This window comes from Mya arenaria, chromosome 4 (assembly GCF_026914265.1).
Source record: "Mya arenaria isolate MELC-2E11 chromosome 4, ASM2691426v1".
Taxonomy (NCBI): domain Eukaryota; kingdom Metazoa; phylum Mollusca; class Bivalvia; order Myida; family Myidae; genus Mya; species Mya arenaria.
In genome coordinates, this window is record NC_069125.1 from 68,038,880 (window position 1) to 68,168,158 (window position 129,279).

General features: G+C 35.9%; 4 protein-coding genes across 5 annotated transcripts; 2 read left to right on the forward strand and 2 right to left on the reverse strand.

Moving 5' to 3' along the window:
- Positions 1–24,586: 24,586 nt before the first annotated feature.
- Positions 24,587–36,915, reverse strand: LOC128231873 (protein unc-93 homolog A-like). Of its 2 annotated transcripts, none has more exons than XM_052945121.1 (5): positions 36,783–36,915; positions 28,474–29,787; positions 25,758–25,848; positions 25,409–25,585; positions 24,587–25,089 (listed from the first exon to the last, which is right to left on the reverse strand). In XM_052945121.1, the coding sequence occupies exons 2-5, from the start codon at positions 29,710–29,712 to the stop codon at positions 24,860–24,862; spliced, it is 1,737 nt and encodes a 578-aa protein (XP_052801081.1). In that variant the 5' UTR covers positions 29,713–29,787; positions 36,783–36,915; the 3' UTR covers positions 24,587–24,859. The 2 variants fall into 2 exon arrangements, with proteins under 2 accessions (XP_052801081.1, XP_052801080.1); XM_052945120.1 differs by having other exon boundaries at positions 36,733–36,842.
- Positions 36,916–44,140: 7,225 nt separating this feature from the next.
- On the forward strand, positions 44,141–67,238 carry LOC128232564 (HEAT repeat-containing protein 6-like). Its single transcript, XM_052946206.1, has 24 exons — positions 44,141–44,311; positions 45,581–45,688; positions 45,982–46,122; positions 46,372–46,487; positions 46,844–46,958; positions 47,699–47,794; positions 48,206–48,338; positions 48,504–48,814; positions 49,812–49,934; positions 50,232–50,441; positions 51,099–51,198; positions 51,409–51,901; positions 52,151–52,232; positions 52,543–52,635; positions 54,831–54,965; positions 55,179–55,301; positions 59,776–59,900; positions 60,174–60,334; positions 61,001–61,077; positions 61,380–61,457; positions 61,708–61,929; positions 62,850–62,994; positions 65,350–65,466; positions 66,326–67,238. The coding sequence occupies exons 1-24, from the start codon at positions 44,141–44,143 to the stop codon at positions 66,382–66,384; spliced, it is 3,534 nt and encodes a 1,177-aa protein (XP_052802166.1). The 3' UTR covers positions 66,385–67,238.
- A 1,099-nt stretch (positions 67,239–68,337) lies between these two features.
- On the forward strand, positions 68,338–73,007 carry LOC128232583 (uncharacterized). The gene is made up of 2 exons (XM_052946231.1): positions 68,338–68,989; positions 69,738–73,007. The coding sequence occupies exons 1-2, from the start codon at positions 68,640–68,642 to the stop codon at positions 70,864–70,866; spliced, it is 1,479 nt and encodes a 492-aa protein (XP_052802191.1). The 5' UTR covers positions 68,338–68,639; the 3' UTR covers positions 70,867–73,007.
- Positions 73,008–95,522: 22,515 nt separating this feature from the next.
- LOC128231150 (WD repeat and SOCS box-containing protein 1-like) lies at positions 95,523–119,718 on the reverse strand. Its single transcript, XM_052943606.1, has 9 exons — positions 119,527–119,718; positions 115,304–115,517; positions 112,726–112,882; positions 111,371–111,696; positions 110,823–111,058; positions 110,348–110,523; positions 100,753–100,866; positions 100,139–100,252; positions 95,523–98,040 (listed from the first exon to the last, which is right to left on the reverse strand). Exons 2-9 carry the CDS (start codon positions 115,359–115,361, stop codon positions 97,872–97,874), a joined length of 1,350 nt encoding a protein of 449 aa, XP_052799566.1. The 5' UTR covers positions 115,362–115,517; positions 119,527–119,718; the 3' UTR covers positions 95,523–97,871.
- Between the last annotated feature and the right edge of the window lie 9,561 nt (positions 119,719–129,279).

Genomic DNA, 129,279 nt, shown 5'->3' on the forward strand with positions numbered 1-129,279 from the left:
CGCCCAGGCCGGGAATCGAACCCGGGTCGCCTTCATGAGAAGCGATTGCGGACACTGCCATGGTCTTACCTGAAATCAGAAGGCATACTATATAAATCGTTTAAATGAAGCATAAGCGTCAGTCTGGTATGTTTTTTGTTTGTTCTTGAATATATTTGGAATGAAGCCTCAATTTTCAAGTGTATATTATGTCTGTCGTGCAAATTTTAGCACGTGTTGATGTATAATTTAGTCATCGGCATGCCCAAGAAACAAAATATTTAGTTTGGATATTACTTACTTCTGTATTATAAACATGTTTGTCACTGTCTGCAGGAAAATATCATACATGTATGTGAACTGTTTCTTCATGTGAGTAAAGAGATGGAATACTAGCATATTGTGACGAATATCCTTGGCAAAATATATACACTGCGTTTAGGATCGTATGTAAAATAAGTCACATTAGAATACAACCTATTTTTTTCAGCAAATGAAATTGCAAATAGGCTATCATGTAGTACCAGGCTTAATCATTAAGATTTCAACTTTCGCGGGTGTTTAAAGGTCCGCCACAGCCCCTCACACTCCCTGTGTCAGATTTGTCGTTGAGGTTGTACTTTAAGTCAGTAAGATGACTGTAAGTAAAATCTTAGTTATTGAGAACGTCTCGTTCGCTACGTTAATTCCGCCCAGTTTTAATCATAAAAGTGTTACTTAATGTCATTTAGCTATAACCTAGAATATACGGAAACATTTGTCTTTAATGAAAAATATTCGTATCAAAATACTTGTTGATCATGAAACATCTTTGGCTAATACGGCGCTAAATGACTTGAACAGTTTATTATGCGGATCAGAAACATCTTTCTGATTGCATAATAATGTTCTCGTTTCCTTACAATGTAATACTGGTGTACAGTATGACATGTATTGTATGGTTATATTTTTTCTGTCAGTATTTTTTCTCAAAAAAAAAATAAAATAAATAAAAAACACCATTCAGCATCGTGTAAACAGATATACAATATACGACATTCAATATCTCTTTTAGTATAATACTAGTTATCTGTTAGCAGTAAACAGTATGATATATAACTAATAAGTTGTTTTGGAGTCGAAGGGGTTTTTGAAAATTGCACTTGCGAACATGGTTAGCATGAACAGTATTCCCGCGAAATGTTCAATGCCGTCTGCACACACAGATAAAAACAAGGTATCACATTTACATTAAAATTCCCAACAACAAAGTTTTACCAAAGTTGATTACTTCTCACTGTATGTTTGCGTCTACCATATGTTCCACCGAGGTCGAGGAACTCGCTAAAACAGTTTGGTACATCCTCGGGCTGAGGATTCCACAGTCACAGGACGATCAGCAGGCCTACGTTGAATGTCGCTCTCGGCGTGATGAACGCAAACCCTTGGACTTGGGTCGTCACTGTAGTTTTTATTGTATTATTGCTATGTAGCCTTAAACGCGGCTAAACATAGGACCTAATCACGACACGTCAATTTGTTTCGACATACGGTAACAATGTGCTTTAAGGTGGAACGCGACTATGAATTTTTTTTCGAGTTACTGTCATATATCGTTTACTGAAATGGATAAAAAGCACTCTATTATACTTGTATTATAGCTGTCATTGACAAATAGGTGTTGTTCCAATCAGCTGTATCTATTAAGCCATTGAATGGAACCGCGATATATGTTAATTGGTCACCTGCGATATGCATAGAGTCCAAAACTGACGGGGAGAAATATATGTCATAAACAGTCACCCATACGTCGGTAATACCGTTCCATTCAATGGCTTAATAGATACAGCTGATTGAAACAACACCTATTTGTCAATGACAGCTCTCATACAAGTATAATAGAGTGCTTTTTTATCCATGTCAACTCTCGAAATGACAATGTACTACTCATGTGAGGATACGGAACAACAGTAGTTTCACTAGGTTGTATGAATGGTTTCTTCTTAATCGGCCTTTTTGTTTGATGATCTTTTAAGTATTTGCCACTTTTACATGTCCCCAACGGAAAGTGGTTGGAAGAGCATCTAATTAGTATATCCATCAGAGACACACTTTCTCTGAATGTTAGACAATGAATCCATAGTTTTATGTGATCGTAATGTTTTAGAAGGCAAATATACTTACTGACAAATGAAACGCATTCGGAAATGTCTTAATTGCATGTATTATCAGTGCAAGTCAAGTATATAGCATTATCGAGAATCTGTTTTCAAAGAAAGCATTAAGTATGTAAAACAACCACAACAATATGACATGCTGTAAACACTGTTTGTGAATACAAATCAAGCAAGTCATTTCATGTACATTAAATATTGGCATTGATATGTTTATTATCCACAAACATGTAGGTCGAGAGTGAAACGAGGGCACCTCCAAAATTCCCAGCATCTCCAATATGAACATTAACAACATGATTTATCAACACGTTATTAAGATATTGATTTCTTAGCATGTTATACTGTAAGCCTGCAAGAACATGTGCTTTGTGTACGTAGCTAAATTGTCTTTACCAAGAACAAAATATATTAACAGTATTTTAAGAGTGCAGAATTTTTTGTTTCTTACACAAATGCACGTAGCAAACAAACAAAATCGTAAAAAAGTCATCAAGAAGATACGTTTAGGTGATGTGAACATAGGTTAGTCGGTCTTATTGCAGAATAAGTCGTGTAACAGGGGTGGTTCAAGGCTATGACGTTAGTAGGGGCTTAAGTTAGGGGCGTAACGTCTTAAACTCCCCCCCCCCTTCATCAGAACAGAAGTTTATTTGGTTAAAAGTGTTGGCAGGGGTTTTGGGGAGTATTCCCCCACAAAAATTTTAACCATTTCTATTCCGAAATGGTGTTTTAGCGTACTTTATTACTCTTTTAATTTCTCCTATATTGATGAAAAATAAATTTTACGATTTTAAACCGGCAAACACACACATCCCTGGACCGCAAGTGAGAAATCCCAGATAAATGTCGACTGAATCGCGGCTGACATTTTCGGGAACTATCAGACAGGTGTCTTACTTCCGGCTTCCATCATGAGCCTCGAATATTATTGCACCATTAAAACAAAAACGCAATGGGACAAATTAACTTCTTTGAATCAGCTCTCTTTAATTTCCGTTGTTTGCTGTCAGTTATTCATTTTAACGACTTTTCAGTGACTGGTCTTCAAATATAAGATATTAATAAAAAATGTCGTCCGGCAATGAACATGACCCGCAAGGTGGGCATGGAGCCACCATTCAATTTGCTATGCTTGAACAAGCGCCAACTCGTCTTCCGCCATGGTGCCAATGAGTTGTAAATTGAGTCAATTGGTGAATACGGTCTTTGTTTTTTTGGGGTTTTTTTCAGACGTTCTATAGAAGTAAAAATTTAAAAAAGAGGAACATATGTAAGTATACAATGATGCATGTCGTACAAAAAAAATTAATGCAACCAGACAGTACCAATCAATGTATCTAATAGAAGATTATATGTAAGTGCTGTTGATAAGGAAACTTTATTTGAAAAGGCGTAGGTATAAACCAAATTTAGGCCAACCTAAATTACTTAAAATTATTTTCATTTCGTTTCAAATAAGTTAATAACGCTCAAAATGTCACGGTGAACTACCTTCACTTCAACATACGTTAAATTACACATCGTATGTCTAATAAATGCATTTACATATCAGTATTTAAAAAAAACAATATCCTCGTACGTTTACATTTTGTTTATAAATGCGTAATCATCGACCTAATTAGGCAATGTAGAACTGAAAATATACCGTTGGTAGCTATTTGATGTTATTATTATGTATCATTTTTAGTGAGGTTATACTGCTTACATGAAATACATACTAAAATATCCTTATTTATAGTAGTCAAATTGATTAAATGACCGACTGACAGGAGAAAGAAATCCCGTGACCAACTGACCTATTAAAGCAGCATGTATAAGGCACCATGTTATCGGGTCGGTTTTTATGCAAGTGGCAGGATATAACCCGCCAACTTATCAAAGCCAAAGCTTTATGTTTGAGACTTATTGTCTACAAAACATGTTAAAACAAAACAGGGGAAAATGTTTATAAATAAAACGCAAAAGTTCGTATAGGGAAAATATTATTGATATACACGAAAAAACATACATAAATGTTAAAAAAGCTTAATTATGTGAAAAAAGTCGAAAGATCCAGGAGAAGAATACACACAGTCAACATCATTCTTTTTCCGGGCTTAAATCAATTTCCCATGTACTGAATTCTGACAAAGCCTCCTGATAAAATAAGCTCCAGTTTCCCTCATAAAGCGTTACAATTAGTGTGTGGGTTTAGAAAGCTCTTGGCTATTACGATGCTAAATTACTTTATGAGTTTATCCCACGTATCAGCAATGATTGACGAGGTCGAAAGCGTATATGAAAACCCTGTTTTATGTAACCGAAGGTGGGTATATTGACACCGCATCGTCTGTCCGTCATCCAGCTCAATTCATGGTGTCCGGTTTGTAACCTTTCCTTGTATACATATTTTAAAATAATTTGCCAGATGTGTTTGACACATCAAGACGACGTCGTGACGCGTGAACGACCCATGTCCCTACACTACGGTCAAGGTCACACTTAGTGTTTGTTTACTGTGGGATGCTGTATATAAGGACATGGACTATAGGTGATCGTGTCCGGGCTATAACTCTCTTTTTTGTTATAATATACAATGGGCTGATTGCAGTTACATCCAAATTGGTTTATGTATTGATATAGACATGTATGCATATGCATGCATGCAAGTGCGCAATAACCTATTTTTACTTTGTAAACGAACAATCGTTCAACGTATAAATTAAATAACTTTTTTGTTAAGGCTTCTATAAACATAAGTTAAAACACCGAGGAAAGCTTGCACGTCTTGTCTACAGGTAGGCGTATCTACGTTGCGATAAAAGTTATATAAACTTACTTACTAGGTCAAATTATCATTCGAACACACCAAAATCATCAAACAATCCGCCATTTTGTTACGCATCGAACATTTCCCTAATTTAAACTTCCGCAATTTTTTTTTTATGTTAGACACCTGAGGACCGCGTTGTTAAAACAATAACGACATCTCTAGAGTTATTTATTTTTGTATGTCCTTTTCACTGATTTGTTTTCATATACATTAGTAAAACAGACATTCATTTTTGCAACATCTATCAACAAGTTACATTTCTTGGATATATCATGTAATAAATCAATAAAGCAGAACCGTTCCAAATTATATTTTTATTCAATAGTATGTGGTTATTAGTTTCTAACTCAGAGGTCGATGAATTAAAAAACACCTAACTATTTGGATGTTTTTCAGTGTTACACATTCAATACAAATATATAAAACAAACAAAATAAACAACGCCAGTAATAAAGATAAAATAAACGACATTAATTACATTTTGTAAATATTATACTGGTAACCTCCCAGCAGATGTCAATATTATCAGTAGCTGGTGATGTATGTAATTGGTCTATATGTTGATAGATTATCAGGAATTTATCTCACAACGTACAGCAGCTAAATGCGATATAGGACAGTGACGTCTTTGCTTGAGAGCGCTCATACAGTGCGCAATCATTTCAATGACATTTTGACTTCAAGGAGAAGTTCAATATAACCATTTGTATCCCATTCAAAAAGAAATTTATCGTCGGACAAAAATGTGGACAAACATAATTATGTTCATTGCACTTTCTTTACGAATATGTTCATGTTATCAAAGTTCATTCCATAACATATGTACCTGTCTCTTCTGTTCTTATTTATATCCAAATAGAAAACACTGCCGAAAAGGAGTCGTAAAATGTTCAGAACCACTGTTGTACCCGCTTTGAGACTCAATCTCACTTGCACTGCCATATTATAACTGAGGTTATATTAAAATACAAAACAAAAGAGATAATTGGCAGGCTTCAAAAATGTAGTTTACGAAAAAATCTTTATGACATCCAGAGCCACGGACAATTTTCTAATAGATATTTAGTTTCGCCCGTCTGAGATCATTAACTTCGAATTCGAAACGACAACATCCTATAACATTATTGTTAAGCTTTTTATAACTTCACAGATCATTTGGTTTTAATAACCTATTTCATAGAAATCAATTTAATGTTATACGTTGAAAGAAATTGTGTCACTTCCCGTGTTTTATATCGGATTTTTGACCAATATTGCATTTCTAAATAGAGAGTTTCGGCACGCAAATCAAATCAGTCTGTACAATAGAGAATATATTTGGTATACTTGGTATATGTGACAATGAATACAAAGCTGTTTTACGTAATGATTTCTGCACACAATGATTAAAAAGCCTTTAAATGGACATCATATACCTATTATACTTAATAACAAATTCGAAAACACAATCGACAACGTTTTAGTGCGTATATTGTATTTGCATTACCTTGAATTTCAAACTACGATTTCAAATAATACCAGGGGCGTAGCCAGGCTTAAATAAATGTTTCGGAGGGTGTGGTAGGGGAATACAGCTGATGTGTATTTGGAGGGATTTATAGGTTCGAGGCCGCCGTCTTCGTAGTTACCAAGTGATTGATTTAGGCTCAGTAAGCCGTATCTAGCACATAGATACAAAGCTTACTATAGCTGATCTTCCCTTTATTCTGATATCAATAATTAGCTTAGCCTTCGACTTTGATGCCATTTTTGGCCGTATTTTTTTTTACTTTTCAAATTGATGTTACGCACATGCGTAAGTGCGTAACGCTGGCTACGCCCCTGAATACAGTCGAACCCGGTTGACTCGAACTCTCATGCACTGGCGAAATTACCTCAAGTTTTGGAAAATTCGAGCGAAGCGAGATTGTTTACATGCAATTGAAAGATATCGGTCTTTTGCATCCAGTTCGAACTAACGAAGAAATCGAACCAAACGAGTTCGAGCCAACGGAGTTCCACTATTTATAAACTAAATTACAAAGTATGACACCATGAAATCAATTTAACCACTGACCTATAAATCATATAGACCGTGGCTTATAGGTCCGAGATGTTGCCAAAAAGGAAAGGAAAATGTAAAAGTGCAGATAGCTGCGTTGTTTGATTTTCCGACACATTTCCGCTCAGCAAGGAAAGCCTGAATAAAAAAGTAGCACAAAATGTCAAAGAGTTCATATGTTTCCTGAATAACTTCTTAAACAGCTAGTTTCAAAGCGATCGATAAGTAATTGAATAGTTAATCTGTTTCGCTGTCTGTATCGCAACTGACATTCCACAAAAATATCAGACCGGCGCCTTACTTCCTGCTTCAATCATAACCCACGAGTACTATTGCATCAATAAAACACGTATACTCTAAAACAAACAAACACACAATCAAACAAAGCGGATTTAGCTCACCTGCGGGCGAAATGCTGAGCACATGAAAGCTTTAGTTTAGTTTAAATTTACAACGATCGTGAACAAAGTTATTCTGACTCGTGAAATCCGTCACTCTCGTGACGATTTACCGGCTTCGTGACCAGCAACCAAACTACCATGCGCCCAGGCCGGGAATCGAACCCAGGTCGCCTTCATGAGAAGCAATTGCGGACAGTGTCATGTTCTTACCTGAAATCAGAAGGCATACTATTTAATTCGATTTAATGAAACATACACGGTATTCTGGAATATTTGATTTTGTTCATTCAGAAAATTGGAATGTAGCCTCAATCTGCAAAGGTATCTTCGTTGTGTCTCTCGTGCAAATTTCAGCACTTTTTGGAGTATAAATTAGTCATCGGCCGTCCCAATAAAGAAATTATTGCGCTGAAAAACTACTTTCTTCTGTATTCTAAACGTGTTTCGTCACTTTCTGCAGGAAAATGTCATAGTGTGTAAATGTATATGTAAACTGTATCTTTATGTGAGTAAAGAGATGGAATACCAGGACACTGCCGCGAACATCCTTGGCAAAATATCGTCTTTTAAATAAATCACATTAGAACACAACCCATATTTTCAGCCAATGTAATTGCAGATAGGCAATCATGTAGTAACAGGCTTAATCATTAAGAATTTCAACTTTCGCGGGTGTTTAAAGGTCCGCCTACTGACACTCAATAGATACACACTCCCTGTGTCAGATCATGCGTCGGTAATATGTCAGTCGTTGAGGTTGTGTTCTAAGTCAGTTAGATGACCTTAAGTAAAATCTTTATGGTACGGCCATTTTAAATCATAAAGGTTTTACTTAATGTCATCTAACTGTTACCTAGAATATACGGAAACATTTTTGTCTTTAATATAAACTAATATCTGTATCAAAATACGTGATAATATTGAAACTTGTTTTGGCTAATACGGTGCTAAATGTCTTAAACCGTCTATCATGCAGATCATCATTCGATTCCTTGATTGGCGAGGTGGTATATACACATGATAATGTTCTAGTTTCATTACAATCCAAAGTAATACTTACGTACATAATTAGACATGTAAGTAATGGTTACATGTTTTTATGTCAGTGATTTGTGAAGAAGTTTATTTTTCTATGGTTTTCTTGATGGCTAGCACGGTGCACTGTTAACAAAACGGCATCCATCTTACTTTCAATTACTTACGTGCTGATTTCATTTAGTTAATTAGGCTTTTCATTGTTTTGAAGTTTTTAGATTTTGTCCCAATATCACAAAAATATTTAAGTCAAATCTCAATCTTAACCCATTTCCCCCGCAAGATCATTATATGATTCGATATATTCTATGAGTGTACTCTTTAAACGTGCATCTCCTTGTAAACTGTTGATATAATCCTTTGTCAATTTTCCAAAGAAAATAAATTCTAAAGCAAAGAAACAGCTTACGTAAATGTTCAAAGAAAGTCAGTTTTTCTCAATTAAAACATTTATCAGTATAACTGTTTTGTTTTTCTTTGGATATTTGCCAATATACTCTATGAGAGAATGCACTCTTTTTAGAAGAACAAATTCAATAAAGAGTTTAGATCATTGTTTATGTTTTATGGTGAATCGAGTTGAGAATTTTTGTGATTTGGGGGCTTAGTTGAGCGTTGTACCACTTAATGTTTTAGTACCAGGTTCAACAAACAATAGCGACACGTAGCAACTATAATTTATTTATTTCATTGTATTTGTAAATCATTAAATAATAGCAAAACCTAAAAAATAACACCATTTAGCATCGTATTTAAAATACACAATATGCGATAATCACTATCTCTTTGTAGTATAATACATGTACTAGTAATTCCGTAGTAGTAATGATGTAAAAGTAACAAAACAAACAATTTTTAGTGGAGTCAAAGTGGTCTTTACCGCCAATATGTACAATTTCGTCTGCACACAAAGAAAACATTCGAATGAAATCGCACAACCGCTTGCGTAAAAGATCATGTAGGAAGAGCGAACGATGCTTCTCGCTTGTACACGTATAAAACTACAAATTAAGTTGTATTTAACATTTAAACAGTTAAAACATGAACACTCTTGCTTCACAAAGATAATTCAAACGGTATCTTATTTTCGTGCGTCTTTTGATAACATAATAAAAGAAAAAGCCACCATTTCAAAAATCGTAAGAAATTACACCAAACTGGAAAAGCAAACACAAAATAATAGAGAAACTCAGATCAAATCAATTCTAACTTCAAAGACAATGGCGTCAAATTATACATATTATAGGTTTTCATTGTGGGTAAACATTAAAAACGACACAAAGAGATAATTAGACAAGCTATCAAATTAATATTAAAATTCCCGACTACAATTTGTTTCGAAGTTTATTACTAATTTCACTGTATGTTTGCGCCTGCCATATGGCATCACAGAGGCCGAGACAAGCGGACATGACAAAGAAGTTTGGTAAATCTTCAGGCTGAGGATTCCACAGCCACATAACGGTCGTTAGGTCTACGTTTAACGTCGCTTTCGCCGTAATGAACGCAAACACAAACGCTTTGAGTGGTTTTGGCCCTGTAGATTCCATTGTGTTTTTGCAGTGCAACCTGAAACACGCCACAATAATGGACCTTTTTTTTGACACGTCAATGTGTTGGGCCAAACGGCAACAATATTCATTAAGTATAATATCAATAGACTGTAAATTTGTAAAATGTCGTTAAGATCAAAAAATGTTCTTCAGTTCCAGCGATTCTGTGCATGCGAGGGCACTGACTTCACCGAGGCACATCATAATGGATCCCAGACTGTACACCCCAATTATGCAAGTGATGAGTGTAAAAAATAACTGATATGCATATTGAGAGTCATATAATGGGTAAGCAATTTCTCCAGAATATAATGTTGACTTATACTCGGGAATTTATTTCACTTGGTATAGGGAAGTAGGTCGCAAACATTTGTCAATATAACCATTTGTGTCCAATGGCAAAATAAAAGTATAGGTGGACAATAATGTACGTGGACTTTGTTCAATGACAATAACAGATGAAATAGTTAGGAGCAGATATGGCAAGGGAGCATTTATATTTAGACTAATCACTGATGAAGAAACAGCACGTCAGATTGGATCGCTGTTATATTGACGTTTCTCTCATCACAATTCAAAACACGTTGTATTGGGATAAACCACATCAAATTTAAAATGGCAAAGAAGACGACAAAAAAAGTAGCAAAAATACATGAATAAGTTGTACAACATGTACTACCAAAACGATATATCATAAAATAATTAAAATGATTTCTTTATATGCTCATTCTATTCAATGTTCACATGTTGAAAGCTCTAGTTTGATCTTGGAGACAAGATTTCACAGGAAAAATGTTCACATAGTAAACATCTTGTTCTATAAGGTATGCAAGAAAGAAAAAAACATTGACTATGGTAAGACGTAAGTCAAAATGTTTACTTTCTTTGAATTTCTTTGCCAATATGAAGCAAGATGAATATGATACGACTATCACTAATTTATTAGATAACGCCGCTTGTCGGCAGCTGGGCTTGTCCGTTTAGTTTTTTTATTGAATTGTTATGAACATATATGGATTATTAAGCTTACGGTTTTCTACAGTTTCGTTTGAAGTTCTGTAGCTAAATCCTTTATGTAAACATGAAATACGTTAACTATGATCTAATAAACATTGATACTTATCCAAGTTACTTGAAATCTTTTAATATTAATTTCTGTTTCAGACCGACATAGAGTACAAGCGAGACAGCAAAGGTACCAGAAATCTTTCAGCATTGGTATGATGGATAGGAACAGTTCCTTCACCGTGATATTCAGGTCGTTGTTAATCCACTTTTAGCCAAAGCAACGAAATTAGAATAACCACACCCTATGAGTTGCCTAGATATACACCATGCATCATTTAATTCATGATTTTTTCTATCGGTATCACCGACGAATGGGTAACTGTTAATGACATATATTTCCCCGTTCTGAACTGATTCATGTCACAGGTGACCCATTAACACAATCATATTGACGTATTTTGCGGCTTCATTCGATGGCTGCTAAGTAGAAACATCTAATTGAAACAACACCTATACCTCCATCAGGGTTCATGATGCTGTAGAGGATTAGAATTGACATGAATGCGGTGTGATGAACATAAATGACAGCTCTAAAAATAAAAACGCATTCGGAAATGTTTTATTGCAGGTATTGTCAGTGCAGTTTAAGTACATGTCATTATCGTGAATCTGTTTTCAAAGAAAACATATAGTACGTTAAACAACAACAACAGTATGACATGCTGTAAACACTGTCTGTGAATACAAGTCAAACATGTCATTATATAAACATTAAATGTTTTCATTGATGTGTTTATCATTCAAATACATGAAGGTCGAGAGTGGAAAAACGGCACCTTAAGAAATTACCAGTATCCCCAATATGAACATCAACAACGTAATTTATTATCATAATATATTATGATAATGATTCCGCAGCATGTTATACTGCCAGTCTGCAAGAATTGTGTTCTTTATTTATGTAGCTCAATTGTATTTACCAAGATAAATTATATTTAATTAAGCGGAATTTTCAGAGTGCAGATATTTTTTTCTAATGCAAGTGCTCTATTTTAAAGCAACACAAGTAATCAAAAAAACTCATCAAAAAGATACGTTTAGGAGACGTGTATATTGGTTAGGCGGTTTAAATGGCAGAATAAATCAAGTAACAGGGGCGAGTCAAGGATTTCACGTTAGAAGGAGCGTAGCTTAGGAGCGTTACCATTTGAATTGCGCCCATCCATCAGGAGTTTTGGGGGTACCCCCCCACCACACACACACACACACGAAAATTAGAGTTTGCAGGGGAAACTGGGGCTACTCTGCCACGAAAATTTCAACAGTTTCTTAGCCGAAATGGTGCATTTTAATCGTAATTTATTACTCTTTCTCCTATATTGAATTAAGGGAACTTGGACGATTTGGATCTCTCCTGATCAGCTATTGAGTAATCCTAAATAATTTGCCGACTGTATTTCTTTGAAAATTCAGACAGGCGTCTTACTTCTGGTTTCCAGCATGATCCTCGAGTATCATTGCTATATTAAATAAAGAATGTAGATGCCTCAAAAGGTGGGCATATTAAGAACGCATCGTCCGCACCTCCGTCCGGTTTTCCGTGTCCAGGCTGTAACTTTGTCATGCAGGGAAGGATTAAAAAATTCTTGGCACATGTGTTCGGTACAAAAAGAAAAAAAGAAATGTTACACGTTGGAAATCATTGGAGTCACCATTCAGTTTACTATGCTTGAAAAAGCGCCAACTTGTCTTCCGTTGTGGTGCCAATGAGTTGTAAATGGAGTCAATTGGTGAATATTGTCTGTGCTTTTTCTTTTCTTTTCAGACGTTCTATACGAGTAAAATTAAAAAAGAGTACATATATAAGTAAACAATGCTACATGTTGTACAAAGAAAAACGTTAATGCAACCAGACTGTATCAATCAGTATGGGATATTATAGGTCGGTGATGTTGATGTGGAAACTTTAGTCGGTAGTGCGAAAGAATAAATCAAATTATGCCAACCTAAATTACTTAAAATCATTTTTATTTCGTTTAAAATAAGTAAAAAACACTTCGGAAAGTTTGACAAAGTTGATGTAAGATGAATCGTTCTAAAATATACGTACTTACGTACTTCGCATGTTCTAAAACATTATTTTGCACAAACATCGGCAGAATATAGTCCATTTACAGAGACGTGTTTCATGTCGCCATTTTCTGCTTCCCGGCTGTGGCCCTGCACAGGGACGTGAATCAACATAGCATGATTACATATCGTATGTCTAATTAACGCATTTAACTATCAGTTTTCAAAACAAAATATATCCTCGTACGCTGACATTTTGTTTATAACTGCCTCATCAAAATGATGTCATCAACCTATTAATGCAAAGTAAAACTAAAAAAGGACCGTTGGTTAGTTAACACTAATTGATGTTTTTGTTATGTATCTTGTCTAATGTAGGTATACTATTTACAGGAAAAACATACTAAACTTTCCGGTATTTTAAGAAGCCAAATTGGTTAAATGACCGACTGACAGGAAAAAGAAATCACATGACCAACTGACCTATTAAAGCAGCATGTATAAGGCACCATGTTATTGGGTCGGTTTTTATGCAAGTGGCAGGATATAACCCGTCAACTTATCAAAGCCAAAGCTTTATGTTTGAGACTTATTGTCTACAAAACATGTTAAAACAAAACAGGGGAAAATGATGGTTGTGTATTGAGGAAATGTCCATGAATAAAATGCAAACGTTCGTATTGGAAAGATAATGTATATAAACGGAAAAAAGTAATGTTATATATAAATGACAACAAAATTAGAGTACTTATGTGAAATGAAAATTCTAATGAAGTCGAAAGATCCAGGAGAAGCAAGAAACTAAAATTCACAAGCGCCATGGAAAAACTAAATAGTCAACATCATTCTTCTTCGGGCTTAAATCAATTTCCCATGTACTGAATTCTTTAACCTCCGTATATGCTAGGCTCCTAGTTCTCTAATAAAACGTTACAATTAGTGTGTGGGTTTAAAAAGCTCTTGGCTAATACGACGCTAAATGACTTTATGAGTTTATCCCGCGAATAAGCAATGATTGACGAAGTCGTGAATATGAAAATCCAGTCTTATGTGCATATTTAAATTGCATGGTCCGTCAAGCTTAATTTCTCGTGTCCGGTTTCTATCTTGTTCTTGTTTGAACTAATTTTAAAAGTGTTTGCGAGTTGTGTTTGACACACCAAGACGACGTGTCGCGTGTACGACCCATGTTCCGCATCGAACATGTCCCTCATTTAAGTTTCCGCAAAATTAATTTACGTTGAGCCCCTGATGACCTCGTTATACAATCAATAACGACGTCTCTAGAGGTATTTATTTTAGTATGTCATTTTCACTGATATGCTTTGATGTACTTTGTAAAACAGAAATTTATTTCTTGCAACATCTATCAACAAGTAACAGTTCTTGGATACATCGTGCAATATAGAAATAAAGCAGAACCATTTCAATATTTATGCAAAAAGCTGCAGAAACAAGCTCAGGAGCAAAACATTTAAACATAAACCCGGTTTAATGGCACTGGGTAAACGCCAAAGACATAGAACATCACAAACAGCACAATGTATACATACTATATATAAATCAAAGCGCGAGGAGCTGAAAGACTATCTGCGGGCAAATATGTGAGAGTTCCGAATTTTATTTGAACTATGGGAATGGATGAAGGGCACATTGATAAAAGTGAAAAAAGTGCCGAGGGCCAAGAGCGCTTTTGCCCACACTGGGCGAGGAAACAACAATATATATATATATACCTATTTTATGGCGTCTTGTGTCATTTTGTTTATGTAAATGTCACTTCAATCGTCGTAAACCCCCACCCCATGTATTTAATGTGACAATGCATGCTAAAGATGTTTCGTTGCTTTTATTAGATATCATAAGGTAGAAAAATACAATACAGCATATATCATTTCCTTTAATGAACATACACGTTTTGTTTAAGGAAAATTATTTTTTACAAACAACTTCAGCAATAATTCCATTCAATATGCACAGCTTATCACTTAAGTCGACGTATCCCCGTGATTTAAAGTAACAATCATAGGCGTAGCCAGACTTTACCGAATGTTACGCACTAAAGTGGGGTGGTGTGGGATGGGGAATATCCCCGTAGCCGGTTGGGGGCTCGGGGGCATACCCAGTTGAAAACAATTGCAAATGGAACGAACACGTTGAGCTCTGAGGTGTATTTGGAGGGATTAATAGGTTCGAGGCCGTTGACTTTGTAGTTATCAAGTGATTGATTTCGAAGCAACGTTTACTTTGGCTGCTCTTACTTTTATTCTGATATCAAATTTTAGCTTAGCCCTCGACCTTTCATTTTTCAAATTAATGTTACGCACATGCGTAAGTGCGTAACGCTGGCTACGCCCCTGACAATGCATGCCCCTTTCAATCGCTTCTAAAGATTTTCAGTGCTTTGATTAGATATCATACGTTATGCAAATTTTATGAACATACACGTTTTAATTGTTTAAGAAATATGATTTTATTTTTACGAATAAATAATATAATGCCAATAATTCCTATCAAAATGCAGAGCTTATCAGATGGTCGTTTTCCCGAGGTGAGGGCAAACATGTGGTCAGTTAATGTATGTAGAAACTATTTTTAGAAAATTAGTCAGTTAATGTAGTTGAAACTATTTCTAGATTATCGGAAATTGTCTGTTCTAAGAATTGGAATATGATTGTGCCTTTTCAAGTTTTATTGATAAATAAATGCTATTTATGTTTTATGTAAGTATCTGTGTAGAAATAATACTAGTGCTGTTATGAATGCTTCGCACTTTTTGGGTGTTTTACAGGTTAAATCCTAACTAGTTTGCTTCTTTAATAGTATGCATAACTCACTGTCGTATCAGGGCATGCGTGTTAGAATAAATTGAAAGGCTACTGTCCAAAATATGCCAAGAATACGAAGCTTTTACGCAAAAAAATGTAAACATCTTATTAGAAAAGTATAAGCCTAAAAATCATAGAATGAATAGTATTTTATTATTGTATAGCAGGCAAATCATAGTAGTTGTAGCATTAGCAACGCGAAACCTGGGATACAACTATTTTGACTTTCAGACAATCATTTTTGTTTCTTATCTCATAAAAGTTATATTAGAAATACACCCTTACAAACAAGCGTGCTTCAGGCTCACACCAGGTTATAATAACAAACCCTGCGGGCGATAGTACACTTGCGGTCGGTAATAATTTCTAAAACATCTTGGGCTGAACTCAGAGTGAATATCAGTATGTTACCTTCCTACCAGAGCATCTATTATTTTGACCCACACTAAGCTGATAAATATAACGATCTATAAATAATTATATTCTGATAAAAATAAAACGCCGGAATACAGAAATACAGCGCGGAAATAGCCGAACAATCAAGAACTCATACTCGGATAATCTATTTTTATGGTTTCGACGTCATTCTGCTACTAAACATAGAGCGCATTGAGACAAAAAATGGGTTAAAACTAGGTATGTTTATCAAGAATTGTTTGGAAGGAATGTAAATTTACTGGGGGTTTAAACCAGATTATTAATTTATAACATAGAGGCCGATGTTTTTCTAAAAGATACATCTCGTTATTTGAATTATACGTGTAACACATACAATAACAATAAACAAAACAAATTAAATAAACAACGCCATTATCAAAGATAAAATATACGATATTCTACAGTGGTCAAATACATACTTCACGTCTTTTAAAAAAATATTATACTGGTAACTTTACAGCAAATATCAACAGTCAATATTACCAGTCATAAGAGATGTATGTAATTAGACAACGTTGTCCGAAAACGTCGCTTACAAACCTCATGTTTTATGTTGAGTTTGCTTCTCAAAAGGCTTCGGTATCTTAAGTATGTGGCCTCTGAAACATGTAGTTCATTTCAATGAGACTGTACATACAAAGAACTATTATTGGCTATTACGGCGCTAAATGACTTGAACTGTTTATCATGCATATCCGAAACATCTTTCGATTCCCTGATTGGCGAGGTGGTATGATACATAATTATAATACTGATCTCGTTTCATTACGATCAAAAGTAATACTGATGTACAGAATTAGACATGTACGTTATGGTTACATTATTATTCTGTCAGAGATTTGTTTCCTTCTCAATTAAATTATTTATCTGTAGAATTGTTATGTTTTTCTATGGATATTTGCCAAAGTAATTACTCAGCATACTCAATGGGAGAATGCACTCATTGTTCTCAATAACAATTGCATTTAAAACAATTGATGATTGTTTTTGTTTTATGGTGAATTGAGTTGAGCATGTTTGCGATTTTTTGGCGTGGTTGAGCGTTGTACTACTAAATGTTTGAGTACCAGGTTCTACAAGCCAATAGCTACATATAGTAACTTTAATTACATTGCTAGTTTACTTTTAACTTCCATGCGAATGTATGTTTCCGTAAAACATTTACTTCATTTCTAATAACATGAACATAAAATCTTATACATAATTGTAACACTTTAACAGTGCCGTCCCAAAAAGATTTTCATTGATTTAAAGGTGGTTGTCGAATTTAATATAAGGGTTGATGTTTTAACAAAATAAATGGGTTATTTATACAATCGGTATTTGGATTATATTTGTAAATCATTTGATAATATCAAAAACAATCAACAACACGATTCAGCATCGTATTAAACAAATATACAATATGCGACAATCAATTTCTATTTTTAGTATAATAGTAGTAATCTCTTAGCAATAAACAATTTGATATTAAAGTAACAAAAGTTACATTTTCTAGTGGAGTCAAAGTGGTCTTTGAAAATGACGTAAACAAGGTATAAGATACACATCAAATTTCCGAACAACAAGGTAGGAAACACAGTTGATTACTTCTCATTGTTTGTTTGCCTCTGCCATCACCGAGGCCGTGACAACCGGATGTGATGGGCTGAGGATTTCATAGCCACTTCGATCCCGCCACGAAGAAAGCATACCGTTTGACCGATTTTGTCTCTGTATTTTCCTTTGAATTATTGCTATGCAGCCTGAAACATGCCAAAACATTGGACATTACGACACGTCAACTTAATTTCACAAACGGTAATAATATGCTTCAAGTACAATAGTACTAAAGTGTCATTTTATAGAATGGCGTTTAGATCGAAGAATATTCTTCAGTTTCAGCGATGCTCTGCATGCGAGGACACAGACTCCACCGAAACACATCATAATGGATCCCAGACTGTACACCCCAATTGTGCAAATGATGAGTGTAAAACATAACTGGTATACGTATTGTGAGGCATATAATGGGAAGGCAATTTCTACTGAACATAATATTGATTAATGATCGGGAATTTATTTCACGTGGTATTGGGACGTGCATTTTGTGTTAAAGGACATTGAGGTCGAACACATTTGCCTTCCATGAATTCAAAATAACCATTTGTGTCCCATGACAAAATTAAAGTATTGGGTGGGTATTAATGTACATGGACTTTGTTTGTAAAATGACAATTTCAGATGAACTAGTCAGAAACAGATATGGCAAGGGAGCATTTATATTCAGACCAATTACTGATGAAGAAACAGGCACGTCAGATTGGATCACTGTTAAATTGACGGTTTCTCTCATCACAATTCAAAACACGTTGTATTGGGATAAACCACAGCAAATTTAAAATGGCAATGAAGACGGTGAATAATGTAGTAAAAATAAATCAATTATTTATACAACATGTAGTACCAAAACGATATATCATAAAATATTCAAAGTAATTTCTTTATATGCTCATTCGATTCAATGTGCTCATGTAGAAAGCTCCATTTGTACGATGGAGACAAGATTTAACAGTCATAAATTTCGCATATTTTATATCATTTTTTTTATAGATAATGCAAGAAAAAACACTTTGACTATTTCCTGGACAGATGTATAAATCCAGGTGAATATGATACGAATTTATCACATTTATTATGTAACTCCGTTGTCGGCCGCTGGGCTTGTCCGTGTAATTTTCATTGAATTGTTTTAATCATATATTGGTGTTAGAGCTATATATATGCAAATTACATAATAATTCGTTTTATTCAATGTTTTATTTTATTTTTACGATTTTCAACAGTTTCGTTTGAAGTTCTGAAGTCAGGTCTTCTATGTTTACATAGAAATACGTTAACTTTGACATAATAAAAAAAATACTTATTCAAGTACCTTGGTGTGAAATCTTTAAACATTAATTTCTGTTACAGACCGAACACACGCGAGACAGCAAAGGTACCGGAAATCTTTAAACAGGAGTATGGTGGATATGAACAGTTCCTTTACCGTGATATTCAGGTCGTTGTTAATTCACCTTGAGCCAAAGCAGCGGAATAAGAATAACCACACCAAATGTGATGCAGCCTAGATGTATATTTATATATACCTTGAAGCATTTAATTCATGACGACGTATGAGTAACTGTTAATGACATTTCCCTCTCTTTTCTGAACTCATGCAGGTCACCCATAGACAAACATATATTGACGTATTTTACGGCTCCATTAAATGGCTGCTAAGTAGAAACATCTAATTGAAACAAGACCTATACCTCCATCAGGGTTCATGATGCTGTGGAGGATTAGAATTGACACGAATGCGTTGTGAAGAACATAAATGACAGCTCTAATACCCGTATACTATTGTGCTTTTTTATTCAACATTATCTCTCGAATTGACCATGTATTACGGTTTTACGGCATTATGGTTTCTTCTTAATCGCCCTTTTTGTTCGATGATCTTTTAAGTGTTTGCCACTTTTACATGTCCTCAATGGAAAGTGGCTGCAAGAACATCTAATTAGTATATTCATTAGATACATACTTTCCCTGAATGTTATACAATGAATCTACAGCTTTTGCATAAACGATATATGTACGTGACGTTTTAGAAGGAGGATACACTTACTGACAAATAAAACGCATTCGGAAATGTTTTATTGCAGGTATTGTCAGTGCAGTTTAAGTACATGGCATTGTCGTGAATCTGTTTTCAAAGAAAACATATAGTACGTTAAACAACAACAAAAGTATGACATGCTGTAAACACTGTCTGTAAATAGAAATAAGGCATATCATTTATATATATATATATATACTAAATATTGTCAATGATGTGTTTATCATCTAAAATTCATGAAGGTAGAGAGTGAAAGAAGACGGCACTTTCAGAAATTAGCAGTATCCCCAATATGAACATCAACAACATAATTTATTAACCTATTATATTATGATTATGATTCCTCTGCATGTTTTACTGTCAGTCTGCAAGAATGTGTTCTTTATATATGTAGCGCAATTGTCTTTACCAAGAAAAAAATATATAAACGGAATTTTCAGAGTACATATTTTTGTATTTCTTAAACAAATGCACAAAGCAAAACCAAAAACAACATAAAGATAGGACCTCAAAAAGGTACGTTTATGAGATGTGTACATTGGTTAGTCGGTTTAAATGGCAGAATAAATCAGGTAACAGGGGCGGGTCAAGGATTTGACGTTAGAAGGGGCGTAACTTAGGAGCGTAACCTTTTTAATTGCGCCCCTCCATCAGAACCGAAATTTTATTGATTAGAAATGTTGGCATGGGGCTTCGGGGATACTTTCCCACGAAAAATTTAACAATTTCTTGTCAGAATTGGTGCATTTTTAGCGTATTTTATTACTCTTTTTCTCCAATATTGAAAAAAGGAAACTTGGACGATTTGGATCCTCTCTCTCTGGATCCGCTAGCCATCCTAGATAAGTTGCCGACTGTATAGAGACTGACATTTTCCTGAAATATCAGACAGGCGTCTTACTTCCGGCTTCCGTCATGATCCGAGAGTATCACTGCACCATTAAATCAAAAACGCACGCGACTTCTTTAAATCAGCTTGCTGTTATATCCGTGGTTTGTCTTCAGTTATTCATTTTAACGAGGTTTCAGTTAGAGGCCCTTCAAGACAGATTGGTATTCGCCCTGTGGCTCATAGATTCGACAATACTTGTGAAGAAAACACACTTTCAAATAGTCTTGAAATATTAATCTATTAACGAACATGTCGCCGGACATTGAAGATGCCTCAAAACGTGGGCATTTTAAGATCGCATTATCCGCAAATCACGTCCCTACCTGAAAGGTCAAGGTCACACTAACAGGGTCATCACTATGGAATGATGCATATATGCATATACAGTATATCTGGTCGTGTCGGCGCTGTATCTTTGTCATGTTAGAAGTGATTTTAAAATAAAATGACACACGTATTCAGTACATAAAGGATAAATGTCACTTGTAGGAACCATGACCCTACGCGTCCATACATCCGTTCCGATTTCCATGTCAAGACGAGACAACGGACTTGCCCGTTAGTTTTCTTTGCATTTCTTGCACAAGTGTGCGTTTTTAATGTTTACCTCGGCCGTAAACTTTAGTTTGCATTCGTTCACATTTATATATTCGAAATAATCGTTTCGTATTCACTTCAACGGTATCAACTGAATTTCCTGTTGATAAGATACGTTCCTGTTCCTCGAAAGATATAAAGTTAGACCAATATTAATATTCTGACAGGATTTTTATGGCCTTTGAACGTTGTAATTTACGACAATGTTTGGAGGAACTATTTTTTATGAATGTGTTTTTTTGTGCTTTGAAATATTTCCATTACGTGAAGAGACAGGTATTTACGTCGTAAAAATACCAGAAGAGAGATTGTGCACAATTTTTTATGTTATAGTTTTATGACATGAAGTAAAGTTTTAATGACTTAAGAATGAGCTAAGTTAGCATAGCGAACGAGTCATTCTAAACCATTACGACTTTACTTCAGGTCATCTAACTGACTTAGAAAACAACCTCATTGGCTGACACATTGTCCAAGCAAAATCTGACTTTGTATATTGGATAAGTTGCAATAGGTGGACCTTTAAACACCCGCGAAAGTTGAAAGTCTTAATTATAAAGCCTAATACTTAATGATTGCCTATCTGCCATATCATTAGCTGAACATGCAGGTTGTAAATAATATTTGTTAGAACGAATAGTTACTAAGCTGTCCTGCGAAGAGCTGCCGTAGAGACACATAATTTAATTATACTCTAAGATCGGATGCATTTACTTGTTTAAAAGACATAGATAAGCTTAAACATTTTGTGGTTAAATATCCAACGAAATTAGCTGCATGCTTGAACTATAACTAGATTATTACTGTCTCATTTTTTTACAATTTATTCAAGATATTATTCGCTTATTAGTTGAGTTGAGTATTAATATTATTATATTGTATGAAAATGCTTATCTGTATGATGATGTTTATTATAGCTGTTCACTCTGTTTTATGATTATCTATTCTATACTGTGATTTGTAGGCCCACAAAGCGGGTTGCTATTGTCAGTATGTTATAATTATCGTAATAGCATATTTTTATGTATGCTATGTTTAATCACATTTGCGTTTTGTTATATGCTTAATGCACAATTATAACGTATTTACAAACTTAATGGCTTGCTTCTTTCTAGCTAATCACTAACTCACTTTCTCACTCACTCACTCACTTACTCAATCGCTAACTCACGCAAGCACACATCTCAGACAAACTTTATCTGGAACCTTGATGATATATTATTACTGTTTTGTTTTTAATTAATAGTTCATTATAGTTTTTGTTAGCACAATCATCCTTAAATTGGATTAATTGTGGGAATCTCGAAAACAGATAAATAATTACAATCGTGAACCGCTTTGTAAAATTAATGAGATGGCATAAAATAAAAAGTGTTTGAGTGCCGATTAAGCAGTACTTAGATCGTCTGCCAGTTGAACGTATTGTATAGGATAGTCGCCTCGAAAAGGAGCAGCTGGTTTTATAAAAATATGGATCTATAATCTACATAATGCTTTGATAAAATCTTGTGTTTAGTATCCACGCAAATTAGAGCAAAATTTAGTCATTAGCAGAGACAATATATTTCACTGACAAGCTATGACTTTTAAATAATGAACCTGTCTTGTCACTTTCTGCAAGGAAAATATCATACATAAATATATAGTGATCAAACACTTGTTGTGAGTTAGGAGTTGAAAACCATGACAATTTAGCGGGTGTCCATATTTCGCAAACTAGACACACCGCTGTTAAAAAGCCAAACTAGAATACACAATCAAATGACTAACAATTATAATATTGCACATGTATTCCAAGAGAAAGAGTGTTTCTCCATATACAATGGAAGCTTGACAAAAATATTTAGTTAAAAAAACGGTATATCTCGGTATCACTCGAGTCGCTGTCCCTCTTTTTTGTTTGATTTATTCTGATGCCTAATATACCCTTGTTTAAGGTATAAGCATAAGAAAACCAAAAAAAAAACAAAAAAACTTGTGAACGTTTTACATATGCATACATCAGTGAAGCAAAAGCTTAATTAGTGTACAGTTTTAGCCCATAATGCTAAGCTAAACTATTTTATTTCCGATGTAAACAAGGTTGTTCTGCTCCATTGAACTGGAACGCTCTGATGCCATAATGTAGCCGGTAACATCTGTACGAGATCGATATAGGAAAATGACATATATATGCATTTATATAGTAAAATATAAATGTAATATTTCAATGTTTTCATGTGAAAACGTGTGGGTATGTTTTTTTTAATCCTTTGCAGCATTTGTCTTCTCTTGACGTCATGTTAGGTTAGGTTGGCATGAGGCTACTGGGCTTATACCTATTTGTGGAAAGTACAGGGATTTCGAGTTTCAAATGGAAGGTTTCAAAGAGCTCATTCGAGACCTCCTTATATGAAAAGCTTCTTTATAAAGATTTTTCTCTCAAAAACTAAATCATCTCTTTATACGTGTATGTCTGGAAACACGAGCTTAAATGACTTGATGTGTTCTTTACGCGGAGCAGAGTTATCTTTTGCTTCACGGATTTTCGAGATTGGGCGCTTATATTGATATCCACTCTTTTACCTGAAATATGCTGGTTTCATTACAATAAAAAAGTATAGAAATGCAGGATTAGACAGCATGTATGTCATGGCTATATTGTTTCGGTCTATTGGTTAACGTGTACGAAGTACAGATTCAGTTTGGAAGAATAAGTTTGATATTATGATAATTAAACAATGGAAAATATTTTATAGTACTTTGAGAATCTTGTCTAACAATGTTCACACCTGGGACAGCCAGGATGGAGTTAGACGTATTGTGTTTTATAATTTAAGAGCAATGAGTAAATATAAAAAGCAAAAGGATTATTTCGTGAAGGCTGACATGGTGTAATGTAACAAAAATGCGCTTTTAACAGAATGGCGCCCCTCTCTTATTTTACTTTTAAATTATACTTATGAACACCTGGTTGAACGTTGTACCTTGAGCCTTAACAGTACCAGATATGGCCTAGATTGTACAACACAATAACAAACCATGTATGCTAAACATTTTTACGGGGCAATAAGAAGTTCCGTTCAACAGATTTCTTTAATTAAATTTAAAGGGTTGTGAAATATTCTTTAGAGGTTGCTGGTTTAACAAAATAAAATATTCATTAACCGTATATTTGGATTATACTTGTAAAATAGTTAACAACAATAGCAAAAACAGACAAAATAAACAACACAGTTCAGCATCATATAAAACAAAGATACAACATAAACGACATTCAATATCTCTTTTAGGTATAATACTATATTAATCTCCCAGCAGTAAACAATATAATACAAGACTAACACTGTGTAGTTCCGATGTCAGCTGCAGGAGATGTCATGGGGCAAATATGGCTTTGCAATCATGGTAACCAAGTTCTGTTTGCTCCTTAAAAGGCAACAATATCTTTAATATGCTGACTCTGAAGTTGGACTTTCATTTCAATGATACTGTACATACAGAGAGCGAGGAACAACATTCCCGCCAATATGTACACTTTCGTCTGCACACAAAGGAAAAACGAATATCCGAATGAAACTGCACATCCGGTTGCGTAAAACATCCTGTAGGAAGCGAACGCTGCTTCTTGTTTGTCCACGAATAAAACTCCAAATAAAGCTGCAATATATGTAAAATCACGCACATTTAAACGGTAAACATGAAAACTGGTGTTGTTGACAGTAAAGTTAAATGGTATGACATGTTCGTGAGTCTCTTCATAACATATTTATCTGCATAGAAATAGTTTCAACAATAGAAAAAAACATGAAGAAAATAAAGCAACTCAAACAAATAAACTTAAACGACATCATGTTTGCGAAAAAACGTATTTAAGTCTACATTTTTGGCAAAGATTAAAAACGAAAAAAAAGATATGACGTAAACAAAAGATAAAATTTACATTAAAATTCCAAACAACAAAGAGTTGATTACTCACTGTATGTTTGCGTCTGCCATATGGCATCACAGAGACCAAGACATGCGGACACGACAAAAAAGTTTGGAACATCCCCGGGCTGAGGATTCCACAGCCACAGGACGATCAGCAGGCCCACGTTGAACGTCGCTCCCGCTGTGATGAACGCAAACCTCTTGATGTGTTTTGCAATGCAGCCTAAAGCACGCCAAAACATGGGGCCTTAGCATCACACCATGGTCAATTGGTATTTATAAATGATAAAAACAGCGTTAAATACAATGATAGTATGTTAAATTGTAGCAACAACAACTACGTTAGTTTACGTTTATTTACTGGTAAAGATAGATGATCTGCATTAAATATATACCTATGACAATAGAAGCGAGGGCACTGACTCCACCAAAACACATCATGATGGGCCCCAGACTGTACACTCCCATTGTGCAGGTCACGAATGACTGCAAGTGATAAATGGTATGCTTATTGCAGAGTCATATAATATGCAAATGCGTGAATATTATTTCAGAAGTGCATGACCATGTGTAATTACACATGAGGCCACACCAAATTGATATTTCGTTCCGCGGATTTACCGCTCTTATTTTTTTGAAAATGTAAAAAAAATAAAAAATAAAAATTTGTGCGCCCGCACCTCCATTTTGATCGCCAAGCAGATTTTTTTCAGGTAATAATTTATTAAAAGGCTAAAAATAATCAAGTATAATTTTTCTACTAGTTTTCGTGTTTTTGTAAAGGAAAGTTACCGATGCGTAGTGTTTTTATACTGTATATCGATCGGTTTAGCATGGGTTTCAATAAATTCAATCAAAATGGCGGCTTCCGGTATAAACAATGTGGCTCGAAGTTTGGAAATTAAATCTTATTTTTGACAATAAATATGTTTTGAGCATGCTTGAAGTCATTGTTGATCGTTTCATGCACTAAAGGATCATTATTTAAATCAATCATTATGCAATAAAGCATGTGTATCTGAGACTGGTAGCGATTATATTGCGTAATTAGTGACTCGTTTTGAATGGAAATCGGAATGATCAACTTAGTACTATTTTATTCAAGTCATAATACAAGGGACCAAATTTTAACCTCGTTTCGACGATGCTGAAGATGACAGGTCAACTTAACTGGAACAAGAGTCATTGTTTGGTCCAAATTGATGTATCAGGCTCATTTTTGATCAAATTCTAACAAAACAACAGTTTTGAACAAATATCTTTTCACAAATAGCGATATAAACACTGGTCCGGATATACTTCAACATAAGTAAACCTAAGTTTATCACCTTATATTTTGTTTTTATTTGCAGCATAATCCGGGATTGTAATGCACTTGTCAATTGTAACCACTGCCCCACCCACCCCTCGCCCTTGTTCCAGGGGTATACCGGGGACAGCCGAGGCAATGGGCTGTGTTTTTACCTTTCAGGTGGCCCCGCAGTGCCTAGTGAATGAGGTTTTGTCTTCATATTGAAAATAGTCGGGAATGGGCCTCACATAGGTATTAGAGGTTGCGGGGCCATTTGGCAGGGATTTGACCAGCAGTGTGTCCCAGCAGGTCGGGTATTTTACCCGGGTTTTGAGAGACCGGAAGTCAAAGTCCCCGCTATTCCGGACTCAGGGGGGTGGGCATATACAATTGGCTGGTGCATAAAAACATCTAAATAACCCAAAAAAGTACTCTGAAAAATACCCTTGTTCTTTTTGTTTTAATAAGCACATGTCATTGCATTTCCTGTGATATTAAAAACAAACTTTAGTCTATGTTATATGGAGTCTGATGTTTGATGATGCCTGTGTAGGTGATCATTTTTTACAAATCCAAAATCAATCCCAAGTTATGTCTAAATACAGTTGCATATGATGTTAAACTGATTCAGGTAGATTTATGTAAGTCGTTTTAAACTTTTTTCTAAAAGCAGGGTTATTTATTATTATGAATGACCGTCATATTAAAGTACGTTTTAATTATATAAGAAATTAGATTTATCCATATAATGTTTGTACTAAACACGGATGAATAAATAGTATGTATTCCGACATTTTCCAAATGTCCATAAGAGGTTCAGTTCAAGATGGCATTAAAATGGGTTTAAGGGCAATTATTTTGAACAATCTTTCTTATTTATATTGAGTATAAGGAAATATATATTTTTCGCTCTTCGCTCGCTTCGGTTTTTATGAAAACTGTCAAAATTTTATTGTTATTTTTTTTATCGCTCGCTCGCTCCATCTTTTTTTTGCAAAAATCCGAGGAACTAAACATTAATTTGGTGTGGCCTGACCTTGTTTTATACCGGCAGAGAAGATTGCTATATTACATAATGGTCCAGCAATTTCTCTTGAATATAAGTTTGATAAATTATCATGAAATTATTTCACGATGTAAAGAAGCTAATTGTTGTATACTATTAAAGGGCACACAGGTCGTAAACATGTCAATGACATTTTGACTTCCAGCAGGAGTTCACCATGTTTGCCAATGGCAAAATAATGAAACAAATGGCTGTACATTGATGTTTGTAGACTTCCATGAAGAAGAAACAGCACGACAGCTAGGATTACTGCTACACTGTATATCCAAAACAATTTAAAACATTTGCTAATAAAATATATTCCTTATATTTATTGTAGAAAGCCCCATTACTATCCAGGAGATAAAATTTAACAGGCAAACCTTTCTAACATTAAATATCCGTTTCTAATATGTAAAAGTAATACTCTGACTCTGATAAGATATAAGTGCATGCATGTCCTCGATAGCTGAATGTAGCCAGGTAAATATGACACGAATCATACGAATACTACGAATTTATCAGATAACGCCGTGTTTCGGTAGTGGACATGTCTGCACAGTTTCCTATATACATTTATGAAAATATACGGATCTTAAATCTGTAAATATACAAATGCTTTAAATGGGCATCATAATTCGTTAAATTTAATGTTCTGTATTATTTTTACGACTTTCGACAGTTCCTATGAAAGTTTTGTATTCAGACCCCCTATAGTTACAGGAAAAATAAGTTAACTTATAAGTTAAATATAATGTAATACTAGTAAAATTACCTTGGTGAAATCTCCAAAGATAAATCCCTGTTCCAGACCGACAAAGAGAACAAGAGGGATCAGCAGCTGGCACCGGGAATCTTTCAGCATGTGTATGGTTGATAGAAAAAGTTCCTTTACCGTGATTTTCAGGTCGTTGTTGATTCTTTTTGAACCAACGTCTCCATCAAGCAGTGCAATAAGAATAACCACAGCCATTGTGCCGCAGCCTAGATATATACCCAGCAGCATGAATTTAATGTCTTCTGGTATTTCGGTTTCATGAAAATATGGGTTACTGTTTATGTCGTACATTTCCCCGTCATTTATGAACTCGTTAACATCGCAGGTAAGTGACCCACAAACGCAATGCATTGACATATTTTGTGGATTCGATTCGATGGTAGTAAAGTTCCCTGGTGTCAAAAAATTATTTGTATTCTCATCTACAAAACGCAGTGTCTGGTTACTTGATAAGACTAATGTTGTGATCAAATTTCCCCAGATGTAGCTACTTCTGTAGAAAGCACAGAATATTCCCATAAACTTATTAACGACGCTCTCTTGGTCTAACACCAGTGCGTGATTAGCGTACGTTAACGCGACTGTAGTAACGTATGTCATCTGTGCAGCCATCAATGGACCTCCCAGCAGACCTAGCAGCAGACCAAGAGGTATCAGAAGAAATTGACTCGGGTAAAAGTTCCCCGCAAAATAACCTGTGAACAGTATGAACGCCGCTATCATTGTCCATTTGGTTGTAATTGTGTTTATTATAAGAGGTGCTAACAGGCATGATACAACAGTCGTTGAGTATATACAGCTAATTGAAACAACACCTATTCCTCCATCAGGGTTCATGATGCTTTGAAGGCTAAGAATGGACACAAAGGCGGTGTGAACAAACATGAATGACAGCCCCAATACAATTATATTCTTGTATGCTTTTCTCTCTGTCATCGCTCTAATTGATCTATTATTGCTTGAATCCTGTGGTAGGGCGGCGTAGTAGTTCACTAGGTTGTACGAATGAATAGTACTTCTTCGGCGATTTTTGTTTAAGCTTAGAGCGTCAAGACTGGGAATTGATGTGTTACCGTGGTAACCAACACTGACGCGTGGTGACCCTGGATAGCACGTAATGCTGACACGAGGTGTACCGGGATAGCGGGATTCCGCGTTGGTAGGACTGATGTAAAGTCGATCACGGGTGATTGTGCTTGAGTCAGAGCGATCATCCTGGGACACGTGGACTGCCATCTCTCCGGGTTATAAAACCGCACGTTTAACAAAATAAACTCGTCAACTGATGCCAAAACATTTTTGAAGGTTTCTCTGAAATTGTAAAGACACGTTTTATTAACGAACTACGACATTTATGACATTACGACACACACAGTTTTCATTAATCAATCAGAATTGTATTAATTGTAGTTTACTGGACTTTTTACTGTTTTCGTGTTGTTGTTCTTTAAAAATCAAACAGTATTGTAAATAGCCAAAACATAATATAAACTTTAAAGGGTCAACGACCATATGCAACATGGTTTGATTCTTAAATTTGTTCGGTACTTTGCATTAATATATGGGTATGGTGGCTCTAAATGAATAATGCTGTGAAACGAAGGGAAATGCGTGGATGTAAAATCAGTTAAGGCCGTTTAAGTTAATTCGTTAAACATCAAACACACTTCATAATTGATTATCTTTAACATGTTTGCCACCATATTGCCAACGTAACATTATATTGCGTCTGTTTCAAACATTAAGAATATGAGAGACATCCAGTAGGCATTGCAAATGCAACAATGAGAGTGATACTGGTCTAGTGTACGAGGTGTCCACCTTTCACCTAAACCCAAGAGTCTGTGTGTGTGTTCGAGTCCCAACAGGGGTATGTTCTCATGGCCTCTCAGAAAGGACACAGTTTTGGTTTCTAACAAACCATATAATTTAGTTTATATTTATTTGGTTTAAGTAATAACATTGATTATGGCTGTATTAGTGTTGTATACTTATGATATGGAACCACATATAATTGGAATGTGTCGATCGCCTTTACAACACGTTGTTGTATAAGTGTTTGTCTAATGCCATTGACATGTTTATTATCTGCGTACATGTGGGCTACGAAAACTTGGCAATGACATTCCATCAACGGCAGATATCCCCATAAGACTATAAATCTGATGACAGTTACGTTCCATTGCGAACCGAACGCCCCGGGTATGTGAACAAAATGTCTAAACAGATTACGCAACATCATATAGCAAAATATGATATAAAGATTATTATTTCTTAGCATTTTATTCTGTCATTCTGCATTCTCTCGTCGATCCTGCCTCAAGTGCTGTTTAAAATAATAGCTTAATTGTCTTTGGAGAATGATTCTAATAAACAATAGGATATATACACCAAATGCAGATGTATGTTTTGTATTTGATTTAGAGAAACACTTATCGCAAACAATATAAAATGAATGTTTCCTGAATTACTTCATAGATATCTGGGTTCAAACGAGGGCGATACCTGTTTGAACTTCTACAGTGGTAAATTGAAGTGCACCATGGTAATTGGTACATTTTACCTTTTGATTTTACGGAGGGTAATATCCTTTGTTTCAATGCAACACTGCAATATATTTTTTTGACCGAAGGAACATTATTAGTATGAGTTTTATGAGTATTGTGACGATTGAAACACATTTTTTGCACTTTTTTATGGAAAAAAGCGAGCGCGTCTCCTCTGACGTCATGACGCGCACTTATTTTAATCACATTCATATTCATACAGATCCAAAGAACATACATTAATATTTATGCGGAAAAGTTAAGATTTGTTCGATTGACGCATTGTTTCGCCTGACCCATTTTCCATGGTGGGGTTAAAAAATTCTGTCACCTGGTATGAAACACCTTTATGCAGAATATAAGTATATTGCATGTGTTTTCGGTGCAGATGGAAAATTCTGACCTGAGTGTCAATGCCGTTTTTAATTCCGTCCACTGATACGCCTTGTAGTAAACTTTAAACCCGTATGTCTTGACCAAAACAAATGTTTCAGATTTTTTTAGGAGAACCAGCCGCCTGGATAGCTCAGATTGTTTGAGCGCCGTGGTAGTGTAGTTTTTTAACCCATGAAACAGGGATTGGCAGCGATCAAATTGTTTACTAAAAAATTCCGGATATGTCTGTTTGTTAACTATCAGATCAGGAAGAGCTTAGATGCAGTAGACAGTTGGTTTTGTTTACACCATCTGATACGATCAACTGGAAAAAGCTGGAAAAGCTCCCTGACCCGACTAAGAAAATTCACCGGCGAATTCATCGTCACCAGATGAGAGTATTGGGGTGGACAAAATAACAAGCTAAGCCTATTCAGGACGGAAAGTCAAAGTCTACTGCAGCTGACAAATTGCACAAGAAACACATGAATATAGGTATTTACTAGGATACTGAATGTATCTTTTGATATTTGCAATTCACTTAGAAAGATCAGTTGCAACCCAAATAGTCTTGTATAGACTGAGAACGCCTAGAAATTACCTTACATGTTTTGATTGGGCGCTATTCCTAAACTTTGTGTTGCGGCAACTTAATGGTATTTTATGAAAGACTTGCAATGTAGATTTTTTTCTTAAATTTGTAACCCAGATCTGAGGCGTCATTTTCTTCCTGGTATGCGGTTACAAACTTTTATTACCGCAATGACAGGAACCACATAGAGGCACTTGTCAGTGTGGATGAAGAATTGAGAAGCAGCGCTATTCCCCGAAGAAAGCCCATGCCATAACACCGTGTTTGTCCCTGAGGTAATTCATTGCGGAGCAGATATGGAGGCCACCTACATCTCAGGTATGTGATATTCACTATCTTGGTTTAATTTAGTTTAGCTATAAATGTGGAAACATATATTAACTTCAAAACAGCATGTAAATTTATGAAGTTGAAACCAATATTGAACTTTCAGTCTGTTTAATATGTTTTAATTGAACATCAGAGATCCACCGAAAAAATCTTAGATACTATCATTCGTCTTGCCCGTTTAATGAATTAATTGCTAATTGCTTTCGTAGCAAAATCAAAATGGACTCCTAGTGAGAATATCGAATACAAACTTATATCTCATTGTGAAATTAATGACAAGCAATAACCAATTGCAGATTGATATACAGTAAAGTATTTGCGTGCCTTTTCCGCAATAAGTCTTCTAGCTCACTCTTGAACATGCTTTAAACGGTATTTCTACCATGAAGGGTTCTTTACAAGGAGCAGCTGGTTACACGTGCTAGGCCGAAATCATCATCTCTGTGGTAATTACGGTTTATCAGCGACTTCATTTTCCCATACTCGAGGATCGTGGAAATTTGTTTTTCCAATAAAATATTAATCATGTTTGTCTGTGAAACTACCCACACTAAAAAAATAAGCGTTTCTTGTCCAAACTACTGATTAAAGCACGTTTTGATGGAATAAACAAGAGACATCACTGACGAATCAACTTCCATAAAGGGAGTATAAATTCTAAAACACACAAGCGCCAGGGAGACACTGTCACCATCATTCTTCTTCGGGCTTTAATCAATTTTCCCCACAGAACTCATACGAAGCTTTCTAATATTCATAGCTCCTGTGTCCAGAGATTATAAGTATCTTCCATGGCCGAGAGTGTAAGATAGGTTCATTCCGACCCGAGCGTATGGTGTTTTGCGGAAACGATGTTTACTGAGTTTCCGCAAAACATCCTGCGCGAGGGTCAGGATGAACCTATCTTACACGAACGGCTATGGTAGATGCTTTTTCTCCCACCTCAGTTAAACAGAATAAAGTAAAAATGTATTTTGTGCTTAGTGAAAAAGTTGCGTATAGATATGCGATAATACGTGGTTGTCATGGATATGCGCGTAGTGATTCAGCTTATGTTAATACTCAGATCGCTCTTTCAATAGTTGTAAGGAAAGTGAAGCACTATTCTTAAAAGGTGCGTGAACACTGTTTTATGGTGACATTTGAAGCGAGAAATAATTATTTATCGTTCTAAATATTGCCACAAGACAAGGTTTCCACGATGCTACAGACGACAGTCTTCAACAAGGGAGGTAATTACAATGTGATGACCATTAAAAAGGAGTTCCATACGGGCATTTATCTTCACCCGTGGGCAAACATGGTTAAATTATTGGATCTACTTATCTGGGGTGGGAGAAGTTTGTACCTAATAAAACGTAACAATCATCTCTAAATGTGTGATATATAAATATCGTTGCTTATACGTGGCTTAATGATTAGATATAGATGTATTACGCTGTCAGTTAAGAGTATATATACGGCGTACATAAATTTACGGTTATTTACAGAGATTTATCAGTGAAATATAATTACAGTGAAAAATAAAATTGATAATTTTCACTGTTTCGAAATTTAAGCCCGCTCTCAGTTCCAAATCAAACGTCAGCGTGCACAGGGCTGGGATGCCATTTCAACGACGTCATTTCCGATTTTTTTCTAAATGTAACATCCTTATAAGGCATATAATTGAAAGAAAACTTGTTTGTTTCAGTGTAAGATTGCAAAAAAAGTCCACCTTTTGAACATTTACTGAAATAGTTCACTCGTGGTAACGCCACTCTTGAAATGCAATTTTAGTGCACCGATCGGTTATATATATAACAGCCTTACAATGAAGCAAACACTCAGCTTCTATATCCTTTCTGCAACATACTAAAGTTTTGATTTTAGTAAGATCAAAAATAATAAATTTACAGTAAAAAGGAATTATAGATTGGTTGCATGGCCACACTATGTATGCCAGCGTATTGCAAAGAGGTTTCTTATTCCATCGGCGAATGGAACAGTATAAACAAGAGTTGAAACTGCAGGGACAATTCCAGTAGATAAGAACGTTTAAGGGCAGCTGTTTAAAAAAGCAAAACACACACAAGACAATACACACACTTTAGTCTACTTTGTAATTGCCATACCCAGTCACTCCAAATAAACCAATCAACCATTCTAACTTCAACATTAAAGTATTTAGATGAATATACTGTAAAGTATTGGAGTCTCTTTTCAGCAATAAGGCTTCTAACTCTTGTACATGCTGTATACGACCATGAAGGGTTCTCTACAATGAGCAGCTGGTTACACATGCAAGGCCGAAATCATCATCTCTCTGGTATTTACGGTTTATCAGCGACTTCATTTTCCCATACTCAAGGATCGTGGAAATTTGTTTTTCCCAATAAAATATAAATCATGTTTATCTGTGAAACTACACACGCTTTCAGAGAACATGCGTTTCTTGTGCAAATTACTGATTAAAGCACGTTTGGATAAGTCATGGGAAGAAACAAGAGACATCACTGACGAAACATCAACTTCAATAAAGGGAGTATAAAATCTAAAATACACAAGCGCCATGGAGACACTGTCACCATCATTTTTCTTCGTGCTTAAATCAATTTTCCCCCACAGAACTCATACGAAGCTTCCTAATATTCAAAGCTCATGTGTCCAGAAATGTTTGTATCTAATAAAACGTAACAATTATCTCTAAATGTGTATGATCTATAAAGAATGGGGGTTAATACGTCGCTTAATGACTTTATATAAATGAATAACGCGCATCAGGGCTGTCAATCAAGAGTATATATAGGGCGTATATACGTTCATATATTATTGTCGGTTATTTATAGAGATTCGTCTGTGAAATAAAACGACCGTGAAATATAAAATTGATATTTTTTCACTGTTTTGAAATTTAAGCCCTCTCTCACTTCCAAATCAAGCAGTGCTTGAATGCAATTTCAATGACACCATTTCCGACATCATTTAAATACCCTTATAAGGCCTTTTATTGAGAAAAAATATGTTGTTTCAGTGTAAGATCACAATATATTCCCCCTCCTGAACATCTAAAGTAATAGTTCACTCGTGGTTATGCCACTCGATAAATGCAGCTCTTAGTTCACCGATCGGTTAAATATATAACAGCCTTACAATGAAGCAAATACTCAGCTTCTATATCCTTTCTGAAACATACAAATGTGTTGACTTTAGTAAGATCAAAATTTATAAAAAAACATATATTTACAGAATAAAGAAATTATAGATTTTGAGACTTCACTATGTATGTCAGCGTGTTGCAAAGAGGTTTTCTTATTCCATCTGCTACAGTGCTAACGAAGAATGGATCAGTGACAAACAAGAGTTGAGACTACGGGGACAATTCTAGTAGCTAACAAAGTTAACAAGGCAACTGTTCAAACAAGCAAAACACACGCAAGATAACACATACACTTTAATTTCTATACCCGGCCCAGTCACTCTATATAAACCAATCAACCATTCTGACTTTAAAATTAAAGTATGTGCGTGCCGTTTTCATTAAGAGGTCTGCTGTCACCTTAAACCTCCAATGAAGGGTCCTCTACAAGAAGCAGCTGGTTACATATGCCAGGGAAATCATCATCTCCCCGGTTATTGCGATTTATCAGGGACCTCATTTTCCTGTACCGTAGGACTGCGGAAATTTGTTTTTCTCAATAAAATATAGATAATGTTTACCTGTTAAACTCTTTCTGTGAGCACGTCGTGTTTCTTTTGTTTCTTGTGCAAATTACTGGTAAGTTAATTTAGTCATCGGCCATAGGAAGAAACAGGAAATAATTCACTTCCACAAAAATCAGTCACTCTAAACGAGCAAATCAACCACTCTGAATTTTTAACTAAAGTCAATCATTAACATATATATACCATATTAAATGTGAACGTACGATGTTAAACTTCAGTCTAAAGTGTTGATAACGTTACAAAACATATAATATTATATAAAAGCAAAATAATACCTACACAAGTTAATTTAGTGTCAGTTTGGTTTGTTTTTATTATCGGTTGCAAAATATATTTAATTCTTAAATACCTGGGAACGTTTGCAGATGGCTGATATTAATCTTTACTGGAAAATGTTCTAAGCACGAAGTAATTAAACTATTTTTAGGATGAAGTAATTCTATTGAAGAAAATGGCTGGTGTTTCAGCGTTTCTGCCAAATCTTACATTAACATCGAAATAAAAAATGTGCGAGTTTTGTTTCATTTGAATATGTTTCCATAGAGAGCAGCAATTTCTCAATTATATAATTGAACAAGTATGTTCAAGAATGAGTTTACAAACGTAACTGCTGATCAACTTGATGTAAACATTTAAGATAATACAGAGAGCATCAATCAATATTGAAAATGTAAACACATAGTTGAAATAAAACAATACGCTTCTTACCTCTCGAGAGAGATTCATGGCAATTCCTATGCAAAATAAATGCTAACTACCTTTCTGTTAAGCCGAGCGAGAATCAGATGGAATCCTCCTCACAGAACAATCGATTGCAGTGTTGGGAGTGACTGGTTGGCTGTATGCGGGAATCCAAGAGAGATATCGGAATTCTGCGCTCCAACATCTCGCTAGCATACCCTTAGAGATTTAAATGAATCCTATTTTTCAAGCGGTCCTCAAGAGATAACTACATAATCAAAATTTAGTTGAAATGTTTTTGATAACAATTACCCATGCCAGACTACTGCTTCAATAGCCCCAACAACGCAAGTAAAATTGGTGTTGTTCAGTAAAACAAGTAACGTTAACAAAACACGTAAAAACGGTTCATGACAATTATGCAATAGTATAAATGTGCTCAAATAAAAATCGTCTATTTGATAAAGACCAAGAGAATCTTATTTGACAGAAACCTTAAAACTACATTGTTTCCATTCAATACGAGTTTTCGAATTGCGCAAATTTTACACTTTTTCTAAAATGGTTTGAAAACAATCCATATAACCGGAGCCGCATATCTAAAATAGTTTTTTTGTAGGTTTTACTTCAGGTATCTGCGAAATATGTGTATACCTGAATGAGATATTTGAATTTTCTCCAATATTCATATATAAAAGAACAGGTAATGGTAGGTAATTATAATTTGAAAATTTCTATGGCCATGTTTCGAACTCTTCTTAATCGTAATGTTGGCAATTTTACTCCCTCTCTCTCTCTCTCTCTCTCTCTCCCTAAAAGATATTCATTGGATATTTTATAATCATTGCATACAAATCTTAGAGCCTGTATCTTTTCCATTTTGGTAACATTTGTGTAAGAGCAAAAGTGCCACGTTAGTGGGAAAAAGCTAAAAATCGATGGACTGAGGAGGTATGGAAAAGCAGTCTATGTGGTGGCATGTAAGCTTATTTATACCCGCACTCGGGTATTGCCAATTCGGCGAGTGCTCCGATAACGGATTGCTAGTCATTTTAGGATTTTGGAGCATAGTGCGCAGACAGAATATGACCCTGGTTGGAGATACCCTACGTGCTTTAACACCAGTTTATAGCACTGTCACACGGTACCCCCTTTTGATATCCCTCCCGCAAGACGATATGTATTGTTTAAGAGGTGCGGCGGAAAATCGAACCTGCGACACCTGGGTTGACAGTCAAGTGTGTTACCACAAGACCACGGTTCAATCACTCAGAAAACTCACCTACTCTTAATTTATGACCTATTTTCAGAACATTAATTCGAATAGCTGCTTTTTTGCAAATATTCTGTATATGTATGTCAAAATTTAGTTTGTAGTCAGTATCAATGTCACAGTACATAATGGGATCTAGTATGGGAACAAGTATGGTAACAGAGGATACAGTCCTCTACAATTATATTGAGAATAGCATATAGAGTGCATCTTAACATAATTACATAGCTTTGAGGTTATGGTCATACAATCTATTTTAAGTCCCCAGTGGACTCTTGTTTCAGTGAACTCGTGTTTCATTGACCGTTCATAGGCGGCAATCGAATCATTTATCGGTTAAGCTGTTTTGATGCGTTTGCGCTGTTTGTGGTGTTTGTATTTGTTTATGTAGTGTGTTTATGTTTGTGTCTCTAGTTCATTGTCCTTTGAATCCTTACCTTGTGCCACTAATCATGGTTTATGTTTGATTGTTCTACTACTGGGCTTGTATTGTATCATTAAGCAGCTCACATTTAATCGTTGGTGGTATTAAGACGCAGATGTGCGTACATAATAATGAAATTAAATGTAATTATGTGCTATAACTGTATAATACAGGCTTTTACACACAAAATGGTACTCATCTTCATTGTCAACTTGGTAACAACCCATGCATTTACGTTCACTTCGTGAAATAGTATTGCTAGATATTAAAATTCTCTTAAGATATGATATCTTAAGATACTTTCTTGGCTGCATATTCCGATAATCTTCATTCTGGAATGCAATTTTTACTATTTATTACAAGAACAGAACTATTACTTACGGGGAAAACATACGCCGTGCATAGTTAATCTCGGAAATCTGAATTTTCATATTGAACTCTTAAACCCTATCTCAGACTCTCTTAGTTTAAACACTCTGGAAGAAAGTTTTTCAATCTTTAAAGTGTGTTACGCTATTCATGTCCCTTGTTTCCAGTGTAAATAATTATGTTTTGAGTTGACAAGTAACTTTTGAAGAACATGTATCAAACAACTTCTATGTCAAATAAAAATAAATTAGTTAAATCAATTTGAATCTTTTACAAAACTGAATTGTTTCTTGGCAGAAAATCCCTTTCCTCAATATTTACCAGAAAAGTGGTTCTTTAACGCCCATTTGCCTTTGTCCAAATCCATGTTCAGTGTCAGTTTATGGAATAAACTTTAGAGTATACAGCGGAAGCTGATTGTATTTTGAGATATATGATTAAGCTCTGTTCAAATTAAGTGACCGTTCGATTTTAAAAATCATCATTGTTATTTCTCAACAGCCCATGTACTTGCTAGATCACTGGAGAAGTGTCATTAGAATAACCCCACGGGAAATTGAAACTTTGTGTCAGACCTTTTTTATGTTCTGTAGTGGAAAAACACAATACAATATAACTGCTCTCGAGCTGTCATTGAGGGTGTTAAGTTTATCAAGGAGCAGTGTTGTTCGTTCAGTTAAAATGAAAAGCTTTGCAAATATCGCAGCCGTTTAGGAGTTGTCGATGGAATAGAGAATGATTTAATAGTCAAATGCTGAAATATTGCAAAAAAGGAAAATATTTATCACGATATGATCTGTTTGCCACCTACATCATCCATGTCGCCATTGTTCAAGTGTATCTATAACTCCACATTTGAATTCGTGAGCAAATTCATATCAAACACGTGTTCAAAAATATTTAGCTGTTTTTCTAGCATTTGTCACCCAGTTAAAAAATCCTTTATTTCCATCAACTAGTACTTGTAAATATATACAGACATGGAAGTGATAATTGTAACATATAAAAACTGATTGCAAAACGTCAAGTGCATTCGTTCTATTTGCATTAGCATAACCCCATAGTTCACAAGAGTATTTAATACAGACATTTAAAAGGCATCGAACATTGACAAACATTATGACAGTTTTAATCATCAATTTTACATTAATGCAATACTGCAGTTTAAGCCTTCGAGCTTTACCCACTAAATACTTCTGATTAAAGGCATAATTACCAGAAAAAAATCATCTTAGTAATTAAAATCTTTTTCTGGCCAGTATAGATCCAGTTTTCGTGTAACAGCAAACGTCTGCGTTTAGGGTTTTACGGAATACAGTGAATTGATGGCTGCTGCCCAACTGTCATCGTGATTGTTTGAGCTTCAAATAGTTTCAGGTAAACAGTTTCAAAATAATAACTCATTTGAAAAAAGTATATCAGGTTTAAAAATTTAATTGCAATGCGGAAAATTATACATGAATTAATGAATATCGTTTGAAAATACACTTTCAATACGTCGTAAACGTAATATTGCTGTTAATAGTACACATGCTACTATATAAATTAACATTTCAGAACAGAAATTCTTTCTCGCAAAATTGATTATCGTTTCCACCCGTGAGATTAACACGGCACGTGAGAGCAGCTATTGCATAATTGTTCAGATTTAGTAGCTGTCACAATAATTTGTTGCCCAAACAAGACTACATTTCATTCAAAGAGACAGAAAATAAATTTACTATGTTTGTGCATGGACTTTCCTGACAACCCTGGTGTACAAGAATAATCAAGCTATAGTTGAGAAGTTTATCGAAAATGTGATTTTATGAAGTTTTCGTTGCAAAACCGGTTATCAATTTTGTGCATGAGCTATTAAACAAATATAGAGCCACACAAACAAATCTCATATTGACCAGGGCGTTGACCATGAAGATCAATGTGTTTTACCTAGAAATGATGATATGTTATGTATTTTATACATCACAGTATAAATCCAGTATACTTTCTGTGTTTTTGTTTTGTTAATCATCTAATGTACGAGTTCAAATATAAAATCAATATTTGGAAGGCGAGCGAAGCAAATACTATTGTTCCAGTCAAACTGCATACGGGGAAATATCTCCATTGCTATAAGCGTTAACTGTTTATTGAAAGAGCGCTTTCTTGTATGTTTCTTGCAGTTCTTGTATGATTTGTTGTTTTGTTATTCGACTTTCGATCTTTCTGCCTCTAAATGTAATTAAAGATGTGTGCTTTCTTCAAAAAACTGTACCACAATTAATACAATTGTTTTAATTTACCGAAAATGAATCGCTGTAAATATTTTAGGACCCGCCAGTCATTTAAAATGTGTGCGTGTTCATACCCGATAACAATCTTGGTATCGGGGTGGGCGTGTACGTTGTACGTGCGTGTGTGTATGTGTGTGTGTGTGTGTGTGTGCGTGTGCGTGTGCGTGTGCTTGTGCTTGTGCGTGTGCGTATGCTTGTGCGTGTGCGTGTGCGTGTGTGTGTGTGTGTTTTTCCCCCTTTTCATTTGTGAACCAAAAGTCTATCTCTATACTAACGGACGATATTAATATCTATTCCGTATTCTCGTGTGTATGTATGAAAGCTGATTACTCGCACTCGGGCCTTGCCCATTTTGCAAATGCTCCGATAGGATTGTTAGTCATTTCAGGTTGTTTTTTAGCATATATGGCACAGACAGAATGTAACCCTGACTAGAGCTACTTCAGTTCTTTAACGTGCAGTAGTGTATAGCACTGTCACACGGGACCCCCTTTTAACGTCCCTCCCGGAAGACGATTAGTATTTTATGGTGCGGCGGGGAATCGAATCTGCGACCCCTGGATTGACAGTCAAGTCTGTATACTCTATCTGTATTCTCTATCATTTGTACTTATATATGGTTACATCATACAACCAACAAAATGGCGCAGCGTCATTGGTCAAGGACTGGTCACGCGGTCACCCCATATGTTTCCATTTTGGTCACTTATCTTTATAACGTACCAAAAGGGCGTATTTTTCCGATTCCGATGAATAAATGAAACATTTATCAAACAGGTTGTCGACGTGATATATAAGTTGCGGGGTTAGAAGCTAGCTGTTACCCGAGATGGTTGCCTTTGCTAAGAATATCCAATATTGGGTCAGCTACTAACCCGTAACTTATATAATATTATGTCCTTTATATCATATATACTTATATTAATGATGTTCATACTTAGTGTATAAGTAAGTGTATAATTTATTTCTCTATGTTTCGCTAAAATTGTTCATTCTCTTGTGCTCTCCAAGTATTGAGAAAATAAATATATCGACTCTGTAGTTGGTAAGACTGTGTTTTTATACAAACATAGCAAACAATTTTAGAAAGACGACTGAAGGTTGTTTATCACGAGAAAGTGACATTGAGACCGATTGTAGGGACGTGAATTGGACAAAATTCGCAGAGGGTATTAACTAACGTTTTGTTCTAAAAATATAAACTGTATGTCTTTCGATATCAGACAAAACGTGCGTGTTTTTTTTTTAATTTGAAAAAAGAAAATCTACATAGTATCTCGTGAGTCCAGGGTCGGACGAACTCGATCTGGCAACAGGAACATCATATAAGCAAACTAGGTAGATGATTTCTAACTGATGCTACGTTTCTAGAGCTACTAGTTTTAGATACGATTAAGATTTTGATAAAATTAAGCTCTAATCGCCATGTTCTAAATAAACCCGCGCACATCGCCGTTCAACTAGGCTTAACGACATAAACATAATGGTATAAACATAGGCGTCGAAAGAGGCTCTGAGATTAACATAGCCGAGGCATCAGTAATGATGAGACGTCGGTCTCGGTGTTCGCACTTATTTGCAGGCAAACTTTCCGTCGCTTAATAACATGCAGATCGATTCTGACGATCGAATCTGTTTATTGTTTTTTTAGAACGCAAAACTATTTTCTGTAGATCGTTGTGCAATCTGCGCTTGCGCTAATTACCTTAAATTGAAAGTTGAGATCGCGTTCAAAGGACAATTGGTGTTTTCGTCATGCACCTAAACTTAAAATAAACGTGTTAAGCAATCGAAGCGTTTTGTTGATATGTATTCTAAACACATATACTGCAGGATTTGTTGTAAGCAGCGTTTATGTACAATATGAACAATAAAACAATCAGATTTTAATTTGGGTCGTGGTTTCTATTGAATGTCATTTTATAGTTTACGTATAGTCTTATAAATGATCCAAGACAGTCATGTCGAAATGAAAACAACCAACTGTTATTGACCGACAAATATGTTCGAACGCCAAAATTATTTAGTTATTTATTACATTGCTGTGATCCCAATTAAACAGAAGTACTCGTAATTCTATTTTACTAAACATCTACATCAACAAAGTAATATTAAAATCCATTCTAAGATATTTCTCGACGAAGATATCATAACAAAGAATCAAGTATTGAAACCCGGTTTGTCTATATTCAATATAGCGGTAACCTATAACTATGGAACATCAAAGGACAGGTTGCATAAGATTTGACGTCAACATCTTATCAGCGGAAATGGTGACGGTGCTATTATTTTGCAATTGACACATGATAAAATATCAGTTATTTCAGTAAGTTGACCCTTTACTTTTCAGCGCTAAAAGTACCGCAGCCATCTGTCTGAAGCGACATAGACAAGACTCGTATTGTTTTTGTTCATTTTCGGCGCGCATGGTACATAATATATCCTCAAAGTCTAGCGAATTGACCTCCCAGTATAATGTTAAAAAATAGTTGTGCAAGGAGGTTGCTTATCTCATATAATATAACTTATAGCTGAATTCCTATTTTGCTCCGGGTTCGATGTTCTTAAAAAAATAGATGCGATAGAATAATATAAAAAATGTTTAAATAAATTGATAGTTTTCACTGATAGATGGCATTGATATTTTGGTTCATGAATTAATGCAATCAGATAAGCATTTCACTGAATATTAATTCTTGAATTTTCATTTATTTTCATGCCAATATTTTTATTTTTTATTTTAATTATAATGTTTATCCCGGTCCTTGTATATTCAATTTGTAAATAAGCTTTAAATATACAAGCGTGAATTTAAAATTTGTGACTCACAGTAATGTTAAAATTTGTTATTTTTTCCCCTATCTTTACATCAAATATTTGAGTTATGAAACCACTGTATACAAAATTGTAAAAAAAGAATATCAAAGAAATAAGTCACAGTTAGTTAAAACCTTGACGAAATAGTTGCGGGTGCAGGAAACTTCGATACTTGTAAGGGGAGGAAACTGCGTAAGGAAATTGCACAACTAGCTCACTTGTAAATTGTTATCTGCTACTCAAAATTGTACGGGAATTAACGCGTACTTGTCAACAAAGATGGCGGTGGCAGCAAACTTCGACTGTCCTGAAAGGGACAAATTTCAACATTGCTTCACAAAATTACGGTGCTTTGTATATACAGAGGACAATTCGGTTAAAACAGACCTAAATCTTTTACTTGACCAAGTAAACTCCCTTGAATATTCGACAGTGCTTGTCACACCACAGGTATTCAGTTTTTGACATGTGATGCTCACAAGTTACAGACTCGCAGTACACGCAGACTATGAGAATGTTTATAATTTGTAGATTTTCAACACTTAGTGGGGAAAACACGTTTGTTTCCTGTGGGTGAGATTTATAACCCCATTGTCAATATAAATGTTATTCATTATTTTCAACTGTTATTCAAATAGTAATCAACAATACAATGTATATGAACTGCTGCCCACGCGTGGCCGTTAGGCTACGTCATAGGTACATGTACGTCAGGGGTCTACCAAGATTCTATAAATACACTGCATATCATTGTAACTCTTGAATTTATGGTATTGGTTTTGTAATTTTAATTGGTTCACGGAGAACACCGAAGAAATTTCAAGCGCTCAATCCTCTATATGACAGTCATCGAAATTGGACTTTTGGATGAACAAGCCCAAATTCTTATACTATTTTTTAGCATCAGATTTTTGAACAAGCCCTGCTCTATAAAATTCAGAATTTGAGCAAGCCCGGAAGGCATTTTACCAGTGCAGGGCTTGTGGGCTTGTGTTAATTTCAACTGCTGATCATATGGTATTGATGTTTGTTGGGAAACTTCAATTTTTTCGCTTTGTGAAACTTCAGTTTATTCGCTTTTCAAGTCTTTTTCAATTTGAACAAAAATATATAAACAGTTGTTGCATTGGCATTTGTGTACCAGTCAAAACTGTTGTCCTGAGGTGGAGGGGATGACTTCTGAACTGTTGTCCCAAGGCCGAAATATTGTTTTTTACTTTGTGACATACAACTTTATAACAAGCAGACAGAGCTCCAGATAATCTTTTGGATCAAACAGTATTTTTCTGCAAAAAGAATGTCATTTCTACACTGTTATTTACCCAAAGGATATTCATTCAAATCCGGACTAATAAACATTTCAACTAGTAGTTTTTATCTAAAGCAGGCGCTTAACCATTTGCTAGATATTTGACAGTCTGCTATGCAGTCACCTCCCATTAAAATTAAATAGAATAAAGTTCTGCAAAGGAAGCAAATGCCGCCTAGAGTACCACTCTCCAACATTGAACTTATTAATACATGTAGCTAGCTCAATAATATACTTTTCAAATGGTTAGAATGGCATATTAAATTCCAATGCATTTTGTTATGCAAAGGTTCCAAATCCATTGCATTTACATAATTTTCAATGCGCCATTACACAAATTTGCACCATCTTCCACATCTGCGTTCTGCATTGCCCCTTGTATAATATTCTTTATACTATTTTAACTCCAGCAAGGCAGTGAAGTGCTTATACGGCTTTGTTGTCAAATTCCATATCATCAAGAAAGGCTGGTGGTTAAAACATGTCAAGCAGCAAATTTGTGGATGAAAAAACAAAGGGTTGGTCTTTATTATAAAATTATATCATCTTTTATATGTACTAGACATACATACTTTTTGTTACATCCATTGATGACAATTTTGTTGCTGTCTGTTTTTCATTCGGGAACTGAAATACTTACAGAAATCAATTAATAGCTACATTGTCTATTGTGATAATTGTAAAAAAAAAAAACTGTTTTTTTATGTGTATTTAAAAGTTGGTTTAGTTAGTTTTAACCTCTTCCTAGTATATGTTTTTAGGAATAGGATCATTTTGTCTGACATAAATTAGACTTCTGCCTTTAATGCAGATAAGCTTGTCTGATGAGTGTGTGATGCAAATGTGTGACTACTTGGTGCTGGTGATCCAACGCTGCCAGACCTGGGCAGTACCAGAGATACTTAGGACACTCGCCTCACTCTTCTATGAGAACACAGATAAACTGCAGCAGGTTAAGCTATTTGATTACACATTACTTACTTTAGAAAAGCACAACATTATGCTTGAGACTCACTTATTTTAACCAAATTATATTTGAAGTCCATTAGAATTAGAATCATTTGTTTGGGGATTTCATCAATTGCATTAATTTATTTATTTAGAACCTACTGGATTTCTTCAGAATCTTTTGTCATACTTACTGTTACATTGTCAGAAATAATACAAAATCTTCCCACAACAACAGTTTGCTCTTTTTTAGTACCATGAGAGATTGTTAGGGAGGCACGGTATCCTTACACAACTCATTAACAGCGATATAACAGATCCGGAAACACTAAAGGAGGCAGTTGTATGTTTGCAGTGCCTCACACTCAGGTATAAGCTACCTCACACTCAAATTGTAATATGTAGAATACCCAAGTTCATGTTTTTGGAAAGTATGGTACTTTTAAACATTTTAATTTTAAAATTGTAGTAAGAGTACCTTGTCTTAGATCCACTGGCATTTATGTGGGGCAATTCCCATTACTCTGGTTTAAATATTTGCTAAGTTAAGTGACTAAGAAAAATGGACAAGCATTGGCATTCTTGTGTGATGCTCCTGCTAAACCAAACATGTAAAGAAGACTCTTAAAGAGGATGCTTGATCATGTAAGCCTTTTCACTGTTGTGTGAATGGTTTGAATCAGTCATAGCGCATTGTAACAGTACATATTTTCCATGCATTTCAGACCAAGTACAAGTGAGTACTTGTCTGCAGTGCACATGGATGTCTGCTACGATGTGTTCTGTATGCTGCTCCATAGGATGCCCTCTGTCAACATCGACCTTCTCCTCCAGTGCAAGGTCATATCTGACTCAACCTTCAGTGCACATTTTGTAATACTTTCTGGTAGTGGTATAAAAAATAATGTTGCAATTTTTTTTATTTTGAAATGCATTTGAAAAGTTACAAACATAGTTACAGTAACATATAAGTTACAACTGACTTTTTAAAAAGGTTTTTACAAAGTGAATCCTGATTATTAGAATGATGTACATTTTTGTTCGGAAGGGCAGGAGAACGACATCAAACTTACCTATGGTATCAAATTATTTTTAGCTAGGTTTGACAAATAGTGACTTAACTTATTACAAGGAAGAGATTTGGAGACCTTTTATCGGATTTCCTATGTGGCCCTTAGGGTCAAGGTCACTGTTACTAAAATAGAAGAAAGGTTGGGACTGAATAACTTTGGGTTGACATATTGTGACAAAACTTGGTATGTAGGAAGAGCCTTTCATGTGGTTGCATTTGGGGCCCCTAAAGTAAAAGTAAAGGTCACTGTTTATGAAAGTAGACAAATGATTGGTACTGAATATTAATATGAAAAAACTACAGAAACAAGCTCAGTAGCCAACTAGAAATAGCTGACATATTGCAACCAAACTTGGTTTATAGGAAGACTTTATGAAGACCTTTCATGAGATTGCCTTTAGGGGCTCTAGTTTTGTTATTAAATTATATTAAATATTTTCATAATTAAAGACAGAAACTAGCCATATTTTTCCAGATCATTTAATGAAGCATCTTCTAATAATTTTAGATCCTGACCTACTGTTTGCGAGGCATTCAGAACCTAATAAGAGTCACAAAGGAAGTGCCTGCAGGAAGACTTGGGGTCCTATTGGCAGCTGTCAGGGTAAATCTTAGAATATAGTACTTAGAATATAGTATTCTAGGCTCTAGTATCTTGTAAAAAAATCATATTCAAGAAAAAGAAAAAAGGTCCTGAATGTAGGTGAACATGTATAAAACTAGTGATCTAGTTGCAAATGGAAGTGCAAAGGCAGAGTCTCGTTTTTATCACTTTTAAATGAACTTGTTTAATAAATTCGATACAAAATAAACACTCATTTGAGATTCTATATGTATATCATTAAAGATTATATGAGCCCCTGTATCACATCTCTTTAAAATATGCACCCATCTTTACCACTTCAAATATGTGTTTAAAGGCTGAGCTAAACATGATGCAGGACTTCAGAAAAGCATCTAAAGGATGCCAGAAAAATATCCTATCGTAATATCCTCTATGTTTGTCTGTTTTCAGGCGTACATGTTTTATGGTGTTGGAGGCCAGGCAGTTGAAATTCCAGAGAGCCTATATCCATCCCCTCTCACCAAGATAGAACCTCCCAGGGCTGGGAAACCCTCCACACAGCAAGCCACTGCACAAACATCAGGTAAGTCCTGCTAGTGTCCCTGGATTGTATGGTGAAATTGGGCAAACTTCCACACAATGTTCTTTATTCATGTTGTTTTTTTTATAAAAAGATAATGGTAACTTTTAAGTTATTTTATACAGAAAGATTTGACAACTTGTAGTTCATGTTTATGTTGTAATTTAGGTCAAAAGAAGTCCAAAAGAAAACCCAAAAAACAGGACAAAAAAGGGGCTAAGCAAAATAAAAAGCAGGATGACCTAGATGGTGACCTTGACCCCAATGAACCTTCAGCAGGTGGTGACACTGTAAGCCAAGGCAATGACATCAGTCTGGAATTTGATTTTGATCCGATGGCAAGCTATGTTGCCTGGTCAAAGGTGAGCAGCTCTGACTCAGAGTGGTCGGACACGGAGGGAGGTCAGGGGTCAAGAGCAAGGTCAAACTCAACCAAGGTTCGACAGTGCGCTCTCAGCACCTTCTATTGGATTGCAAAGGTATGTGTTACACCATGGTGCATGCCAATATTGAATGGTGTACATGAAATGATTTTGTATAAAAAAATATGGTAATATATTAGGTTTGAACTCCTTTAAATGGACTTCTTTAAATAATGAAGCCATAATATTGAGTTCTTACAAATGTGTTATATTTTTATGTCACATAATGTGTATTCACTTATTAACAACAAATATAATAAGGGCTCCGCAAACATTTGCAGGTGCCCTAAGGTAATCAACCTGTCAGTCCATCTGTTGGTCTGTCTGTCCATCCATCCAGATTCTTTTCTTTTTTTTTGTTAATAACTTATCAGCTGTTTGAGATATCAAATTCATACTTTATTACTTCCTAAAAGTAACTTTATGTGCTTTTGTGACAAGTTATGTAACTAATGCCTAAATATTATTAGATTTATGGTCCTTTGTAAACTTGGAAATTATGATGTATTTTGGTTTTGTTAATAACCTTTCAAGATATTAAGTTCAAACTTTCTTTACTTGCACACTGAAATAATATGCTCTTTTGTAACCAGTGGGATAGCTACATATAGGCCTTGTAGGCCTGGGCATACAACTTTTTTGAAAAATGATTAAATTTAAATAACCAAAAATGTGCAAACACTTTAAACAAAAGTTTGTTTTATTTTTACCCTGGCAAGTTTGGTGTTTATTCAAACTACGTACAGAGTGTATTACTTGGTTTTATTGTAATCATTGCAAGTATAATTGCATGTATGTAATGTGCATATAAAAGTCAAAACTCACATAGAATCATTGGACCTACAAGTTTTTAAGGCCCTAGCTACGCCCCTGTTTGTTACAAGTTATGTAACTTATGCTCAAGTATTGTCACATGATTGGCCCTTGGTACACTTTAAAGCTATGACATTTTTTAATGGTTTTGTTTTGTTGATAACTTTAAATTAAACCATTTCATACTCAAGATACTGTTGTTAACAATTAAATATTGATAACATGCTACTATTTGCACCAGTTTACAGAGAAGAAGGTGTTGTTTGGCTACTGGTGGTCTTTTCTCCCGGACAGCCAGATGGCCACCAGCAGTGCTGGGGCTCAGTCTCTCCTCAATATTGTCCTCAAAGACACATCACCAAAGGTATAACTAGCAAGAATTCATACATTATAAGTTTTCAAGACATAAAGCTTATTTTAGATAGGTATCTGGCCACGTTTTGTAGATTCTGAAGCATGTTAGGTGTTGTTTCCAAATCAGCAGTTTACAATTCATATAAAGTTTAGTGTTTAGGCTAGTAACTGACTTAAAAAACAAAACATAAAACAGAGAACTGTTAGTAGAAGTTTGACAGAAAGATATGTATATTTTGTATGCTTTCTTAATAAACGACGACAGCTGATAATCATTGCGATATAACTACCCACATTGTCTGTGCAGTGTCGTATGGGAGCGTTAGCGGCCATTTCTGTGCTGATAGACAACACAAAGCTGATGCTTAGTGCTGCGGAGGACAGTGATGACACGAAGACAGCGACGTTCATCCCATTCTCAATAGTTCTGGGCACCACGATCCGCGAGGTCCACCGCTGTCTCTTCCTTGCTCTCGCAGCGGAGAACTTTCCGATCACACTCACACAGCTGCTCAAGGTGCTGTTAAATGAATCATGCTTACATAGTTGTTCAAATTACATACAGAGATTATTGACACTCACAAACTGCCTTTTTTGATAACCCACTTTTCCAAAGCTCAGGACAAGTAAAATTGTCACTGGGCAAGTAAAAAAGCCAAGGGAGACAACTTCTGATTGTGTTGTGTATTACTGTTGTGTAGTCTCCCTTTGAAACATATGGTAACATGCTTATAAGAGCCATGCCAGTAGTGCATAAGCCCTCATGGGTCTCTTGTTCATGGTATAGAACGAAAAAACAACATTGCCTTAAGAAAAATCAGTTGATTTATCTTGAAAAAAAAAATCATGTGTGGGCAAGTGAGAGTTGTTTCATGCAAATTCATTTGAATTTGAATAAGTTGTTTTGTTTTTAGTCTGCATGACATCTTACATAAAAGCACAATATCTGTAGAACTCTTGAACCGAGTACTTTTAGATCTAGTAAAACATTTTCTAGTAATTTTATGTTAATTTTGTGTGGAAAATATTTTTGTTACCATATTAATTTTAAAAAAGGAAGCTGCTGTTAGATAGCAAAGTGTATATGACTTGTATTGATTAACTTCAATATCATTACTGTACAATCCAGTTAAAGTATCTAGTACATTATCAATTTATGTTCCTGTGATTTCAGTGTTTTGGAACTGTGATTGCTAATGTGCCATACCACAGAATGAGGCCAGGGTTGCTGGGAAAGATTGTAAAGCATATAAGACACTTTGTCAACCATAGAGGTGAGGGTTTAAATGGGCTGCAAAGATATGGTTGGTTTACAAAATGCGTTAAAAATTTACGTATGTAGTTATTTGGACATTTATATCATGGTCAAAAGACGCCATACTATGTACAAATAACAGCCAAATGACTTGTATCTGTAAAGTACTTGTAAAGTAAAGTTTTGTTTCGTTAATCTGTCATCCACTTTTTTCATGATTCCATTTCAGATCCCAATGTGCGAGTAGCCTGCCTCACCTGTCTTGGCTCTATAGCAAACATCCGTCCACCTTTAATGGAGGTGTGTCACATTGTACAGTCAGTGAAACCCTCCTTTGCAGGGCTGCCATTGGCTGAACTGGACAAAAGTGTGAACTCATCAGAGGCTGGTGAAATTAGTGACTTAGCATCTGGATTCAGTAATTCTTTAACTGTGAGCTCTTTAGAGAATGGAGGAGCGAAAACCAATGAGTATTCAGGGGAGACTACACCAAAACATGATACAGCTTATTCATCAGGGACTGCAACTCCTGCCTTTTCAGAGCAGGTGTTACAGATGTTTTCTAAAGACATCTCGTGGATAGTGCGTCTTTGTGTGAAGAACATCCTGCCTCAAGGGGGACAAGAGGCCCTAGAAGAGTACCACACAGAGCCCCTTCCTGTCAGACTTGAGTCTCTACAGGTTCTCTCAAACCTCACCAAGGGTTACTTCCCTGTTATCAGGTGAACAGTTTATGTGCCATGAAATGAGTATAAGGAGTGCATGTGTCTGTATTGTGAATATAATTATACATATATTTATATTTGTGTATTAGTTCTTAAACTACTTTAATGTTAAGGGTACTAGCTAAGTAAATGATGTCGCCTGTCATCTATAAGCAAATTACTTATTGAAACAATACTGAACATTTCCAACAGATAAAGAAGTACATCCATGCATAAACTATGTATCCTAATAATTATTTGTTTCAGAAATTGTGTTCCCTTATTACAAGAACTTACACTTCAATGCTTCTGTGATAGTGATCCAGTGGTCAAACTACATACAGCTAAAGTAATAAATAAATTTATTTTTAAAAACTCCTACTTATTTGACAAGTTCATACTGATAAAATTCTTGAATTAGATAGGGAAATGTCTTCATTTAACAGGATTTCACTCGGCTTTTTGTACTGCAGGAGTAACTTAGACTTGCTTCAAAAAGGGAACTGATGAAGCAACTTGAAAAAAAGATATATATAAAATTTGACAATTTCCGTCTACAAAAAAAATAGGTCCTCAAACCAGAACAGAAATTAAAGATTGTATATTAAAAATCTCTGCTGTCTCTCATGCATGTACATGTGTGTTCTCTTCATGTTCAGTTGCTGGATGAGTTGAGCCAAGTGTTGCAGCAAGCTGTATCCACTGTTGAGTCTGGTATCCCACCCACCCCAGACGTCATCACAAAAGACAAGGTATAAGTATGTTGGTTCACCCCTACTTTCCTTCCTACACATCACTCATCACTAGAGACATGGTACATGTATGTTGGTTCTCATTTACTGCCCCTCCCACCCCAGACCTCGTCACCAGAGACATGTTACATGTATCTTGGTTCACCCTTACTGCCCCTCCCACCCCAGACCTTGTCACCAGAGACATGGTACATGTATGTTGGTTCTCCCTTACTGCCCTCCCACCCCAGACCTCGTCACTAGAGACAAGATACATGCATGTTGGTTCTCCCTTACTGCCCTTTCCACCCCAGACCTCGTCACTAGAGACAAGATACATGCATGTTGGTTCTCCCTTACAGCCCCTCCCACCCCAGACCTCGTCACTAGAGACAAGATACATGCATGTTGGTTCTCCCTTACTGCCCCTCCCACCCCAGACCTCGTCACCAGAGACAAGATACATGCATGTTGGTTCTCCCTTACTGCCCCTCCCACTGTAGACCTCGTCACCAGAGACAAGATATATGCATGTTGGTTCTCCCTTACTGCCCCTCCCACTGTAGACCTCGTCACCAGAGACAAGATACATGCATGTTGGTTCTCCCTTACTGCCCCTCCCACCCCAGACCTCGTCACTAGAGACAAGGTACATGTATGTTGGTTCTCCCATACTGCCCCTCCCACCCCAGACCTCGTCACCAGAGACAAGATACATGCATGTTGGTTCTCCCTTACTGCCCCTCCCACCCCAGACCTCGTCACCAGACACAAGATACATGCATGTTGGTTCTCCCTTACTGCCCCTCCCACCATAGACCTCGTCACCAGAGACAAGATACATGCATGTTGGTTCTCCCTTACTGCCCCTCCCACTGTAGACCTCGTCACCAAAGACAAGGTTCATGTATGTTGGTTCTCCCTTACTGCCCCTCCCACCACAGACCTCGTCACCAAAGACAAGGTTCATGTATGTTGGTTATTCCTTACTGCCCCTCCCACCCCAGACCTCGTCACCAGAGACAAGGTACATGTACATTGGTTCTCCCCTACTGCCTCTCCCAGCCCAAATCTCATCACTAGAGACAAAAACATCTACATTAGTTCTACCTCACTGCCCCTTCCATAGCAGGTACATGTAAATTGGTTCTAACTTTCTTCCCCTCCAATCCCAGACCTCATCACCAGAGTGGAGATACATGTTTATTGGTTCTCGCTTACTTCCCCTCCGATCCCAGATCTCATCACCAGAGTGGAGGTACATGTAAATTGGTTCTCCCTTACTTCCCCTCCAATCCCAGACCACATCACCAGAGTGGAGGTACATGTAAATTGGTTCTCCCTTACTTCCCCTCCAATCCCAGACCTCATCACCAGAGTGGAGGTACATATAAATTGGTTCTCCCTTACTTCCCCTCCAATCCCAGACCACATCACCAGAGTGGAGGTACATATAAATTGGTTCTCCCTTACTTCCCCTCCAATCCCAGACCTCATCACCAGAGTGGAGGTACATGTAAATTGGTTCTCCCTTACTTCCCCTCCAATCCCAGACCACATCACCAGAGTGGAGGTACATGTAAATTGGTTCTCCCTTACTTCCCCTCCAATCCCAGACCACGTCACCAGAGTGTAGGTACATGTAAATTGGTTCTCCCTTACTTCCCCTCCAATCCCAGACCACATCACCAGAGTGGAGGTACATATAAATTGGTTCTCCCTTACTTCCCCTCCAATCCCAGACCTCATCACCAGAGTGGAGGTACATATAAATTGGTTCTCCCTTACTTCCCCTCCAATCCCAGACCTCATCACCAGAGTGGAGGTACATGTAAATTGGTTCTCCCTTACTTCCCCTCCAATCCCAGACCTCATCACCAGAGTGGAGGTACACGTTCATTGGTTCTTACTTTCTGTTGTTTAATAGTGAACAATTGTTTGTTTGTCTTAAGACCCAAAGGTGATCAGGAATTAAAGAATAATATAGTATGAAGTTGAATACATCTGGCAATCAGATGCAATACTAAGAAGAAAGAAGTTATTATTATTATCACAAATATATGTATCAGTGAGTTCTGTTTAACATGTAGTACGCATAGATAACAGCACACTATTAGGACCTCACCCATTCAACATTAGCCCTCTTAATAAAATAGCATTCTTTACACACTACATATGTACTGATGTCAGTGATATTACATAGTCCTTGTTCCCAGGTGCTGGACTTTTGGCTAGCCCTGTTGAACGGTCCCATCCAGGAGGTGCTGCAGGCCAGGGGCCATGATGCCGTCAAGGCCGTCGCCTGTGACTGCCTCGCTAACCTTGGTGATCTCATCTTCAAATCTCTGCCTGTAAGTTTTTCTCATTTACATTCTTGTTTATTCTACAACCAAGATCATGTTGTTTATTTAGAATTTTAAGTTAACTCAAAGATTCCTTTTCATGGTTTATAGAGATCATTTGATGTAACCAGGTTGTGAACTCTAATAAGTCTATGTGACCTCATCCAAAGCAAGTGTTACAAGTGTTTGTAGATGATTACACAAAGTGTCTGTACTTTACAGCTAGACAAGCGTCTGCTGTGTGTGACAGTGGCCCTTGGGCTGGCTGGGGATGAGGATCGCCTCATACGGGCAGCTGCCATTAGAACACTCGGCATCTTTGTTCTCTACAAGACCCTTAGGGAGGTATGCCTTACACGTGGGCCTAGTTGGCTCATTTACCAATCTCTACCTTATTAAAGTGTTAGATCAAGATGCTTGATATGTGCAAGTCTGTCACAGTATTTGTAATATTTCCTTAGATTGGTACTGAAATGCATATAAAAATCAAAGCTATCTTGGTGTTTTTAATAGAAAATAGTGTGAAACTTAACACCATTTGCAACATTTGATGCAGGTTCTTTAAAATGTTCCTAATTTGGTATTCTAGATTCGATAGGCTTTGTTTAAAAATGCATCATCATCTTACAAAATAGTATACTCCCTGGTAAACCAACTGGAACATACCAGTGATTCATGGTGAAATATTTTAGGAAAATCTACCTGCCTGTAAAGAAGGATTCAATTTTTAAAATACACCAGCTTTGCAGTGAACACTAATATCAGAATTGAATAGTTCACCATTGACAAAAAGACTTATTTTGAAAGTGCAATATTTTTAATCAAACATCCGTCTAACAGATTTCACATTCCTTGACATATAACTGCCAGCTCTTCCTATGCATATAATGGGTGCAGCCACAAACAATTCCCACTCAATATTGTCAGTATTTCATACTGCAAGTGTTTTGGTAAACAGTAAAATTCATGTTGTCTATACATTGTACATACATCAGTCAACATGATAAAAAGGTATTTGTAAGGTTTATTTTTTGCTTAAGCGAAGAACAATTTGCTGGGTTCTGTAGTTTACCTCCCTGGCCATTACAATATTGCCACAAATGAAATCAGGCAGTCAGATTATCTTTTGCTGCCTCATAGTCCCACTGCAGTACAGCATTGAAGCAAACTACTGTCTTTGAGAAAGTAGATCAAATTTGAAAGACTTCTGGTACCAGATGGTCAAGAATATCTTGTGTGATCTGATTTCCATGTTGTTAACATCTTGATGACATCTTGATCACATTATAGAGGCCAAACTGCCATAAAGTATTGGCAGTAGCGGACTACTAGCTCTAGTCCCTCATCTGTCCCACTATTTAGCACTGTTTGCATGGTTTCCAACTTCCTAACTAGACGCATCTGTTCAATATTGAGACCACTTGCATACTGACTAGAAGCCATGGATGTGGATGTGCGGAATGTGTTCCATTGAGGAACTGAGCCACCTAAAAAACAAAACCAGTCCTATCTTCCCCGGATGCGCGTATCGTGAGATATCTATGACACTAACGTATGAGGGAAACTTGTTTGCGTCAGAAACCAGAGAACCAAATACGTCAAAGGTGCTGCGATGTTCACCTTTCGTCTGGAACCGAGCCATTTAAAGAACAAAACCGCCCTGGCTTCCCTGTATGGGTGGTTCCTGAGATGTAAGCATCCATTTGAATCTGCCATATCTCTTGGTTGTTCTCTTGTCTTTTCATAAGTATAGGTGCTTTACTTTTCATTTCAAAGTGATTCATTCTCCTGCCAGTATCATCCATTTCTATGCATTCTATACACTGGAAATAAGTTTTTACGTTGATATGATGTCTTCAATCAGTGGAAGTTCATGCATATACAATTTCCCAGTGAACATGTTACACATTGAATATAACAGTGTTGACAGTACTTTGATTTCAGTCACCTTTGAAGTGTGGTCAGACAGAACACAACGCACTGAACAAGATTTTCCTCTCGCCATATATCAGGTGGAAAGTTTCAATTGTAAACAGTATTGCAGTCTTGAGGTGAAATGTGCTTAAATTGTCACACAGCACAGGCTTCAAAATGTTTTTCTAATGATTTTAAGAAAAACATAAACCTTAATCTGAACACTTGTGACGTCTAATAGGAATAATCACTCCATCTTTGATGCTGAAAATCTTCATTCACGTCTAGATGGTGGATATGTTGATTTATTGATTGGATCCAAAACTGCTTGAAGGTTTTATGTCCATGAAAAACTTTCCTTGTGGCCTTGTGGCACCAGGAATACTCCAGTCTTCCTAGCTTTTTCAAGGGTTGCTGGTTTTGGCCAGCGTCCAGGGTATGTCCTTTGAAATTCAAACTCACATTTCTTGGCAATCAAGTACAATAGTGGACTGTCACATAGTCAATAGCCTCTGCCCAGCTTCTTTAAGGACTGTGTCTTATTATTTGCCCTTCACCAATTCATTCTTTTAAGTTACTCCTGAGGTATGCCTTTATTGCTGAATGAATGTATGCAGAATGACTGCATGTTCTCCTTCACTAGTCGTGTCCTTCTCCTCCTCACTGTGTGCAATTTGACCCCAAAATCATCTAAAACCATTGACAGATTCAGGGACAGGACTTGCTGGTCTTCATTTCTCTTCCAGTGATGTAACAAACGTTATTTTGTAGATATTGTTTAATTGGTATCAGTTAGTAGCAGCCAGCTTTAAAATATATGTGTGTAATTCTAAATTATCTAGTTGGGTTATTTTCTCTTGATTAAGAATAATGCACCAACCGCAAGCCAAACTGAAGCATCATGTATTTTTTACCAGTTATTTTCAAAGTGAAACCTGGTTATAAGAATGATATACATCAGTGTTTAGGTGGGTGATGGGAAAGCTAGCGGCGTCAAACTCACCTATGGTACAGAATAACTTACGATAAGATTGACATATTCTGACAAAACGTGGTATATATATATATATATGCTGAGTTTATGGAGACCTTTCATTGGATTGCGTTTTGGGCCCCTAGGGTCAAGGTCAGTATTATCAAAAAAAGAGAACTTTTGGTATTGAATAACTATAGTTAAAGTTGACATATTGTGACCAAACTTGGTATATACGGAAAAAAATGAAGACCATTTATGGGATTGCATTTTGGTTCCCTAAGGTCAAGTATACCTAAAAATAAAAAGCAGTTGTTACTAAATAACTTTAGTTAGGGTTGATATATTGTGACCAAACTTGGTATATATGAAGAGTTTATGAATAACTTCCACAGGACTATGTTTTGGGTCCCTAGGGTCAAGGTAGTTGTTACTTAATAAAGAAAAACAGTTGGTACTGAATAACTTTAGTTAGGGTTGATGTATTGTGACCAAACTTGGTATGTAGGATGATTTTATTGAGATCTTTCATGGGATTTCATGGGGCCCCTAGTGTCAAGGTCAATGTCACTGCGTAACTGTTTTTAAAAATGGAAACATATTTTCTACTGACTCAAATTTTAATGTTACTCATTAAATACCTGGTTTCTTTGTTTTGGGCGTTTCTGGTTACTTTCATGACTTCCTTGTTAAATATTTGTAATACACATAATTCCTGTCTTGCATATATATATATATGTAACTTAAGTGTTCATGGCTTAGTATTTCAATGATAATTAATTGAATAGTAACAATTATGTCGCATATTTACCCTAGTCATAGATTTACCTTAACAGAATTGAAACTTTTTCAACATTTCTTTTTCTTTTCAAATATTATAAGTGTAATTGTGTGTTTTTTCTTATTTACCTTTATCCCTTTGTATTCTGATTGAAATAAACATAACAGTTTTCCGCTTCCTTACAAGTGGCGCTTATACAATAGAAACTTAATGTGAGAATGAAAACTACAGGGACAATAAGGGCCCTAACAGCACTGAGTGCCAGAAACAAATGTACAAACTCCATTACCAGATCACGCATGCATCAAAATAGCTGTATCAGTAAATGATAGGATTACCACATTGGAATGGTCAGGGAAACACGAGGTCACTGGAACACAAATTTACTTGGACTAGTTTGTATGGTCATAACCTTACACAACATTTATAAATCATTACTAAATTAAAAATATAAGCCTCATTACAGCAAGCATCACCTTGAAAACAATGAAAAAATAAAGTTGAACTAACTTATAGGTTGATTAAGTCACTTCAAGTACTCAACGACCAGAAACAAACATCACCTGCAAACCTTGTGATTATTCAACCAAATCTAATATAGGTGAAGATGTTTATGATCAGTTAAAAAGAAGTCACAGCAGGATAGGCTTTCCCATTACAATTATCTGTATCAATTATGAAATAAACATGATTAAATAGTTCAGTTGAGTGAAAGTTCAGAACAGAAATGGCCAGCTTCCTACTGTTACACATCCATGAAGTATGACATTCATGTAAGATTTGTATAACTTTGGTCCTGGCACTGAAGGTGAGGAAGAGTTCATCATCCTGCAGAAATCATTAGATTCTGAACTATAATTACTTTTCTGTATTGAGCATAGCTTTAAAGGAGAAAAGATTGATGTTTAAGATGAATTTATTCAAATCCATTATCTCATTTAGATGTGATCACATTACAGTCTCATGCCTGTAAACTGATCAAAGGCAACACCATGATTGAGTACATCATCTTGTGATAATCTGTGTTGGTTACAACATAACTCATATAGATTGTTTTCATGAATTGTCTGAAAGTGTAAATACACCACAATAAAGAACGCCTTTGTTTATACTTAAAAATTGATTAATGAAATTGATATTGTTTATCTCAGGATGTGTCATTTGTGGTTGACTGTGCGGCGGCCATTCTGGGTGCCATTGATGATGCCAACATGTTTGTCAAGGTCAAGGCTGCATGGTCACTTGCCAACCTCGGCGACGCCATTGCTTCCAACAGGTTCATTCTCCTCCTACTTAATTTAATGCTGCCAGCATAAAAAATGTCCTCCACGTAATGCAATTACAATTGTGTTTAGCTAGTGTAGAAGCATAATTATAGTGATAGTTTAGCAGCAGGTATGCTTTTGATGTAGGTTCAACTCAATTACACATTTAGTGTCTCTAGGATTTGCCTCCCAATTTTGTTACCTGCGTAATTTGTAAATATTTATGCTCTTATTTAGATAAATAAGCAAGTATTTCTGTAATGTGATATTAATCTTTATCACAGGGAAGATGGTGACTCAGAGTTCATGGAGGATTTCTCGGACGTTGTGCTGCTCAACATTATCACCACGGCGACCAGGCTCAGTCAGGAGTCGGACAAGATTAAGCCTAATGCAGTCCGCACCCTCGGAAATATACTGCGATGTCTATCTAATAGGCAACTGGGTATGCTGCCTGTAATTGTTCAAAGATAGAATTGTGTCTTTTACATTTTGTCAGTGAAATTACTCAAATACCGGTACATGATTTATAATACTTATGTTGATAACCAACTGCCAATTCTCATGTATTAATAATAGTAGTATATGATTTATGCATACAAGTTCAAATATAAAGTTTGAAAACTGTACCTGATATTACCGGTAAGTGTTATGAATTTTAATATTCTAAATGATATTCCTATATAAAGGATACATATCCCCCACAGACTTGTTAGTGCAAAATTAGGTGAACAAATGTCATCGTCATGTTTTTTTGTTCTAATATTATCACCATTATTTAAATGACTATTCTAAAGTGATCCCACTGCTTATAAAATAGAATTTGCAAACTTCAGGTTTTTAGAAATGAATGTCAGAAAGTAATTGAAAAACTGTGCTAAATCAGTAATCTTATATTGAGTTTCATAAGCATCACCCTTATTGGTTTAAACTATTTAATATATACATAGTTGGTCAAAAGGGTTAATAAAATGTCAAAAAGTCTAATTTTTTCCACAAGACTCCAAATTGATGGATTTTGCTCAGATGGCTTCAAAGCTTTCATGAAGATCCTATATTTTAAAAACTGTTCTGTAAAAAAACTGTTAAAGTTCCATGACTCCATTAACAGGTAAGGAAGCGTTTGTGCAGGCCGTGAACTCCGCTGTGGCATCCCTGATGAAGTGTGCCAGCTCCGGGGCCATGAAGGTATACCAAATCTCCCACTGTAAACATGATAGAACAAGGGGGATTGTTGAGTGGGGTTTGCCTATTGTTATTGCTAGATAATCCCACCTTTATAATTATAATTAACATGATGATGAAGTTGTATGTGAATGTATTGTCTTGATGCTTGTTACTATTACATTTTATGACTGAAATGACAAATTAATCATTTATTATATGTATTTCAATTTTAAAACCTTGCAGTCATTAAAGATTTTTATGTTGAAAAACAGCTGCTGCGATGCTCTAAATTGTTTTAAATTGTATGACTTTTTTTTGCTTAGGTTCGTTGGAATGCATGCTATGCCATCAGCAACATGTACAAAAATGAAGATCTGAACCAGGGCCAGACAACATGGAATGTATGTGACTTTTGATTACGGATATAAAATACTTTGCTTTATTGCTTCAAGTTAGGCTGTACTAGTGTTGCTCATACGATCATTACTTAACTTGATTGTTGTAGAAAATATCCAGCTTCATGCCCTTATGATTCATTTCTCAAGTACAGGTATTTCTGATTCTGTAATGTATATGTTTTATTTCTCCATTTGCCTACAAGTTTGATGAAAGCAAAACTTAAATAAGTACCTCAGATGTTTTGCCCTTCAGAGAGACGTATTGGATGTCCTCTGCTCTGTGATCACAGACTGTAAGAACTTCAAGGTTCGCATAAATGCAGCTATTGGCCTCTCTGCACCAGAGCTGCGGGCCCAGTATGGGAACCAGGCCTGCTACTGTCGCGTGTGGGAGGGTGTCATTGTCGCATTCGGCACTGCGGAGAATATTGCAGAGTTTATTGACTTCAAGTACAGGGATAACCTTGTGGAACAGGTATTATGAGATGACTGTTTCTCCCACCTCAGATAAGTAGATCCAATAATTTAACCTTGCAAGAAATTCTTATCTTGCCCACGGGCGAAGATAAAATGCCCGTATGGAACTCCTTTTTAATGGTCACCACATTGTAATTACCTCTCTTGTTGAAGAATTTCATCTGTAGCATCATGGAAACCTTGTCTTGTGGATATATTTAGAATGCTAATTAATTATTTGTCGCTTCAAATGTCACCATAAAACAATTTTAACGCACCTTTCAAGAAATAATGTTTCACTCTCCTTAGAACTATTTAAAGACTGATATGACTATTAACATAATCTGAATCACTGCGCGCACATCCATGACAACCACGATTTATCGCATATCCATACGCAATTATTTTCACTAAGCACAAAAGAGTACCAGCAAAATATACATTTTTACTTTATTTTGTTTAACTGAGGTGGGAGAAAAAGCATCTACCATAGTCGCTTGTGTAAGATAGGTTCATCCCGACCCTCGCGCAGGGTGTTTTGCGGAAACTCTGTAAACCTCGTTTCCGCAAAACACCCTATGCTCGGGTCGGAATGAACCTATCTTACACTCTCGGTCATGGAAGATACTTAAAATCTCTGACTTGTAAATCAAACAATAGAATGTTAAATAATTAATGTGTGTCCGTTAATGATAGGTAGATTTTGTTGAATTGTAAACGGAGCTGCTAGAATTCCCAGATATCACTGTACAAATAATTGAAACAAAACGGTTGAAATTACCTGAAAATTACCCAAAATGTAAAATGAATATTTACGCGCATTATATATATGAAATACGTCTTGTTACCATTATTTTTATAATAATTGTTGAAGCTTTAATTGTTCGAGCCTTCAAACTAAGCTATAAAAATATAAACTCTGCTATGATACTTGTACAGCTGTGTATGACAACGTTCCACCTGTTGTCCCTGGTAACCGTTGACGACCTTGGTTCCCTGTATCCACTGATAGACCAACACAGGGAGCATCTCACTGCCTGCCTCAACAAGTACTGCACACACATTCACAAACAGCCAAACATAAGTAAGGGCATACCCTGTTACACTGTATACTTGAACAATTAGGAAAGATAACTGCTTTCAGCTGTCATAAGAAAAGCTAAGAGTGAGCAATTAGGTGTTCTGAATGTTCCATTTTTGCAAATGCTTTTAAGTGATCCATCCTCTATTGCTAAGATTTTATACAACTTAATTGGAATGATGCGTGCATAAGCATTTGGTAAAGTTACTGAAAGAATTCGAATCAGAGCAGCTTTCTTATCGCTCATGTTGCCTGAACATACTATGTTAAATTTTAAAGAATTATGTCGCAGTGTATCCAGCTTAGATGTTTTTTTATGCAGAATTGTCTGTTGATACTCCAAAAATCTTGCTAAAATAATGCCATTGAGGTTAAGATTAGCCTTGATATCATGAAATTACTTAAGTCATTTCTCAGACTCCTTTTTCAACAAAACAGCATGTTTTACCATTTTTGATAGTGCATTTCTTTAACATCTGTGTTGAAAAACCTTCATTGCTAAATATTCTTAAGAAAAGTTATTAAAGAGTAAAGCATGTACTTGAGTGATAACTAAAAAGTATATATTTGATATGGAATTATTTTTCATTAGAATATTGACCAAAGATTTTTATTAAATGTAATCTATGAAAATATGTGCTTCTAAAAAAGGAAAAACATATAAGCTGCGTAAAGAGTAATTTTTAATAATTAATGCTGTTATATGGTAAAATAGTTCATATTGAGATTGCGAAACGACTTAAGTATGTTAGTGATGTTTGGGCATTACTTGTTTCGCAACCTAGATCCTAAAGAAACACCAAATCCAGGTCCTTGTTGGCCCTTTAGCTGTATACTATAATGTGGGATAAAAGTGTCTGTAAAAACGTCAACAAGTTTCCCTTTCATTCGCTAATTGCTCTACTTGTATGATGGAGACATATTATGTCTTAAAAACCATTAATACAATTTGCTTATGGTTCATTTATTACCACCTTCAATTTGGAGTCAGCTTCCAGTGTTCAGAAAACTGTGAAGTGATATATTCTCATAAAGTGTTTGATCATTTCTCGGCTCAGTGGTGCTGTCAGTATGTTATCTTTATGTTTCATATATGGAAACCAAACAATTCCAGCTTTGCATTATGCAATACCTAATGTGCATTCAATAGACTGAGACTCTACGCAAGTACATGTAGATAATTATAATTATAATCTTATGACGTGGATTAAAGGTACTCTCCCAGGCTTTATAAGACATGGAAACAGTAATTTCATGTAAATACATGTGTAATATCATAGCAACAAATGGTTTGTAGCTGTGTCAGGTTGTCATTACTGTAGGTGTTAAATAACTGTTCTTTGTTCATAAATAATATTTGATAATAAGGTAGAAATTTGTATGTAACGCTTATGATAAGAGGATTTAGGCTTAAATGCACAAGTTTCTGGTCAAGTTAATGAAGAAATTGTCTCCACCATGAAGTCTGTGGGCCGTCAAAGGTGCCTTCCCTCAATAAATCTTATTAAGAAATACCCAGTACTTGTAAAATATGAAAGTTATGCTTCATTTAATTATTGTATGGAAAAATTCCAGTAGATCATCTTAGTTCTAGAAAATATTCCTAATATTGAAAAGTACATTTTTCGAGGTTCTCGCATTAAGTCTTATTGTTGGCATATAGAATAACAACTATTAAATGGATTTTCTGGTTTGATATCATGATAATATATGTGATGTATGATTATTATAATATAATATTCAATGATGAATTGTTTCAAAAAAGTAAAACCATTCCATTACTTTTTAATTTAAAGGTGAGTGTAGGGGATGAAAATGACATAAAATAATGTCCTTGCTTGATCATTATTTTTTGCTATGATTGTTAAATTTGCCTATTTGTTGTTTTCAAAAACTCAGGGATTCGTCCATTCAGGCCAGTCTGAATGTACAAGAGATGCATGTGTCATTTAATTAAGAGTATACTTTTAAAGCTGCACCCGCACCGATTTACCATTTTGACCTTTTTTTTTTTTTTTGTCTTGGAATGAGCCAATTTTTGCCTATCTTACAACCAGTGATTTAAGACTACTGACAAAAGATCAGATCGCAGATTTTAATATTTGCGTTTGAACATTAATGTTTTATGGCATGGAAAATGCATAAAACATAACTTTTTGAACATAGATATGAAAAGCTACGATTTGATTTTTTGTCAGCAATCTTATATCACTGGTTTTCATACATTTTCGCAAAATTTAGCCCGTTCTGAGACAAAAAAATGGTCAAAATGTTCAATCTGTGAGAGTGCAAGTCAATGCCCAATACCCACTATCTGTTATATTGTTGCCCCTAACACACTATGTTGAATGTTATCAGTGAGTCGGCTGGAGGGTGCCGCGACCCATCTGGCAGCCCTCTGGCCCCAGCTTAACTCCAACGAGCAGTCCCTGTGTCTCCGACAGCTGATGGATATGTGTAATGAAGTTACCAAAGGTAAGATTTACATCACTACATTATGCAATATGCTACAAAAAGCGACATTAATTTATATACACAATCTTTTCAAGGTAGACATGTATAGATGAATGTACATTTCTTCAAAGTAATCGATGTTGCATTTGGCATAAATATGCACAATTTAGAAGAGGTCAGATTCACTGTGCCATATTGAAACTATTGTGAACAGTCCTGAAGGTGGGCATATAAAAATCGCACCGTCTGTCCGACCGTCCGTCCGTCCGACTCAATAACTCAGAATATTATGGACAAATTTTAAAATAACTTGCCACATGTGTTCCACATACCAAGACGAGGTGTCGCGTGCAAGAACCGTGTCCCTACCTCTAAGGTCAAGGTCACACTTAGGTGTTTATTCACAATGGAGTGCTGCATATAAGGATACAGAGTATTGGTTGTTAAGTCCGGGCTGTAACTTTTTCTTGTATGGACAGATTTTAAAATTACTTGCCACATGTGTTCGACATACCAAGACGTGTAAGACCCATGTCCCTACCTCTAAGGTGAAAGATACACTTTGTGTTTATTCACAATGGAATGCCGAATATAAGGACATGAGAATGTAGGTTGTCAAGTATGGATGGTATTTTTTTTATGTTCGGAGGCAATTTAAAATAACTTGCCATATGTATTTGTTTGATCTTTAACTTTTCATGTACTGACCTTGTTCATAGGTCAATGTCACATTTGGGGGCATTCGTCACATACTGTGACAGCTCTTGTTTTAATTATTTGGTCACTTTTTAACTTTATGGGTTATGTCCCTTCTTCCTCCTATAAGATTGCTTCAGTATTTTTCGGGTAAACTTCACAGTATGTCATATTTATATTACAGACAAGGAGAGTGTTCCAATGTCTAGGCAGAAGCTGGCCTTCAAGCAGATTTACGACTGAAGCGGACATGAAGAATGTGTGTCTGAGAAGGTCCACAGCTCATGTTCCAGGTGGCAATCACCCAGATGCTGTCATGTGGGTCCTGTGTCCAAGTGCTGAATGGGAAGTGTACAACAAGTGTATTCCAGCGTTCATTTGTAGTACAAGGCTTGAAAAAGTGAAATTTCATCTTTATTGTTAGAAACAATAAATCTAGCTACAGAAATGTTTTAGATCATTATCTAGTATTAAATGTCACGTAAATTAATAGTTTGCTTACTAAAATTAAATTAAAATAGTTATTATGTGCATATGTATTATTGATAATACTTTAAATAATTTATGATTCAACAAGCGTATGATCCTTAGAAAACACATGGCATTGAAGTGTATGTGAAAAAGTTGATATTCTACAATATATTTAATGATCTGTGTCATACATTTAAATGTTTTTATTTTAATGTTAAATGTCAATTGTATTGAGTCCTGTTAATGACAAAGGTCCTGTAAATGTTGAAGTTTATTATGGCAATACATATTTTACGCTTTTATATTAAGATGATAAGTTTACAGGAAGGTAAGCCACTTGAACAACGAAACTGTGTAAGTCATGTGACTTGAGTTTACTTAAACTGATGGATGGTTATTATTTGTTTATTTGGGAATGAGACATTCAAGTACTATGCTTGAAAAATCTATATGGTATTTGATGTGATTCTATGCCATCTTGAATATCATTGCAGTGTTAAACCACATTTCATTGTCTGGTCTTTACCGTGCTGGCATTTTTACAATTGCCCTTTAATAATTGTTGAACTGTATGTATTGTTAGAGCTTTCTCACAGTTTTCTGCTTTGAATAAATATTATAATACATATTGTTGTATTTTTTGAAAATCTTTGTTAAACTAACAAAGTAATGCTATGACACAATTGTTAAACCGCCTTTGTCGAGTTATGCAATGCTTGAATAATGTTTTAGATAAAAATGTCCACAATATTCTTCACAAGATCCTCGGTGACGGTTCGTTCAAGGACAAATATGTGGGGGACTGGTTTCACGGTCGATGTTCCAAAGACTGGTTTCATATATGTTCAGAGAATTTGAACATAAGAGGCTCAATGAGTTTGCATTTATATCATTATTCGTGAATTCCAACTGTGTCAATAAGTCACAGAAACAGTAAGTACGAGTGCACTTATTTATGTCACTGGCATCTGTTTCTTTCGTAGCATCAGTCGGCATGACTTGAAATATACAGAATGATACTCAATATATTCGAAACACGGAATGAATATGAGAGCTTGTAGATGTATGATTTACATTAAATTATTAAAAGTTATAACAAACACTCCCTTAACATTCCTCAAAATGAAATATGTGTCAAAATGAATGTTCTGTCGCTTATTGCAAAACTGACTTATAAAACCGTTTTATTGTAACTGACAAAATATTTATATAGACAGCAATTCACATAGCGTGTTAGCCTAATAATTATTAGTACTAGCAATCCTTGCCACAGATGGATCGAAGTGTGCTCGGTGTGGTCAGTTAAAAAGACAGGCAGCTTCCAATTTTCGGAGATTAGACTTTAAACCTTCAAATCATGTCCTTAAATCGACGGTTTTACAAATGTGGTGCCCGGTTGGAAGTGGTAGAAATTGGGTTAACCAAGCCCCCAACATACTTTTCTGTGAAAGAATGACCAGATTTAAGGCCATTGGACATTATCAAAAGATATGTGCCAGTATACCATGGTGCGTCCCCATTCAGGCTAATTGTCATAGTTTCATAATTCTTCTTTAGAAATTCTTAAAGGCTTTATTGCTAAGATCTTTATCTATATTTAATAAAGAATTTCAGTAATGAGATACCCGCATTGGTGGGCAGCCAAGCGGCTAGTGGCTATCAAAAGGGTGAGGTGATTTGATATTTAGCCAAAAACCGAATCACACTTATTGTCGTTCTGTGTATTTATGCGCGCTTTGAAGCAGTCGTATTTCATTGATATAAACGATTAAGTAGATCTTAAGCAGGTGTAAAGAGCGATTGGAGTCATAAAATACTAGTAACGCCTGTCGTCAGCTACTAGAGTAGTTTCACAGTTCAAACGTTTGACAGCTGAGAATTGTTTAAGTTTAAAAAACTAGTGGATTGCTATTAATTGCTTAATGGTTTCATCATCGATGATGATTCAAGTGAAATAACACTTGCACGGAACATTATACTTTATTTTTATTTTTGTAACATTCAGTGATATAAAACAATATTCGACAATGCTTGGCGGGAAAAAGCAGCAGTTTTACGTGCAGTTCCTAGGCTGGGTGGAAACGAACGGGCTGCGGGGCACTCGCTACACCGAGCCCGTGGTGAACGATCTCCGTCGGAAGGCAAAGAAGTGGAAGAACGCGCCCAAACTGACCCTGCAGGTCGGCAAGAAGGAGATGAAGATCACACAGGACATCCAGGACGAGAAGAAGAAGGGGAAGAAGATCAAGACCATAAAGTTTCCAATCATCCCCTCCCGGGACATCACCTTCGCCCACCAGAGCTTCAACCCAGCCGACGGCTCCCCCGACGACATTGTGGCCTGCATCTACCTCGGCTATGTGCCAAGGACTCAAAGGTATACTACCTTAATGATTTCATGTCTATAAAACTGATTGAGTGTTGCTCATAATTGTATTTTAATTACTTTTTTAATTCATAAACATGTTTCCATAATTAATTAATGGTTGCATTAATTGAGTGCATTGCATACAAGTACATGGTAATTCGTACTTTTGTTCCTTTTCCTCATTTAAAGTGATGTTCTTTCTACATGGAGATGGTGTCGAATTTTAATACCACTTGCAAGTAAACAGATAAACCACCTGTCGCTTTTAGACATAATAAATGCACGGTCAATGTGTATACAATGTTTTAAACAATTACTGTATGATTTCAAAGGAACGTTGATAATTGAACATACTTTAAAACATAATTGTAAGCATACTGCTAAATCCCATTAGGTGTCAACACTTGATTACTGTTTATAAGCAGAGGTGTGGTCGTACTTTCAAAATTTATCTGATCGATCTTACCGCTGAATATCGGGAACAGTGTCCTTAAAACCTTTTATCCTTGAGTAAATATACACAAGTACTCATTGACCATGTTTATCTTTAAATTAAATTTACTAGATTAATTTCCAATTCCTAATTATTAATTTACATTACTGAAAGGTTCAAGTCCTTCGAACTTCACCGCGCTCGTTCCATACCAAAACTTTGACCTCTCTCTCAACAACACGGGACTCACGTAGTAATGCCGTGTCAATCAAACGATAGCGCAAAATGTTTAAACCATTATATATGTTCTGTTTTCCATTACAGGTCCGTTCACGTGCACGTGTACCGATTCGATTCCCCGGACACGGCGTCCACGTTCGCCCACTTCCTTAATCACATCGTCTCTATGCACGCGGAACGGACGGCGCAGATTGAGCGACAGCTCATACAGGAGGGTCACATCGAAGCGCCAACCAGCAACAGCTACGTCGCCATCAGGGAAAGGCCGCGGACTGTCCGTCCTGACTACAGACTGGAGTCTTCTGACGGAATGAGTGACCGGGCGTTTTATGAGGATTCCGGTGCCGAATCTGGCTCGTTCAGCGACGAGGGTTTCCCGTCTGGTAGCGATGACATTGAACCTGACCTACAAAGTCTGAAAGACGCTGTTCCATTTGATTCTGTTACCGATGAGCTTAAAGCCCGCCTTCAGCTGACAGAAACCAAGGGTGCAGCGCCTCTGTTATTACCACCAAAAGACTATGATACAATAGTGCGGCGACACGGGGACATTGATAAGGCAACCAAACGGAAATGCCTCCAGATACCTATTGTTGGAGGCAGGCTCAGAAATGGCTCCGATGAGAGTGGTATTGAAGTACCTTCGCCGACGAGCTCTGAGGGCAAACACAATTCAATAGATATGTCAGATGATAGAATAAACAACAGCGCTCAGATCAGTTCTACCCGGACAAGTTCGAGGAATTCCTATGAAGTGTATCCAGCAAAGGATTCACCAATGTCACCAAGAGGCAGCGGTTACGAAAAATTTCGGGTTTTATCTCGACAGACCTCTTCCGCGTCCGGAATGAGCAATCGGTCGTCGGGAACGGGGAATTATTCCGCCCCTGGCACACCACGATCGGCTACACAAATGTACAATGGAAAGCAACACATTGCCGACATCCCTCCGGCGGACTATGACAATGATGCTCCTATCCTGAGGCAAAAGTCCGCCGCCGGTGGGTACTCCCACAGGGACCTCACGAGAAGCATGCCGGCGTCCATGCTACAACAGGAGATGGACTATGGGTATGCGGTTGTCCCGAAACGCGCAAATCGTCTTAGCGCAAGGTCCTCAAACAACAGCCCCGCGATGTCCCCGAGAGTTGATATGGACTATATTCACCCAGGACCCCCCAATGTCCGGCGGGTGAACTCCATGTACAGATGAGAGGTCATGTCCCATTGCGACTAACAGTGAACTAACATTAACTTGACCTGTACATTGATAGTGTACGAAATTCATTCAAATGGTGCTGGACAATTTAGCCATACAAGGATGCGAGAATGAAGTTCTGTGAATTCAAACATCGCTTTTGATATTCGCCTTCACAGTTATGAAATTATACGATAGGGCAGTGTATTGGAGCATATAAGTTAGGAAGGCATAATTAATGCATTATTTTAAAGAAATTAGGCGACCGATGTCATGTTCTTGTATGCTGGTGACCTCAGTCACCTCAGACCTTACCTTTAACAACAATGAACCTGTTCAACATCTCAAGTGCCCCGAGGCAAGGACACATTATCACTACAATTATGGCAATTTATAAAACATTGAGAAGTTAATTCGAAATATAACTATAGATTGAAGAACTTGGGTAGGTTCTCCCACCCGATATTGGCCGATGCATGAGACGCTGGTCAATTGTTAGGCTATTTACAAGCTTTTGTACATTTGTATATATGCAATTAGCGAGTCTGTACATCTATGAAATATAATGCAATCTTTGTTGCTTTAAATGTCGCTGTAGTTTGTCAGTTGTTACAACGGAAGTATAGATCTTTGTTATTTATGCAATACCTTTATTATTGTTATATAGGCTTTACAAATTGTTAATTTTCTATGTAGAAAACGAAAGTTGCGACTGATTGTCCCAGTGAAGGCGCAACTTTCATGGAATGTGCAATGTTATTTTTCTGTGTATCACCTAATGCCGACCAGACATGTCGATATGAGCATTTTGATTATTTGTTCGTAAATAGATATTGTTAAAAATGTATTTCGAGTGCGCAGGATTTTGGGCCTGTTGATCCCACCCCATGATTATTACACACACACATTCTTTTCGACGAGATTGCCTCATGATAGCATTGTATTACCTAATGTTAACCAACACGCTCGGCTGGATACAGATGTATTTCAAAATTGTTAACATTTCTCCAGTTTTAACGTAATGTCTGTCCCGTAATCTATAAATTCCTCTTTAGTTTGAACTTTGAAATGAACATAATCAATATAATATTATGTTTTATCATTAAAATTCGCTGCCTTATTGTTTTTATGTACATATTTGCAGTAGTTATGTAATTATTTATATTTTTCATCACATATGTTGCGAAACTGTTCGTGCCGTGAAATCCTGGTTGAGTGGATATACCTACCTCCGTCAGAATGCTTAACATACATAAACATTTTAAAGTGAGAGTTTGAATAGTAAAATGAGATTAAATAATGCCGGGAACACCTGGTTTCTATTTACATGATGAACTGTCGCCACTTTATTTAAAAAGAAAGCAATGAAATGGAATAGGTTAGAACAATAAAATTGAAACATTGTTTTGGTAGATAAGACACAAATAGTGAAACATTGTTTAAACGCATTCACTTTAAATGTCGTCTGCTTTGTTAAGTGTTTTATTGGTATTGATTTCGCGGGACATTTTGACATCGTGCCAAACAGTTTATTATCAAAACTTAAAATGTATTTATCTGTTTAGAATATAACAATCCCGATTACATTTGTATGGAAAATGAAAATACTTCATCGAGTAAAATATACTTTTAACTATCGATGATTCTAAAGCAAATAGCTTTAATTCAAATATTTCTAAACGGAAGGTCACTGCAAAGTATGCAAATATTTGTAGAAAATTGCGAGAAGCTTGAAGGAGCGGCTTATATTTAGATACAGACTTCTTAATCCTCTGTCTATTAAAACAAGGCATTCCGGGCCAAATATAGAATTATAGTTTAATCAAATATTTGGATGAACTATTGTATCTCATTAATAAGGTATTTTTACATGTATAGCTGTCATGTTGGTTTATCTTGGAGCACGTTTGTACGATGACGTCACGTTTTCTCTTGTTGACGTCACGTTTGCAACTGACGTATCTTGCAACTTCTGCTTGATATCCTGATTGTTTTATTTTGTTGTTTGCTTGTAAACCTGTGATGACTGTTTATTCCCAGTGTCTTGTCCCGAAATGCACGCTTACACAAAATAGTATATATACGATATTTAATACTTTTCTATGGTAAATCAAAATGTTTCGTTTTGTTGTAATAAAATGTTGATGTTAACAAAACATATTTCTTTTTTGTTCCTGGCGTTGTATACTGTACAACCTTAGTCGATAATCGTTCCTGTTTTCTACAACGGCTTAGAGAGAACGTGCACATGTACGTTCTGGGATACGTTTTCGATTTCAAGCTGGCCCGGATTTTCTAGAACATTCTTAAGCTTACGAAGCTTAATTAGCTTATTTCAATTAGCCGAAATACGTTTTTAATCTCAATTTTGATAATTGAAAAATGGTTTATTGTGATTATCATACAGATAATTCCTTCTGACGTCTAAACAATCTTAAAGAATATAAGAATATTACGCAAATAATATTAAAAGAGGTGTCCTAAGCCTTCTCCTGTTATAGGAGACTCAATTAGCTTCGAGAAAAATTGGGCCAATGTGTCAAACAATATGTGTTTTCGTGAAATGGTTTCAAGAGTGCTATGGCAACTACGGTAACAGACCCGGCAGGCAACAACTAACTGGGGTCTTGGTACAAGAATGATACGGTAACAGACCCGGCAGGCAACAACTAACTGGGGTCTTGGTACAAGAATGATACGGTAACAGACCCGGCAGGCAACAACTAACTGGGGTCTTGGTACAAGAATGATACGGTAAAAGACCCGGTAGGCAACAACTTACTGGGGTCTTGGTACAATAATGATACGGAAACTACGGTAACAGACCCGGCACGCAACAATTAACTGGGGTCTTGGTACAAGAATGATACGGAAACTACGGTAACAGACCCGGCACGCAACAATTAACTGGGGCCTTGGTACAAGAATGATACGGAAACTACGGTAACAGACCCGGCACGCAACATTAACTGGGGTCTTGGTACAAGAATGATACGGAAACTACGGTAACAGACCCGGCAGGAAACAACTAACTGGGGTCTTGGTACAAGAATGATACGGAAACTACGGTAACAGACCCGGCACGCAACAATTAACTGGGGTCTTGGTACAAGAATGATACGGAAACTACGGTAACAGACCCGACACGCAACAATTAACTGGGGTCTTGGTACAAGAATGATACGGAAACTACGGTAACAGACCCGGCAGGCAACAACTAACTGGGGTCTTGGTACAAGAATGATACGGAAACTACGGTAACAGACCCGGCAGGCAACAATTAACTGGGGTCTTGGTGCAAGAATGATACGGAAACTACGGTAACAGACCCGGCACGCAACAATTAACTGGGGTCTTGGTGCAAGAATGATACGGAAACTACGGTAACAGACCCGGCAGGCAACAACTAACTGGGGTCTTGGTACAAGAATGATACGGAAACTACGGTAACAGACCCGGCAGGAAACAACTAACTGGGGTCTTGGTACAAGAATGATACGGAAACTACGGTAACAGACCCGGCAGGAAACAACTAACTGGGGTCTTGGTACAAGAATGATACGGAAACTACGGTAACAGACCCGGCACGCAACAATTAACTGGGGTCTTGGTACAAGAATGATACGGAAACTACGGTAACAGACCCGGCACGCAACAATTAACTGGGGTCTTGGTACAAGAATGATACGGAAACTACGGTAACAGACCCGGCACGCAACAATTAACTGGGGTCTTGGTACAAGAATGATACGGAAACTACGGTAACAGACCCGGCACGCAACAATTAACTGGGGTCTTGGTACAAGAATGATACGGAAACTACGGTAACAGACCCGGCAGGAAACAACTAACTGGGGTCTTGGTACAAGAATGATACGGAAACTACGGTAACAGACCCGGCACGCAACAATTAACTGGGGTCTTGGTACAAGAATGATACGGAAACTACGGTAACAGACCCGGCACGCAACAATTAACTGGGGTCTTGGTACAAGAATGATACGGAAACTACGGTAACAGACCCGACACGCAACAACTAACTGGGGTCTTGGTACAAGGGTCTAACCCAAACAATGAACAAGAAACACACACGACAGCAAAAACCGCATTCTACATAAATTTAAAGTTAAATTATCATTGATCAATAATGTATTTGGATAATCGCGTACAAACGGTCAATAATAAGATATTTCACTGGGAATTCAACGGCTTTTCGAGCGCGCAACTTGTCACACACGGGAACGGAATGGCACGTTAGCCTTAGTCAGATTTTAATTTCAGGTAAAGGAATTCAATATAGATGGCATTTTAAACAGAACTAATATGTAAATACTTGTTTAACCAAATTAGGTTGCTGACTTCCGTAATGGCATACTTAAGTTACGATTCACATTATTACCCGAGATGTAATTTCATCTCACTTCTTGCTGTTATTTATTTGTAGATGCAATATTTCAGAATAAGCCACAATAACAAGAGCGAATATAATTTGACGAAACCACAAAATAAATGATTTTAGATTCCTGAAATGTTTTCGTCGTTTTTGGAGTGTATGTAACAAGGTGATAATCCCGTAATCCGCCAAAATGCATTGTTGAAATCGGCTGGTAATCGCCACTTATACCACAACATTGCAAGCTCAGAGGTGGGGCCCTGTCGGTGGTCAAAGATATGCACAATCCTCGTATTGGGTGTTGATTACTACTTATTGGGTTTGTTGTCCATTCTCTGTGGGTAATCTTTATTACATGTTTATTTCGACGGTCCTATTATCCCACGATTTTGTCCTATAAATGTATAAGATTTATTTGTTACAATGGCCCTGACACTCTTACATTGTCATTCGGCGCATACTATTTGGAATTAATTTACTAATACAAATTAAGCGTCTTAAGATGCGCTAATTTTATGTATGGTCCTGTAAAATAGGATAGTGTTTATTGTTGTCGATAAAAAACGACTATAATGTTGCTAATCATTCAACAGGGACCATTGCACGTCATGCCCAGCTTTGAAAGCTATTTATCATTAAGTGTTCAAATGTGAAACGCAAAATGTATATTTCGTAAAATCGACATACTTCAATTCACTTGAACTTTCATGAATAATAGTTGTTTACCATTTTTACTAAATATAACCTTAAACATTTTATGAAATTACCTATACAAATATATGAAAACACAGTTTGAAGGGCGCAGCCGGTATTCGTGGAAGAGTATTATGAAACGTCTGATGGATGGGTCATGTCACACTGACTGCATCAGGGAACGGGGTATAAAGGAAAGCTATCAAATGTTCATATTATATATGACTGATGAAATGTAACCCCAAATATGTGATATTAAATTTAGTCCAAATGTTTCAAATATCCCCTGGATTTTAACGATTTTTACCGAAATTTATACAACGAGTTTATTGTGAATGCTCTTAAACGAAGCCCTGAAGCAAACACACTCGAGATTCCGGCAGTCTTTGATCGTTGCTATGTTTTATACTGAAAGCATCTTTAGGACCTAATTCCAACGGAACATTTCAATGAGTTCGACATTGTGAAGGGATTGAGTTGACACATAAATTATTACACACAAAACCAGTTATCAGGTATCTTGTCAATCCTGGAGATTTACGTTGTACAGATTGCCGGAAAACTTGCGAAATAATGGTATTGCTGAAAGAAAGTCCCACCGCCCATCTCACATACTTATTTGAATAAAACCCTGAGATAAAATTTAAGCTGCATATTCTTACTCTTACTTTCCGGAGTGTGACAAACTGCACGGCATTACGTTAGTACAGATTTATGCAAATATCATACGTTCAATATGAAAGAAAGAAACTTGAGCACATGCTTCCACAAAGCAGATGGCAACAACTCCTTTTTCATATACTAGCATCAATCAAATGGAAACTATTCCACTTCCACGTACTTGCGTCAATCAGACGGAAACTATTCCACTTACACGTACTTGCATCAATCAGACGGAAACTATTCAACTTACACGTACTTGCATCAATCAGACGGGAACTATTCAACTTACACTAACTGGCATCAATCAGACAAAAACTCTTCCACTTACACGTACTGGCTTATAACAGATTTAAACTAATCCACTAACACATACTGGCATCAGTTAGATAGAAACTCTTCCACTTACACGCACTGGCATCAATCAAATGGAAACTCTTCCACTTACACATACTGACATCAATTAGATGGAAACTCTTCCACTTACACGTAGTGACATTAATTAGATGGAAACTACACCACTAACACATACTGGCATAAATCAGCTACACCACCAACACATACTGGCATCAATCAGACGGAAACTACACCACTAACACATACTGGCATAAATCAGCTACACCACTAACATATACTGGCATAAATCAGATGGAAACTACACCACTAACACATACTGGCATCAATCAGATGGAAACTACATCACTTACACATACTGGCATAAATCAGATGGAAACTGCATTACTAACACATGCTGGCATCAATCAGATGGAAACTACATCACTTACACATACTGGCATAAATCAGCTACACCATTAACACATACTGGCATCAATCAGATGGAAACTACATCACTAACACATACTGGCATCACTCAAATGGAAACTACAGCACTAACACATACTGGCATCACTCAGATGGAAACTACACCACTAACACATACTGGCATTAATCAGATGGAAACTACAGCACTAACACATACTGGCATCAATCAGATGGAAACTACACCATTAACACATACCGACATCAATCAGATGGAAACTACACCACTTACACATACTGACATCAATCAGATGGAAACTACACCACTAACACATACTGGCATCAATCAGATGAAAACTGCACCACTAACACATACTGGCATCAATCAGATGGAAACTACATCACTTACACATACTGACATTAATCAGATGGAAACTACACCACTTACACATACTGACATCAATCAGGTGGAAACTACACCACTTACACATACTGGCATCAATCAGATGAAAACTGCACCACTCACACATACTGGCATCAATCAGACGGAAACTACATCACTTACACATACTGGCATCAATCAGACGGAAACTACACCACTTACACATGCTGGCATCAATCAGATGGAAACTACATCACTTACACATACTGGCATAAATCAGCTACACCATTAACACATACTGGCATCAATCAGATGGAAACTACACCACTAACACATACTGGCATCACTCAGATGGAAACTTCACCACTAACACATACTGGCATCACTCAGATGGAAACTACACCACTAACACATACTGGCATTAATCAGATGGAAACTACAGCACTAACACATACTGGCATCAATCAGATGGAAACTACACCACTAACACATACCGACATCAATCAGATGGAAACTACACCACTAACACATAGTGACAGCAATCAGATGGAAACTACACCACTAACACATACTGGCATCAATCAGATGAAAACTGCACCACTAACACATACTGGCATCAATCAGATGGAAACTACATCACTTACACATACTGACATTAATCAGATGGAAACTACACCACTTACACATAGTGACATCAATCAGATGGAAACTACACCACTAACACATACTGGCATCAATCAGATGAAAACTGCACCACTAACACATACTGGCATCAATCAGATGGAAACTACACCACTTACATATCAATCAGATAGAAGCTATTCCTCTTATACTTACTTCAACATCAATATTTTGGAAACTATTCCACTTACACAAACTAACATACAACAGATGGTATTTACTCAGTTGACACACTATCTTAGGATACCCTTTGTTACAAAAAAATAAACGTCTTGTTATATTGTCCGTATTTTTTATTGCAGCCAAAAACAACAAGGCTTTCAATGTTGTTTTTTGTCCTCCTGCCAAGAATTAACCAAAATCTAATCATTCAGCCTTAAATGCCGATGTTTTAATATCGAGCAAGTTGATTTTTGCTAGGTTCCACAACCTTTATGTACATAATGAGTAAGTGATTGTTAGCATGTAATTGTTTAATGTCTAAAATGTTCAAGTAATTCTTCTGTACAGATGCTCCAATGAAGCTATACTGCAGTTCATAACTTTATAAGCAACTGTCTACGGTTGTGTTCCTAATATATGGATGAAAAGCATCCACCATAATTAAGTAACTCTGATGTACATATAGAGGTACTTCCTTATAAGATGTGACCCGTTTCAGCACTTAAGCATCATTTAATGTTGATTTTCATGAGTATATCAAGAAGCAGTACAGTTGTGTATGCACTGTTACTTTTTACCGTTAATTAACAATTGGGCTGGGCCAGACGTTATATTGCAAATCAACATAAGAAGATGTCCTCCACAAGTGGCGCAACATTTAGTCGAGATCACAGGAGCATGACCCAGTTCTGACCCCTCAATAAGCGAAACATCTTTGGCCGAACCATCTGTGTTCTGGAAAGGTCTTTCTTTTAACTGTTACTTGATATTCTGTAAAATTTGTAAACAAGGATTATCATAACGACTGCTATTAATTGTACTGCACGTATGGCGCGGTGTTTGTCATTATTTAAATCAACAAACTGCGATCAATTATGCCGGATCGCATTCATTCATGCAAAAGTCATGATCCAGTATTTTGAAATAAATGTTAGGCCCGCGATCATCGTGCGATATCAGACCTTATTTATTCATGGACACGATGACACTATAATTTCACCTAATACACCGACATGGGATAGTTACCTCATTCATTCTAAATAGTTAGTTTAAAACGCTCCAGTATATCACCCCGTCCCCAACCCGCCAGTATATCACCCCGTCCACAACCCGCCAGTATATTTGCCCGTCCCCAAACCGCCAGTATATTAGCCCGTCCCCAACCCGCCTGTATATTAGCCCGCCTCCAAACCGCCAGTATAATAGCCCGCCCCCAAAGTGTGTGTAGGTGGATGACAATTAAATATATTGCAATTAATCATTATTATAAGTATATACTATAGAATACAAACCGAGATATTGCCACAGTCTCTGATAAGCAGAACATTTTGACATGCATAATTTAATATGATGGACAACTTCGTTTCATTTAGGATAATTTTCAAAAACTAAACAGTTGTCGTAAATGTCCTCCTAAAATTAGCTATTTTTGTGGGAAAAATATTGCAAGTTGTTAATTAACTGCTACTGTCCACCTTCCTAATTCAGATGTTACTTTAATTAAACAACATCATTTTTTTCTTCTACCCAACTACATGTAGTATAATTATCTAAAATAGTATAGTTTCTTTTTAACAAAATGAATACAAATATGCCTGTTCCTTTTTATAAAACATAAATCTCTTCATGTTGTATTACCATTTGCCATCCATCCCTGTGTCTATTCTTTGTACATCCATCATCATCATCATCATCGTCATCGTCGTCGTCATCATCGTCGTCGTCGTCGTCAACGTCGTCATCGTTATCATCAGCACCCGGTCCACTTCCATTTCCCCTTTCGTTTGCGTTACGTGACTAAATCAGACCAGTGGAACTACCTTCAACTCGCATTCAGGTAAATTAAAAATTTAGAAGACAGGAAGTCTGCATGTACGGTACGATTACATTAAGGTCGTCGTTTACCGTTTTTCAAAATCAACATGGATTTTAAAGAGTTGAATAACAAATTGTTACCTGTGCAAATAACCTTCAAAAGATATTCGACCCATTTATGTATTACTTACAGGAGATATCAAACTCGTCTTTGAAGACTTCGATTATTTGGAACGGATATCATTACTGAAAAGTATGAATGAAAATCCCCCAGTCAATAAAACGGAGAACATCAATGTCACAGTTGGAAACCTATACAAAGCTCAATTGATGTAAGTTCCTAAATAAATGTCTGCAATAATTGTTGATTTAGCATTAAACTTTAAATACTCACCACGCATTCTTAAGCTCATTGCAAAATTCTTTGGACCCACTTTTATTGGGGTCAGCCACCATTTACCGCTTGTTAAATACCAACCATTCTCGCTTAGATCTCTAGGTCTTGAACCTCTCCGTACTTTAACTTAATCCCCAACGAAATGTGGCATTTAACGAGTGGTATTAAAGGCAAACGTGGTCACACATATATATTTTCCTTAATACTTCAAGGATTGTTCAACTCCTCAAAATCCATATCCACAGCGTTGTTAATACTGCCTGGTTGTCTTTTATAGATCATTTTGGACGGAAGCCATAACGGGAATCTTATTGTTCAATATTTGAGCAAGATCTCCGATGGAGTCTTTATTGCCCAGGAGCACAAGAGGACTAGAAGTGGCTCTTGAAGCTCTTCTGGTTATCAGTCTATTGATAAGGTAGAATTACGACTTAACGTAGCCTAATTGTGTAATCCACTGATTCTGGTACGCCAAAGTGCATGGCAGTTCCTTATGAAGTATAACTGTATTTTGAGTTATTGCCTTTAAACTTCCTACACATATTAACTGTGTTAATAAGAAGTGTTGTGCAAAAGAAAAATCTGTGTAATTTAAGAGTTATTGCCCTTTGGGTATTCTTTATTTTTTACAAACTTTGTGTTTGGTTTTTAAAGACATATTGCCTTATTTTGTGATCGGTATTTTTAGAATTATTGCTCTTCTATTACTTTTTTACTTCATTTTCTACATATGTTTGTAAACCCAGCCACTTGTTTATCCTGTTTCAAATAAAGATTTTGCAGATTGCGATCAAACTTATTTCCTGGTATGTTTAGAGTTATTGCCCTTTGATTTTATTCATGGTTTATTTTTGTTGAGAAAAGTTGACTCAAAAAGATTTTGAGGTATTGACTTATTGACTTACTATTCTATTATTGGTATCTTTCGATTATTTTTATACTTAATTGTTTAGTTTTCTTCTTATTTTGACATTTTGGCCTCAAACTTTATTCACAGATTGTGTTAAAGAGGAGTGAAGTGCAAATTAAACATTATTAAGTATTGGAAGTTTTCGACTTTTGTTATTTTTTTAATTAAATGTTGTCTGATCTTTAACTCCAACATTTGTTGAGGATTTGAATCAAAACTTCGTACACATATAGATCATTGTGAGAAGTGTAGTGCATGAACCATTTTTCTGTATTTGATATTTTTAGAGAAATCTCCCTTTCATTTGTTTTATACAGTAAGATATAGGAGCAATAGTTGCTGCCTTCTCATTAAGGTGCATACTTCACTATTACAAGGGAGTGGTGATGTGGGTTTTTTAATTACATCCATTGATGGCTGTAGTTTAATATTGTAAATGAGATGATTATGGATTGCTAGAAATGATTAAAGTCCTTGTAAGGACGCTGAAATAAGACAGCCTTTACAAGACTCTCTATAAAACCCTTTCTGCATTTCAATATTTTTTTTCCTTATATTGAAAATGGATTGAAGAAAAACCTGTTTTTAAATCATGGTTAAACAATGCATTATAATATTTTTGCCAAGTTTGCTTTGGTCTTTCAATGAAACAACTACAAATACCCAGTGTCCATTGCATTTACAGATACCATGAATAGTTCATAGATGATCAAAGTTGTTCATGACCAAATAATGAATGTTCATACATTTAACAATATGTTTCACATGCTAGTATTTTTTACTTCTCATAAGAACTTTAAAAGCAAGATTTTTATCAAGTTGTAAAGATACAATCTAAATATGTTGGAAATTTGACACCATTGTTGACAACTTCATAGAACGCCGGCTGTCAAGATATCTAAGGCATTGTTATGAATAACTAGGCCATTTATGATTTATATTTCTTAAAGATATAAAGATTATTTTGTAAAAAATGAATGCTAATGAAGTAAATTTGGAATACGAAAGGAGCATTTATTTTATTTCGAAATATAGCCTATTTGAAAAGCACGTGTTGGCAACCATATTTTACTGAAACCAGTCCATACCAATGAACACTAAAACGCATGCCTATCAGGGCACGAATACCGTTCTGAACTCTGGTGATATATAAACTTTCGTTTTTGTTTTCAATATCAGTATCTTCACAATCACAAGCTGTGCCGTTAAAATACTGATATGTTCAAGCTAAGTTACCAAAATGTGGCATTGTGTATCATTTCTTGTTGCCAACGTTCCATGTGTAATATTTTATAGTTTAATTAAACTGTAATCGAACGTTTTGCATTTTGCGTGGCCCAAAACTTAATCCTTTTTTGTTGCTATAGTATTCTTGATGTTTTCTATAGATTGGTACCAATTATACACCAACGCGTGTCTGGTTGTTTTGGGGGTGTTTTTGTTTAGTTTGAAAATGGGACATAACTCAACCATTGTTAAATCCAGAATTATTGACCTTGTCATACATGTGCACATTGTCTTTGACTACATGTTTATCTCTTTTTTTGGAATATCTTCAACGGGTTTTAGTCATTACAAAGGTTAAAGTAAGTGTACAACGCCGACGACAAGGAAACCAAGGCTATGACAATACCACATCATTTTCCAAAACGACAAACGATCTATAATTAATAACCTTCGTGAAATATTGCTCTTATCATGGCAAAAAACAGCATCAAAAAGACTTTTTATGCAAATTTATGTCTACATTGTGATTTGCATTTAAGAAAAATATTAGTTTCAAATGAATCAGATAAAAATTCAATAAGTCATCAAGATGCGTCAATTTGTGTTAACGTGCCTCAAGATACGTAGATATCTATTCAATAAAAAGAACATAAAATAGATTGTTTTGATTGAAAAGTACCCTTATATAATGGTTTCGTAGATCGAGATCCAATCAGCGTACTATATTTGAGGTATTTCATCAATTGGCAATGTTTTCAATACCAGGCCATACGTAAATGATCCGGGCGGTATAGGTGACAAGTTCACACGATTCGGTGTGGTCAGTAATACCCATATATTCTACAAATGAATGCTGTTTGACCACAGAGTTCAGCCAACCAGAAGTAGTCCGTGTTTTTCTTAGTCTCGGGTTTCGTTACTATACACATTTTGTGCCGAAAAAAGAATGGCGATGTTTCTTATGTAAACATTTTCTTAACCTAAACTCTTTTGTAAACTATTTATAATTCTTACTACTCTTTTACAATATTTTTCTTCCGCTTGAAATAATTGAAGGGATATATCACTGAGATTTTTTTTGTAATATAAAAAATGAAAACGGTGAATAGTTGTATATAGTTTCCATTGTTAGATGCACAAGTTCCATATTTATAATTGTGGCAACATTCATACGGTCGTAACGAAAAAGAAGCTCATTCTAAAATCAAACAATTAATTACATGTGCCCATTGACAAATACGTCAATCAGGTCTAACGCACTGAAAGGGCCGAGTGAATGGGGAAAATACAGCTAATTCTACTAAGAGGACGTTCTTTTTTTCTTTAAAACTGTTTGTACGATCACATTAATTTGGAACAGAACATGCCAAAGCAAGCCCACGGTTATGCGATGTACAACACTGTACTCATTTTTAAGAGCCAAGGGGAAACCCAAGGTCAAGTTTTTGCCAAATTTAAGACAACAGTACGATTATACAAGAACAAGGATCAGCAGAAAATCTGCGGTAAACCTCTTAAAATTTGCCCTAATTGAAATTCATTATTTAAGACAATAAAGCCATACCTGCGGCTCATTTTGATATTCGGGATATGTAGCTTATGGGATTAAGACATAACCGCAGCCGTAACTCGGATTAAAGCTTAAGGAAAATATTGGTTTTGATTTTTTTTCCATAATCATATTATACAGACTATTGAACGCAATGAATCTAAACAATACTATAACCACATTGCTGTTGTATTTATGGGTTGTAAACAACATGTTTTCGTATACATGTATTATTCAAGAGAAGAAAACAATATACTTAAACAAGATTTACAGGGTGTGGGAGTGGAGATACTGGTGATTCCCGACTGCCAGGATTACGACAAGCCACGTGAGACCTCCACCCGGAAAATAGACTTGACCCGAGTTTTTTTCCAACGGGTTTCTCTGCTTTTGACTCCCCCGACCCAAATGATTCTGGCACATTTCGCTCATCCAGTTTGGGATTTAGACAACAAGCTGAAGTCCTGTGTGTGCCTTACGGTTAAAGGTTTGAATCAGAGAACGGTCTCTTTATCCACGATTAAGACTATTTCGCCTAACCCATATGATAACAATCTTCCATTTCCGAGAGAGTAATATAGGTCCTCAAACACAAGCGTTGATATATAATATGGAAACGAGCTTTCCGCAGAACACCCGATCTCGAGAGTTGGGATGAACCTATTTTTTACACGAGCGTTCATGGTAAATCCCTTTTTTCCCCACCTTAAACAAATATTGTAATAAGGTATTTTAATTTCTTTTAAACAAACGAGTACTTTTTATTTATCTTTGTCCGTTTCTTTTTGTGTGAACCATCTTTGAATAAAAAAGAATATATAAACTTATTAATATGTTTCAGCTGAAATAATGCTTTATAACACAAATGTAGTAAGGGGAGACCACTGCAGAAAGTATAAAAAAAATGCAATAGCACAGTAGTGGCCGTTCAGTACATTCTCGTTCACTATTTGGACGTTTGCCTTTCTAAAGAACTGAAAGTATATTCCCGGACGGCAACTTTCTCAAGTATAAGCCGTTCAGTACTTGGATGGTCGTCGTTCGCATGTATTTATTGTTCAGTACTTGTATGGTCATCATTCTCATGTATTGGCCGTTCAGTACTTGGACGTCGTCTTTTTTAAATATTGGCCGTTCTGTACTTGGACGGTCGTCTTTCTCATGTATTGGCCGTTCTGTACTTGGACGGTCGTCTTTTTCATGGATTGGCCGTTCAGTACTTGGACGGTCGTCTTTCTCATGTATTGGCCGTTCAGTACTTGGACGGTCGTCTTTTTCATGGATTGGCCGTTCAGTACTTGGATGGTCGCCTTTCTCATGTATTGGCCGTTCAGTACTTGGATGGTCGCCTTTCTCATGTATTGGCTGTTCTGTAATTGGATGGTCATATTTCTCATGTATTGGCCGTTCTGAATTAGGATGGTCGTCTTTTCAATGTATTGGCCTCTCAGTATATGGACGGTCGTCTTTCTCATGTATTGGCCGTTCAGTACCTGGATGGTCGCCTTTCTCATGTTTTGGTCGTTCTGTATTGGGATGGGCGTCTTTCTCATGTATTGGCCGTTCTGTTTTGGGTTGGTCGACTTTTTTCCATGTATTGGCCATTCAGTACTTGGACGGTCGTCTTTCTCATGTATTGGCCGTTCAGTACCTGGATGGTCGCCTTTCTCATGTTTTGGTCGTTCTTTATTGGAATGGGCGTCTTTCTCATGTATTGGCCGTTCTGTTTTGGGTTGGTCGTCTTTTCCATGTATTGGCCATTCAGTACTTGGACGGTCGTCTTTCTGATGTATTGGCCGTTCAGTACTCGGATGATCGCCTTTCTCATGTATCGGCCGCACAGTACTTGGATGGTCGCCTTTCTCATGTATTGGCTGTTCTGTACTTGGATGGTCGTATTTCTCATGTTTTGGCCGTTCTGTATTGGGATATGGTCGTCTTTTCAATGTATTGGCCGTTCAGTACCTGGATGGTCGCCTTTCTCATGTTTTGGCCGTTCTGTATTGGGATGGTCGTCTTTCTCATGTATTGGCCGTTCTGTTTCGGGTGGGTCGTCTTTTCCATGTATTGGCCGCTCAGTATATGTACGGTCGTCTTTCTCATGTATTGGCCGTTCAGTAATTGGACGGTCGTCTTTCTGATGCATTGGCCATTAAGTTCTTGAACGGTCGTCTTCTCATGTATTGGCTGCCGGTCGTTTATCTCATGTATTTGCCGTTAAGTACTTGGACGGTCGTCTTTCTGATGTATTGGCCGTTCTGTACCTGGTCGGTCGTCTTTCTCATGTATTGGCCGTTCTGTACTTGGACGGTCGTCTTTCTGATGTATTGGCCGTTCTGTACTTGGACGGTCGTCTTTCTCATGTATTGGCCGTTCAGTACTTGGGTGGTCGTCTTTCTCATGTATTGGCAGTTATGTACTTGGGTGGTCGTCTTTCTCATGTATTGGCAGTTATGTAATTGGGTGCTCGTCTTTCTCATGTATTGGCCGTTCTGTACTTGGACGTCGTCTTTCTCATGTATTAGCCGTTCTGTACTTGGACGGTCGTCTTTTTCATGTATTGGCCGTTCTCTACTTGGACGGTCGTCTTATACATGTGTTGGCAGTTCTGTACTTTGGTGGTCGTCTTTCTCATGTATTTGCACTTATGTACTTGGGTACGTGGTCATCTTTCAGATGTATTGTCAGCTCTGTTCTTGAATGGTGGACTTTCTTATGTATTGGCCGTTCAGTACTTTCATGGTCGTCTTTCTTATGTTTTGGCCGTTTAGTACTTTCACGGTTGCCTTTCTCATGTATAGGCCGTTCTGTACTTGGACGGTCGTCTTTCTCATGTATAGGCCGTTCTGTACTTGGACGGTCGCCTTTCTGATGTATTGGCCATATAGTACTTGGGCAGTCGTCTTTTTCATGTATTGGCCGTTTAGTACTTGGACGGTCGTCTTTCTGATGTATAGGCCGTTCTCTACTTGGACGGTCGCTTTTCTCATGTATTGGCCATTCTGTACTTGGTTGGTGGCCTTTCTCATGTATAGGCCGTTTTCTACTTGGACGGTCGTCTTTCTCATGTATGGGCCGTTCAGTACTTGGACGGTCGTCTTTCTCATGTATAGGCCGTTCTGTCCTTGGACGGTCGTCTTTCTCATGTATTGGCCGTTCTGTCCATGGACGGTCGTCTTTCTCATGTATAGGCCGTTTTGTCCTTGGACGGTCGTCTTTCTCATGTATAGGCCGTTCTGTCCATGGACGGTCGTCTTTCTCATGTATAGGCCGTTCTGTCCATGGAAGGTCGTCTTTCTCATGTATAGGCCGTTCAGTACTTGGACGGTCGTCTTTCTTATGTATAGGCCGTTCAGTGCTTGGGCGGTCGTCTTTCTCATGTATAGGCCGTTCTGTCCTTGGACGGTCGTCTTTCTCATGTATAGGCCGTTCTGTCCTTGGACGGTCGTCTTTCTCATGTATTGGCCATTCTGTACTTGGTTGGTGACCTTTCTCATGTATAGACCGTTCTCTACTTGGACGGTCGTCTTTCTCATGTATGGGCCGTTCTGTCCTTGGACGGTCGTCTTTCTCATGTATAGGCCGTTCTGTCCTTGGACGGTCGTCTTTCTCATGTATTGGCCGTTCTGTACTTTGACGGTCGTCTTTCTCATGTATAGGCCGTTCAGTACCTGGATGGTCGCCTTTCTCATGTTTTGGTCGTTCTGTATTGGGATGGGCGTCTTTCTCATGTATTGGCCGTTCTGTTTTGGGTTGGTCGTCTTTTCCATGTATTGGCCATTCAGTACTTGGACGGTCGTCTTTCTCATGTATTGGCCGTTCAGTACTTGGATGATCGCCTTTCTCATGTATCGGCCGCACAGTACTTGGATGGTCGCCTTTCTCATTTATTGGCTGTTCTGTACTTGGATGGTCGTATTTCTCATGTTTTGGCCGTTCTGTATTGGGATATAGTCGTCTTTTCAATTTATTGGCCTCTAAGTATATGGACGGTCGCCTTTCTCATGTATTAGCCGTTCAGTACCTGGATGGTCGCCTTTCTCATGCTTTGGCCGTTCTGTATTGGGATGGTCGTCTTTGTCATGTATTGGCCGTTCAGTACCTGGATGGTCGCCATTCTCATGTTTTGGCCGTTCTGTATTGGGATGGTCGTCTTTCTCATGTATTGGCCGTCCTGTTTCGGGTGGGTCGTCTTTTCCATGTATTGGCCGCTCAGTATATGGACGGTCGTTTCTCTCATGTATTGGCCGTTCAGTAATTGGACGGTCGTCTTTCTGATGTATTGGCCATTAAGTTCTTGAACGGTCGTCTTCTCATGTATTGGCTGCCGGTCGTTTTTCTCATGTATTTGCCGTTAAGTACTTGGACGGTCGCCTTTCTGATGTATTGGCCGTTCTGTACTTGGTCGGTCGTCTTTCTCATGTATTGGCCGTTCTGTACTTGGACGGTCGTCTTTCTGATGTATTGGCCGTTCTGTACTTGGACGGTCGTCTTTCTCATGTATTGGCCGTTCAGTACTTGGGTGGTCGTCTTTCTCATGTATTGGCAGTTATGTACTTGGGTGGTCGTCTTTCTCATGTATTGGCAGTTATGTACTTGGGTGCTCGTCTTTCTCATGTATTGGCCGTTCTGTACTTGGACGGTCGTCTTTCTCATGTATTAGCCGTTCGTTCTGTACTTGGACGGTCGTCTTTCTCATGTATTGGCCGTTCTCTACTTGGACGGTCGTCTTATACATGTGTTGGCCCTTCTGTACTTTGGTGGTCGTCTTTCTCATGTATTTGCAGTTATGTACTTGGGTACGTGGTCATCTTTCAGATGTATTGTCAGCTCTGTACTTGAATGGTGGACTTTCTTATGTATTGGCCGTTCAGTACTTTCACGGTCGTATTTCTTATGTTTTGGCCGTTTAGTACTTTCACGGTCGTCTTTCTCATGTATAGGCCGTTCTGTACTTGGACGGTCGCCTTTCTGATGTATTGGCCATATAGTACTTGGGCAGTCGTCTTTTTCATGTATTGGCCGTTTAGTACTTGGACGGTCGTCTTTCTGATGTATAGGCCGTTCTCTACTTGGACGGTCGCTTTTCTCATGTATTGGCCATTCTGTACTTGGTTGGTGGCCTTTCTCATGTATAGGCCGTTCTCTACTTGGACGGTCGTCTTTCTCATGTATGGGCCGTTCAGTTCTTGGACGGTCATCTTTCTCATGTATAGGCCGTTCTGTCCTTGGACAGTCGTCTTTCTCATGTATAGGCCGTTCTGTCCATGGACGGTCGTCTTTCTCATGTGTAGGCCGTTCTGTCCTTGGACTGTCGTCTTTTTCATGCATAGGCCGTTCTGTCCATGGACGGTCGTCTTTCTCATGTATAGGCCGTTCTGTACTTGGACGGTCGCCTTTCTGATGTATTGGCCATATAGTACTTGGGCAGTCGTCTTTTTCATGTATTGGCCGTTTAGTACTTGGACGGTCGTCTTTCTGATGTATAGGCCGTTCTCTACTTGGACGGTCGCTTTTCTCATGTATTGGCCATTCTGTACTTGGTTGGTGGCCTTTCTCATGTATAGGCCGTTCTCTACCTGGACGGTCGCCTTTCTCATGTATGGGCCGTTCAGTACTTGGACGGTCGTCTTTCTCATGTATAGGCCGTTCTGTCCTTGGACGGTCGTCTTTCTCATGTATAGGCCGTTCTGTCCATGGACGGTCGTCTTTCTCATGTATAGGCCGTTCTGTCCTTGGACGGTCGTCTTTCTCATGCATAGGCCGTTCTGTACTTGGACGGTCGTCTTTCTCATGTATAAGCCGTTCTGTCCATGGAAGGTCGTCTTTCTCATGTATAGGCCGTTCAGTACTTGGACGGTCGTCTTTCTTATGTATAGGCCGTTCAGTAGTTGGGCGGTCGTCTTTCTCATGTATAGGCCGTTCTGTCCTTGGACGGTCGTCTTTCTCATGTATAGGCCGTTCTCTACTTGAACGGTCGTCTTTCTCATGTATTGGCCATTCTGTACTTGGTTGGTGGCCTTTCTCATGAATAGGCCGTTTTCTACTTGGACGGTCGTCTTTCTCATGTATGGGCCGTTCTGTCCTTGGACGGTCGTCTTTCTCATGTATAGGCCGTTCTGTCCTTGGACGGTCGTCTTTCTCATGTATTGGCCGTTCTGTACTTTGACGGTCGTCTTTCTCATGTATAGGCCGTTCTGTCCATGGACGGTCGTCTTTCTCATGTATAGGCCGTTCTGTCCTTGGACGGTCGTCCTTCTCATGTATAGGCCGTTCTGTCCATGGACGGTCGTCTTTTTCATGTATAGGCCGTTCTGTCCATGGACGGTCGTCTTTCTCATGTATAGGCCGTTCAGTACTTTGACGGTCGTCTTTCTCATGTATTGGCCGTTCAGTACTTTGACGGTCGTCTTTCTCATGTATTGGCCGTTCAGTACTTTGACGGTCGTCTTTCTCATGTATTGGCCGTTCAGTACTTGGACGGTCGTCTTTCTCATGTATTGGCCTTTTAGTACTTGGACTGTCGTCTTTCTGATGTATTGGTCGTTCAGTACTTGGACGGTCGTCTTCCTCATGTTTTTGCCTTTCAGTACTTGTATCTCCGTTAATAATTATGATATGTTCATAATATTTGTTACACAGGTAACAGAACTTCACATAACTGAACATACCAAAATTTGAAATTATTCGGTCTCGACATTTTCAGACGTAATCCGATCAGGGTCAGCAATAGTAAATGAAATAAAACAATAGTAAACCGTTTGAGACCCTTAGATCTACTGTCATCTGTAAGATAAGATTATAATTATACAACTATGATTGACCGATATCTGACAATAACTCCAACAGTCACAAAAAAACGCCCGTCCTAATTCTAGGACACCAAGTTTGGTGATTTCTGGAGGAAACGGACAATCAGCCGGTTGGGCTACATTTTGCTTCGAAGCCTGTATTTGGATCATATATTTCCATAATGGAGGACTGTGAGCCCGGTAAGCATCGTTTAAGAAGTTCGCCGAGAAACGGTATACCTACACGATTGGGTATGGCCTGTGAATGGGCCTTCAAGTAGTGCCTGCTTCGCGGTCGCCTCTGAGTGGGTCAGCATGCCTTGCAGGATGCACTGTTTGTCCCTGTGAGATGTTGCTTGGAGACCGTTGTGATGTGGCGCAAAGTATTGTGTGTGATTTCTATGTCGAACTTGTGCAGGTATCACCCTGAATGCCGTTCGATGAAATGAAGAGCCACTTCCTGACTTCCTTGGACTGCGCAGTTACGCGTACAAGTTGGACATACTGCTGCACCACGTCAAAGGTTTCGCTATTGTAATAGATGTAAGTCAGGTACTAACTCCCAGTTTGGTGTTCAGATGAGGACAGGGAAATGTGTCCATTTTCATACATACCATTGGGTAGTTGCTAATAACCATGTTTAAGAAGGCGAAGAAACTGTTGACCGTTCAATACCGGTCACTGCCTTCACGTTTAGAGTAGTTGATTCGGAATTTATTTCAAAAGCTTCTCTGTACGTTTCTCTGCCCGTTCAAGGGTCCCGAAGACATTAATCAACTTTTGTTGGTAGACTTCGACGTCAAGATACACTTCGTTATGCGCGCGCTGAGCTAGTTCACGTCCGCTTTGGATTGTTCGTTTAGGGTAGTGTCCAGAGCGGACGATCTGTTAAGCGCGTTTCCAACGCTGTGCGTATAGGCCTCGTCTTTCTTGGCGACGCCTCTCAGATGCTTCAACACCTTGATGTATTTGGATACAGTTGCTGGCATCAGCCCAATTTCGTCTCTGGGGACAAGAAACATTCCATCACCCGTCGTGCCGAAAAGTAACTCAAACGGATGTCGTTCACTCCGTGTGACGGTTTCACATACACATCTTGCAGGCTGAGGAAATGTTGTTTGTGACTGGATCCATTGTTTGTTTTTGCTTACATTGCCTAGTGCCCTATAATGCTGTGTGCCTTCACGTGCTTGTGGGCGCGCTCCAGTTCCACACGCTCAGTTTTAGTGACAAACATTTTTCTACCTTTGTACCGTTCGTCAAACGATGGCATGGGAAGGGGGTGCGCGGCTGTGTTTTTTGATCACATTTCAAGAGGTATTGGATGAAAGCTCACTATCGTCTGAACAAGTATTAAACTCTAAAATCTGTCAAAATAACACGCTTCACCAGCTTACTTGGTCTCACCTGACCACGTTTGGATCGAAACTGGCACATCGCCCAGCCCTGAACACGCATCACAAGAGATTGAAAGCAACGCTTGTTTGCCTTCGCATTTGAGCCAGCGCCTGAGATGGGCAGATCGACGATGTCGGGCTTTGGGAAACTGAATGACATTATCCTGCCTCTTGGCGTCGGAAACGCGGTTTCGTCATTTGCATTTTGTCTTTTATTCATTTTAATTCACATACGAACAGAATAGAAAACAAACTGTTTATTAAGACATATACAACAGTTCATCGTCTAAATAATTAAAAAAATCAAGTCATGTCTATAAACCTATTATATAATTTGCAAGTGTTTTTTAAACAGCAAAGACTTGTTCATATGTGAATTAAATATTAGTTATTATTTTTAAAAATATTTGAAAAAGAAGTTGGACATACAGTGCTGCCAAAGAATTTTAGGCTTATTAATAAATATACTGTTTTGTGTATAATTGATCATGATTCTTTAATTTTGTTTAATTTGATTCTTCCGAATCACCAATTGTCACAAATGTCCTTTGGATGAAAATCGGTGATTACGGTATCCGTTGTACAAATAAACTTGTCATTGCATGGAGCAATAACTGTTCATTTGTTATGCCTTTATTACTTTGAACAATTACTTTCTCTGGTTATTTTAAAATGACTATGTTGTAGGATTGGTTGTGGCTAACTGCAAAGGAGCTTCAATGAAACGACGCCGCTTAGCTAACACGAACGCTCGTTTCGTTTTTTAAGTCGAATACGCGGAATAACCCAATAATCATTATTGCCAGAGTTACGGACCTTGATTTATCTGTGCGCATTGTTTCTAGCAACGTTTACTAAATTCATTGAAATTTTGAACTTGTTTCCGGTCATGGCCAAGGTTGGAACCCTGAGGTATAATTTGAACAAACTTAGAAGAGGGCCATCATTTGATGCTACATAACACACATCAAAGGTCTGGGTCATGTGGTTTGTGAATGCTTAATAAAAGCCGAACATGTATTTGTATGGCTCTGAACTGGTTTTATAATTGCTTAAAAATGTGGTCTTGTTTGCCCTGAGTAGGCTTAATTGGTGTTACACATATGTTTGTTTGCAGTTTTATGGGTTTTATGGTTTTAGAAATTTGATTTATTTAGCACTTAGAAGTCCAAATTAGAAATGCACGTGCTTTTGTTCTGCTCTGAATGGGTTTTTTGATACCCAACATGTTGTCTATTTGGCTGTTGGTAGGCTTAATTAGAGTTGCGTTTGGATTTAATTGGCTTTAAATGAGCTTTATGATTGCCCAAATGAAGTCTTTTTGATATTAAGTATGCTAAATTAGAGCTGCACATTGTTTTCTTTTGGTACATGGTTGGGTGTCGAAAAGCCCTTCAGAGGTACGTTTGTCACGTGATTTTTATTGGGATTTACTTAGGTAGAACCTATTTGGGATTTGTTTGACAATAAATTGTCTCCAATATAGCCAAAATTTGATAAAGTTTTTTTAACACTGTATTTGCTTCGTAGAGCACCTTATTAGTATATTTGACACAATATCGTAGTAACATACAAGGTAGACTTAAACAGAGCCATTCTTTGATTACTGTTAGGCAGATAGGACAGGCTGAAGACAAGATGTGGTTAAATAAGCTCTGGGTTAGCCTTGGTTAGAACCTGTCTGTATTAACGACAATGACCTTGACCTTTCAGTGACCTTGCCTACCTATTAACGACAATGGCCTTGACCCTGCAGTGGTCAGTGCTATATGTCAATTTGAAGGACCCTATCGGAAAAGTAATATCCATGTGAATATTCAACCAAATATTTTATAAAAATTAAAAAAATGCCACATTCAAATATAACATTCACTGACTTTGTTGCAATGTATGCGGCCATCTGGGATTTCACGCTCCTTACCATGTGTTGGCAATTTATAATTTGTTCCATATACTACAGGCTTTGCCAAACATTGTGGTATTAGTTTGTTTTCAATTAAAAAGTGGTGGTACATAAATGGCTGGTGTATCTTACCCTTATCCAATGCGCTATTTTGTTTTAGATTATTCTGATGGAAAATGATTATATGTAATAAAACTATGCATTTGTAAATGATAAAAAACAAGTTCTGTACATGTTAGTAACTGTTTTAAGCTTTTTTTCACATTCAACCTTGACCTTAAATGTGCAGTATTGCAGAATGCTTGACATCTGTACATAACTTACTACAAACGTTAAAATCGATATTTGTTTGTGTAAAATAGTAATTATAAATACAATGAGAAATGTCATGGGCTCAGAAAACGGCGGCCGTCTTAGCGGTTGTCCTTTGTTACCAAGGTATAATGTCCACACCCTCGCTAAAATGAACTTCTATAACACTCAACACAAATACATCAAAAAACGCTCTGGACAAATCTACACAAAATAGGCTCTTCTAAGGCGAATGCGGCAAGTGCCTGTATGTTTTGTTTGATTATCCATACATTTAGGTTTATTTGATAAGGATGAAGAATGTGACCGTCATGGAAAAATTAATACATCATTAGTTTTTAAAAGAATCGCCATCCCCGTGTGATACTGCCACCTATGGCTGTAAAGATGCCCAGTGTGATAATACAGAACTGTATAACTGGTCAAATTGTTGGCAACTCAATGGCTGTGACCGTAGATAAACTAGTAATTACGAACAGATTTTTATAAGCTTAGTAAACTTTTGATCAAAAGAGCAGACAAACTAGACAGCGCAGATGCTGGCACCATTGTTTCTATAATGCTATGAGGGCCGAATCAAAAGTAAGGAAATTACTATATCTCCTTTTATGGTAATGGTCATAATGATTCAACACAGATCATTTGTTTCTTATTTATTTCTTCACTTCTATAGCGAAAACAGTGAATTAAAACTCTATTTACAGTTAGAACAGCAATATTTGAGATACATAGTTACAAAATATGCATGTGTGTACACACTGCTGATAAGTATTACATGTATATACAGAACCTTTAAAAATATGCAATAAAGCCTTTTCTCCTTTTTTTTCTTTTTCTAAAGAGTCAAAGAGTGTTCAAAGATAATAGACTATGTGTAAGTATTTTAAAAGAGTTTTCTTTTGATACCGTTTCATTTCTGATTCCAAGATTCTAATATTACCAATTTAAAAACTTAAGAACATGTAGATTAATGGATGGATGTATATAGTAAATCAATGTGATTTTCAGATGCCTTGTGACCCCATATCATTTTGTTATCATTTGAGAGGGTTGATGTGGAGTGGAAGAATACATGATCAAAAATCACTAACAACCTTTCCTGGCCATGAAAGATTGCAAAATCTGTATTTTCTAAAATGCAATAACCTGTAAAAGAAAAAAGTATGTTCCAACAGTCATTGGTTTCAGAAATAGCCTTCAGTTAGCATGGAACATTTATAAAAATACACATATCTCAGATAAATTTAAAAGTAATTGGGCAATTGTAAGAAATTTGTTTTTGTAACTACTTTTCAAAAGTTTTTTGTACAAAAGAATAAAACAATGTATCGAAATGAACAATTAGATCATTAACATGCATGTTTTGTGATTTTTTTTTCATTTTTGTCCAGTCTTTTTTGGTTTAGATAGCTTTTACATTCATAGTATCACAATTATTATTCGTAAATAACTTAACTGCATTCGTATAACATGCTTGTAAATTGGTATCATGTAATGTCATACTATGTTATGTAAAATGTAATTATATTGTTGAATAAATCAAAGTTTTTTTGAATAAAAAATAAAATAACCCCATATACATAATTCATTTCGGCCGTTTCTTTTACATATAAGTAATCAGGAGGCAATACAATGTTGAATGATATCAAAATGATATAGGAAGGCATCAACATTGAACATTATTGCATATGACTTGATGTAAATGCTAGTTTGACAACCGGTAACAGAAGGATTTTTCCAGATTAACATGAATTATTGCACTATTCGGAAACAGATATAAAATGATACTGCAGCACTTGATTGAACATCATAAGTAAGGCACCACACAAGTATATATATAAACCAGCGTTTCTCATGACAACAGCACTTTATAATCCGACAAAACTCTGACCATAGCCTAACAAACCTGTACTACCACAGCATAGAGATTCCACTGTATAAAAATAAGCAACCATTATAAAGAGATTCCTTTAACAAAATGCCAGACACAGTGATCTATAAAAAAGACAAATGACAATAAAAGATCTGAATTTTCAAAGGCAAGTGAATGTAAATTAGTCCAATATTTACATTAAATTAATAAACTACACTTAGCTAATATTATATTTATATAAACACTAGATAATTACAATAATGTACAATACAAGATCAATATACAAGTGTCATTATTCATGTCAGGTATATAATAACACTAAACATTAGCACATTGAGCTATTTTTCTGACAGTACTCTGTACATAACAAACTATGCAACAGGCATGAATTACTTCCCTTTAATCACAACGGCTAAAATATAACACTTTCTATGACCATGACCTAATAAGTAATCAAACGTTAAATCTTATTTCAGTGTACATTTTTCAGTGAACTTTATAACTGGATCTTTACTGTTCATTTCAGTTGAAAAAAAATAAATAAATATTTTGTACATACTTATAAAGTACAATGTAAAAAAAACAAAAATGTGTGCCTTATGTAGGACAGAAAGTCATCTGGCAACATGTGGATGTACTGTACCAGGCCTCTTAATGTCTATTATCAGTAACTGTCTCACTTGAATTGCTTTGGATACCAAGTAACATAAAAACAACATTAACATTTTCACTACCTTCACCTTCAGTTATATTTCTTGCATGAAAAGTCATATTGACTTATATTTTACTGTAGATGACAGATACCAATAACTGCTGATCCTATCAGGCATTTTAATGATATATCAACAATTTATTAAAAAAAAATCTGTATTACTTTGACATCAACATGGTACTGAGCAAATGTAACATACTGGTCAAACACTGCAAATACTGACATACAGAAAATATCACATGAATAAGTCAAAAATGTTATAAAACATTTTGAATGAAAAACAGCTGCATCTTTGCCACATGTACAGAAACGCAAATCACCAACTTATCCAGGTTGAGTGAATATTGTGTTTGGACTTAGGCTCTATAACAGGCAGATGCGTTGTTGGACTCTACCAGTCATCTTCAGGGAAGTCGATACTTGAGGAACTCCTTTATCCGGCAGGGCAAGGGCAGGTGATCAATAGCCTTCGACTCGAGCTTGTGCCGGATCTTCAGTCGGCAGAGGTGCTGGAGAGACGTCACGCCCATGTTTGGGGGTCGGTAGATCTGCAGCGTGCCATCAACACGGGTCCTGAAAAACAAACAAACCATTCTAAGTACTCATGTTGTAATAAGTATCTATATTGTTGTGTAATATGGAGATTATAATCTTGTGCTTCACAACTGTTAGGATTCATGTTAATAGTACACATGACCTTTATTAACGTATAACATCAATGATCTTTCTTCTTGATCAAGTTAAGTGTTAATATTAAATTATATGATTACAATAAATAATACAATATAATGCCAAGTCCAAGCGTAAATCAGTAAAGTCAAAAAACTGTTTTCATGATCGATCCATTTTAAAGAACTCTGGTTGTAATATATTAACTGTTACTGTATCAATGATGTTTAAACCATCAATAAAACTCAGCCATGACATTTTGGCATGTAAAATCTACTGCAAGTTGGCCACAGCTGTCTTTTCCCTCAACTGATTATCTCACTTCACTTCTCAGTGTTAGCAAAACTGAATTCTTGACGGGCAAGAACATTTTTACTGACTTTACTAATAAATGACTTTATATTTACACCGCAAAAAATGATAAATCTGAATATTTGATACTTAATATTTTGTCTATTTGAAACACTGTAATTATCAAACTAATGAGCCAAAAACATCCTAAAATAAATGATGCATAATTACAGGCAGATTTATATTAATAAAAACAACTTCCATTGCAACAACTATTTATCGGTACCAACCTTGACCTGAGACCCATGAGGTCACAAGGTCATAACAGGAGAGGCTATTTATAGCTCCCCAGCATCCTGTTCATCAGGTCATGTGACAAAATCATGTGACTCATTTCAGGAGAATATTATCTGCAGAAAATACAATGGTGCAAGTCATGTGACCCGAAGGTCAAAAAATAATGGAATAAGACATGTAGACTGGTGTATTTCAATTAATTCATTATCTGACATAAGCACTGAAAATCGTAGTGGGCTTTCACTCTTAAAATGCTTTTTTTCATGCAAACTTGAGGGGAGAAAATCAGTCACAAGAGCAAATAGAAATACTAACACGCCATAGTTAATTAAAGTTTACAAAACAATATTACAGAAAAAACAACAGGACTTCTCTTTCTTAAAACTTTGAACAAGGAATGAATTTAAATTTCAATCTTTTTAAATTTGCACTACAAAGCAGCCTTCAGCTATATGTATGCATTTAATGCTGCACATTGCTTATTTCTGAGGCCTGGCTAAAAGTTCTATGAATATAAACATTAATCAATTTACAACACTTTTATCTGCAGGACACTATGGTGTATTTTGATCTTATTATATGCTTTCTGGTGCTTTATAGAATAAAGATATTTCATTGTTTTAAATAGTGAAAAATAACAATTTGATATTTTTCACCATATATATTTGAAATTTAAGCCCCCTCTCTTTTCCAAATTAACATTAATGCGCGAGAAAAGGAAACAATTTTAATGATGCAATTTACCATGTGTAACTTTCACACACAATTTGGTAAGCTTTTCTGAAAAGCTCCATTAAACTGTCTTCTCAATTCCTATTAAGGCATATAATAAAAGAAATATTGTTTGTTTCAGTGAATAATAGCATTATATTTCACCTCTTGAGCACCGAAAGAAAATATTTGACTCATGGTTACTCATGAAATATACCTCTTGGTGCTCACTGGTGAAAAATATGATGACCTTTAACTGAATCAAACAATTATCCTCATTAAGTTAAATAAAAAAAATCAATTAAAGGACAGTTAATAAGCTGATAAGATGAGGGCAACAGTTTTCAACATCAAAGCTAGGCCCAATTACAATGCTGGTGGTACATTTATATGGCGTTATATGGTTACATATTTTTAATATTTTGTAAAATATACTTCAATAACATAGGCTGACAAAAAATATAGAGGGAAACTAATTGCATGTCTTTGATCTCCAATGACTTTGCATTCAAAAAAGTATACTGAATCATCTAGCATCTTTGTTTTAATAGGAAACAAGATAAAGAAATCACTGAAATTGAAATATTTGTTATCATAAAACAATTAATCAATCAGTCATTTCAACTACCTTATACCTATATGTTCTCATATGGATAATAACAATGTTTAATTTAATTCACACCATTTCACAACCAACACCTACCCCACAGCTACGACATGTCCGTTTGGGCTGAACTTGCAGCTAAGGGGCTTCTTGGTCTCTGAAATCCACTCTGGATTCCCCGTTCCTGTGTGGAGGTCCCAGATACGGATATACCTGCAATCAGATTCCAGTTTGTTTACCTGAGATTTAAGAGTGCATAACCCTAGCAGGCATGAGCAGAGTAAAAGTTGCACATTTGTATGTGTACAGTTAAAAACTGAATCAAAGCTGCAGTTATAATTAAAATCAGCTAAATAGCTCCTATGTTTGAGGACAATTATGAACTTTTAAGAAGATTTAAATTGTACGCAAGTCAGATTGTTTTTAATCTCCAGAGTTGTAGAGCTCATTACATCAAAGACCCACCTGTGTCATTGTAAACTGCCTGTAGGTTTTTCATTATACTGTTTTCAATTTTAACAACCCAAGACACTTATTCAATACAAATGAGTGGAAATGACATGTCACATTCTCTTTAAGCTTTTAAAATTCTCATACTAACAGATCTACACAATGTCTTATGTTTGTTTTTATTTTATAGTTATTATTTTTTAACCCTGTCCTAAATTTCCGTGGCCATTGAATAACTCAATGTCATCATAATAACACCTTACCCATCATCAGATACTGTTGCTATATGTTGTCCATCTCGGGAGAAAGACAGGTCACGCACATAGTGGTCATTTGCCCCACCCGCATAGATCAGTCTTGGAGGAGGAAAAAGATGACTGAAAAAGAAATGACCTGTACTTTTTTTTCTAGAGATGTTAAGCATACTAAGGTTATTCTATATTTTCATGTTACAAGAAAGCCTGCGCAACTCAAGTGTCATGATATCATTATATGTGTTACAAGAAAGCCTGCCCAAATCTAGTGCCATGATATCATTATATGTGTTACAAGAAAGCCTGTCCAAATCTAGTGCCATGATATCATTATATGTGTTACAAGAAAGCCTGCCCAAATCTAGTGCCATGATATCATTATATGTGTTACAAGAAAGCCTGCCCAAATCTAGTGCCATGATATCATTATATGTGTTACAAGAAAGCCTGCCCAAATCTAGGGCCATGATATCATTATATGTGTTACAAGAAAGCCTGCCCAAATCTAGTGCCATGATATCATTATATGTGTTACAAGAAAGCCTGCCCAAATCTAGTGCCATGATATCATTATATGTGTTACAAGAAAGCCTGCCCAAATCTAGTGCCATGATATCATTATATGTGTTACAAGAAATCCTGCCCAAATCTAGTGCCATGATATCATTATATGTGTTACAAGAAATCCTGCCCAAATCTAGTGCCATGATATCATTATATGTGTTACAAGAAATCCTGCCCAAATCTAGTGCCATGATATCATTATATGTGTTACAAGAAAGCCTGCCCAAATCTAGTGCCATGATATCATTATATGTGTTACAAGAAAGCCTGCCCAAATCTAGTGCCATGATATCATTATATGTGTTACAAGAAAGCCTGCCCAAATCTAGTGCCATGATATCATTATATGTGTTACAAGAAAGCCTGCCCAAATCTAGTGCCATGATATCATTATATGTGTTACAAGAAATCCTGCCCAAATCTAGTGCCATGATATCATTATATGTGTTACAAGAAATCCTGCCCAAATCTAGTGCCATGATATCATTATATGTGTTACAAGAAATCCTGCCCAAATCTAGTGCCATGATATCATTATATGTGTTACAAGAAATCCTGCCCAAATCTAGTGCCATGATATCATTATATGTGTTACAAGAAATCCTGCCCAAATCTAGTGCCATGATATCATTATATGTGTTACAAGAAATCCTGCCCAAATCTAGTGCCATGATATCATTATATGTGTTACAAGAAATCCTGCCCAAATCTAGTGCCATGATATCATTATATGTGTTACAAGAAAGCCTGCCCAAATCTAGGGCCATGATATCATTATATGTGTTACAAGAAAGCCTGCCCAAATCTAGTGCCATGATATCATTATATGTGTTACAAGAAAGCCTGCCCAAATCTAGTGCCATGATATCATTATATGTGTTACAAGAAATCCTGCCCAAATCTAGTGCCATGATATCATTATATGTGTTACAAGAAATCCTGCCCAAATCTAGTGCCATGATATCATTATATGTGTTACAAGAAAGCCTGCCCAAATCTAAGGCCATGATATCATTATATGTGTTACAAGAAAGCATGCCCAACTCAAGGGCCATTATGCAATCCTTCATCTTATTATAACTAATATCTAGGAATTAAATCAAGCAACATTTGTATCTTGAGAGTATAATTGATTCCTCTACAGCATTGAATCAAGCACCATTTGTATCTTGAGAATATAATAGATTTCTCTTCAGCATTGAATCAATCACCATTTGTTATGTTAAGAGTAGCAAGATTTCTCTGCTAAAATTTGCCATTCAAACACCATTTTACTATCTTGAGATTATCTTGAGATTAAACAGAGTTCTCAACATCATTGAGTCAATCTTGCGAGTAAATAAATTCTCAGTAAGATAAATGTAATCTTGAGAGTTACAGTTGATATCTCCACAGCATTTCATCAAACGTTTTTAATCTTGAAAGTAACAAGGTTTATCAATGGCATTGAGTAGTCATTTGTTATCCTGAGAATACAATATAATTGGATTTCTGAATGGCATTGAGTCACCCATTGTTTGTAATCTTGAGAGTAATAACAAAATTCCCAACAGCATTGATTGAGTCAAACATGAGGGGAACTATACATGTATCTATCTTTACAATAACAGCATGAACCCTGAGTGGTTCTCAAGTGGTTCACTTTTATTCTCATTCATCATAAATGTAATTTAAACGTACCTATTTTCACCTTATGACCTAATTTATTGATAAATGGGTTTGATAGTCATACATTTATCAAGTTCTTTTGTACATACCAACATTTTCACAAAAAAGCTATCATATTTCAAACCATATATATAGCCAGTATATAAATAGATCCATTACAACCTATAGTACATGAACATCTGAATATCTTTCAAATAAAGACAAAGTACACTTTTTTCCAGGTCTAGACGGTATGACATGTCTCAAGTTACAAGATGCTATTCAGGGTCACTAAACTACTGGCGAATATTATAAATAGCTGCTGAGAAGAACAGCCTGTAAATCTTATTGCTTTCATTGTGTGGTGAGTTTATAAGTAGGGTTTTAAAGGTAAAGGCTGAGCTTATTAAATATTTAAATGCTCCAACTTAGCCAAGTTACTTTTCTTCACTTCCTTTTCATGGAAGACATTTATACCTGTAATGATGTTGGCAACAAATAAATTTACCTAGATGTTTGAACATTTCGCAATGAACTACACTATACCAGGTTTAAACCTGATCACCTTCTTGTACAGGGTTCGAATTTAGACTCGCATACTCGCAAAATGCGGGCGACATTTGCAAATTGCGAGTGACTTTTATTCAAGCTCGCAAAATTCTGCGAGTGGCTTTTTGTAGACCACAAAATGTTAAAAGGAAAGTAGAATAAACATGAACTCAACTCCCCTACGTAGTCGAGTGTAAACAGCCTATAAATGGCATGTTTACACTATCAGTATAAAGAAGACAGTACGGAGTCACGCTCTAGTAAGTTTTCAAAAATAGAACAAATACGGAAAAGGCCGAGTTTTATCGCGAATTTTTCCGGGATGCTCCGAGTCGTGCATAATTCATGATTCAAGATTTATTTAGATCATGGGTTATTACAACCATGTGATCAGAACAATAACGCTTTAACAAACAATTAATTAAACATATATATATAAACAAAGTGGACATATATTACATACAGTTTCCTATAATAGGAAATACTAAGACAAATAAGTCGTATTGTTTTTAAAGGAGAATGACTATTTGACAGTAGATAAAAGGGATTTACAAAATATAGCCAGTTTAATAAGTTCTTTTTTGTTTTTACTGTTCATTAATTGATCTAACTTAATACAATTAGGGTTACGACAAAAGTACAATTTAATATTTTTCTTTCTATCGTCTGAAAAATGTTGACATTCAAACAAGTAATGAAATTCATCACCTAAACTATTACTACTACACAAATGACATGTTCTACAAAATCTCTCAACATTTTGACCACGCCCTACTTCAATAGGAAATTTGTGATTCATAATTCTAAATTTAAGCAAATACAATGAAAGATTCTTGGGTAGTATATCAATATAGCTTTCAAACCCAAAATCTTTTTTGTATACTTTATACATTTGACATTTTGGTGAATTTGAAACAATACTATACCAATTTTGAATAAATTGGTCAGATAATCTGTTTTTAACCATATTTTTAAAAACAATAACACTATTAACCTGTTGCAAATCAAAGTACATACTTAATCCTAAATCATTTAAAGAATTCTTAACAAAGGAAAGCCATGGGAACTTTAAGCCAGAGGTAACATCATTGTGCAAAGAATATGCAGTATTATACAATAAATGACTAATTTTGCTGCTGCTCACATCAGCAGAATTTACTATTTTACTCCAAAAGGTCAAAAGCCTAGTTTAAGCTTGTATAGAAATTGGTTTTAAACCAAGTTCACCATAAATCATACAATTAGGGGTACACTGTTTTAAATTTAAAATGAGTTTACAATATTTTAACTGAAATTGGTCTAATATCTTAAGATCCTCCATAGCCCATACCTCTGAACCATATAATAATATTGGTACAATCATTGAATTAAACAAATACAATTGTAAAGAGAAAGCTAAGTTAAGTTTACGAGATTTCTTTATAAGTGCAAACATTGCTTTACGAGCTTGATCTACCAAAAGTTTTTTAGTTTTAGTAAATTTACCATTGTAGCTAAACATAACACCAAGATACACAAACTCATCAACAATATCTACTTTAGTGCCATCATAGTAGAAATCCTGTTCTTTCAGTAATGTTCTTTTAGACTTGCAAAAAACAATAACTTTAGTTTTACTAGGATTAACTTTTAAATCCCACATATTACAATATTCTAGCATGGCATTCAATGCCGCTTGCAAGTCGGCGTGAGATTCGGCGAGAATAACTGTGTCATCAGCATAAAGTAATATATAAAGACGTAGGTAAACATCTACATCATCATCACTTAAACATTCAAAGGTACTTTTAGAAAAGGTTTCAAGCCCTTCAAACCTACTTGACATAAACTGAGTCAAATCATTAAGAAACAGAGAAAATAGTATCGGGGAAAGGTTCTCACCTTGCCTAACACCAGCTTGACTACTAAAAAACTCTGATAATGAATTACCAACTTTACCACATGACTTAGCAATATCATACATACTATTAATTATCTTAATACATTTACCATCTATATTATTTTCTAAGAGTTTATGCCACAAAGCTATTCTATTAACACCATCAAATGCTTTCTTATAATCAATAAAGGCACAGTAAAGTTTTCTACCTTTCATTAAATAAAAATCAATCAAGATTTTCAAAGAAAAAACATGATCAATGGTACTATAATTTTTCCTGAAGCCAGCTTGCTCCTCACAGAGTAAATTGTGGTTAACCAGGAAAGAGTTTAATCTGTTATTTAGGACAGTCGTAAATAATTTTCCCATGCAACTTAAAATTGTAATGCCTCTATAATTATCTGGGTCATTGATGCTGCCCTTGTTTTTATAAATTGGGAAAATGATGCCTCTACTCCAAACCTCTGGAAATACTCCAGAATCAAAAATGAAATTAAATAGTTTGCAAACAAGTAATAAGAAAGACTCACTTCCATTATACTTAAGATATTCGTTTAAAATATTATCAAATGAAGAAGGACATTTATTGTTTTTCAAGCTGTGTACCGCTTTTCTAATTTCATCAATGCTAAATACCATGTTTAATTCCTCATTATTGCCCGGGATAGAATCAAAATCAATTTCTGAATACATATCCGCATCATTGGTTGACGAAGTTTGATTTAACTTGACAAAGTGTTCATAAAATACATCTTTAGAAATGCTAGACAAGGTTTTCTTCTTTTCATCGCAATATTTATTTAATAATCCCCAAAAAGCTTTGGGATCAGAATTACGAAGACTTTTTAACTTTTTATTTACATTCCCTTTGAAAGTATTAATTTTCTTATTCATTAATTTCTTATAAGACTTACTATTGTTAGCTAAGGAAGCAAAATTTTCATTTGTTCTATTAAATCTGTACTTATTTTTACTTTTAATATAATTAGCTCTAGCAACTTTACAATCATTATCATACCATTCTTTCTTAAAGTGTTTACGAACAGGTGTTTTATTAACAATTTTCTTTTCTAACAACAATTGAGATTTATCAGCAGCATTAGTTAAAATATTAGAAACACTATTTGTCAAATGATTAACAACATTAACAGTATACTGCTTACTAATACATAAGCTATCTATTTCATCTGCCAAAGCAGTGATCTTTAACTCATCAATGTGAGTTACAAATTGATTTTTTGCATTATTATCCCATATTGGTCTTATTACAACATCATCAGTGGAATCAACAACATTTTTAACATGGTCAGAACTTAAATTTAATGACATATTAATACTAATACTAAATTCTACACAAGAGTGAACATCAGAAAACGATGGATCATGTTCCTGCACCTCAAAATGTACAGTTCTGGGAAATAATTCCAGCGATAACAAAACATAATCTATAAGAGTACTGCTTATACATGTACACTGACCAATATCAATATCTTTGCCTAATCTTCCATTAGCTATGTATATGTTAGCAGACTTACATAGATCTATCAAACGATATCCATAGTTATTTGGAGCATGAGTATCACGTGAACACCTTTCCACTGAAAATCCTAGATCCAATAAATTGGCAATGGAGAGCATATTCCTAGTAGTAACATCTAAGTTTTGAGATGCAATATAAGGATCAATTTCCACAAAATCTAATAGTTTTTTAGTATGAGCATTTAAATCGCCCATTATAGCAAAGTACGCATTATCAAATTCTGAGTAAATATCGACAATATCGCGTTCTAATTTATCAAAAATATCGATAGAACTGTACTTTGAACCTTCAGGTGGTATATAAACTGTACCAACAATTACATCACTGGAAATGAATTTAAACCAGAGGCAATTTTCATTGCTACAATCAAGAATTTTAATTTGATCAGCCAAATCCTTCTTAATAAAAATTCCTACACCTCCAGATTTTCTTATAAACTTTCCTCTACATATACCTTTAAAAACATAACCATGCAAGACAGGAACATCATAACTATCTAATTTTGTTTCTGCTAAACCAATGACATCATACTTGTTAATAAGATCAACAAACTCAGGGTAATCAATTTTGGACATAAATCCACAAACATTTATAAAGGCTAGTTTCACAACTCTGGTATCAACAGACAAACAATATGAAGTATGGTCGACATTATTAGTAAAAGTGATACAATTATCATCAATACTAAAGTTTGAGGCAACTGCATCAAGTGTTTTAGCAACACCATTATTTGTAAAATCTACAGAACAATCAACAGATTTATGAAAACTGGGAGTATTAATTTCAGTTTGACTATCTTGCACAGTTTGAACACATAATGAATTTACATGACTAGAATTAATATGTAATGGATAAACAGAATTATCTAAACAATTTACAAAATTCTCATTTGTATTAACATCAGACAAACAACTTGACATACATATATGAACATGAACATTGCTAGTGGTAATAGCACATTTGATATTACTAGAACTTGTAACCTTTGCAACATTACTTGTAACATTAATATTTGCAGCATTGAAAGCATCATCAACATTTTTATGAAAATTGGAAGTATTCACTACAGTTTGATTATCAATTTGTGATATATATGCACATAATGTATTTACGTGTTTAGGAGTAGAACTAGTATGTAGTTGATATACAGTACTACTTGTACCATTTTCAAAATTCGGAGAAACAATTGAACTTTTAACATAACTGTCATAAACAAAGTCATCGGGGATTTCATCATCATCCTCTGGATCCTAGATGTATCTCTGCAGACCCATGTCCTTTAACATATCATCTGTAACATTCACACCAAGCTGATCGAAGATGTCATCAGGTGAGGACAGGGTGTAATGTTTACCCTTATACATACAATGGATATTCCATTTATAACAAAAGTTTTTTCCACTCCTGGAAGTTTCGCGACCACAGCTTTAAGCTTTATGCGCAAGGGAGTCAGGTCATCCATAATGTAGATATTCTTATAGTGCGGGTTAGGACTGGATTTGAGATTCTTCTTAAATCTGTGTAGTGTACGGATTGGCTCGCGCGATACGAAACGTACAATGATCTATAAAGTGAATACAAATGACGTAATCACCTAGCTTAATCATTGGCTAAATTTAGCGCTTTCGCGCACTATATGTAAACCCCATCAACCTTTGAATATATTTCCGCCCAACTGTCAAAGTGAATAGACTTCGTCGATCGATATATTTCATGATCCAAAGCATCCACGCTACATTTCCTGTTGCTTTTATTGATTTTAAATTTATAATGTTATTGTTTTTAATACTTATAGACTAAATGAAATCTGTAGCGTGTATTACCCGATCGCGAGGGTAAATATACAAAGTGAAAATGTCAAATTATTGGACAGCTTTGTTATCAAAAAGCGGCCAGTATCTGATGAGTCTTTCCGTACCCCCAAAAAAGAATAAGCTATCAACAAGGTTTAGTAGTTGAGTCACTCAAGATTGATTCTTTTTAATATTCATAATATGTCTTAGGTGTAAATTTCTACTTTAATTAGACAATATTATAAGGGAATAGAGCAAATAATAAAATTGCAAGTTGATTTTTTATTTTGCGAGTTGCCTCAAAAAGCACTCGCAAAATTTTGCGAGTGCTCCTCAAAGTTAAATTCGAACCCTGATTGTATGTAAAAACAGTCAAGATTTCATCATCATGTTTACATCTCAAAGATAAGAAATGCTTTAAACAGCATGTACAGTAAATATATTTACAAAAACTGTTAAAATTTACATGAAGACGATGGAATGTTTACTTATACTTAAAATAGCTTTCAAATTCACCTATTTCCTTGACCGAGAAATACAAATAGACCAGATTTCTACATGTACACAGCTATCATATGTTAAATAGTTATTTCTTTCAAATTCAAAATGTCAGTTAAAGACATGCATTTATACGGTATTTAAAAGTAATACAATACGGGTAAACAAACACAGTAAAGTTATGAAGATATATCTTAAACTCGGCCAAGTAAGACTAGGCTTTCAGACCAAGTGAAACTAGGCCAGCAATACAATAACAAGTGTGGACTTAACCTTGACCCAATAGGGCAGCAGGCTTTAAACTAATGAAAGGGTATACTACTAGTGTGGACTTAACCTTAACCCAATAAACCAGAAGGCTTAAGGTATAGATTAAACATCAAATTTATGAAAGGGTATGGTCCTGAACAATGAGGTCTGAATGATCAATGATCAGGAGAGTCTCCCGCAGCAGTATGATAGTCTATTGTGACATATAGATTATGTATCATATTGAGATATAATGTCAACATTTCATTTATGCCGTACATGCTGTTCTCAATGCATTAATGTCCATATTGTACACTAACAAATGTTGCATAATATATTTATTATTAAAAGCATCGACTCTCCATATTTTTAATGTTTGAAATCAGCTTCCCTACTTCACTTAATACATAAATTGTGTTTATACACTATGAAAATCCTTTATTAAGTACATGTACTATCATGACATAATCAAAATTAGTATTCATATTAATAAGTTCCACAAAAGAAAAAAAAGTTAAACCCTTCAAAATGGTTACAGAAGAACATGTAACTTGCCACAAAATAACTATGATTTACACAGTGTTTTTTTTCTCCACTTTTCACGGAAAGGTGGCGGTGCCTTTGATCGGGGGAAAATTGTGCTGTTTTGGCAAAAGGAGAATAATACTAATATGATTCATATAATGTTCAACTTATTTTCAAACTTTTATTCAACAAACCTATAGATATATTCATGAATGGCACTATATTGTATAACTAAATGTTTAGAGGCCAATGCCAAAAAAAGGGATTTTTTTTTTACCGAGGCAGAGTTTTTATGGAGGGGAAAGGGGCCGAATTTCAGCCGAAAAATATCACTGATATAAGATGTAAAACTAGACCTACCAAAGAGACAAAATAGCATCCCCAGTGTATGGGTCCCAGACGATCACACGTGTGTCAAACGAAGCGGTGGCTAGAAGGGCGCCATCCGGAGAGAAGTCGCAACTCGCCACACTGTGATGGTGCCCAAATAGCTTTAGAGCTGGCTTCCTTAGATCATCCGCATTCCACAGGTATACCTGTTGAAGATAAAGCATGCTATTATGTTCATAAATGCAAATACATTGATCATATTGACCAAGATCTATAACAAAAGCCTAGCAATCACATGGCATATACTATATAATTCAAGTACATGTATATCACAAAAATCTGTCAAAATATTTAGCAATTCATAATGAACATAATATATTTGTAAAAAAAACATTTGAACTGAATAAAACATGGAAATATTTATCATAATTCCACTATGTTTACAAATATGAAATCCAGTCTTTTTAAATTGTGGGTTTTTTTTACAGCTCAAGTAAAAACTCACTTTTTTCTGCATGCCGACCGCTGCCACATGTTTGTTGTTTGGAGACCACTTACAGCCCCAGACCATCGTCTTCTCACAGAAGCGGACAGTTTTGTACATGTTCCCATCATCCTCCAAGTCCCAGAACTTTACAGTGCAGTCATTTGAGCACGAGACGAGGCGGAAACTACCATCACATGTGAAACTCAACCCTCGTACAATAGACTTGTGGTCTAATAGCTCCATTAGAAGATTACCTGCTCATAGTTAAATACATTCATAACACTACATCACCATACCATACATGTAAAACACTAGTCACAGTACCATAACATATATAACACTATCTCACAGTATCATTACTTTACTTACATGTTACATTTATAAGCAAAAGAACTTCTATCTATACTTAACAAGAACAAAATGTTATATTAGTGTAAAATGGTGTATTCTAATGTATGATATTCTTATTTTATTTCTCCAATTTTGACATAATGATAATAAATTCTGGGACAATTTTCTTTTGGGGGGAGGAGGGATACGCACAACTACTGAAGATAATACCTTACCACAATAGACATTCCATAGTTTAATTTTTCCACCCTGTAGTCCTGTAGCCAGGATCAGGTCACAGCGAGAGTTGTAGCTTCTCCATATATTACTGCCCTCTGTGTGCGAGCCCCCAAATGCCATGCTCCACACAATGTCCATACAGTCAATTCTGTAACACTGGGCTGCTTGTTGATCATTCTGATGGCAAAATTTGACCCGCTCTGTGTCGTCATCCAGAATGCTGTTGTCAGACACGAGTCTCGGCAAGTTGTTGATGAAAGCCTCTTCATCCACCAGCTCTGCTATATTTTCAAAACTTCTGTTTCTTGTGGGCTTCTTTAAACTGAAAAGGTTTGAATGGGAAACTTGTGATACTGAATGACTGACTTTACATAGAATAAGATACCATAATTGCATTTTATTACATTTTATAGTTCTGATAGTGAACAAGTGCACATTAGCAGTCGATGTCAGAATATGATATAATATAAAGAATGCAGCATAGTATCAGACTTCATTTTTCCAAACAAGGAAGAAAAGTTTTGTACAAAAATGGATTTCACATTTCGGCTTCATCATTAAGATAATTTCCATAACAAATAACATAAGTTGGTATCATTTGAATGTGGTGTTCTAAAGTAAAAAGGGATTACTCAAACAAATAAGGTGACAAGAAGAGGATGTAATTATAATCAAGAAGACTATGTGACGCAACCAGCGAAAACCAGGCCACAGGCAAAAATGATGTAATGCTATTAAATGAAACGCTTTAAAATTATTATAATCCTGTTTACGGCACATATCCAGAATGCATATATAAATATTATTTTATGATTAGTTTTATCCAACTTCCTTCCCTGAAAATGAAGCATCTAGAATTCTGAAAGTGGACGATTGTACTTTTGTCCTTATGTTAGGTGTCTGTGAGTGCAGTTAAGTGTTTTTGTGTTTGTAAGACCTGTGCGTGGTTGTGTACATGTGTATCTCCTTATAAAGCATATATTTGTTATCATGCCTCAGCCTTTCTTAGAATTGACTATTTATGAATTGATTTGAACTCTATGTGAAAAGCAACTGCGAAAAAATAAACAAGAAACATGGCAATACCAGCTTTTCAGCATACAAAATATTAATTACACTCTAAGTTATGCTAGGAAATTTAATTCAATGGAATGAAGCTTTTTTTTTAAAACAAAACACACATGACAGGTGTTGGCAAAAGTTCATATTGCAGGGCAAGCAAACACACTGACCAAAGCATGAAGCATAGACAACACTTGAGATTGGAGCACAAAGAGGACAGCTCATGCTTATATAAACAAAGCAGAAACTAATAAGTCCAACTGTAATGAAATAACTGGACAGTACTCACATTTGTCCTGCATGTCTCTCCCAGGGTAGGAGGTAGACAATCCCGGCCCCCTGTGACCAGGCAACAAACGAGCAATCAGGGGCCCAGGCTACACTCCAGTTCTCCGGGTATTGGCTTTTAAATATGGCATCCACCTGATCCACTTTCAACACACAACCTACAATTGCAAAACTGTTATTGACAATCATGGTACAATATATTTTTGTACAATAGAGACATTTTAGCTCCCTCTCTTTAGACCCATACTCTACTGTGTCCTTTCATACAGATTGACATAACACTACAGTACACATTAAATAACATAAAACATATAAAACTGCATTTCTAATACATTTATGTAATGATGTTTGTTCCAATGATATAACTTAAATGATTTTCCCTATTTCCCAAATATAAACCCATCTACTTTAGTTCAAATATTACCACCAGTTGATGTGTACACAAAGGTAAATATTGATGTTAAACCCAATTCATGGAAAATTATTGATCAAGACTAGGTGAAATTGTTCAACAGCTCAAAATCTTAAGGCCACACCAAATTGATATTTCGTTTTGCGGATTTACCGCTCCTTTTATTTTGAAAATGTAAAAAAATATTTTTATTTTTTTTGTGCGCCCGCAGCTCCATTTTGATCGCCAAGCAGATTTTTTTCAGGTAATAATTTATTAAAAGGCTAAAAATAATCAAGTATAATTTTTCTACACTAGTTTTCGTGTTTTTGTAAAGGGAAGTTACCGATGCGTAGTGATTTTATACTATAAATCGATCGGTTTAGCATGGGTTTCAATAAATTCAATCAAAATGGAGGCTTCCGGTATAAACAATGTGGCTCAAAGTTTGGAAATTAAATCTTATTTTTGACAATAAATATGTTTTAAGCATGCTTGAAGTCACTGTTGATCGTCTCATGCACTAAAGGATCATTATTTAAAGCAATCATTAAGCAATAAAGCATGTGTATCTGAGACTGGTAGCGATTATATAGCGTAATTAGTGACTCGTTTTGAATGGATATCGGAATGATCAACTTAGTACTATTTTATTCAAGTCATAATACAAGGGACCAAAATTTTACCTCGTTACAACGATGCTGAAGATGACAGGTCAACTTAACTGGAACATGAGTCATTGTTTGGTCCAAATTGATGTATCAAGCTCATTTTTGATCAAATTCTTACAAAACAACAAAGAACAAATATCTTTTCACAAATACCGATATAAACACTGGTCTGGATATACCTCAACATAAGTAAGCCTAAGTTTATCAGCTTATATTTTGTTTTTATTTGCAGCATAATCCGGGATTGTAATGCACTTGTCAATTGTGACCACTGCCCCGCCCACCCCTCCCCCTTGTTCCAGGGGTATACCAGGGACAGCAGAGGCAATGGGCTGTGTTTTTACCTTTCAGGTAGCCCCGCAGTGCCTAGTGAATGTGGTTTTGTCTTCATATTGAAAATAGTCGGGAATGGGCCTCACATAGGTATTCGGGGTTGCAGGGCCATTTGGCAGGGATTTTACCAGCAGTGTGTCCCTGCAGGTTGGTTATTTTACCCGGGTTTTGAGAGACCGGAAGTCAAAGTCCCCGCTATTCCGGACTTAGGGGGGAGGGGGGGGGGGGGGCATATACAATTGGCTGGTGCATAAAAACTAAAAATCTAAATAACCAAAAAAAGTACTCTGAAAAATACCATTGTTCTTTTTATTTTAATAAGAACATGTCATTGCATTTCCTGTGATAATAAAAACAAAATTTAGTCTTTGTTATATGGAGTCTGATGTTCGATGATGCCTGTGTAAGTGATCATTTTTTACAAATCCAAAATCAATCCTAAGTTATGTCTAAATACAGTTGCATATGATGTTAAACTGATTCAGGTAGATTTATATAAGTCATTTCAAACTTTTTACTAAAAGCAGGGTTATTTATTATTATGAATGATCATCATATTAAAGTACGTTTTAATTATATAAGAAATTAGATTTATCCATATAATGTTTGTACTAAACACGGATGAATAAATAGTATGTATTTCGACATTTTCCCAATGTCCATTAGAGGTTCAGTTCAAGATGTCATTAAATGGGTTTAAGGGCAATTATTTTGAACAATCTTTCTTATTTATATTGAATATAAGGGAGAATATATTTTTCGCTCTTCGCTTGCTTCGGTTTTTATGAAAACTGACAATTTTCTTTAATTTTTTTTTTAATTTTTTTTCGCTTGCTCGCTCCAATTTTTTTGGGCAAAAATCCGAGGAACTAAACATTAATTTGGTGTGGCCTAAAAACCGGAAACAAAGTTGTACAGAGCAAATGTTTACAAGTTCGTTCTTATGCTTGTAGTTTACCACTTAAAGAGCATTAATTTTGTATTGTAAACTAAGGCATTTTCTGTTTCACTATTGAATCATGAATACCTAGGTATTTGAGAAATACCCTAAAATTAAATAGGTTTTTGAAATGTACTTAAGCATATCATCAAGGAAAAAAACCATAAAAAATATGAAATTTAGAAAAATAAGAAAGTTACCGGTAATTTATAGACATGAATATGTAGCCAAAAAATAATCTTACCAAAATCTTTTGGTTCTGCATTGTAGAAGCTGGTAGGATTTCCCTCGTCTTGAGTCATTAAATCCTGATGCAAGGTATCACTGGGTTAAAAATAATCACCAAAAAGGGAAGTCCTTGTGAGAGATCACGGGCTGTCTTATATGGGTTTATTTCTCTAACATTGGGACTTCCCAATATTTATATTCCTTGTTTAAACAGTCCCTTTGTGCCGTATCTGTAATGAAAATAATATCATGAAGATTGTTTAACTCACTGGTGAGGGACCACTTTTTGTACATGCTTATTATTTGCCCACCTTGTAAAACATTTGTTTAGCACTTCCATTTTTACATTTCCTTTAAGCCTTTGGCCATTACCCCCCCCCCCCCCCCCCCAACAGACACACCAATATTTTTACCAAAAATGACTGGATCATAAGCATTTTTTAAGGTTTTTGTAATAAACAATCCTGTTTCAATCAATCAATCAATTTTTGTCTTGAAAAAAAATATAGTAAATATAAAAAAGGGGGGTTGGGGGATTCGGCCATAGGGTGGGTAGTTGGGTACTGTCAACATAACTGCTGACTGGGCATGCAATCAGGCATTTTTTAAACTTATGAAAAGATCTATAAATAACTGTGATATAATTGTTCAAATCTTGGGTCCATGCCAGGCCATAGTATGTGATGTTGCAAAAACAGTATTTTGTCCTTGAAAAAGATATAATAAAACATGAAAAAATAATAAGCATGCATGTGTTTTGCACATAAATGCTTACTGGGATATCACTTTTATGATGCTTGAAGTTAACATTAATTGTCTCTCATATCAGGATAGTAACTAGTTGGCAAGCATAACACTTGAAACATTATTATGATTGTGGATAAATGAAATAGTCACTTGGAACACATTAGTAAGTGGGATATGTCCGCGCAGGAGTACAAATTAATTTTGGTTCCCCCCAAAATGGTAAATGCTTAAATCTCAAATCCAAAAATAGATTGAAGGCTATGGGTTAGTATAAACATGTATTGTTTCACTCAATGTAATTGTTCAGAGAACATGATGAGGTTTTTTCATAACTGTAATAAGACATATTGGGACCAACCTAATCAACACTTCTCATAAGTGTACGCGCATAAAATTCAAAATGCTTCAGGTACATGTACGAATGCCCATCACAGAAGTTAATGAACATTCTACTTCATAACATGGTACAAATAGATGCACTCTTACTCACAAATAAGATTTACCACAATTTTAAATATTGTTTAATATTACAAAAAAGATGAATGCATGTCAAAAACAATGGTTCTTATGAAGGATACCGAGATTAATTTGAAAGAAATGAATGTAAAACACGGTATTTCTACCTTATAAGGCAATAGTAGACAACAGTAAATCTTTTAGCATTCACCAATCATTTAATATTTTTGCGCTTTCTGCTAACAAATACATGGTTACAATCTTGTTATCATAATCAGTAATAAACATTTTCCATAAATGCATTATTTAGTAACTTCACTGTAAGTAGTTTTAGGTTCTGTTCATCAGTCAAAGCTGATATTTGTTATACACGTGTATGTATTGATTTTGAATAAGAGTGTCACTTTTGCAGGAGTGTATAATTACAAATATTTGGTTTGTAGGTGCAGTAACTATAACCTTTTCCCTACCGCTCCATTAAAATTTACTACCAGGGTATGTCTGCTCAACCAGATGCAACCAACAAAATTTATTGGACATGTTAATAAAGACTATGTTCAAGGTCTCTTTCTACAATGACAGGATCCTCGCACAAAATTCTTCTTGATTGAATCACCCACACACTATTTATTCCCTGTACTAGTATGTATTAATGTATCTTATTATTGCCTTCTATCTATGAGTATTGTAATTATTCTATTAATCGCCATCCTCTAATAATAGTACGTTCATAGTATGTATGATAACTTGGTTGGTAATATGCAAATTAGCAAAGCCTGGGCTCTGTGTAAATAGAGAACTTAATGTATATAAAGACTAGTGGACCCCTTCAGGGTCGAGCATGCTTTTCTCTGAAGGGATCTGTTGGTGTTTGTTTGGCTCGCACGTTACAAATGGTGGCAGCGGTGGGATGTTGACAACTGCCGAATCGGAATTGCCTTACTCATGAGTTTCCCAGACCAAGACTCGAGACGAGTCTTCTCGGAGGGTAAAGTATGTGCGCTCATAGTGTAACGGTCCGCTGTAGACAGCAGATGTGCGTTCATAATAACATTCCGTTATAAACTCAAGTATGTTCATAGTACCGGTATGTATGTTTACTTGGTTGGTAATATGCAAATTAGCGAAGCCTGGGCTCTGTGTGAATAGGGAACTTAGTGTATATAAAGACTAGTGGACCCCTTCAGGGTCGAGCATGCTTTTCTCTGAAGGGATCTGTTGGTGTTTGTTTGGCTCGCATGTTACAATTGTAAACTAACAAGAGCCGTCCTAAGACAGCGCGCTCGACTTCGCCGCTTTGACTTAGAAGTGAATACAATAACAATGTTATATTACCAAGTTTGGTCTATTTATGTCAAACCTTACTAAAATTATTCAATACATAAGGTGACTTTGATGCTGCCCTCCCACCACCCAAAAAATGACGCAAGTCATTCAAATAAATTGATTTCCCATTATGAAAATGTGGTAAAGAATATACAAATAAGCCTTTCAAAAGAAATTAAAATAAAATTTAAAAAAATAATAATAATAAAAAAAATCAATGACCATATAGTATAGCCTTCCTTGTTTTCCCTTGGTAAAAAACTTGTTAAGAATGTAAAAATGTGCCTGTCAAAAGAAAAAAAAAAAAAAAAACATTCAAGGGACATAATTTGTATTTAGGGTTAAAATGGAATTCTGTTTCTTGTTGTAAGATGGTCGTATTAAAATAATTTTGAATTTAATTAAGTGCATTGAATGAAAGGGTATAGAAGTTACTAATAAATATCCCAACCTGCCCTAAAACTTTAACCTAAGTCCAATAGTCAATCAAGGGCCATAATTTGTATAAAGAATAATATGGAGTTATCTAACCTCATCATGTGATAGCCCTGAACAACTGCGTGAAGTATTTAGTCAATTGAATGAATGGTATTGGAGTTTTAAGTGAAAATCCCAACTTGCCCTAAAACTTTAACCTAAGTCAATCAGGGGCCATAACTTGTATTAAGAATAATATGGAGTTATGTAACCTCATTGTGTGATGGTCCTGAACAACTGTGTGAAGTATTAAGTCAATTGAACAAAGGGTATAGAAGTTATTTATAAATATCCCAACCTGCCCTAAAACTTTAACCTGATTTCCATAGTCAATCAGGGGCCATAATCTGTGTAAAGAATAATATGGAGTTATCTAACCTCATCATGTGATGGCCCTGAACAACTGTGTTAAGTATTAACTCAATTGAATGAAAGGTATTGGACTTATAAGTGAAAATTCCAACTTGCCCTAAAACTTTAACCGGACGCCGACGCCGGGGCGAGGAGTATAACCCACCTATTCTTCGAATAGTCAAGCTAAAAATGCAGAAGCAGAGCAGTTTGAAAGAAGAAAGCATATCAAAGACACATTTTTCAGAACATAATAAGATCTTTATACTTTCTGGTTCTCTGAAATGACTTTTGAAGCAGTTAAATGTAATGCAAATCACACACTGATGACCGATTTCATCACGGATAAAAGCTATTGTCTCCAACTAACACCCATCCCCTACTTTGAACTTGGGTTGGATTCTAATAAACACTGATAAATAGAATAATTACTGTATGTCACTCCTGGACAAAATGAACATATTATCTATAATAAGCCTATACTGAATACCTAAATCGGAACATTTTCGGTACTATTTTTGATATATTTTTAGTTAAACTTGCACCACAACTACAAAATTTTCCATCAGCATACTAGGATTCAAGACCAATTGGTTGATATAAATGGCATGTTTCAAGATACTACCAATCTGCATGAAAAGTACTTTATTAACCGCACAATCAAGGACTGTGTTTTGGGTTCTCGGAGTACTTAAATGTGGAACAGTTTTAATTCATTTTTCATGGTGCATTACAGTTACACACTTCAACTATTCAAACTTAAAACAAACTTTTACATATCTTTAACGGCAAAATCAACACACATGTCCCTTCAGACATATTTATTTCAACTCGGACTCAGCATCAGCAACCGATATTTGATAGTTACTAAAAATAACTTACCGTATTATTTTATCATCTAGTCAAATCCAACGATTTCAAATAGAGTTATATTATTTCACGAGTTGAACTGAAGCATTTCCCAATCTTAAACAATTTTGTTTTACTTCTTTATTGGCTTATAGCTAGATTATATGCCTACGTGACTTGAGGTGCGTCGAATGTTCGGCCTCGAATATTAAAACGATATTGACATACATGTATATATATTAGGTCGACGTTATATTCTATACACGCTCACGGCCTGACCACTGGAATCTATACACCCCCATGGAAATGTCGTAAAATATATAAAAAAATCTTTATCCGCATTTTTTTGCGATTTCAGATAATAATTAAGACAAAAGATGACAATTTTAAATAAAATAAATACTTTGCAGGGAAATAAACAATTATATCTCACTGTTCCCAAGTTCAATCGACATTGGAACCTATACAGCTACCGGTCCCTAGACTTACCGAAATACGATTATTTACCGAAAGACGGATAAAATTACCGAAAGACGCATGAAAGTTACCGAAAGACGCCTTCTAATGCATTTATTTTATTGTTTTTATATTAATATTATACAAATACATTACCAAACAATATTTAAGAGAAAAGTATTAAATATAATGATGTAATAGGCAGTTGAAATTTCAGTGTTCGAGATCGAATTCCGCGTGCGACTCGCCAACCGGAAGACAGATAAAAGCTTCCAAAATAATCAATTATTCCAATTAATGATGATCTCATAATATTCATATAACTAAAACACACTCATAAAAATGAAAAAGTTCATGAAAATATTTACTTATTGTTCAATTGAATTAAGACAATATGTCAGTGAAATAGTTGATCATGATCATTAATGATGGATGAGTTTCCTTGTGCTATATGTGCTGTTGACTGTCGTAGTGATCAATGCATACATTGTTCTAATTGTAGGAATTGGGTTCATGCTAAATACATAAAATATCTTTATTCAGCATTAAACGGCATGTGCACATTTATAGCCATATAATAAAGTACAATATGGAACAATGAAGACACAGATTATTTACAGAGAGGTCAAACATTCAAGAAAGTATGGTGTCATGTTACAAAAAAAGACATAGTAACAATTTACATATTTCAATACGTTAAGATTTACATTCAGATAAATGATCAATAATGAAGTGTTATTGCTGTAGCATTTGTTCTAAGGCAAAATGCGAAATAGATAAACTTCGCTAAGTTGTTAATACAGTGAACAGATGTTGATGACAAAAGATTGTCAAATTTATTAAGATTCGGCCACGAGTTATAATAAGGTTTGAGATATTGTTGTCGGAGGAGTTTGTATTTAGGACATACGAGTAAGAAATGATACTCACTTTCTACTACATTCATGTTACAGTGTAAGCATTTACGTTCCGACCTTATAATGTTTATATACCTTCCAGTTTCAATGGCTAGGTCGTGTGACGAAAGTCTAAATTTTGTAATAGCTATTCTATATTTATTTTCATTAACGCAGTTTAGATATTTTTCAAACTGAAAGTCATGCTTAAACCTTGCGTATGATGATAGTCTACTTGAGTTGTTAATGTTTGCATACCAAGTTTGCTTATATATATCGACGATGCGTTGTTTAATTAATTCAAAGCTGATATTAGCAGTGTATTGATTTTGCCAGATGTTTGTCATACCTATTTGGTTTAATATTACTTTAATTTGATTAGCCCAATTTTTGCCTCCATATATGTTATTGTTATCAGCGTCAGTCTAGAGAAATGTATATGCATTTACCAATAACGCATTATTTGATTTTAATACTTTAATCCAATATTTTATCATTATTAATCGCCTAGCTATTATGATAGGGAAGCGCCCAAGTTCACCGTATAATCCGTCTAAATTGGTCGACTTTTTTACGTTTAAAATTTTTCGGAGAAATTTACAATGGATTATTTCTATATTTTTAGATTCGTGATTTCCCCATACCTCTGCACTATAGTTAATAATTGGTGAAACAAGACTGTCGAATAGTTTGCATTTATCAATGGAATGTAACTCGATTTGATTGAAAACGATAAATAAGTTATGGAGTGCGTATGAAGCGTGCTGTGCTAGTCGCTTTTGTGTTCTAAACCAATTGCCATTTTTAAAGAAGTGGATGCCCAAATATTTGAAGGATTTTACAACGTCTAGTATAGTATTACAGAGTAAGAATTCATTGTTTGTGTGACGTCCATTTTCAAATATCATAACTTTTGTTTTGGTGGTATTTATTTTTAGTCCCCAGTCATTGCAATATCGTTCCCGGTCATTTAACATAGACTGTAATGCTTCTGGTGTTTGAGCGAATAACACCGCATCATCTGCAAAGAGTAACAGAAATATCTTGATTTCATTTGCTGTAAAAATACCAGCTATATCAGCGTTAATATTATTTATAATGTCGTTCACGAAAAATAAAAACATTAGACTGGAACTTGGATCCCCTTGTTTAACACCGATATTTGATTCAAAATACCGTGATGTGTTCGAATTATACCGTACACAAGATTTGACAACGCGTAATGTTCTGAATTGACTGTTAAACCTTGAACAAATAGAAGAGATCTTATTAAGTGGGGAGGGTGGACTGACTGTAATACCACAGGGGCTGAAGGAAAATGTTTATTTTGTTTTGGACAATTCAAAGAACTCATCTAAAAGGGAAACAACAAACAAAGGAGCTATTTTGGTGATGATTGTGGAACTTGGGATTCAAAAACTGGGGCTTCACCAAAATCGTATTATATACGAACAGAGACTGGCCACATGAGTTATGTTTTCTTTCGGCAAAGCCAGTTCTGTAGAAAAAAGGAGGTAAAAGGGAAGACACGTGACAGTTAATTGTTACAAACAACTGTCCGTCAATCGCCGCTGCACTGGTGATCCCCCAATTTTCTTAGGCACCATGTTCATACACGACCACAGTGATTTTGAAACATATAGTCACTTTTTCCATCACCTGAAGCTCAAGTTAGGAGTCAGTTCCGACAAATTGTATTTGCAGCGTTCAATATTTCATGTAATTTTATTTAATTATCAAAAGTGCTGTGTAACGATGTTTTTTTGGAAGAATGATTTTTTGATGATGGGGGGGATCTTCGTACTTATAATTTAGCCTGGTACTGTAATTGTAAGTACACATGTAGTATCAAACACTCGTACAAGCATTCGGAACTCCTCGGCCATTCTTTTCAAAAACAACCTCGGATGTATTTGGACGGTTTACATACTCGAAAAGTGGTACGTTTAAGTCCGCTGCAAGTAGATCGCGTAGTAATTTTATTTAGCAGTTAAACTTTGTGACTTAACTCTTGGGATTCTTTATTATGTTTGCAATAATACAATTCAATGGCAATCAATTTCGACTTAGATCAATAAATACAACTCTAAAACACTACATTTAATTTATGATATAATTCAAAATTTTACGAACTATTTCAACTGATGTACCTGCATACATTCGAAGTTGTTTTCGATAAAATGGCCGAGGAGTTCCGAATGCGTACAGTAGGACAGACAATGGACTCTTTTCAACTCCAACGTAGAACTAACATTGGACTGTATACAGCTTCATATTAAGACAGATATTGGAATCTAAACAGTTTCAAATTTGAGAGATCTTGGGCTCAATACAGCCTCAAATTTGGACAAACATTGGAATCTATACAGCCTCAACTCAAGGCAATCATTGGAATCTATACATCTTCAAGTTGGGACAAACATTGGTGTCTATACAGTCTCAGTATTGTCTTGTACATATACAGCTTTTAAAAAGTATTTAAGAACCAAAGTTTAACAACAGCTTTGGTTCTTAATCTGTTTTATTGGTCATATATAATGTATTATATAACATGAGGTACACTGAATGTAGCAATCACATGCAGGGAAACCCTTAGATATTTTGTAAGAAAAATGTGTTGAGTTCTCTGTAGCCACTCTATATGTATATATATGCATAAAGAACACATTTTACAACAAAGAATATATCTGTTTTATCTTGAAGGCTAGGAATGGACATGTACATGTACCTTATGACACCGATACAATATAATCAAAATAACAACACATTTAAATTTGTTAAAATGTTTGATAATATACGAATGGCTATTCAATGAAGAGTATAATAAATACAGTTTAAAATGGTTAAACTAAAATGGCACATTTGGTCTTGTTTCGTACAGAAAAATGAAGAGAATGAAGGTACACATAGTGTCAACATAAATACATACTATCCCCAAATAAGAAAATGTCATGATAAAGGTTGATTACTCGCCACTTAACCTCATAAAAATACATGTAGTTACAAGACAAATTTCAAGTATGTGGATGAAACAAATGGAACGCATCCAAGTTAACTGAAGACTCTGACTATGTCTGGATTTATCTTATCTTGCACTGTCAAAGAATATTGTTTCCATATCCATGTTTAATGGAATATCATTACTATTCATTATTGTAGTGCATACTTGTTATGTAAGTTAAAATAAATCATGTTCAAATAACAAAGGAAACACATCCAAATTGTCAACTGTAGTGTGAACTTTATTATTTTTTTACTTTCTATGTTAAGAGAACCTTTCTTTCTGTTCTTTGTCTGAAAAAATAAATAATAAAGATATAAATTAAAAGTATCCCCATTTATCAAAGATCAGCAGTTAGCAATTTTTTTGGCAATCTTGGGCATTTATCAGTTTATATGCAATACAGGAATAAATGCTGTTAGCAGGAAATTACAAGAATTTCACATGTATAAAAAACATTTTTGCACAAAGTTTAGTTGTAGAGGATCTTTTAGGATTATGATATAGTAATACTGGCAAATTGAAATTGGAATGTTCAATGCTGCAAGCAAATCCTTATTCGCCACCTCTCGAACACCATTTTGCCATGAGTACATACTGCAATTAAATCATAATAATTAATATAAAAGAAAATTCTATGGAAAATCTTTCTTTTGATGATCACCTTCAAAAAATCAAAGTCTTAAAACCTATTGTGCAAATATTAAGATGTTTTTTTTTACAACAAAAGTATGCTATATGGATGGCCTGTACGATAGTATTGGGCAAACTATATTAAAACATACTTTGTGGTTTGCTTTACTGTTATGATAGTCTGAAGCAGTTAAATATTCCTAAAATCCAATAAAGAAAAAAGTTCCAATTTTAGGATCACAATACACATAATATCATATTGGAAAATCATGATTAAAAAAGAAGGCGTTTAAAACATTTCTTGTTAACATTACCAGACTATAAGACTCAGGTACTCTTTCCTGCCTTCCCTCATCATATTGCTCTCAACAATCTGCATAACCTGAAATTATATTTGAATAATGCAATACTGTATAACTTTGTCATTATCAACTATGACTGTAAGTCTTGGTATAAAACCTTTCAGTTCCCACAGTCTTTGATATTCTTTAAGATATATTACAAAAAGAAAAAGGAAAATCTTTACTGTGCATGATATCTGATCTGCTTTCATTGCCACAATTGATGAAAATAAATTTTGGACAAATGGGAGCAATTCTCTCAATTAGAATCTGACATTGCATTTAGAATGTTATGCACCAGTCATTTGTAACCACGCCCCGACCCAGTCCAGGGATACATATGTAGTCAGGGAAATGGGCTATGTTTTTACCTTCCAGTGCCGGGTGGATAGTGTGGTTTTATCTTCGCGCAAAATATAGCTGGAATGAACCTTACTTAGGGTTCCCGGGATGTGGGAGAATTTGATTTGGTTTGACCATTAGTTCTTCGCTGCAGGGCGGAATTTTACCTTGGATAGGCTGGACCGAAAGTCAAAGTCCCTACTATTTCCCAGACCTGGGTTGTGGTTACAATTAACTGTATAGTGACTTCAACTTTGAAGGTTTGTGGGTCTTACACTTGACAAAGTACCATTATGAACCAAACATACATAAGGCCAAATAAAAAATAGGTCTGGTTCAGGTTACCCGACCGACCCTATTTTTTCCCGCCGACCCTAACCTATTTTTCCCTGAAAAAAAATGTGATTTGGTACGAAAAGCATTTGTTACGAAATGTATGTACGTAAAGTTGACAATATTAGAGTTGGATTTCTGAATGTATTTACCGTACTTCACCTTAGAGTTCGGACACCTTAAAATAATTGACTTTTTCGCTCTCCGAATTCATAGAAAATAACCATTTTTACATTTTATCTACATGTATGGTAAACCTGCCTTTTTTCTTCATGTCTGCATTTTACCACTTATTAATTTATCCGTAGTTATCATAACATAACATAACATATCTTTATTCAGCATTAAACGGCATGTGCACATTTATAGCCATATAATAAAGTACAATATGGAACAATGAAGACACAGATTATTTACAGAGAGGTCAAACATTCAAGAAATTAGTTGTCATGTTACAAAAAGACATAGTAACAATTTACATATTTCAATACATTAAGATTTACATTCACCATTTTATACAGAACAGAACAGAACAGAACAGAACAGATAATTTATTAAGACTTGTACAAAGTACATCATCTTCTTAACCATATACATATAATGATTGAACACATGGTGAGAACACAGGTAATACAATAATGAGTAAATTAGAATACAGATGTATGGACATATTCAAATTAGGTGAGGATGAACAAAAATATAACAACAAAAAAAAAAATGAATCATTGTTATAATTCAATATTAAGAGTTGTTCGTCTTATACATAACGCTTCTTTGACAAATAAAGATAGTTTTATAAGTTCTTGTCTATTTGTTGAATTTAACAGTTCAATAAATTTTAGTACAGACGGACGTATATAATAATTACGTTTGATGTATTTCTTTCTAATAAGATTAAAACATGGACAAATAAAAATAAAATGGAACTCGTCTTCTATATCTCTTCTATTACAACATAAACAATATCTTTCATCACGTTGAATTCGATTACGGTTATATCTACCCGTTTGAATTCTTAAAGGGTGAACAGAAAGTCTAAGTCTACAAAAGAATAGGCGTAAGCTTTTAGGTAAAATGTCTAAATAATGTTCATAACCAATACTTATACATGCATTGAAATAAATAAACACCTTTTATCGGCTTCAGATCAAACAGTCACATTGTGTGACGTCACATAACTCTCAGTTATACCCACGAGGATCTCATGGAGAGCATGGATATTGCTATGCAGGATTAATGTGTCTGGGTGGTGTTTTTGATTGTAACTTAAGTATTGCATTTCTAACTTTAATTCATCACCTTAAATAGTTACTTGTATCATTGAATGTGTTGACTTTTATTCTTCTATTGATGTTTCAATGAATTTTACTGTACGATAATTGCTTCATAAAGTGTATATTAAAAATGTGGTACAAGTTTCAAAGTTTATTGGCGGATCGTTTTACAAACATGTCATGTCTGTGTTTTCTTAATTGCCCTTGTTGTTTCTTTAATCCTCCATTAAATATATCACACATTCTTTTCAACAGGCAATAAATCGTTTAGGATAGGTAGTAACTAACTAACTTATCACAGTGATGTATACGGTTAGGTAATCTAGCCAGGCATTGTATCGATAAATATCAATATTTTTTGTCTGTGATACTTAGTAACTGTAAGTTACAATCGATGTACTTTGGGTGTCCGAAAATTAGGTACCTAAAATAAATTATTTTTGAAAATAATAATGGATGTCCGAATTTTTATATTTGTGTCCGAACTCAAAGGTGAATTACGGGTTTGTGCTTGTGTGGCAGGCATATTTCAATTCTTGAACTATATTTTCTTGTCAGATACAAATGTGTCGGATATTGACTTTCGGATTGATATGTCAGACTGAAGTGTGCACTTTTGGCAATAAAACCTGCATGTTACTTGTTCTTCAAACCTGAACCCCCAGGTCCTCTTGACAGCATTGAGGTTTCCTTGGCTGATGGCTTATATGGTAAATTTGCTGTCCCACTCTTCATGTAATTATGTTACAGGGAGGTTAGCATTCTACAGAGGGTGATTGAAAGCAAAAGGGTGCTATGCATAAAGAAAAGTAAAACCGTTCCTGAAAAGTCTTAAATAATAGCAGAGTGGTGTACCATAACTTAGTTGAAATCCAACCATCATTGTCAAAGTATTTAACCAGACAAATAAAGAATGTTTCCTTTGAAGCATGGAACATGTTTAAAAACTACTGATAAACCTGAAAATTTATGACTTTTATTTTTGTTACTTTTTGAGTCAACAGTTACTGAAATTAATATATCAAAAAAAAAATACAAAAAAATACAAAAATATTCCGACCTACCTACCCTATATTTTTGGTAGCGTTACCTGAAACGCACCTATTTTTTATTTGGCCTAAAATAACATTCAAATATTCGTCTTTGATATTTCAAACGTCAAAGTAAAATCATATATCTTTTACTGTTAGCAATACTTGATATCATATATTTTTTACTGTTAGCATACTTGATCCCAATCCTTTCGTACCACAGCGACACGTCATGGTGACGGAGCACTTACAAAGTTGACTTTAGGCTGTTTATCCATGTCGACATATTGGAAGTCCAAGTTATAATCCCTTAAAAGAGTTGTTATACTAAAACGGGAGCTTAAAGTGCTATCCGGAAATAGAACTAGTTGAAATGGTCGCAGTCAACAGTTTCATGGTTTACTTTACGGAAAAATTTAAGGCTGTATAGATTCCAATGTTCAGACCGTGAGCGTATATAGAATATAACGTCGACCTATTCAAGTACCGTATGTACATTAGGCATAGTCAAGTACACCGTCAAGTACAGGCAGTTGTCGCCCTTCCAAGGAATAGGACTGGTTTACACCCAACCACCATATCTCGGTCAGGTAAACAAGAGTAATAGCCCTTGCTTTATCCCAAAATACACTTCGTTTAAACTCTATTTATAGGGATTCTACGTATATTTCGTGAAAGTAATACCAGTACAGACCAGAAACTTGGACAATAACAATTATGAGTCGTAGTTGTATGTTAGAGAAATATACAGTACTGTATAGATAGGAATATTAACTCATTTGCATTATGTACGAATGATCGACACTAAAAACTTTATTATTAGATTACTATTCTAATTAATTATTATTATTATTGTTATTTAATTATTGTTATTATTATTATGCCCCCCTTCGAAGAAGAGGGGTATATTGCTTTGCACAGGCATGTCGGTCGGTCGGTCCCTCGGTAGACCAAAGCTTGTCCGAGTGATAACTCAACAATTCCTGGACGTATGGTCATCAAACTTGACATGAAGGTTGGGCCTGACCAGTAGATGACCCCTATTGATTTTAGGGCTCATCGGGTCAAAGGTCAAGGTCACAGTGACCTTTAATGGTAAAATAATTCTAAAGCTTGTCCGAGTGATAACTCAACAATGCCTAGACCTATGGTCATCAAACTTGATATGGAAGTTGGGCCTGACCATAAGATGACCCCTATTGTTTTTGGGGGTCATCGGGCCGAAGGTCAGGGTCACAGTGACCTTGAATGGTAAAAGGATGTCCGAGTGATAACTCCACAATGCCTGCACCCTTGGCCCTCATTCTTGACTTGGAGGTTGGGCCAGACCAGTAGCTGACCCCTATTGTTTTTGGGGCTTATCTGTCAAAGAACAAGGTCATAGTGACATTGAATGGTAAAAGGTTGTCCGAGTGATAACTCAACAATGCCTGCACCCATGGCCCTCATAATTGACTTGGAGGTTGGGCCTGACCAGTA

Bases quoted from the DNA above. Each gene is read 5' to 3' on its own strand.
- LOC128232564 (XM_052946206.1), top strand. From the start codon at position 44,141: ATGGCGGTGGCAGCAAACTTCGACTGTCCTGAAAGGGACAAATTTCAA. The intron at 44,312-45,580 runs GTATTCAGTTTT...TTTTAACTCCAG, and splicing joins CAGTGCTTGTCACACCACAG to CAAGGCAGTGAAGTGCTTAT. The intron at 60,335-61,000 runs GTATGCTGCCTG...CTCCATTAACAG, and splicing joins TCTATCTAATAGGCAACTGG to GTAAGGAAGCGTTTGTGCAG.
- LOC128231873 (XM_052945121.1), bottom strand. From the start codon at position 29,712: ATGGCAGTCCACGTGTCCCAGGATGATCGCTCTGACTCAAGCACAATC. The intron at 25,849-28,473 runs GTAATTTTACTA...TATCACTTGCAG, and splicing joins TCTTTGGAGATTTCACCAAG to TCATTCGTGACCTGCACAAT. The intron at 25,586-25,757 runs GTATATATTTAA...GGCGTGCTTTAG, and splicing joins CCTCGCTTCTATTGTCATAG to GCTGCATTGCAAAACACATC.
- LOC128232583 (XM_052946231.1), top strand. From the start codon at position 68,640: ATGCTTGGCGGGAAAAAGCAGCAGTTTTACGTGCAGTTCCTAGGCTGG. The intron at 68,990-69,737 runs GTATACTACCTT...TTTCCATTACAG, and splicing joins TATGTGCCAAGGACTCAAAG to GTCCGTTCACGTGCACGTGT.
- LOC128231150 (XM_052943606.1), bottom strand. From the start codon at position 115,361: ATGACTCAAGACGAGGGAAATCCTACCAGCTTCTACAATGCAGAACCA. The intron at 111,059-111,370 runs GTAAGGTATTAT...AACTATGAGCAG, and splicing joins ACTATGGAATGTCTATTGTG to GTAATCTTCTAATGGAGCTA. The intron at 100,253-100,752 runs GTAAGGTGTTAT...ATCTGATTGCAG, and splicing joins GCAACAGTATCTGATGATGG to GTATATCCGTATCTGGGACC.